General features: G+C 49.7%; 3 protein-coding genes across 9 annotated transcripts in view; 1 reads left to right on the top strand and 2 right to left on the bottom strand.

Annotated features, from left to right (window-relative positions):
* LOC144120441 (neprilysin-2-like) overlaps positions 1–41,159 on the top strand; it is an 85,127-nt gene extending 43,968 nt beyond the window's left edge. Inside the window, exons 1-14 of one of the 7 annotated variants that reach the window (XM_077652829.1) lie at positions 3,359–3,556; positions 8,596–8,729; positions 13,672–13,716; positions 19,492–20,222; positions 20,983–21,069; positions 21,793–22,421; positions 22,972–23,036; positions 26,282–26,333; positions 27,786–27,853; positions 28,677–28,807; positions 30,955–31,020; positions 35,643–35,738; positions 37,304–37,380; positions 40,905–41,159. In XM_077652829.1, the coding sequence (XP_077508955.1) occupies positions 3,375–3,556; positions 8,596–8,729; positions 13,672–13,716; positions 19,492–20,222; positions 20,983–21,069; positions 21,793–22,421; positions 22,972–23,036; positions 26,282–26,333; positions 27,786–27,853; positions 28,677–28,807; positions 30,955–31,020; positions 35,643–35,738; positions 37,304–37,380; positions 40,905–41,004 (2,463 nt within the window). In that variant the 5' untranslated portion in view covers positions 3,359–3,374 and the 3' untranslated portion in view covers positions 41,005–41,159. Of the gene's footprint in view, positions 1–3,358; positions 3,557–7,982; positions 8,120–8,414; positions 8,542–8,595; positions 8,730–13,671; positions 13,717–19,491; positions 20,223–20,982; positions 21,070–21,792; positions 22,422–22,971; positions 23,037–26,281; positions 26,334–27,785; positions 27,854–28,676; positions 28,808–30,954; positions 31,021–35,642; positions 35,739–37,303; positions 37,381–40,904 lie in introns of those variants that run through there. The other 6 variants (XM_077652831.1, XM_077652833.1, XM_077652832.1 and 3 more) reach the window with 6 other exon arrangements.
* A 43,192-nt stretch (positions 41,160–84,351) lies between these two features.
* Positions 84,352–97,182, bottom strand: LOC144120440 (acetylcholine receptor subunit alpha-like). Its single transcript, XM_077652828.1, is given in 7 exon segments — positions 84,352–84,674; positions 86,755–86,835; positions 86,837–87,514; positions 88,875–89,055; positions 90,041–90,150; positions 96,787–96,831; positions 96,892–97,182. Coding segments are annotated over 7 exon segments (1,458 nt in total). The 5' UTR covers positions 97,066–97,182; the 3' UTR covers positions 84,352–84,485.
* An 11,257-nt stretch (positions 97,183–108,439) lies between these two features.
* On the bottom strand, positions 108,440–140,205 carry nAChRbeta1 (nicotinic acetylcholine receptor beta1). Its single transcript, XM_077652826.1, has 6 exons — positions 139,941–140,205; positions 124,698–124,834; positions 121,563–121,607; positions 121,385–121,494; positions 114,449–115,514; positions 108,440–108,890 (listed from the first exon to the last, which is right to left on the bottom strand). Exons 1-6 carry the CDS (start codon positions 140,089–140,091, stop codon positions 108,720–108,722), a joined length of 1,680 nt encoding a protein of 559 aa, XP_077508952.1. The 5' UTR covers positions 140,092–140,205; the 3' UTR covers positions 108,440–108,719.
* Positions 140,206–141,858: the final 1,653 nt, after the last annotated feature.

The following is a 141,858-nucleotide window of genomic DNA, read 5'->3' as shown; positions in this document are numbered from 1 at the left end:
ATGCCTTCGCTCCATTCGCTGACGCGAGAAGGCGCGACACGTTCCTTGGCGTCTGGCTATTGCAGCGGAACGGCAGGTGTGTCGTCATCGGCGCCATGAGCGAAGGTCGGTCTCGTCCGGTTCGTATCTGCACCGACCCACTAGCTTCAGGTTCGCGTAAACTAGGGAGCAGAGCCGCTTCGCAAGGAAGAGAATAACCGGAGTTCGTAGAAAGACCGAGTACATATTGACGGAAAAAGAGGGAGGAAGAGTGAGAGGGAATTTGCACTCTCGTTATGTGTTATATGACACAGGCAGGCTGATATTCAGAAAGTTCCTGAGGCATACGTCATCTTAAATTCGACTGCAACAACCTGTTGTTTGGCAGGTAAATACGAAACTTGAATGGAAAGGTTTGCGCCTAAATGTGAAGGAGCTACGGTGATTCGAGAAATATTCTTCTGTGAAATGCAACTCGTTTTAATACTGCCGCAAAAATCTCGCCCGAACATGGGGGAGACAAAACATTACTCAAACACAGGGGGCAATTAATTTCATTATGCGCTGGCAATGCGGTAGCATTCGAAGTAGTTGATGCCTGTGCCTGAAGTGACTCATGGGGCTTGTGGGACCATCTGCTTCACACAGACGAGCCTAGTATAATGACATCACTTCCGATCAGGTGTCGTCACGTCCGTCCGAAGCCAATCAGGATTATTATGGACGACTTTGGACGGTTGCCGCCGGCTTTTTGATACCGGGAGGCTTCTGTGCAATTGCATAATAAGCGCCCCAGGTTCATGTCGTCAGCTTAAGCGGGTAGGTTAAGCTGGTGCTCGAAGCCGTACGATGGTCACCCATCCTACGTGTGATGTGGCCCACCAGGACGGAGTGCCGCGCAGGTGCCGCTGGCCACCTCGCCCGCCGGCCTGGGGGGGGGGGGGGGGGGGGAGGGGGGGTGACTGTGAGGCTAGGCGCCACGTACCTGACAGCGGGGGGGGGGGGGGGGGTGGCCATCTGAATATGAGGCAGTCGATTCGGTCGACATCCTCGCGTGTTAGTCAAAATTGCAAGCTCCGGCACTTGGGACCGCGTTGCTAATTGCCCTGTGTTCTGCTACCAATTGTGGTACGTTAAGTGGAGGCCAACAATTACGTGCACAGGCAAGAAACACTGTAAGGCCGTGCTCCACGTTGCGCAACAGTGAGGTGAGCAACTGGCCAGAAAGAAAGCACGGCCGTTCATAGCAGATGAGCACTGCTCCATTCGTCCGCAAGAAGCGTCGACAGAAGGCAAGGCGGCCTGTGCCCTCGATCTCACCATGCAAGGTCGTCGAGTGACCTTCAAAATGCGGAGAAAACAAAAGTGAATGTCATATGACCCTGTGCGCGCCGTGCTACGCTCTGGGTGACGAAGATAGTTTCGTCAAGATTGGTGCCACGAAATCTGGCTGCGGAACAGGAGAAACAAAGGTTTGCTTTTTCACGGCTCCTTTGAACCGTATCCACAAAAACCTTCCGGCTTTCTCGGGTTGGTTGGTCACTTCTAATGAAACGTTGGTGCGCCACTTGAAACCAGAAATGAAAAAAAAAAAACGTTTTAAAAACAGCGGTCACATTCCAGCATCCATACTCTGGAAAGATCTGACAGCAGGCATTCACGGGAAAAATCACGGTTTCCCGTATCCTGGCGATGTGAAGAAATTCTGAGGATCGTTACCGTCCAAAAAAATCATATTGTCAGTGACGAGTTTACTCAAAACTTTTTAAAAATTTGGGCCACTTTAGGGGAAACACACTCTGGAAAGCTAAAGCGTGGCGTAATTTTCCCATCGAACAGCACACCCTTCCACAGAGAGTGCCATTCCCTAGAAACAATCAATGCCCGTGGCTTTGACCTCGCACCAAGTAACTTCTTTTTTCCCTTGCCGTCAAGAAAAGATTGAAAGGGGAGCACTTTCTCGCGGATCAGGCAGTCATCGCTGCTGTTTATGAGCGCTTAATTTCACAACAGAGATCCTTTTTTCGAAATTATTTCGCGAACTTCAGGAAAGATATGGAAAGTGCTTGAACTACAAGAGGACACATGCTAATTTTTTTTAAGTTTGTTCGCTTTCGGACGATGGCGTGTCATTTAAGTGCAGAGCCATGCACCCGACCCGGTACGTGCCTTTACGACAGTCGGATATTCCTTGTATTGTAGACAAAGCAACAGTACCAGCGTTCCTTTTGCCTGTTTTTCTTTTGTGACCACCGCGTTGGAGTGTTGCACTGTATACTGTGAGCTAGCTGCCCTTGCATAATACGTCTTCCTAGAACACTAAGTTGGAATAGTTGGGGCGATATGCTATACACAACAAACCAATGCTAAGAGACACTGACATAATGCATATACCAAAGACACACACACAAAAATAGAGCACTTATCCTGCGTTTATGTTCTTCGCACTATAGTGAATATCGAATCATCTCTCGCGCCTCATTCGTGTTGCTTCGACGCACTACGCTCATTTTGGCTCACGGCCGTCACTGAGAACAAGATGCAGATATGTTGAAATAATCTTTAAGAGAGGAATGCTGAGTGTAAGAGAAGTATGGTAAGATAAGGTAAGATAAAGTAAGATAAGGTAAGATAAGGTAAGATAATGCCGACAGGGAATGAATGTGCATTTAGGATTGGCGGGCTCTCTTGTTGTTTTTTTTTTTAAACTGTTGATCACGTCGAAAGGCGTAGTGCGCCCATTTTTAATTTTACTGTCTACAGTGCCGACACTTAGCATACTGCAGGAATACTATACAGCGTATATGTATACCGGACTACCGAGTTCAAGATGCGCGGCCAGGCGGGGCGCGCATCTGCCACAGCGCATGCGCAGCAGACTTCCGATAATCCGGTAGACCCTTGTGTTTAATGCGTGTCCGCTATGATAAAATGCTCAACTAACATGGGATCAGCGAAATTTCGTCTGGTCAGTTACTATGTAACCTAAAACAATGAACTGCAGTCTCTAACCAAGCCAAAGAGTGACGTTTCGCAGCGCGTAGGAACGCGCGTGGTCCCCGAAACGTCAATCTTACCGTTTTTGGCTCGGTCAGAGACAGCAATTCTTGGCTTCCAATAACGGAAGGCAGAAAGTGGTCAGAAAGAGAGAGAAAAGTTTGTTAATTATGCACCTCCTCCAGTTCTGTCTGATGTCTGCGTAAAAAGGAGGAGGAGACGACCAGCGAGAGCTTATCTGGATTTGGATCTTTCGGAATCAGGAAGCGTGCGCTCGGCTTGTGAAACCGGAGTCGGCGGTCAACTCGTCGTCGAAGAGGGGCGCATACACTCTCGCGTGTCGCACCGGCGCAGCCAAACCGATACGGCGCGCTCAGCTGTCCTCCTCCGGCGTGGCAATGACCCCCGGGGGTTCGCGTCAGGTAGGAGCAACGGTCCTTATCGTGGGGCCGGCGGCCACGGGACCCGTCCGACTTGCCCCCGCCAGGGACCCGTCCAACGGGCCGCCACCGCCGGAGCCGCAGCAGTGCGGCGGCAGTCGGGCCTTCCGGATTCCGCGAGACATGAGGCACGCCCAACGGTGAGCTCCTCGGCGTCCAGCCTTGCATGCGCCTCCGAAATCTGTCCATTCTTCCGCGCGTAAGAAGCAGCGTGGCTGTAATCGACTGCCAGTAGGGATAGCGCTGTAGTTCTCACACCAACAGTTGGGCACATAGGCTGTAATGTTACCTTCGATGTTTTCACGACGTGTTGCATGCCTATAGGCTGATGGGCAAGGACTCTGGCTGAGCCCCTGGACTGGAGCGAAAGCCCTCCAACGTCCCTTGTAGGTTGCAGGACGGCCTTGTGAACGGGTGACCTCCCGTGTGCATATCATCACGTCGGGTTGTGAACCGCGTCGATGCGAGTCAGCCATTGTCCCGCGCGACCTCTTCTCGACCCCGTGGAACGGCCATTCAGCGAAGGAGCGAACGTCGCTCATGCGTCATCTTCCGGGGCTTGCCCAGGGGCGCTGCTGCGGAAGGAAGGCAGGCATGAGCAGGCTTTTGGGACCCGGTGTTTGTCCTTGGCGGCCTCCTGGAAAGAAGTTTAGCGCAGGCGCAGAGCTAATGTAGTACTATCTTGACAACAATGGTAGACGTGGTCCTGTCTTTGATACTCTATTAATGTACGAGGTTGCGACGAACCAGACTGCGGATATTCATCGTTGCATTGAGCGCGCTTTCCTCAAAGCTGGGCCAGTCTTGCTTGTATACACTGGGGGGCGCTGCGGTTGTAATCCTATTTTTATATCGCCATTCTTAATGGACCGTCGGCACAGTGCTTTAATCGCAGTCGTACTCTAATGTCCATGAACTGATACCAGTTGTTTTTGCGATGCGAGCATCAGTAATGATTTTATATATCAGTTTTTTTTTTCAGAGCTTGGTTATTGGCTATCAAACAAATGGGACTTCCAGTATACACAGAACAGAGAGAGAGAGAGAGAGAGTTCTGTCTGGCTTACATATGCGGGCTGCGAATCGAAACTCTTTTCTGTTCAGTGGAGTGTCACGAAACGCGCAATCACAAGCATCATATCGGTGCGATAGAAACTGAGATACGCGTCGCCTCCTTCTGCGCGCCGGACTTCCGCTGCACCAGGACGTTTACTGATCTCGCCAGTGTCAAGGCTGGCGCTGCAGCAACGCGGTGCTTGTGAAAGATGTTAAAATTGTTAGCTCTGGTGACCGGCCTTGGTGGCGTTTCATGCTGCGTACGCCATACGCTTGCGAACTCAGAAAGTGCGCTTAGCACGTGGCGATCTCTTTTCGACGCCACAGAGACAAAACGGCCAAGCCTACAGAACAGTGGTGAGGCTAGCAATGATTTATGCAACCAGGTGACACCCCTAAAGAAGGTCAGCGCACAAAATAGGAAAGTTGCAAGAGATGAGGAGGATGCAGAGGTGGGTGTGTGGAGCGACAACACAAGGGCAGATTCCGGAACGAGGGAGCGGTCGAAGCCACTGATGCTGAAAAATTCAAGAAGGAACGGCTCCATGGTTAAAATTGAGAAGAAAGAGAAAAACAACAAGTAAAGCAAGCATTGTGATGAAGACGCTAGGTCTGAAGTCTGTGGCGCAAGTGCCGTGCCTTGACAGTGAGATCCACGTCTTCAATCGCAATCTACACTCCGAGGTAATTCTATATCACGAAGCTCGGCACTGTCGTATGTATCTTGGCGCGATGCTAGTGGGAATGTGTTTTCGACAGACGCTTCAAGGCGGTCTGCTTGAAGGAATTCTGCGTAGGGCTGACTGCAGCAAAGGAATGCTTCTGCGCCACTGCGCATCTAAACTCGTCGTGCTGCTTGGCACAAATGCTACGCTGGACGGCCCCGACTGCTCGTATACCGACACGGTTGCGGCGGCGTCATCGGACCCAGTCCGGCCACCCGCGCCGAGTGGCTGTAAAAAACGCGAGCGCAGGGAGTGTAGCTTGCCTTTAAGAGGTAGTGGGTTCATAGCTTTTACGTCGTCTGGCTTTCGCTCCGCTCCATTTACACTCCTTGCCGGCACCGTTGCGGCCGCGGTGTTTACCTGCCTGGCTGACCGCTTCTACGATCCGCGAAAGGAAGGCTCAAGATAGCGCAGTTTTCTCCTACCTTAGGGACTCGCTCTCACTCATATGCAGCGGTCGCCATCAAAATATTACGGGCCGCGGGTTCTCAGAAAAACACTTACTGCAGCTCGCTAGCCAGTTGAGCGGCAGTGTTACCAGCGGATAGAACATGCTCGTCGATACATTTCAGGCGACTGGATCACGCGACTGCCGAAAAAAAAAAAGATTACAGGTGACCAGCGCGTGGGTTGGACGAGACGCCTCAGCGATTACGATTTATTTTTCCGCACACTTGCGCCCAGAAAACTTTTATTTATCGTGATAGCCTATGTGAGTGACTGCTTTCCTCTCACAAACCCTTGCCCAAAGGTCCAAGTCTGTCTACGCTTTTTTTGCAGCCATTGTTCCCAAGCGCCGCAAAGCGTAGCATGGCGCCGTTACTCCAAGCCAATAATAATAATAATTGGTTTTTTGCGGGGAAAGGAAATGGCGCAGTATCTGTCTCATATATCGTTGGACACCTGAACCGCGCCGTAAGGGAGGGGATAAAGGAGGGAGTGAAAGAAGAAAGGAAGATATAGGTGCCGTAGTGGAGGGCTCCGGAATAATTTCGACCACCTGGGGATCTTTAACGTGCACTGACATCGCACAGCACACGGGCGCCTTAGCGTTTTTCCTCCATAAAAACGCAGCCGCCGCGGTCGGGTTCGAACCCGGGAACTCCGGATCAGTAGTCGAGCGCCCTAAGCCAGAATTGGTTTTTGCAGAAAGAAAATGGCGCAGTCAGTGTCTCACTTTTTGGTGGACACCTCAACTGAGCCGTGAGGAAAGGGAAGAAGGTGGTAGTGAAAGAGAGAAAGAGGTGCCGTAGTGGAGGGCTCCGGAATAATTTCGATCACCTGGGGATCTTTAAAGTGCACTGACATCGCACAGCACGGGCGCTTTTAAGGGCGTTAGCCCTTACTACTAACGTTTGTCAAGGACGCGTCGGTCTGCAGTGAAGGTCAAATTGAAAAAAAAAACTGTGCCCACATGACCACACTATATAACATAGCAACAGTAAGCGCGTAGCGCCTGAATTAATACTTTCGATCGGTTAGAACGGGGAGATTGAAATTGAAAATTGGTTTTTGAGGAAAGGAAATGTCGCAGTATCTGTCTCACATCTCGGCGGACACCTGAACCGCGCCCTAAGGGAAGGGATAAAGGAGGGACTGAAAGGAGAAAGGAAGAAAGAGGTGGCATAGTGGAGGGCTCCGGAATAATTTCGACCACCTGGGAATCTTTAACGTGTACTGACATCGCACAACACACGGGCGCCTTTGCGTTTCGCCTCCATTGAAACGCGGCCGCCGCGGTCGGGTTCGAACCCAGGAACTCCGGATCAGTAGCCCAGCGCCCTAACCACTTAGCGACCGCGGCGAGTGGAGATTCGAACACAGTTTTCGAAATGCACAGGAAGCCCCTGCTCTGTGCGATGTCAGTGGACGTTCAAGAACTACAGGTGGTCGAAATAAAAAAAACGATTTTTGGACACCTGTAACGCGCTGGGAGTGAAGGGATGAAGGAGGGATTGAATGCAGGAATAGAGAAAGAGGTCCTGTTTGGAGGGCTCCGGAAAAATCCCGACCACCGGGTGCCTTAACGTGCACGGATATCTCACAGCATGCACACGGGCGCCTGAAATTAATCCGGGGCGCTCGACTGCGGTTCATATATATAATTGGTTTTTTTGAGGAAAGGAAATGGCGCATTATCTTTCTCATATATCGTTGGACACCTGAACCGCGCCGTAAGGGATGGGATAAAGGAGGGAGTGAAAGAAGAAAGAAAGAGGTGCCGTAGTGGAGGGCTCCGGAATGATTTCGACCACCTGGGGATCTTTAACGTGCACTGACATTGCACAGCACACGGGCGCCTTAGCGTTTTGCCTCCATAAAAACGCAGCCGCAGGTCGGATTCGAACCGCGGTCGGGTTCGACCGCGGTTCCTGTCTCTTTTTCATCGTTTACTCCTTCTCTTCCTTCTTTCACTCTTAACTTTATCCCTTCCCCGCACGACGCGGTCAAGGGGTCGACGGAGAAGTGGATCCTTCATTCTCTCCTAGGTTTCTCTCAAAAACCATTTTTCCGCCAAAGCGATTCAGTTCACTTCCAACATTGCAACTTTTCTTGCGCTTGTATTGGAATATATATATTTTTGGCTTTGCCTACAAATGGTCGCTCTTGCTTTTTTTGTACTATATGAGACTGTTACGTCTTGAACGTCCCCGTGTAAAAATCCCGCACGTAATGGTCAGTATTTGTAAGCCACCGCACACAGCAGGTGAAATAGCTACGAGTGTCCGGCAAAAGGCGATCGCACGCGACCGGCCGAAGTCTCTGTGCGCGGGAAGCGAGGAAGAAGGGGAAGAAGCGCGGCAGGAGCAGCCAGCGGCGAGCCGCCATGGACGCCGGTGCAGCGCCGGAGACCCGCGAGGACGAGTCGCGGCTGCTGGGAGGAGGACGAGCGCCCGACCAGCGGAGCACCGACTCAAGCCCGTGAGGAGCTAGTCGCTTGACACGCACGCGTCGGGGCGCGGCCGCCCTCACTAGGCCCCGGAGCCGATGCGGCTGCACGCCTCGTGGAACTCTGCGCGTCGCAGGCGTTGCTGCGTTCGCGAGCAATGGCCGTTTGCCCTATCGCGCCGCGATTTGTCAAACGCGCGAGCAAGTGCGAGTCGGCCCCCCGCTGTCTGGCGACGCGCTTCAGTCGCGCTAATGCGTTGTCGTGACTCACATTGACAGCAGCCTTGCGAGGGCGCTACTGCATGCACAGCATCCCGGAATGAGAGGAACAGAGAGGGCGTTCCTTACACTGTCGAAGACGCGCTGTTAGCGCGCGTTGAATGATGTGGAGGGAGCGTGGCCGGGGTCCTACCGACCATGGAAGGCAGTCCTTGCCCCGATTCGGACATTGTTGGGTGCGGTGCACATATCGGAGTGGCTGCTGGCTCACGGTGTGCTTTGTCCCGCAGGAACCCGCCATGGTGGCACCGGCGGACGCGGATGGAGCGTGCCCTGTGCGGCGTCGCCTCGACGGCGCTGCTCATGTTCTTCGCCATGGCGGCCGCACTCGCCGTGCTCGGATACCACTACCAGCGGGGGCTCGGTGAGGCTGCGTCTTGGGAGGGACGGGCAAAGCTGTGCTCGTTGATGCATCGTGCGGTAGATGTTGTGAGTGCGTCACCTGGGTTGTCTGGTAGCCGGTGTTTCTCCCGACCAACACTCAGAGATATAAGGAAATTTGCCATCGCTTCGCTGAAATTAAGAAAGCTTTACGGCGCATGCAGAGACTAAGCCAGGTTTCTGACTCGTATGATTTGGCGCGCTTTATTCCTTTTACGTCAGCGCTACTTGGTAAAAACGTGATCCCACCCTTTTGTGGAAACGCGCACATGCATGCCTGAAGAAAATAGCTATCTGTGCGGTATGAGCAGGCACGTCTGTCCCCCCCGTCCGCAGTCAGCAATAAGCTTTGTGCAGTCTCGAGCGCAGCGCACACCTGTTCCGACAGCAACGAGAAGAATGCATGAATTCCCTACGAGCTCGGCAGTGCAGCGCCCCGCGGTAACTGAGCCGGCACTAGAGCATTCCCCGCCTCATGCGGAAACTGCATCGGCGTCGGCACCCGAGGGGTGCAAAGATGAGCTCTGCTAGGCAAGTGTTAGACGCGTACAGGACCTTGGCTGGTCCTTTGCGGACGCCACTCCCCACGCGACCACTTCGCTGCGAGATCCTTAATCCGAGGTGCCCGCCGAGCGCATGTGACGGGGCCTCTCATAGCCACGGTGCCAGCGCTTTGTGGCGCCCTTCTCTTAGCCCGGTGCATTTTTTGTGCGCTGGGACGACGTGAAGCCCTATGTGCAGCATGCATTCCACGAGTGGTGCCTCCCCCCCCGCCATTGCATCATGTTGCTGCTGTTGCTCGTCGTCTTTGAGCTTCAACCGATGCCTCAAGACATTCTCGTTTTCATGTCTAGCGGTGACCTCTGACGAAAAAAAAACAAGTTTCTTCTGCTGGCTCTTCCTGTGTGCGCGGACAGAAGAGCCTGTTCTAGTCCTGTCCTCGATCTTGCCTACAGTAGCAGAGCAGAGCGCACGGACTTTTGCAGTGTGACGTACTGCAGCTTGTCAAATTATTTCGCCACCTGAAGAAAAAAAAATTCAGTGACACAGGCTATTTCGCGCTCAAACTTCGCACGGAGATCGGATTTTCGGATCCGCTTCGTAATGTAACGCTTCATCCGTACTTGCCAGCTTCGTGCAGAAGAAATGACAAATGGCCATTGGGTACAAAACCGGCCCACCGAAAAAGGGTAGAAGCAACAAATAACCAGTGGTGGGGGCCCTCATTCCGCTCTTTCTTCGGGTGGTTCGCCTCGGCGGGTTGACCTTCTTCCTCCGACAATTGCGGTTTTCCATTCCTAACGCGTGCACGTGCCATACATAGAGCGGTGCTGATGGCAAAACGCGGCTCCTGCTCTAAATTTAAATGGGATCGAACCAGCTGTGCGATAATTTTCCGAATGTCCCGAAATAAGTGCACTCAGGATATTGTATTATGGGAATTCAGTAAGTTCCGTGCCTGGGCATAATGCACCCAAGCGGTATTGGAATGCATACGTACTCGCTTTGTGACGTTAACCCCCCCCCCCCCCCCCCCCCCGCACACAAAAAAAAAGGAGTACGTACGTACTGTGTGCGTACTGTATCAACCAACTGTGTAATGGCTACGTGTCACGTAATTTTCTGTTCTTATTTCAGACCAAATTTCTTGGCTCTGAAGGTCGACTGGTGGGTGGCAGGTTGAAGTGAAAGCATCGCGCCGGAGCCGAAATTTTACCGAGTAGGGGTCAGCTGTAGCGACGGAACAACAACTTACGGAAAATTCGTTCAGGCGCTGTGCTCCATAAGATGTGACCGTCAATTCATGGGCACTTTTGTTTAGTTAAGTCAGGCAAGGCTTGAACACGACCCACTTGGCCAGTTTTAGTCACCACAGCGGAAACGCGACGCAAAGTGGCGCGATGGTCCCTATGGCTCCTGTGGAGCTGGCATGGCAGTTATGAGTCGGCTGCCAAAAATATTAATATCTGAAATGGCAAAAATTGAGTTTAACATTATGAAACCTTAGTCATGATTAACGCTGATGAGAGGTGCTATCATGGGTAATTAATTGGTCACGAAGCTTGAATCTGTAAACTGGAGCTCTCAAGTAAGGAAGAGAGCATGGCCTGCAAGCACAAGAGTTCTCAGCCTGTTGAATTGAAGAAAGGCTCTGAGTCAAATATCACTGCGGCGATTTTTCCGGTTGACGGTGGCGTTCTGCTGATTGGTTATCTACCAGCAAAAGCAGCGATGACAGGGCTCTATTATCTGCAAGTGCTGCTTCTTTTGGGCGAAGCCAACAACGAAAAGTGACGATAAAAACCCAGAAAAATAACCTTGCGGCGTCACGTTCATAACCTTGCCGATATGCCTACTTTACATAAAAAATTGTGTACAGGACTGCGGCTTCGATGTCGCGAACTATTAGCCTGCATCCGGAACTTTCGTTCTGTGACTGTTGCACTTCGACATTTAAACGAGCGGCTTTGGGGGCATCGCTTTCTTGATGAGATCAAAAGCTCCGTTGAGCACTAATTCTTCGCACAAATTCCTCTCCTGCGAGGATCAAAAAACGGGGCAAGCGATGCCCGAAGTGGGCGTCGGAGGAGCGGAAAGCAAGGGTAAACAATAGAAGTTCCTTCTTAGCCTCAGAGCTCTCGCTCTTATGTCAAGTGATTGAAGTTTTCTCAACGCCTTTCATACTGAACGGCGAAGGCTGTCGATATGAATCGGCCTGCAAGCGCAGTGCACCCTCCTGAACATCCGTCTCAACTGTCATGAAGCGCCGCCACGGTGGCTCAGTGATTATGGTGCTCGGCTGCTGACCCGAATGACACTGGCTCGATCCAGGCCGCGGCGGTCAAATTTCGATGGAGGTGAAATTATAGAGCCCCGTGAGCTGTGCGATGTCAGTGCAGGTTAAAGAACCCCAGGTGGTCGAAATTTCCGGAGCCCTTCACTACGGCGTCCCTCATAGCCTGCGTCTCTTTTGGATCTTAAGTTCCCATAAACCATAAGCCAATCAACTGCCATGATGTTAGGTGGATTTATTGCCTAATTCTCGCTCAGAAGTGTGGAGGCTACTGCACAGATCAGCAGACCCGCTCATTTACGCACAAGGTTTGGCGTTACGATGCTCCGGATATCGGGTGGCAGTACCGACCAACTTTATTTCCTAGGCTTTGAAACTCCGAGAGAGCTGCGCAGACAACAGAGGCGCCCCATCGCAGTGGCCGATGCTAGACCGGACGCTGACGGTTGAGAGGACGCACTCCACGAATGCCGCTCGCGGGCGGGCAGCGCACTCTGCTGCACGACGGAGTCGTAGCGAGCACGTACCCGCAAACAGGCGGCGTAGGTTGTTTTCGCCCATGATGAAATGGACATGCGTAGTCGAGGACCGTTGTGGCGCTGATATGCATTAGAATCAGCCGGATATGCCTGCTGGCGTCGAATCGTTAGGAAAGGAACCGCGCTTCGACTCTGGTGCAACAGACCGCAAACAAACAAGCCCTTTAATGAGGAAATTTTGTGCCAGCTTGTTGACGCTCTAGGCGCCGTGTCGTTCACGTGAACGCGATGTACAGTCTTTGCCAAAGTAAACGGGAACACGTGGTTCGCTGCTTAGACGCTTAGCGAAATGCTTCTTATGGCAGCCCTTAAGCTCTTAATCTGTGTAAAGATGTGCCTTCGTCCTCGCGTCTTGACACCTTTCGATCTTTAGGAGTGCCGTAATGGCTCCGTTAAACGGTTGAGAAGCGAAAACCTGTTGCTTTGTTATTTTTGGCAAAGGGAGTACATGGATCAAATTCGCTGGAGGCAACCTCAGTTTTACTGCCCACTGAGGAGGCTACCTAAGCGTTAATAAGGTGGATTGGTGAGATGGTTGGTACATTGTTAATAAACTGCAGTGGAGAAGGAACAACGACAGCGAAGGAACACGCAGACAAGGACGATGCTGCACTGACAACGAAATTTTATTTGAAACGCCCGCATACAAGCTTTTATACCTTAGATTCTCACACTATCTTCAGTTGAGTTCCTTATCTTTATCTGCCTGCATCGTGGCACAGGAAATTCACTTCCTCCTTCGGCAGGGTGACCCAGGCTTCCAAGTTCTCTGTACTGAGCTTGTCTGTGTTCTTTTCCCCGACGCACGCAGAAGATACAGTGACGTTGCCCCCGAATGGTGCAGAAATGTGTTCTGCTAGGCGATATGTATGCCCCAGCAATTTGTCGCACTTCTCCGGAGCAGCGCATGCGAAGCGCTTTCCGGGCTTCAATGCGACCCTCGTGGAGAGGTCCATTCTTGAGCCCCTCACAGAAACCTTCATGCAGTAACCCAGAGGGAAAGTGTGGTGCTGCGATCGTACATCCGAGGCCGAAATGCCGGGAAGTGCCAACTTTGGTACTCGACTACGCGAGTCGGGAAACATAGATCCGGCCGCAGAAATTTTTTCTGAAGCGAAATTTTAAGCTCCCTTCAGAAACTCACTAGCGCTTTACAGACATCGTGATTGTGCAAATGCTATTTTTCCTTTTTGATTACTATTGCTTTGAATGTATATAACGGCGGCGCGCCTATGACGTCACAGCTGAATCTACGTTTCCGACCACATGCTAGCCAAGCCAAATACAAAGTTCGCACTTCTGGGTATTCCTGCAGAGTTCTAACGCTCGCTTAGACGGTGGCTCTTTTTTTCCCTCTCTGGAATTTCGAGAAAATTTATGCTGCAGGAATGATCACTCGCGAAAATTATCGGCGAACAGATTTGTCAACAATATCTTGGCGTTCGCCGAGAACAGATGCGCAGCGCGGAAATTGTGGTGTAACGACATACGCGCATCGTTCGCTTGCATCGCGCGGACCGTTTCTTGTAACGCTGCGAAGTTGTGCGCTTGGAGAGTGATGTGACCGTCGTCGCGCGACCTTTCTGCCGCAGATGACGGCAGCGGACTGCGTCTGGGCTTGCGGCCCGGCCTACCAGGTAACGCGCCTCGGACTCGACGGATGGTGAAGGCTCGTCGCGGCGCTCGCTGTCAGAACTGGAACCTCTCGAGTTCACTCGGACGCCTGGCATAGATGTGTATGCGCAGTCGATTTGTGCGACTCGCTAAGATGAATCAGGCGTCATCGTTGTTGGAGTGCCAGTCTTCCGGAGCGTGCTACAAGGCGTAACCGTTGCTAGCACCGTCTCATGCGTGGTGTCGTTTTCATGAGAGACGAGGAAGCTGAGCTGAGTGCATGAAATACAAGAACGGTGGCTGTCAAGATTGGCTGTCAGGATTGTGGGCCGGCGTGAAAGCTGCGCAGGTACTTAACGGGCTCTCAGAGTGCCTGCAGTTATAAACCGACAGAGCGTGTTCTTTCGGCTGTTTCTAATGTTTCTTATTTGAGTGCTGCGGCTCTCTGCTTATTTTCGCGGTAGGTACTCTGACGGTGCATGCACGAGTAACGTATTTCTAAAACTCGCCAAGAAAGTGCGAATAGCGAAAGCTGAAAGCACAGGACAGGTCGGTGGAATTGCGATGTGTTTATATCCAGCAGCAGCGAACAGTTCTGTCACCTTTTATTTTCGCGCAAACCTAGTTTCTCGCGTTAAGTAGACTGTACTCATTTGGCTCCAGTGACTCATGGCGTTCAAAGTTAATTAAGCACATCAGCGAGGGGCACTGTGTCTCACCTCTTAGCTGGTGTTCAGCACATGGGCTGATGACACAAACGCGTCGAAAGCACAACCGCTGTCGCCGCACCTGTGTTTTCGCCGCGCGCTGTCGACGATGGGAAGCTACACCGACGCGAAGTTCGCTTCATTTTAGAGTAATTAACGTCAGCATCCGCCCAAGATTATCCCTACGGCTATGTATAGTAAACATACGCAACTGTCTCACAACCTTCGCAGTTTGTTTTACCCTTGGGAGGGGCAGGTGGGCACATTGAAGAGGGGAGGGCCTAATAATACAAAAACAAAGCTTATAAGAACATTCTGCTTGTCATGCGTAATAAGGTGTAGAAAACTGTCCTTTCGTTGGACCAAGACCATTTTTTTCTAGACTGCGCGCACACACCGAGAAGGCTTTGAGGATTTCTAATGTAGCCGTCCGGTTGTACGCAGCTGGATGCTAACGAGCATATTACTCACTTGACTGAAATCTGCTCCAGCTTGCTGAATTCCCGTAAGCGCTTTGGCCTAAAATGCAGCCCTCTTCCGCGACGGCCGTGTCGCGTTGATTGGAGGCGCAGAGCGCGCTGAGCTCGGCCGGAGACGTGCCGTATCCGCCGCCGCTCGAGCATTCAGAGCGCGGCGCCCTCGTCTGCGCGGCACCGACGCGCGAAGGCCGCCCACTCCGCCTTCTGGCTGGAAGGGAGCAGTGCTTATCCGGCCACATCTGAGCCGCCGTTGAGCCGAGTACTGCGTTTCCGCTCGCCACGCTGCCCAATTTGAATGAAATGTCACTGCCGCCACCTGATGCTCAAAGCACAGGCACCTCCGCGGTATCCTGCGTTCACGAAGCAGTTATTGCATGTAGTGGCTTGCACAGTATGAGGTGAACGTCAGAAACAACGCGCTGCAATGCCAGAATAAAATTAAAAAATCAATCTCGCATCTCGTTCGCGCACTAACATCACCAGCAACAACGACGTCCAGTCTATAACCTCCGCAGGGCAACAAAGGCATTCCCCACTGATTTATAATTTGTTCTTTCCTACGGCAGCTACGGCCACCTGATAACCTCAAAATTCCTGATCTCATGCGCACAACCGACCGTCTGCTATCCTCTGCTACAGCTTCATTATCTGGGAATTCAATCGGTTCCCTCAGGGACCATTATTTATCTCTCATCCGCATTACATACCTTCCCAATGATCAACTGCACTTTTTTTTTATTTCGGTGTATATTAACTTGCGTTGGTTCCCTAACCACCTTTGCTCTTTTCATGTCTGTTAACCTGGCCGTGCCATTTTTCTTTTCTTAGCTGTCTCCCTATATTGTCCATAGTTTAATATCAATTTTTTTTACCACTTCTAATACCTTTCTGCATATCGTTAGCTGTAGTTCCTTTGCCAACCTGTTGAACATCGCTGTAGGTTTCTTGATGTTAAATTTCAATTTCATCCTTCGGCTTTGAATGCATAGTTTCTTAGTCATGCGCTGTTATTTCTTCCCCCGAGTTACTTAGCCAGGGCACTGCCACCAGGAAACCGGATGTTATCAAGGTGTTCTCCGTAAACGTTTATCCCCAGCTTACCTCTCTAAGGCCTTCTCTCCAGCTCCTCTGAGCGTTGTACTACAATTATCTCAGTAAGGCATGTTGCCGGGCTAGTTGGTTTAGCATTTTTTTTGAAGCTTGGAAAAAATCCACCTTGGCGCAAATAACTTCACACAGACAAAAGAGACAAGGAGGCGCCTGTCTGTTGCCTCCTTGTCTCTTTTGTATGTGAGAAGTTATTTGCGCCTAGGTTGAATTTTTTCCAAGCTTCAAAAAAATACAATCATCTATTCGGCCTGTGCCTAATCTAACCCACTAACCTCGCTAAGCGCTATGGCATCCCATTTGATGTCCGCTACCTCCTAGAGCAACACAGCTTGGCTTGTCGCATCACTCGATAAGGTTCTTGTATTAAACGTTGCCAAGTTCAGATTTCAATAGTGGCCTGCCCGGATCAACAGATTTTTTTCACCCGCAGGCAACAGGTCTTGGTCAGCCTAACCGCAGCCACTGGTCGTATGACTGGAGGAGAAAGCTGAGAAGGTTTGGAAAGAAGACCCAGAGAAAAGGCTTTCAGAGGATAGCTTGACAACATCCAGTTTGCTGCTGACTGTGCCCTGCTAAGGAACTCAGGGAGGGATGCCAGCGCATTACTGATGGCTTCAAAACCGAACGATGGACTAAAATTTAATATGAAGATATCTGGAGCAATGTCCAGCACATTGGCAGGAGAACTAAAGCTTACGGTAGGCAGCGAGGCATATGCTGGTTTGAATAGCGGGAGCGTAACGACTGAATTAGGGTACAAAAACAAGGCAAGCAAGTAGGCAAGACAAGGCGCAGTCTGTCTCCTTTCTGTTTGTCCTGTGTGCCCTGTTTTTCGCTCTCAAGCAAATATGCACCAACCGAGCACGCACACTGGGCCTCGAATAGATTTGCGCTGCGCAGAAAATAGGCACTGAGAGGATTCCAATACTGCAGAGTTATCTCACAAGCTGATGCGTGTAATGCTGGCAACATTAGGCGATAGAAACCGCCATATTCCTTCTGGCCGGCTGCGCGTGGTAAAAGGAATGCGATACTCAGAACGTTATTTGCAGTGACTCCATCCACAGCACATCGTGACCGCTAAGACTGAAATGAAATTCGGTTCAGAATTCCGGCTATTTTTGCTTGATATTTGGATTTTCATCCTTTAACTGCGGCCCTTCCGGACGAGAAAATTCAGTCATGCTCACAGTTTCTAAAACCTTTCCAGCGGTACTTTGCCTTTCATTTTTTTTCTTGCGCACTAAGTGTTTTTTTTTTTCTAGTTGCCGGCTTGCTTTGTTTCGCACTCTTTGTGGAAATATCTTGGGAAATTCTCGTCTAAACCCATATGTGCGTGACAAGCCGATGCTCAAGGCAATATGGGCTCAGCCCTTGTCATGCACTCAGAACCCCCCCCCCCCCCCCCCCCCCTAAAAAAAAGTAAAGGAATGAATGGAAAGAAAAAAATGTAATTCCCGCCTGTGGCTTATTGCAGTGATGAAAGTTTAAAGAATTTTTTATAGGAATTTGAAGCTTCTGAACTTCTCAAACAACGCGCGGTGCTAAGAAACTCATTGATACAACATCTGCGCAGAGCCGGCTTCGGAGCTGCGCGCATTGCGCGTCATATGCTTCGGCATACTCTCGGCAAGTACGGAAACCGCGAAAGTATTACGTGTGCCACGTGCTTTGTGCGCCGGAAACGCTGCTTTCCCGAAGCGCATTCAACTCTGCCGCTCTTTGCGCGGTTCGGGATTCGGCTGTTAGTACACAACTTCGCGAAGCGGCCCATGCGCCGAGCGACACGCCGCGGGCTCTCCGTCTGAGCGCGTGACGGGGCGCCGTGTGACCGGAAGGGCCGCGAGGGACGCCTCGTTGTTTTCTGGCTCCCCTCGCATCTGCGAAAACAAACGCACGCACGTACAGAAGAAAGAACGAACGGGGAAAGCGTGCCACTACTATCGCGACGTTCCGGAAAGACGCCAGGCCGCCGGCGGTCGATGGCACCGGGTAAGCTGGCAGAGAGTGCGCAGCGTCGGCGCATCAAGGAGACAAAAGCCTCGAGGGTGGCGTGTAGTGTGTGGCCTGAGGATAGGCTCCATCCGGCAGCTAAATGCGCAGATATCCTTCAGCGACACTGGCTCAGCGGTTGGTCCAACAGGCGGCCCCAGACTTGGGTCTCGAGCCTTCGTTTTGACAAATTGCGCTTGAAGATTTTTACTGGAAATTTTATTCTTTCAGCTTACCTGTCGAGGGAGAAGTTCGCATCAGTTTATACTGAAGGTACCGGAAATAGGTCAGATAGCTTTACTTGTAAAGAGCACGTATACGTAAGGGAGTTCTTGGCCCGAGGGGCTCGTGCTGTCTTTGACGTTGCAAGGAGAGCAGTGTAACGTATCGCATTGTAAGATGCATTGAGGGAAGCCACCCAAGTACAGAATCACTGTCTGTGTAAAGAAAACCTAAACCTTTCATGCAAACGCTCTCAGCATAAGTGATCAGCGCATCGATTCCTAATGTATTTGGAACGAAGGCAATGAAGGCAATTATTTCTGAAGTTAGGGATTCGAGAACTGAAAGTAGAATATGAAACAAATTACAATTCATACATTGCGAATTATACCGTGGGTAAATATTTGGGCGGGGGGGGGGGGGGGGGGTGGCGTTGTACGATCGCTCCAAAGATAATCTCTGTGTAGCACATCTTGTACACCCTCCCGAATGAATTCTCCTAGCCTCCAAAAATTAGAAATAAAAGACGTTAGAATGCCTTGCCGGGGTATTTTATGTGCTGTGAGGTGTGGGGAAATCGGCGAAAGTGTATTGAGGGCTAAATCGTTACGTGTGCCCTTCGTGATCATATTTGATGAAAGCTGATAGCTGGCCTCTCGAGAATAGCGTAGCATGTTCTCCCTTGCGACTTGAGAACTCCGTCGTATTGTCCTCCAAACTCTGCTGATTAATTACCGTGATCACCCACCGTAATTCAGGCAGAGGGCACCTCGCTAGCGTGCATGAATTTTGCGAGAATTAATAATAATAATAATTGGTTTTTTGGGGAAAGGAAATGGCGCTGTATCTGTCTCATATATCTTTGGACACCTGAACCGCGCCGTAAGGGAAGGGATAAAGGAGGGAGTGAAAGAAGAAAGGAAGTTCTCAATTTTTCGAGGTTCTCAAGAAACAGCATGGCTCGTGCTTTACGAACAGGTCTGGTTTTCTTTAATTTTAAAGTGTGCTCCGCTTGAAAAGAGGAAAACGTCTGCAAACTCCAATGAAGGAAACTTTCACGGTCTCCCGGTATCTTGTCGGTCGTAGGAGCGAAGGGCAGCACACAGTCGCCGGTACAACCAACCCGCCAGTGAGCATTGGCTGTGTGGAACGGGCACTAGCTTTAAGAAACGAACGTTGACAACTGTGGCATGTACCACAAGACTCAGCCTGCAGGGGGAATTGCGAGAGGTTTCAGCTGGCCGCCGCTTATATCTCGTTTCACGTGTGCGTCCCGTCGTCGTCGCAGGTCGTGCCGGCGTGGCGCTGCCGTCGCAGGCCGACCGGCTGATGGGCGAAGATGCCAAGCTGTGCCTGTCGCCAGGGTGCGTGCAGGCCGCCTCGGCGCTGCTGCAAAACATGAACCAGAGCGTGGACCCGTGCGAGAACTTCTACGAGTTCGCCTGCGGCGGCTGGGTGCAGCGGCACCTGATCCCCGAGGACAAGTCCTCCCTGTCGCAGTTCTCGCTCATCCAGGACCAGCTGGACGCCAAGCTGCGCACGCTGGTCGAGGAGCCCGTGCGGCCGGCTGAGCCGGGCTTCGTGCACAAGATGAAGCACATGTACCAGTCGTGCCTCAACACGACCCTCATCGACGCCACGGCCGAGGCGCCGCTCAAGCGCGTCCTCACGGCGATCGGAGGCTGGCCCGTTGTCGAGGGCGCCTCCTGGAACGCGTCGGGCTTCAACTGGCTGGATGCGCTGGTGCAGTACCGCTCCTTCGGCTACAGCCACGACATCCTGCTCGACCTGTCGGTCATCCCGGACTTCCGCAACAACACGCGCTACATCATCGACCTGGACCAGACGTCGCTGGGGCTGCCCGACCGCACGTACCTGCTGCGCGGCCTCAACGACAGCGCGGTGGCCGCCTACCTGCGGCTCATGGTGGACGCTGCGCAGCTGCTCGGTGCCTCCGACAGGGCGGCCGCAGAGCGAGAGCTCCGCGATGCGCTGCTCTTCGAGATCACGCTCGCCAATGTGAGTGCGGCCGTTCGCAGTTGCAGGCTGCAGCAGCTTTTGTATGCGGCCACCTTCATTTTCGATGCCTGCTCTCTCCGGATCGGACCCGTGCGTTGCGAATGAAGGCGATAGCGTGGAATGCTAAGCTTTGCTTATGTGTCGATACATTAAATCAAATGTCTGAAGGTGCTGGAAGCGGGAAAAAAAAGTTCGATACACATATAAACTGCCTCGTTCACGGCTGCATTTATAGGAGGGCACTGTCCAGACGTCTAGGTACCGCAAAATCAGCAAAATAATATTATTTTAAACGGGTCAACAAGATCATCGAACTCGCATTTTAGCTATCAGTGCTTTAACAAGTTTGTTCATCTGGTCTTACAATAGTATCCCTTGGTGTTCGTTGAGGCTAGGCTCTGAAAAATGAAAGGTTTAATAATAATAACACACTCTCTTTTTTTTTTGTCCGGAGTGAGCTGCACAGCTGTTGCCGATAAGAGTATACAGGGTAGGGAGCATTTGTCAATGTATACAGAGACGAGAGCAATAGGCTCGTCAGCATAGCGAGCTTGCTTCAATGGCTTCAGAGCTAGAAGCCCTTTTTTTTTAGCAGCGTTTTTTCTGCCTCCTTCCCACTGTCGCCACATGTTTAATGCCGTTGGCAACATATGGAGAAACGAAAAGTGCATGTTTGCAGCGCGATAGCTGACGCACGTGTTCAGCGAGCACCGCATGACTGTAGACGATACTGCACTCACGACCGATGCTTTTGTTTCAGTATTCGACGCCGCGTGAGGAGCGGCGCAACATCAGCAAGCTGTACAACAAGATGCCGCTCAGCGACCTCAAGAAGCTGGCACCCAAGGTCAGTCAGGCAGTCTTCCCTATAGAAGGTTAATTGACCGGCACCTTACCGCAGAGCGTTAACTGATATCGCGCTTAGGTGGAGAACTATTGCACCAGAGGGTTCTATTTAAGGTCATATACCAAGAATTTAAGTCAGCATACATATTGCTGAGGTTCTCAACTTTTTGTCAACTTTTTGGATCATGGGAAGTAGCTGGGCCGGCTGGTGCATGATTCTTGGCAAAACAGCGCGCAGGGAACAGGACGCACACAAGCAGACAGACACGTACAGCGCTGTGTCCCTGCGGACTGTTTTGCCAAGAAATTTTATGTAGCGGATCCGCCCACATGGGATGCTTGCGCATTTTTTAAGGCTAATTTGGAGCAATGACGGTAACCCGAGGTGCTGCGAGCTTGTCCACCATAAATTGCAGCGAGGACTTATATTCGAATCGTTCTTCTAACATAATTACGGCATTTTTGTAAACGAGTCGCAGGCACACACAGAAGGTTTAATAATCTATACTCCGCCAAGCTAGGGCTCCTTTTAAGCCGCTAGGTATTTGTTACCGCTGCCACTAAAGACGCTGAAGGACCTTAGAAGGAAGCGCAAGCACGTTGAGATGTTTCGCTTGCTCAGTGACTCCGTTTCATTGTTTTCACGCTATATATACCGGACCCGACGAAACTTGGTCGCAATCTCCTGTCGGGAGGCCGGGAGCCTAACGCTGCGCTGGCGCAGATCGACTGGGACAAGTACTTCAACTCGCTCCTGGTGGACCCGGTGGCGGCCGACGAGCCCATCAACGTGGTGGTGCCCGAGTTCGTGCAGCGCTTCGAGTCGCTCATGGAGACGACGGCGCCGCGCACGCTGGCCAACTACATGGTGTGGCGCGTGGTGCTCCAGTCGTACGCCAGCCTGAGCAAGCCGTGGCGGGAGCGGCTGCAGGAGTTCAACGGCGTGCTCACGGGCAAGACCCGCGAGACGGCGCGCTGGGAGCAGTGCATGGGCTCGCTCACGGGTTCGCTGGGCATCGCGCTGTCGTCGCTGTACGTGCGCCACTTCTTCCAGGAGGACGCCAAGGGCGCCGCTCTGGACATGGTGCAGTTCATCGTGCGCGAGTTCGTCACCATCCTGGACGGCATTGACTGGATGGACGAGCAGACGCGGCAGCGGGCCCGGGCCAAGGCGCAGGCCATCCGGCCCTACATCGGATACCCGGACGAGCTGCTCAACGACGCGCTCGTCGAGGAGCACTACGCCAAGGTGCACCTGAAGCCGGACGACTACTTCGAGAACATCATGCGCCTGCGCAAGTGGTCCACCGACTACGCCTTCGGCCAGCTGCGCAAGCCGCACATCAAGGGAGAGTGAGTGCGCCTTCTCACGCCACGAAAGGCCTAATATCATCGATGCATAAAGTAGCGAAACGGCCGCGTTCATGGCCGAATACTTCGACCTGGAAGCTAAGCCTTGTCGGCAGTGTCATGTTCCTAAAACTGCTGCTGCGATTTGTGCGTAAGTTTCTGGCTAATGATCTAGAGCAGGCTTTTTGTTGTTGTTAAAAAGGATGCAGTCAAGGCTATGAAGTCGTATACATGCAACAGAATCCCGTACATTTGGAATCTGATGCTAGAGCATTTAGCTCTCTGTCGTTTGTTTTTCGCTAAAAAGGTAGTTTTCGACCCGTTAGGTGCCAGCGTAGTAACACCGCAGTCTCGACAGCTGCAGTTGATTATGGTCTGGATACAAGTTTTCGCTTGTTCGTGAGAATTCGGGCGGAACAAATTTAAATGAGATTCGCGAAAACTTAGTTCAAGAAGACGAGCTTGTGCAGATGAGGGTCGGATTTCGCAAAAGTATTGTATAGGAAACCTCGGTTTTGAGCGAACACTGAACACGGATGCGGTCTTTTTGCAGATGGAAAAAGCATGCCCAGGTGGCGGTCGTCAATGCCTACTACAACAGCCTGGAGAACTGCATCGGTGAGCCTCTGCATGCGCCACGGCCGAAGTCCCAGCAACAGAGCAGCTTGCAATCTCCTAAAAGAAGCCGCCACTTCCGCCACTTTGTAGTCACTGCGCAAAAATATGTCCTTATGTAGTTTGCGGTTAGCACTACTGCACAGCACCCTCTGTGCCAACTCAGCGTAAAGATACCGGGGGCAGTGAAGCCATGTTATAATTAAGTAGCCTTAGGCGAGAGCAGTGTTGAGTTCAAATCCAGTGGCAAATCCGTAACGAGCCTCCCGCTCCGCACACAAAGCGCTGGGTCCGGCGGGCAGCACAAGAACCAACGCAAGTGCTGTGCAGTTATCATTCATGCGCAGTGCACATTGCACAGTTACTCAAGAAGCAGCGGCACTGCCCGCGGCGCTTGCCCCGCGTAGGTGTGGAGCTAAGCCTCGTGTTGAGGCCTTAGTTATTGGAATGAACTGTTCACAGCTGAATAGCCATCTGCTTCAGGCCTTGCAAGATAGCTAGTTCGAATAAACGTTTATTATTAGTTCAATCTGAAAGCTGCTCAGGTATCAACAAGCCTAAGTGCAAATTTATCCATATTTAGGAGTTTTGAATATCAAAGTTTCATACCCTGCACTCGATGCAGGTTAGGCCCAGCTAAGCTTAACCGCAAATTTACTCATCCCGTGTGAGCGTTGTCTTTTTGAAGAGGCATGCGATTGGTTTTGACGCTTAGGCAAGCCCTTAGCTAATGTCGCAGCAGAAATACAAGCACGCAGTAGCTGTTGATTCCACGGTATAATTCATTGCGCATTTGATGGCACCCTCATTTCTTGTGCGCTTCTGCATACCGTCTTACATACGCCCTCAGCTTTGGACTTAATTGGCGAACACTGCTGGCCGTCAGTGGCTCTTGCAGTGTTAGCTTGTTTTTTGCCAACAGAGCTCGTTTGGGCTGCGCGCTAGTGGGTTCTACTGCTTGCTGTCTGAGCCGACAGACCTTTCAAACAAAATAAAAAAGCGGTGCAATCGTGGGGCATAGTGCGAACCGACCCGTCTGCTGAGGGCAGGACGGAGGGGTGCCAACGAACGGAATGCACTACGCGGACTCCAGGCCGACTTGGCCGATTTTGACAGAGCACTTGAATTCCTCCACTCAAGCCGCCTATGTAACGATATCGCTTCTGTGGTAAGTTCATCCGAAGTTGTCCAACCCACTGCGTTTGCATGCATCAGGCTGCGATAGCTTCGCCCCTATCATTGCGCACTGTGGTAGGGGGAGGCTCAAGTTGCGAGGATGCAATCTCTTCATTAAAGGCTGTCGCAGAAAAAACCCTTATTTGCTATGCCTAAACGCCGCAGTCATGCAGTCATGTATTGATGTCAATATATCAATTTTTTCGTTATCCGCTGGTGCATTGGATACTTATTGTCCTAATTAATTTGGTTCCACAATTGAGTGCCATTATGGCACTCGGCTGCTGACCCGAAAGACGTCGGTTTCATCCCGGCCCCGGCGGTTGAATTTTGATGGAGGCGAAATTCTAGACGCCCGTGTACTGTGCGATGTCCGAGCACTTTAAAGAACCCCAGGTGGTAGAAATTTCCAGAGCCCTTCACTACGGCGTCCCTCATAGCCTCAGTCTCTTTGGGACGTTAATTTCCCATAAACTAAACTAAACATTCATTACCAGAGCTGCTATTCCTATACATGACTATGTAACGTTGCAACCAAAAAAGCGAACGTGTTTTTTGTCTGCGGAGTCGTTGCCGAATACCTGTTTCAGAGCGTGTGGCGTTCAGTTAGTCGTCAAGGAGAAAATGAAATGCGTTAATTGTTTCCGTCGCAACTAATTTGAACGACAAAGACTATACTACCTCCGAGCTGCCTGTATCATAAGTGAAATTTAATGTCCGCATGTCCGCAGCCTCATCTGATGCTATTGCAAGAGCGGGCGCACATTATCGGAGGATTTGCCCTCTCCTCTTCCCCTTTCCCAGTGCAGAATAGCAGGCCAGATATACATTTTTCTAGCCGACCGCTTTGCCCCTCTTTTCATTAAACTTGTCTCTCTCTTGATGTTATTTAAGAAACATTGGAACAAGACTACAAAAATGCAAAGGTGCAACAAAAAAATGCTGACACTTAATCATCTTTCTTGCCTTTCTGTATATTCTTCCCCACTGTAATGACCGTTGGTACTGTAGGCAATAAATAAATAAACAAAAATATTCATAGAATCAAATGCTTCTACACTTCCAGCAACAGTAATGCACGAATGACACCAGGATCGCAAAAATTATGAGCTCACTGCGGCATCCGCTTTGGAGGAATGCGTAAGCAGGGACGCCTCCTCGTTCCTCTTTGTCCCGATTTGCCTGTTTTAATCAAGTTCCATCATTGCCCATTTTGAGTTTTCAAACTTGGCGCCACGCTTCGTTTTCAAATATGTCGCCACGCTTCGCTCCGTCCACACTTCCGGTTCTTCAAAATTTGGCGCCCCGCTTTAGCTCCTCCGACTTCAGGTGTTTTCAAATTTGGCGCCACTTTTGCTCTGGCTTCGCCCACCTTTTGGACATTTTTGGCTATAATTAATTGTCTAATTAATCCACTTTAGCCATTCGGTTATTTGCACATCCTCTTTCGATGCGCTATCTGACGATACCATTATTTTCCCGACATACCAACTAGTTCCTCCGTTATAGGACCGAGATTATCTAGTCCACGCCGAAACCGCCTGCATAGCCATACAATGCTTGTGCATTAATAATGTGCTTCAGTTTAAAAAGAAATAAGCTACTTTATAAGACGTTAGTACGCGCGAACAATGTATGAAGACATCAGTACGCGCGAAAAATGGTGAACTTCCGTGGTGAATTTCTCATTGAACATGCCTCGGCAAACCTGACGTTGCTATTCACTGAGGCACATTTCCAAGCACTGAATTTTATGAATCTCCGGCATTCAGTCAGTCATATTCAGAAGGTGTCGTTAATCCTGCAACGGGAGATGAAAATGTAAAATAAAACACAGTCGCTCGCTGAATGGCATGGAAGGGATTGACGCTTGCTCCTCCTTGTGCTGTCTATGTACTCGTCTGCAAGCGCTGTGATTCTATGATGTCTCCAGTAGATGTTCAAGTGTGGATGGAGGGGGGCCCTTTCTCAAGCGGCGCTCGTTTTAGTCCAATATGGCCGCTGGCACTCCCTGTTGTCAGACGTCGCTGCTGCCGTTGACGACCTCTGGCGCCCCTTTTGTCGTTGTGCAGAGTTCCCCGCCGGAATCCTGCAGGGCGCCTTCTTCTCCAAGGACCGGCCAAAGTAAGCTGTTGCCCTTTGCATACGCATTTCTGACATGCACTCTACGCGAGGAATTTATTTTTCTTGTGAAAATCTGCACGCCTCGCTGCCGGTCCACTGTCTAAAGTAACAGGGTATCACGTAGAAGCTAGCTCGGCAAGTCTGACATCGTGGTGTCGAATCGAGCAAGACGTGCATCAAATGTCTATTTTGACATTGTTCGTGCTTCTTGCTTTTTTTTTCGTGGTGTGGATAGAGTTAAAAATGATTATAAATCCCATAGAAATCATAAAAATTGAAGAGATTTGACAGTGGCATGAAAACTAGGAGGATAATACACACCCAATACAAACCGTTCTTGTGTCTTTAGGTTAAATTGCTATTAGGCATCTTGTTGGGAACATGATGCAAGAATTGCGGACTCGAGTAAATATTATAGTATATGCAACCGCTTACTAGGTCCTCGAAGAAAAACGAAAAAAAAAAACTATATTTCGCGTCATCTGCGCAGGGATCGCGGCGCATTTCGAGTAGCCTTTGTCTTTTTCTTGACCATACAAAGCGAACTAGACTTACAATAGCCCATTGTTGCGCGCCTTAGCAGTTCCTTTCTTTTTATACCGCAAATTTTAACTCTTTAAGAAGCGCTGTTTTCATGCCTAAATCTCCACTTTGACAAACGGCGAGAAGGCAAAAACGTCCGTGAAAACCAGGATAGAACGAACGCGAGGTCTTTACTGTCATGACAATGTTTCCGACGAGCGGGATTCACGACGAAGGCAGGCCGATTTGCCGTAGTGCCGTGACAGCTGGCTACTCGCCGCCGCCCCGCCTCCAGCGCTGTTCTTGTTCTAGCAGCGCCCGGGATACGTGCGAAAAAAAAAAAAGCTGGACAGCTAATGACGATGTACGGAATGCTGACAGCCCGAGGTTTCAGTCAGCGTAAGAGGCTGACAGAAAAGATGGGAAAGGAACTCATTCGAAAAGTGCTCATTGCGGTAGCGGCACGAACAATCGGCGGACTTGCTAAAAAGAAACAGACGCTTCAACAGAATGGTAAGGAACTGTCTTTGTCGTGCGCATCCATAGCGATTGTTCACGTTCTGATGCGTACGGGCCTGAGGTTATGGTTCTTTGTTGAACACTGGTGCACGTCGTAGACACCTGATACGAAGGCTGCTGCTGCGCCACGTTAATACTTTTATTAGACAACACCTGTGTAAGGTTTCGCTCATCCGACGCGCACAGCTCTACCGAGCGGCCAGCCAAAGCGGAGTTTTGTTTATATTTATGGGTAAGCTATTTTGAGGTGTTTTTCGAACTTTTTCACTTCTAAAAGCGGCAGTGGAGCGCATGACTTCTGTAGATAACATCGTCCTTGACACCTTTCTTTACCCGATCTCAAAAGGCCAGTGATTTTATTGTTGAAAAACACTGTTACATCGTTTCGTTCTCTATTTTTCTTTTTTGCAGCTACATGAACTACGGTGCCATTGGATTCGTCATCGGACACGAAATAACGCATGGCTTCGATGACAGAGGTGAGCCTTGTTTGATGTTCAGATAATTTATACCTCATTTTCTGCCCCCCCCCCCCCGCTTCCCGCCTCCGCCTTTTAATAGGTGGTATGTGGAGTATAGTCCGACGGCGCTTTTCCAGAGCGCTAGAGCAGCGTGCACCGGAAAGCGCGTCACCAGAAAGGCCTTTGTAAGGATGACAGTTGCGAGTCATCGGCCTACCTGGCAGCGGTCGCATCGTGCTACAGCTCAAACAGAAAACGTATCTTCAGCCTTGTATTATTTGGAAGCAGCTGTTTCAGCCTTATGCGTGGTTCCAACGGCTACGCAAGAACAGCAGGTGCGGAGTTTCACGTGTGGACTCCTTTGAAAAGAAAGTTACGAGAGTAGCTATACTGATAATACCACGTGCAAGGCTCGCGGCACTTTGCAAGTGAAGCGTACTCAGATTTAGCTGGAAAATATTGAAATCAGTTGACGGGTTGTGCTGCTCACATGGACAGGAATGTCAAGAACCCGGTCATCGGAAACGACACCCTTGATGGGAGCGCACCTTGATGGGCAGCGACCTGTTTGCGCAATGCAAATGAGACCGGAACCTATTTGGATCTGATACAGAACACGTGACCTGCACTAAGAGAACGTTTTCTGTTCTGACCGTTTTGGTGTAACTTACTTTTCATTAATTTTTTTTATTGTTCAATCGCTCACTCGTTTAAACACTCGTAACTTCACACACACTGTTCAAATAGGACAGAGAATTGACGAGATGGTGCACGGGGCAGAATTGACCAAAACGTTTAGCGGACACCATACTTTGTGACCCCTTCTCGGTGTTTGTCACAGGGCGACAGTTCGACAAAGACGGCAACAACGTGAACTGGTGGGAGCACGAGACGGACCAGCGGTTCCGCGAGAGAGCGCAGTGCATCATCGACCAGTACGGCAACTACACGGTCGCCAAGGGCACCATGAAGGTTCGCGCTTTTCTGCTGCGGCCTTCGACTCCGTTTCGCCGCGTTTTAAAGGTGGTGCCTGTTAGTGCAATGGTCGCGAAATTGAGGAGATTACGTCTGCCTGTAGTCCCCACCTTCTGCTCAAAGTAGGACCCTCTTGATCGTACTAGTTGCAAAACATAACTTAGGACAATGCATTAAAATTTCGTGCTCCGATTGGTCCAGAACACGGCGGGGAGCAGCCTGTTACGCCACCCGCGTTTTCAAAGGAACTGCTCAAGGCTTACAAAGGCACGACTAGACTAGTAGTGGGGGTATATTAAAATAATAATAATAAGAAAGGATAAGATTTTTGCTAACCCCGGCATCTGCCATCGATACTGAATCACCTGAGCTGGGGCAGCGGAAATAAAGGATAGCAGGCAGAATGGAGAAATGAAATGAAAGAGGCGAGGGGACAGGAGAAACGAAAGATATACGCCGCCACCAGTAGATGACTCCTGAGCTCATAGGCTGCGCCACTGTTTGTCGACATCTGGAAACTGGATATTGGCATTGGCCGGATCTTGGTTCGGACTTCAGCAACTTGTAGCTTGAGAGAACTCTGGTTTAAAGTTCAGCGAGCTTAAAGTTCGCAGGATTCGGCCACTGCGTTGGTGGGAGGTAGGCTGCTTGTAGCGTGGGGATCATAGCATTACTTTTGTATGGACTAGCTTGTTGATAATTTTGAGTAAACAAAACTTAGCCGAGCAAAAAATTACGAACAGTTCCAGTGTTATGTTTCTTTGCCCTTCTCGCCAGTTTGTCGCGCTTAACTACGGGGCGTAGCGTCTGTATGCATCTGTCAAGGCATGGTAAGACCGCCTCTGATTGTGATTACGTCACCTATCGGACACCGACGAGGAGCGTTTCACTGCGTGGGGGGAGCTCTACCAATCCGCCTTTTTCACAAGATGTACGTCTTCTGGGGAGTGGAGAAAACTCGTCTGCTACTAGTTGAAAATAATAATAATTGGTTTTTGGTGAAAGGAAATGGCGCAGTATCTGTCTCATATATCGTTAGACACTTGAACCGCGCCGTAAGGGAATGGATAAAGGAGGGAGTGAAAGAAGAAAGGAAGAAAGAGGTGCCGTAGTTGAGAGCTCCGGAATAATTTCGACCACCTGGGGATCTTTAACGTGCACTGTCATCGCACAGCACACGGGCGCCTTAGCATTTTGCCTCCATAAAAACACAGCCGCCGCGGTCGGGTTCGAACCCGGGAACTCCGGATCAGTAGCCGAGCGCCCTAACCACTGAGCCACCGCGGCTACTGGTTGAAAACAAACGCATGTCGGAGACGCAGGCACGATCTGGCTCCACGAGGAGCCAGCTGCGCCTTCGAAGTGGCAAGTTTGAGTGCTTTAGGGTGCCTCGATGCGCGCGGGGGAGCAGGCGCATTGAGGCCCCCTAGTGGGTGGGTGGGTGAGTGGGTGTATGTATGTATGTATGTATGTATGTATGTATGTATGTATGTATGTATGTATGTATGTATGTATGTATGTATGTATGTATGTATGTATGTATGTATGTATGTATGTATGTATGTATGTATGTATGTATGTATGTATGTATGTATGTATGTATGTATGTATGTATGTATGTATGTATGTATGTATGTATGTATGTATGTATGTATGTATGTATGTATGTATGTATGTATGTATGTATGTATGTATGTATGTATGTATGTATGTATGTATGTATGTACGTACGTACGTACGTACGTACGGACGGACGGATACGGCTGAACCCTTTAAATCAGGCGGTGCTATTGATAGCTGCCGCCACCTGTCGCATGCACCTCTCACTAATATGAACTGCGCATGCTCAGTAGGAGCAGGCGTTTTCATTTTCAACCAGTGTAGCTGGGCGAGAAGAGGCTCGCATGCCCAGAGCGGCCTTGTGAAAAAGGCGGGTTACTCCCAACAGTTCTTCCACGAGCAGGCGTCTGAGCATTGTAGAGCTCCTCACGGACCTCATCCTAGCCACTGTACCCAGTGAGGCTTTTCGACGTACGCTGCCCGTGTGAGACCGCAGTTTCGCATCACGAAGCCAAATCGAGCTCGCGTCTGGGGCAACAAAAGACAGGCGGCGTTCTCATGAAGGGCGCTGTGCTGTCTTGCAGGTGAACGGCGTCAACACGCAGGGCGAGAACATTGCGGACAACGGAGGCATCAAGGAGGCCTTCAAGGTGAGGTCTTTTTCACCGCTGCGTCTCATTGTGAGTCGAGCGCAGAGGAGCTGCTTTAAGTATGAATGCATCATTTTCTTCCTTCATAATACCAACGAGGTCATTGAGATATAACGCTTTTTTAACTATACCGCCACTGCGTCATCGATGCTGGTCGTATTCAGCGTGAATGGACTGCTGACTCACTTGTGACATGCGCACGCTCGCTTCGGAATGGTCATTTGGACTTGTCTGCGGGCAGACGGCGATCGCCGGCATACAAGCTTCACTCTGTTTAGCCGCGCGCTGAATGCTCCGAGTCTTCTCATTTCTTTTAATGCCCACAAGCCCCACTGGTGGACAGTATCATTGCAGAATTAAGTTCAGTAGCTCTTTCTGCGATTTCTTTTTATTTGTAGGAGTCGTTTACACAAGCAACAGAGAGAAATTTGGGACAGACTACTTATTCTGCCTCCACAGCGACCCAGACGAGCTCAATTGCCCTCATCGCATTGTAGACACCGAGCATATGCTTTTCACTTACATTGAACTCTGCTGAAACATCACCTTATTTCTCCCTATATCCCGCCCACAACATGGAATGCCTGGCTGAACTTACATAGACCTAAAGACAAGTGCCTGCATTTTACTGACATTTCACTGAAGCTGCGTTTTGCAGTACTTTTGCGAAGAGGGCTGTTTATATGAATCACGACCGCGACTAGTATGTTCTGGCTGGTTTATCGCTTTGGCCTGTGCATTAAAGGCTTCGGTTAGAGAATACTGGCACCAAATAGGGCGTTCTTTTGACTTGGAATGAAATTCACTATGAAGAACAATTTTTCTTTTCCTTCTACGAAATGTTAAAAAAAATCTCAAACTTCTTCCCAGCGAGTAGCTGTTTGTCCACACTTCTCTATCATGTGCCCTCTTCGTCCTAGGGTTAAAAAAAGAAGAAACATTTGTTTCCAGCATTTCAGAGCAAAATGTGGACCATGTTATTATTCTATTAGACGTGACGTTAAAAAGAAGGCGATTATTTTTCCGTTCGACTCTTGAAAGTATCTGAAGGTACACGGAGAGTATTCTATTCAGAATTCTTTTGCAGCTTTAGACGGGCGTGGCCGTTTCTTTTTTTCTACGTAAGGATGCCTGACAGCTCCGATATCTGGACTTCTTATAGCTAAATATTGCATTGTTCGCGCAGATGAATAGGAGGAATAGCTCGCTCACAACATGTCGCTCAGGCCTAACGACGATTTAATCACATTTCGGCGCGTTGAACAATTAATGACACTGGTGTGACGGGCTGACCAGTATATGTTTCGTAACTGCTCGTTATAAATAACCTGCTATCGCTTGTCATTCATCGGCGTTATGAGTGGAAGAGCCTTCCCGGAGGCCTGAAGAACAGACAATGACGCGCGTTTCGCCGTATTTTCGTTTGTAAAGCGACCGCAAGGCCGTCACCGTTGTAAAACAGTAGCTCGGCCCTGATGCAGTCCACTGACTTGTGGAAACAGGCGTAGTTCCCCATCGTGCATTTCTCGTGTTCATCGATTTGATGGAATGGGCCTCGTATCGACGCTGTGAAGACTGCAAGCGAGAAGGAGGAAGGCGTCTGCGTCTTTCTCCCCCAACCTCTCTTCCTGTCCCCTCTCCTCTTTTATTTAATTCCTCCATTCTGCCTGCTATCCTTTTATTTCTGCTGCTCCAGCTCAGGTGCTTCAGTATCGATGGCAGATGCCGGGGCTAGCAAAACTCTTTTCCTTCCTTTTTATTATTACTTTAACATGAACCACTTACCACTACTACTACATCTGCGTCTTGCTCGAAAGGAATCCCCTTGCGCTGATGCGGCACCAGTGCAGTTCCTTCCTTCTTGTTTGAGTCATCTTCAGTTTAGCCTAAGCCGCATCGCTCGACTTTGTCGCGTTCTTCAATCCACGCCAGCGTCTTTTGGGCGGCACACGACCTGTACACTTCTGAGAGAGCTTTGCGAACGTGTCGCTCGCGTGCCTCTCTGCGACGCGGAGAACTGGCTTGGAGCCCCAGTGTGCCGAAGTGCGGCGCGCCTGTTTTAGAGAGTGGCTCGGTTTGTGCGGAAACTGAACTCAAGCATCGATCTATAACGTGGGAGTTATTGCGTTCGACAAATTTCTACGCAAATGTGTCCGTTCACTCAGTCTCTCAAAAAGGAACGCCTCCGGCATATATTAGATGATTCGCATGCCTTAGCAGAATATTTTCACATGCAAGAACCCTGTTACGGCATCCGCTTTACGTTTGTTACTGGCACATTACGGACTCGCTTAACTCTGCGCATTAATTGAAGACAAGTGAAAGGTTCGGAAAGCAAAAGAAAGGAACTCGGTGAGGATGGAAACAGCTCAGCTAAGACGTCGCCTTACAAGCAGGGCGCTGCCCCAGAACGTTCAGCTTGTGCAAATCACCGGAAGCATAAGCCTAATTCTGCGTGTTGATCTGTTCTACCGATTTCCGCACTTTGCTATGGATATGTACTACATTCGTACGACCTTTGAAATTCGAAAGGGGACATGAGTGCTTTGAATGAAGAGGAAAGAATAATATTTTGAAGCTACTAGAAGGCCAAGATATACATAACGGGGCGGTGGAAATTTACTCAAAAAGACAGATTGCCGTACCGGGACGTGAAGCTCTCTTAGCTGAGGAGGCCATGGCAGCCCTACAGTCCTGGGAATTTACACTGGATTAGGTTCTAGCTAACGCAAATTCCAATAATTGCAGTTAATGTGCACATAAAAGCTCGCTGGCACAGGTATTTCCCTCCGCCATATAATTCTACAAAACGCACTAAATGAAGTTGAGGTAAAGTGCGTCTTTTTCTGCAATGATTTTCCCCCCGTTTCTTGACCCGGGTGGTGGAGCGACGAAAGTGCGCGAGCCTTTGAGCGTTTACAGAACTTCACGCTTATTAGTTCAGCTATGTCGTTCTTGTAAAAGGCGTTATACAGGATGACGTCAGTGCGACGATGCTGAACCCAGCACGAAACGAGCAGCTAGTTTTTCCAAGTTCTTTCCGCGAACTCGCTCAGGAGGACACATTTTCTTTTTTTTTTTAAAGAAGAAACGAGGAAGTTTGCGAAAGCTGTAGGATGTAATTCATTTTGTGAAAAGAATCCCCCAGCTGGCGCGCCTGACACAGATGCATAGCGACCGGAGAAGTGCGTCGTTCTGCCCATTTGCTGGTGGCACAGATCGAAAATCGGGAAGAGAATTACCAAGCGGCGGCGTTTTGAAATCACCAAGAAAACAAAAAAAGGCTCGTTTGGTTGGAGCGGTTCTCCCCGAATTCAAAGTGTGACGTTGGCCAAAGAGGAAACAAATTTTCCTCAACACGTCAGTGTGCAAAAAAAAAAAAAAAGTTTCCCTCGCAAGGTAGGTAGGTAGGTAAACTTTAATGATTAAAATCAGAGGAGTGTTTCTTGAGGCTTGTCGGTGGGACCCTCATTCCAGGGCTTCCCTGGCTTGAGCTGTCAGATGCACCTGTTTTAAGAGGGCTCCTTGGTCCTCGATACGGTCGCTGGTCACCATCGTCTCCCAGCGCTCAAATGACGTGTACTGCGTCTGTAAGTGGTTCGGTTTCACCCGCATCCCCAAGAAATGTGAGAGTGTTGGACGGGTCTGGCACCATGGGGATGTATCAGGGTATAGTGTTGGGTGAATGAGGTGAAGTTCGTGGAGATGAGGGAAAGTGTTCGTTTGGATCTGACGAGGAAACGCTGAGATGCGCGTGACGCATTTGTTGTGTAACGAAAAAAAAGGGGGGAGAGCTATTTTTTATATGACCTTTCTTTTTCTTCGCCTTTGTTCCTCTGTTTCGTAAACACGCGGCGCGTAGCTTTTTGCTCGCGTCCGTCACGAAGGTTTGCAGCGCGCCGCGTATTGTTGGCCGCTGTTTTCTTGGCATGCGAGCGCACGCACCGGCCGGTATTGCGACCGTTGCCATATGAGAGCGGCTCGCGAATCGAATTCGTGAAATTGGTTTCCTGCCTTGTGCTTTGATAGCTTGTTTCTGTAAGTTCGGGTGGAAACGTAGCACGGTGGCGATAACTCTGGTGCGCATTTGCGTACAGTTAAATGTGGTGCTCCTGTCTTGATTCCGTCAGTTACAACTGCATTGAGCTCTGACATGTCAACGTAATCTCTTGTCGCCAAGCAAGATTAGAAAGAGGTCCAAAAGAAGAGAGGGGGAAACAAGGAAAGATTATAGCTACGTCTTTATACACCTCTCCCAACAAGCGGGGCTGTATTAGAAGCGGCAGTGAAATTTGTCGAAGTTCGTTTCGTTGGTGGTGCGAGCCAGCTGTCTCCAGAGGTAGGGTGCAGTAGCGGAGTATTTATTTTTGCACTCCTTTATTACAAATATCCCTCACCTTGGATTATATTTTCCTTAACACATTAAGCTAGGTATGTGTGCAGGTTTTAAGGAAGGTGGTGCAAGAGGCTTTTCGCTGGCAGCCTGCACGAAGAAATGGCGGTTATTTTTGTCGCAGTTTTCGGCTCTCTTAGGGCTGAATGTTTAGCCAGTCTGCTTGGCTCGGTGGACGACTCATTGCAACTTCTCAGTGGTAACGAAGCGATCCTGTCTGGCCACGCAGGCCTACCAGCGCTGGGTGAAAGAGAACGGTCCGGAGGCGGGTCTTCCGGGCCTGCGCTACACGCCGCATCAGCTCTTCTGGATCAGCGCTGCCAACGTGAGTGTGGATAAAGCTGGCGCATTCTTGCTGCCTGCTGCGACGTCATAGCGCATGGAAGTGCTGCGAGAATAGTCTTGACAGACATCGCATGACAAACACGCTGCGCGCGTATCTTCCCCTTCATGATCATCTGGTCCGCGCAGAGACATGCCAGAAATGTCTGCGAAAAAAATTTTGAAATCGTATGCATACGGACGTGCAGCATCCACAAAGTTGCAACGTCAAACGTAACTTAGCCGTGCTGCGCGTGTCAGTTCTCATTGGTGCAACGCTCCTGCGCAACCGTCAACCAGACAAAGCGGGTCTATACCCGGTACACTGCGTGACATCCGCGAACTTGTCCCACGTCTTGCGATGAGCGTAACTGCCTGGTACGTAAATGATTTGTGACTGCACGCGATTGCCACCTGTGTGTGGCCTTTCGCTCGGTATTTCGCGCCGTCCTTCGCGCAGCAGATGAAGGGGACAGTGCAGTGGCTTGAGACGAGTACTGAGAGAAAATTAGCTGAACATATTTCAAACGGCAGCGTGAAAAGACTAAATACAGTACTTTTTTGTTTTGTCTCCTCTTCTGTCTTTAACCTTTTCGCACTCCTTCTAAGAATGGGGCCAGCCTTTGCCGACGATCCCATGTTTCCATGTTACTGAGCTTATCAGAACGTTTTTTTTTCTTTTTCCTCTTGTGTAGGTCTTTTCAAGTTTTCCGTGAATAAAGTTGGCTTGTGTGGGGCAGGCCCCAGTGCAACGCATGTTTATTCCATTTATTCCAAGCGGTGACGTTCAATTCGGGGCCGCAACGTGCTTGGAAAACTCACCCCTGTCTCGAACACTCCTAGACTTTAACCGGATGTCGGAGACCTGCAAAGGAGTCCATAAAAAAGAGCGAGCAAAAGCGTCGACGGCACAATTAAACGCTTCTAATTAGCTACCGAAAATGGAAGGCTGCCGCGAAGCGTATGTGTTGTGAGATGTTGCGTCACATCAGACGGTGAAATGTTGCGTCAGAGTAGTCGCAGTAACACACGTCCTTTAATCACGCCCACTTTTTTTGCAGGAAAGGAATCAGACGGCTACTCTTTTCCTTACAAAAACAGCGCCGCGTAGGTGGTCGCTATCGTCACGAAAGCTGGGATGGTTAATAAAGGAATCCCCCTCGTTGCAGTAATCAGCGTTTACCGACAGGTCAAGGTCATGCAGAGCAAAGGTGGCCTGCGATGGTTCTTGTCTCTCGGAAAGCTAGTATTGAGCTCTGCACTTTCAGCGCCGCAATTAGAAAGTTCTCTTCTCACAAACATTAACGTTGAAGACGACCGCCTTCCGTTGTGCTCTCAATTGTATTACATGTAAGCACCACAGAAAACTCAAACGCTTTTGGCGTGCTGAAGAGCTGACGACACTGCCCTGTTTTTTTTTTACCTTTTTATTCATTTTTTAGTTAGCGGGTTGCGTAGCGAAAATCTGCTGGTGAGGCCGATTGATATTTTCTGGTGTGAACTCATTTCACAACGGTCACTTAAGTTGCAACATTGAGTGGAGTGTGTTATTCGGGATCTCTGTTTCAGGTATGGTGTGGCAAGTACAGACCGGAGGCCATGAAGCTGCGCATTATGTCCGGGTCGCACAGCCCGCCGTCATACAGGTGAGCCCTGTTCATTACTGGCGGACGTTGAACAACGCGCCGAGAGTTTGAGAGAGAAGTGCACACGCCGGGCAAAGCTTAGCACAGAGACTAAACCCTTTTCCTGTCCTTCGCTGACTTGTGAACTGAACACGTATGGAGCATGCAGCGCCCAGACGTCAGCGCCTTGATTTTTTCCGCTCATAGCCGCCGCTTGAGTCTCAAGAAAAACAACACAGTATAGTCTACACGACGCTCGTTCGACGTGATTGTGCACCAAGCCTGTCGCAGCAACGCTGCTTGTGACTTCGGCAAAGCTCGGACAATTGGCGATGGTTGGCGAGTTGTGCCCACAGCCTTTCCCCCAGGCTGCGGATTACGACACTGCTGTCAGCTTGGAACACTTCACTGCAGGTTCCCTGTAGCATGCGGACCTGGCAAATGGTCCAGTGAATCGTAATGACGAGTAACACCCCACACATAATTAATCGCCGTAGAGCAACATATATACGCACGGCTGCCAGCAGCGCTGCCGAAACGCGAAGCAAGTGTCGGGCTTGTCGGTACTGCATGCCCAGGGACAAGACGAAAAGAAAGGTGAGAGACAGGCGCTGACTAACAACTGGCTTCAATTCCGACTTCAATCGCTGCATCATAACAGGTAGACGGTGAGATTGGTTGTCCAGGGAAATTACTGAAGCGCTTGAGATACACTACGCAAATGAACAGTATATTGTCGAAAAGGAGCTGCAATTTCTGAGGGTCAGCGAAAAGTATTTTGTTTTTTCCACGCGCCTTTTCTGCCACCGCTTTTGATAGCTTTCAACCACTTAGTTAGCCTTAATTTTTTTCCACCCTCGTTTTTTTCCCTTTACCGTTTTTGTTTTGCCCGCCTTTTGGCTACGGCTCTACCTTTTTTTACTAGTTTTCTTTTGTCCCGGCCCTTTATACACCATCCGATCTTATCGCTTTTAGTTTTTTCTAGCCCCCTTTTTATCCTTTTGACGAGACTGCACTGTTTCACAGCGATAACTGTTAGGCGCCCGTCCCTGGCGTGCGTTCCGTAGTCGTCCGGAGCCGCTGGGTGCGTTAATAGCATCCCCCAGTGGGTGGATGTCATCAACGCACCCGGCCGTCCCTAACGCAGTCACCTTATATCGCGGGCAACCTGGGTCGCGTAGCCTACGGATGGCTCTGTTTGGAACAGACGCCTGCCAGTGCAGGGGTGCATCACTTAATTGACCGCTACACCAGTGCGATATGAGGTCACTATCTTTTCTACCTCAAAATATCACTAAAACTAAATACCTACACACATGTCGCTGAATTTCGCGTTACATAGTCGTAACCGTCCTCTGAATTTTTTTCGCTGATCGCGCCCACAGTGATCACGCGGACTCCACCCATTTGTGCTAACCGTACACGTGTCTTGCTCCGAAATCAAATTTCAGTTGGTCTGTAGTCAGTCAGTGCCTGCGTCTGTCCATCCCTTCGTCCTTCGTTTTGTTCCTAGCGCTGTTCTTTTAGGCATGAAGAAAGCAAGCTTCTTGCCTTAGAACCAAAGACCAGCAACAGGGGATAAAAAATTTGGCCCCCGATTTGCCTGGTTAAACTAAATGCCATACCGCTGAGCAAGGCTCCACTTTCTTCGCCGCTCTTCTTCGGCTTACCGCTTCGCTGTATCTGTTCACTCACTTCAGCGATCTCTTCTTTTGAGTTGCTCCTCAGTTCACCGTGCACGTCGTTCGGCTCCAAAATCTGTCGAACGACTGGCTTCATCCATGATCTGCCGTTTGCTGCACTGCACGTTCCTCTGGCGACTTCAGCCTTCGCCTGGCAACTGCATGTGCACAAAACGGTGTTTGTTGCTCTTCATCGTCACAGCCTCTCTCCACTCGGCTGCAGCTGATGCAACAACACCCTCCTCCGAGCTTCCCAGAGTAACTCCGAGGCTTCAGGATCGCGCATCACGGCCTTTTCGCTGGCGACCCATCCAATGCTAGCGCGCTAAAAAGGGCTCTGGGGTTCTGCTTGCTGTTCACTGACGGATTAGATCACGGGCCTCCATAGTTTCGCTTGAGCTGAGGCGATTACAAAGCCGCCTGTGTCCAGTGAACTGACGCATACTGAACAACCTCTGTGGGAGGGGGTGGTTGTGGCAGGCCACTGCGGCGTACCTCAGACACGAGGCGTATCTGCAGCACATGAAGATTCAACGATTTGCGCTGCATGTGCACTTCGGGTTCCTTAATCTATACCTCCCTGAGACCTGTCCATGGGAAATTTACCCTATATTTTACACAGCAAAATCGCAGGCATGGCAGCCATGGAGGAAGGTGCCGTAAAAAGCTATTTTTCAGCTACTTTCAGAGCCTTCCATATTGTATAGTAACTAGTAAGTGCCGTCCAAGTCATGTTTTGAGTTATCCTCTTCAGGAGAACTCAAAGGACGGAAGTCTCGCCGAAGTCGTTTTACAGTTTTAAAAGCTCTTAGTCGGAGTGCCCGGGTTCGAACACGACCGTGGCGGCAGCGTTTCGATCGAAACACGCAAAGGCACCCCCTTGTGCTGTGCGATGTCAGTGCACGTTAAAGATGCACAGGTGGTCGAAATTATTCCGAGCCCTCCACAACCGCACCTCTTTCTTCCTTTCTTTTTCCAGTCCCTCCTTTATCCCTTCCCTTACGGAGCTATTAGGATGCCAGCCGACATGTGAGAGATACTGCGCCATTTTCTTTCTCCAAAAACTAATTTTCAATTTCATTTTTCCCAATTTTTAAAGCACGCATATTCACTTGCATTCCATCACGCGTCGAAGGACTTTGAATAATTTATAACAGCACTCGTAAAAGTGCTCCCGACACACACACACATTAGTGCGAAAAGGTCGTTCTAATTTTCCTGTGTGCTTCAAAAACATCATGATTTTCTCCAAATAGGACATTTCTGAGCTCGCAGCCACAAGTTCGGAACGGCGCAAATAGGAGCGTGCGAACAGTAGTTTTTCAAAAACGAATCGAATAGAATCCAGTATTTTCACGCATATTCGCTACCTGGGTGAATATTCGTGCAGCCTGCCTCAAGTCTTCCGCGTTGCTCAATTTTCGAAGCCATGTGTGGGCATTATGAACGACGCCGCATTAATGGACCGCGTCGCGGCGCAGAACCTTTCATTCCGCGCACTGAGCGGCGTCGGTGCGGGCCCTGTTTTTGAAACAATCGTCGATGGAAACTACGGCGGGCCTTATTCGAACTTCGTGCCAACTATTCGAAAACTTGGCAGCGTATTCCATTGAATTCGAATAGTTTTGCATCTGCACTATTTCATTCGGTTTACAAAACGAGTAGAAGGTTATTCGATTTGCTATTCAAAAATTCCTAATACTCGCACATCCCTAGTTTCGGAACTTAAACTAGCATGTACAATGCGTTATAACCAATGCGGAGATAGAATTTACACTTTGGGTCTAGGGGCATGGGAACGTCCCGTGGTTCCATCGTGAGGCGTGGCTGTGGACGAGCCTGATGTGGCACCTTTTTGCGCAGGGTCATCGGTCCAATGTCCAACACGCCCGAGTTCGCCCAGGAGTTCAACTGCCCGCCAGGATCTCCCATGAACCCCGCCAAAAAGTGCGCCGTGTGGTGATGGCCAGGCACCGCTCACCTGCCGGGAACATTGCTGTGCGAGATGGACACTCCGGGGGGTGACGCCACGGTGCTGGGCTCAAAATTGGCCCGCAAAACTGTGCGCGCGTGCATGTAGCACCCACAGGCCGTGAAAACAAGCAGTGCGCACAACAATGTCTCCTGTGTGTTTGACGGCGCTGTCGCTAGCTGCCATGCGAGCGCTGTGGTTGGTCTGCGGCGGTAAGTGATGTCTGGGGGCGGCCGTTTGCAAACCACACCCAGTAAAACGTTTTACTCCATTTTGGGCCCTGATATGGCACTCCCATGATTTGGACCTACTTCTGTATCCTCTCTACAGCCAAGTTTTCTTCATTACAGTTCTCCTCCTTGCCCGAAGGGGTTTTCACGTTTCGCCATTTATCATGTGTGTGGTGAACAGAAATGGAGGATGCTTCTCACGTATGGACAATAGCGCCACGCCCAGAACATCTCATGCATTTTGTCTCTCTTACGCCGCTTTGTTAACAACCAAGCACTTATTCTATTTTTTTTTCCTTTTCACAAGCGTTCACTGCATTATACTCGCGCGATTCTGAAACCAGCGAGATACCTTTAGGTCAGCTTGTGAGCTATATTAGGAAGCTGAAACGTGCTGAATCTGTGAGCTGTAACTGTTTGCTGAACGTGCTGTTCTGTAACTCAGCTCCGGGTCGCTGCCAGGCGACCGACGCGTCCAGGTGGTGTTGGTTGCCAGCGGAGAATCGCTGGGAAATCGGCGCTGGTGGACTGCGATGGCTGAAGGACACATTACAAGGTTTCCTGCGGCGATTTCATTTGTATGGGCTTTTTGCTCGAGCTGTGCAACCCTTCTGTGAATGCGGCTTGGAAAGTTCAAAAAATGTTCCAAGTTTTTATTTGCCAATTAGAACGTTAAAAGCACTCACTCGCTTTTCTTGAGCACCAAGAAATTTCAAGCGTGTTCTTGCCATTCAGAACAGTGATGAATGTTAACTACAGGTGGGCGTATTTTCTATTCTTACGCAGGTACACAGTTTTACAGTTACTGTCACAGAGCAGCTCTAGATGAGCGCAGTGGCTTCTTTAAATTCGACATTAGCTTGCTGGTGTTTTAAGATATGTAAGCGCTAGTTCTCTAAAGTTGACTGCATCATACTTAATCGCATTTCAAATCAGCAAGGAAATCCTTAAACGCACTCATTGCGCGAGCTGTATGTGCTGTGTGAGTCGCCTTCATAAAGACAAGAATAACAAAGCTTGATCCCTAAGTCTGCGGTTGCATTTACCGACACTGGCCAAGCAGTCGTCATATATTCGAACCTGCTCTCGTTGAGGCGGCCCCCTTTGATGTCTCCCTGGGAAGCCCGGGAGAACCTCGTCACCTCTCTTGTGCAACAGCTAATTGAAGCACCGGGACTGCAACCGGGGCGTTGCATGACATACTCGCTACATCCTTGTCGGTCGGCCTGCGCCGCCTCTGCAGAACGGCAAGACTGAGGCTGCCGGTTCCCAAAGTTTCTCAGGTTATGCAACGTTTCTCGCAGGGGAAGCTCTAAGCGTCGTAACACGACGGAACGGACGGATTCGGTAAACTGAGCGGTAGCTCCTCGCCTGTTCCACCTTTGTATGCGCAGAACATGCATGCGGGAGAACAACATTGGACAGACGATTGCTGGGAACGCCTGACGATGGAGTAGGCCTATACGCTTGTCCCATATTCAACTTTTTTTTCCAGAGTCGCCGCACTCCGTCGAAGAGTAGCCCTCGGCGGGAATAGATATACTCATGTATTACGATACTACCGGGAAAAAAATAAAGTGCGCCGGATTGAGGAACCGAACCGTGGAACTTTGCGTTGAAATCTAAGGTTCGACGAAACCTCGTCTGGTCGGGTGAATACATTGGCGAAAATAACGAAGCGCCGACCAAAAGGTGTCAAGATGGAAGGACGTTTCGACTTCCACACGGAAGTCTTGTTCACTGAAGGAAAAATTTCGCACACAAAGCTTAAGTACGTTGTGCTAATCGTCGCAGGCATCTAGCGTACGAGGGCGGTAGATTGCCGATGTTACGGTTGAGCGTCTGATCTGTTGTCTGGATAAACAAAAGACTCCAGATATTGGCGTGACATCCAGTTTTTCTCACGGCCGATAATTGCCGCTTCTTCCCAAGCGATATCATGCTTCGTGTTTTCAACGTGTTCAGCCAGTGCGTTGGAACAAGCCTTCTTTTTCTTGACATCATTGTTGTGCTCATTCAGCCGTATTTCAAAGTTTCCGCTTTCACCTATGTAGGAGTGATCGCAGTCTGAGCAGGGGATTTTATAAATTACTCCGGGAAACTTTTCCTTTTTTAGCTTGTCCTTTACGGACACCAACTCGTGACGAAGCTTGCACGCAGGCACGTGAGCTATATGCACATCGTAGGTGCGAAAAACGCGGGCCAATGACTCGCTCACGCCTGGCACATAGGGTATTGCAGCTCGGGCACGGCAAGGTAGGCGAACGGGCTGAGCTGGTCTCGTTGTCTGCTGTATTGCAGAGTTCACGAAGTGCTGTGGGTAGCCACAATAGTTGAGCTCGCGTCGCACTTGGCATATGTCAGAGGCTTTTTTTTTTCGGGTTTCGAGCATATTCTTTCCGCACGAGGGACGAGGGTAGAAACGACGGAGCGCTTATGGCACGTAGGATGGACTGAATTAAAGTGAAGGTATTGGCCTGTGTGCGTGTCCTTTCTGTACACCTTGAATGATAGGCGGTCATCACGTCGCTCCACCATGACGTCCAGAAAAGGAAGACGGCCAGAAATCTCCTCCTCGACGGTAAACTGGATGTAATCTTCCATGCTGTTCAAATGGTTCGTGAAAGCAGCCAAGGCATTCTTTTTGATTATGCAAAAGCAGTCATCAATGTACCGCAGGAAGACCTTCGGGCGCGGCTCGAACGAAGCCAAAGCGCGGCTTTCCAGTGCTTCCATTGTGAGATTTGCGGTTGTGACCGAGATAGATGCTCCCATGGCAGTGCCATGAACATGCTTGTAGACAGTGCCCCGAAAGATGAAGTACGTGTTCTTCAAGCAAAAAATGCAGAAGCTTCAACAGGTCCGATGGATCGATGGGTGTCCTAGCACTCAGTCCGTCGTCGTCCCGAAGCGCTGAACGGCATACCTCCACCGCCAGATCCACGGGGACGCTGGTAAACAGTGATCTGACGTCAAATGACACCATTATCTCGTCGCTGTCAATCGTGATTTCGCGTATTTTTTCAGTAAAATCAAAGGAGTTGCGTACGAAAGTCGGTCTCTTGCCAACGAGTGGCGAAAAAACTTTGTGCAAGTAGCCTGAAAGCCGGTACAAGGGAGAGCGGGTAAAATCCACTATTGGTCGCATTGGAACGCCTGGCTTGTGGATCTTCGGGAGGCCATATAAAGCAGGGGCAGATCCATTGTGGCAGAGGAGCGTGAAGTATAACGACCTGTGCTGTGGTGGAACAAACTGGAAGACGTCTGTCAAAAGCCTTTGTAACTCTCGCTCTACCTTGAGTGTAGGGTCCCGCTTGAGTCGCATGTACGTGCCATCATCCTCCAGAAGCTTCGTCATCTTCTCAACGTAGTCACTGTGGTTTAGGATGACGGTGGCGTTGCCCTTGTCAGCAGGTAGGATTACGATATCCGTATTGCTCCGCAGGCTCCTGCCTGCATCACGCTCCTGAGCAAGGAGTGGGGTGGGGTGCCGATGTGGCAGCTTGGCGAGTATGCTTATCGCACGGGTACGAGCTTCTTCTCGGCGATTGTTTTCCACACGTCCCACAGCCTGTTCCACGGCACAGATGATTTTTCTTGCGTCCGGAGCCGCTCTCGTATTGAAGTTCAAACCAAGCTCCAGAACGGCGAGCTCTGTTCGAGTAGGCCTATACGAAGACAGATTGTGGACGGTGGGCGTAGGTCTGTTGGCCGGACTCCCTTTACGGCCAGGTAGCAGTCTGATTAGCTTCTCTTTGTGTGTGCGCCCACGCTGACCAGACTGTAGACTAGCTACGAAGTTCGCGTGCAACTGGATGCTGACGAACTCGTTCGGACACTGGTGTTCAAGGCGGCGACGGCAAAAAAGGCTTGGTTCTGAAGGTGCCTTATTGAGTCCTTGCACTCCAGGATTCTGGCTTGAAGCAACTGTCGTTCTGCTCTTGACACCACTTTGCGTTGCGGGCCGGGTGCACTACCTCTTTACTATCGCTGGGACGAGTGTCAGTGGTTTTCAACACCTATAAATGCTTTCATTATGAGTTCCGCGGCGCTTCCTGCGTACGTTTCGCGAACTTCTGTCCTTTAACTTCACAGATCTCTGCCACGTTAGTTGGCGCAGCTCGGTAAACGATAAAACAGTCCACACAGCAGCTGTGCGCCACGGATTATCTTCGCTCGGAAGCAATACCATGGTGCACTGACTGACTGACTGATGCTGAGAGGAAGAAGGAAAAGGGAAAACCACGGGCCTGCCTACTGGCTCAAGCCGAGCCACGCTCGCTGCCGCGTGCTGAAAGTAGGAGGGGTAAAGGATAAGAGAGCAAAAAGTGAAAGAAAAGACTCGCCGCGCTAATATGCCCAGCGCCGATTCCGGAGGCAGTGCAATAGCGGGCCTACCTGTGCCAGAATGCTTCAAGCGAAGCACTCCGCCATATTCCAAAAATAAGTTTAATATCTTCGGTCCAAGGACCCGCTGCAGATATTAAATCAGGTACCAGGTATGGGTTGCACGGTATGTTGAAGAAGCATCACTTGACTGCTCGTCGAGCATTCGCACCGTATCAGCACTGCAATAGGAAGCATTTAGAGAGATGTTTCGCGGCGAATCTAGAAGGTTTACGGTATCTGACAGAACTGTTTTTCCTGAACTGAAGCATCACTCGTTTCTGCGAAGCGTTTTTCCTCAGAAGGTCGCTATTTTGAAAGAGATGCACCAAAATGAGAATGGCAGCTCCGAATGATAGTGTATATTACCCCCTCCCCTATCCTTTCTTACTATCGCTCCCCCCTTTATTTCCTTCTCCCTGTCCTCTCCGTGTCCTTTTATTCCCGCTAGTCGCAGCTCAGGTGCTTCAGGTTTCGATGACAGATGCCGCGGCTAGCAACATCTTTTCCTTCCATTGCTACTTTATTAATAAATGGCCACTAACAACAACAATATCAACAACAGCAGCAGCAACAACAACAACAACAACAACTCTAGATGGCATAAAATACTGAGCGATAGCGCTATATTTCGGATAAATTGTAACAGTTACTTGACAGTCACTTTTCATACGCATGTACGTAAAAGCATGCTTTCGCTGAATGGCACTTATTCAAAACCTTTGCTCAGGCTTATCTCTTCTTTTCTGCAGCTCAAAAGGAGAGCTCTTTATTTACGTTAAGCGGAATCAAGAGCGGACCTAGTTTGCGTGAGATACGGGTCGTAGGTGACTATATAGCTCCGCTGCATTACAAAAGCGAGAAGAAAAAAAAACATCGCTCAACTCTTCCTGGCCGTAGAGAGAGTGCAGTGACAGTTGTACTTGTCGCCCAAGGAGGCGTTTCACTCTTCAGGCAATTTGGAGGAGTAGAATGCTGCTATAGAGAGTACAGTAGCCGGTATACTCCATCATAGAGAGTACCTGTTCTTAGAGTGTTGTTGCTGCTGTGTTCACCAGAAATATTTGATGTAGAGCGAACCATCAAGCCGCAGGCAATTGTTACGGGAACAACTGACAAGCAACCAAAACGTATCGTGAAACTGCGCTTAAAATTTTTTGCATCATGTTAGGATTTGGCACGATTGAGCTGGTCCTGCGAGAAATCCATTTGAAATTTGCGCAGAAAACCGCACGGCTACAGGAAGTAAGTCGTGCGGTGAAACTTGCATAATAGGAGTTAGACTTCATCAGGTGGCCAAAAATCCATGTACATCACCTAGCCTTCGTAAAATGTGCCGCGTCCCTAATTTAAATAGTCGCTATATCTTACAAACGCTATCGCTCTTTTCACTGAACATGTCAATGTGAAGACGGCCTATACAGAAAAGCGGCGTCACTTTCTCGGCGACGATTGACGCAACGAAAATGTATTGACGCTGTATCCTCGACACGCGCTGCAGAAGCTCGGGTACTCAACGTAAATCCAAATGCATTCCTCAAGTTTTGGTGGTCACATGAATTTACAAAAAAATAAGCTAAGGTTTAACACGGCTAAATTTAAGTAGACAGAGTGAAAGCTGAAGGTTACGCGTAGTTAGTTATACTTGGCTAAGCTCGGTGGTGTAATCATTGTGTGGAAAAACTGACAGGCCGTCTGCTGTGCAAACGTATCCTCATCCACATGGGGCGCGAGGCGAATGGTTGTAATCTGCAACCTGAGAAGGGCGTAGAGGATAGGCGGGCACACCGTGCTGCCCAGCGCTGCCTGCCTGGTCGCTTTGCGTTGCGCCGCGCATGTGCGGTAGCCCGGTGAAGACCGGGAAGAGCCAAGGGGTCATCGGGCTGGCGAGAAGCATAATGATCCGCCTGGCGACGAAGAGCCCAGAGACTCGGGAGGTGTATGTCCGGGTTTGGCTCGTATGCATTTAGAGTAGTGGTAGTAGCGCGAGTCGCGCGAACAGCAGAGAGAGTAGACAGTGCTGAAGATTGGTTGAACGTATTGTTTCATTTCATTGATTGATACCGTCAGGGCCATTTGGCATTGCAGAGAGGAGTTATTAAATGGATAGCACATTAAAGAAAAGCAAGACACGCAGCAAAAAATAAAACATACAAGTTGTTAGGCTCCTGGTTATTCACTGTCAGCTAGTGCATTTTTAAAACATTGATGGTCTTCAGTGGCGGCGACAAGTCCAGGAAAGCGGTTCCAATCCTGTGGTGCGCGTGGAATAAAACTAAGAACAGGAATCATAACGACAAGAAATAATTCCAACTCTGTGAGAATGGTCAGCGCGGGCTGAACGATAGGACGGATTAGAGGGTTTGGGTTTATAGGGGTTTAACGTCCCAAAGCAACTCAGGCTATGAGGGACGCCGTAGTGAAGGTCTCCGGAAATTTCGACCACCTGGTATTCTTTAACGTGCACTGACATCGCGCAGTACACGGGCCTCTAGAATTTCGCCTCCATCGAGACTCGACCGCCGCGGCCGGGATCGAACCCGCGTCTTTCGGGCCAGCAGCCGAGCGCCATAACCACTAAGCCACCACGGCGGTGATAGGACGGATTTGAGATTAGCACATTGCGCAGGTGGGTGTTATGGCAGTCTATTTTATGAAAAAGGCAGAGGCAAGAACTATAGCGGGGTGAGGTTAGTGATGGTAGGCTTAAGGTTTGTTTCATATGGTAGAGATACTGGCAGTCCGATTGTAGTTATAAAGAATCAGCCGAGTAGATTAAGTTCGAGCGAATTAGCTTAGCAGAGCTCGGCTCCCATACAAAGAAGGCGCACTCAAGTTTTGTGCGGACTAATGTTTTGATACGGCCCGGTATGTTTTGATTGATGTTTTGAGTTTTAGTGATACGGGGGTAGAAGAAAAATTACGTCGCAGATATCCGAGCATTCGGTTAGCTTTAGATACTATATGGTTAATATGAAGGGACCATGTTAGGTCTGACGTAATTTGTACGCCAAGGTAGCGGTGAGACGTTACTCACTCAAAGATAGTGTTACTAAGATGGTAAGCAGCTGGACGTGACTCGCCATGAGATACGCGCAAGACTTTACATTCATTGTTATTACGTGACATGAGCCAGTGACTGCACCAATCCAAAATAGCATTAAGATCAGTTTGTAACGTGTTAACATCCTGGTCACTAGTAATCTCTCAGAGCACAACACAGTCATCGGAGTGGATTCCAGGAGAAGGCAAGCCTAGCAGGGGGCGGCAGAAAGTTAGGTGGGCTGATGAGATTGAGAAGTTTGCGGGGGAACAGTGGTCGCCGGTGACAAAAGACAGGTTAATGGAGAGACATGGGAGGGGCATTTGTCCTGCAGTGGGCGTAGTCAGGCTGCTGCTGCTGATGATGATGATGATGTAGATTAAGAAAAGAAGGGGACCCAAAACCGAGCCTTGAGGCACTCCAGAGTTGACCGCGCTACAAGATGAAGTATGATCGTTACAAGATACAAATTGAGATCGGTGACAAACTAAGTGTTCTAGCCACGTCGTAATTTTCGGGTCAAGGTTAAGTTGCGCAAACGTTAAGAGTAGCAGTCTGTGGCAAAGTTTTTTGGATGCCTTGACAAAATCTTAGAAAATGCAATCGGCAAGAGAGCGGCGGTCAAGAATTTTTTTATTTTATTCACACATACCCTAAATGCCCTTTATGGGCATTACATAGGGGGTTGAAAAAAAAACCAATAAAGTGATCATATTACATATAAACACAGTGAAATATAAAATCAGAAAAAAACATACATGCGCTCAGATAAACAGGGAACATAACTGGATAAAAGAAGTGTTTGAGAACACGCACACACGTTGACCACAATTCTCAAGACAACGTATAAAAGAATACAGTTATGATAACAATCTATTAAGAACCAGCATGATTAAGCACTTTAATTTGTTAAAAAATTCGTCGTAATTATTTTCGGAAACGATTTCTGCAGGTAGTTTATTACAATGATAAATGGCAAGGAGAAATGGCGAATGACGCATAAGTTTGGTGTGAGCGATCTTGGGTTGCACTTTAAAGCAGTGGTCTAATCAAGGGAAAATGCGATGTACTGGTTTGATATGAGATTCTGTCAACGGCGAAGGAATGTGGTAAAGCTTGTGAAAGTGACATAGCAGGGTGACAAGTCTTCGCTTTTCAAGTGAGCTTAAATTTAGAGATTATTTAATATCTGTGATGTTGGAGTAGCGAGCGTATTTCTTTGTGATAAACCTAGCTGTCTCATTTTGAAGTGACTCCAGTTTCTCGGCAAGATAAGCTTCATGCGGGTTCCAGATGAAACAGGCGTATCCTAGTTGTTATCTGGCTAAAATTGTGTATGCTAAGAGTTTGGTCGCCTGATTTGCAAAGAACTATTTACCCCTAATGAAACCTGGGGTTTTGGATGCTTTAGTGGTTATATAATCAATGTGTTCGTGCCATGTCAAATCAGAAGAAATGTAGACACCTACGTATTTGATTGCAGGAACTTTTTCAATGGCCACGTTACCGATAGAATAAAATATGGGCTCAGTCACTCAAGCCGTCGGAAATATTAGAAGTTTCGTTTTCGAAACGTTTATTTCCATATGACATTGCTCGCACCACTTAGCGATTTCGTCAAGGCCCGATTGCAAAACATTAGTGTCAAGAGGGTCAGTAATCTTTCTATGAATAGCACAGTTGTCCGCAAATAGCCTAATTTTAGAAGTGAGGTTGCTGCTTATGTCATTAATGCAAATAAGGAAGAGGATCGGCCCGAGCACCGAACCTTGAGGCACGCCAGACTTTACATGGGTTAGTGCGGAGCGAAATTCATTGGCAGACACGAACTGCTGTCTGTTAGTTAAAAAGTTAACAATCCAGTTCAAGACAGTGCTGTTTATGTCGAGATTTCGGAGTTTAAATATAAGATGATTGTGAGCAACTTGGTCGAAAGCTTTTGCAAAGTCGATGAATGTGGCATCAATTCTCATTAAATGGTGTATAGTGTCGTGCAGGTAGGCCACAAGTTCAAATAGCTGTGATTTGCAGGAACGGCCACGCAAGAATCCGTGTTGGTTTCCAAAGAAAAAGTGCTGTCTGAGGTACTTCATTATTGCTGATGATACGATGTGTTCCAAAATTTTGCAAGATATACTCGTTAATGAGATGGGCCTGCAATTTGAAACGACAGAAGAATCTCCAGATTTAAATGTAGGTATAATGCGTGCGATTTTGCAAGTCAGGCACCAGTGGCGTAGCCAGAAATTTTGTTCAAAGGGGGGGGGGGGGGGGGGTCTCATGTTGCAGCGCTGTTTCCTCATAGAATTTGTGGAAGGATCATACGCAACAATAATAACTGCATTGCCATTGCCATTGACAATGTCATTGTGTATTAGATAACGCTACGCACTGTCTAGACAAGTGGAATATGTATTTTTAAATAAAAGAATGTATTCGTATGTCTTAAAAATCCTGGCAGACATGATTACAAAACATAAAACTGAGCAGGGGACAAGACACAGGAGAGAAGCAAACAGGACGAGCTTTTCCTGTTTGTTTCTCATCTGTGTCTTGTCCCATGCTCAGTTTTATGTTTTGTAATCATGTCATAACAACTATCCCCTTATCGTTCACTCGTGGCAGACATAACTGATACTAATGCTTCCATGTTTTTGCGTTTTTAATAAGTAAACAAAATATCACACAAAGTCTAGAACTATTTCGGTCCGGAACCATTAACGGAGTGCATGCCGCTGATATGAAAAACGTAAAGGCCACGAAATTATCAAGTAGAGGACAAATATTTCAATGAATGTTTGTCGTTCAAGAACCATTACATTTTTGTACATATGCAACGGCCAGAGAAAAATCTCAATGACGCTGTCCTTCATTCCAGTGTACTGCGCAGCAGCAGCTGTCAATGGTCATGTATTGCGAGTAATTGCACCGAAATTTTAGTCGCAACAGCGAGCCATCGGTAGCCCTTGAAAGTTTGTGCTAGGATGGGGCCCCTTTTTGCGTTACATGACTTCAGGTGCATGGGCGTTGCCACGAAATCCAACCCGAGTTAGCAATGCTCGCGCCAAAATGTGTTTTCTAGTCTGAAAAAGACAAATGTAGGTGACAAAATCCAGAATGATTTCCGGCGCCGTGGTTGTTTTGGCCAGCGGTGCGTGACAGTTCGAAAAATTTGGGGGGAGGGGGTGAAGTCCCATAAGTCCCCCTCCCTGGCTACGCCCCTGTCAGGCACAATTCCTGTATCAATGGGCTGCTGAAAACTTGGAGCGAGTATGCAAGCTATCAGTGGTTTCGTTAACTTGAGCAGTTTTGGACTAAATTACTCGGCAAACGATCAATAGCTTGCTCGATGCCTTCCTGCGTAATCAGGATGCCATTCATGTCCGCGTTTATACTAGCAGTATTAAAACCTGTGGGAAGTGGTGTTTAGTTAGTAAACACGGACCTAAAAAATAGGTTCTATTCCCTGGCATCCAGCAACTCAAAAAAAATATTTGTGCACGCTGGAATTCGAACCACCATCCTTTCGTTCCGCAGCCGAGTGTGCTAACGACTACGCTACTTCATTCTTTTTTTTTTGTCTCAACGCATATGTAGTTCTCCTTGTCTAGGACTCTGGAGAGAGAGTGCGGAAAGGCGTCGGATCAGACGGATGCCTCCCAAACTCCCTCCAGTGTCTCCAGCATCTTTGTGCACGGTGGGATTCGAACCACCACGCTTCCGTTCCGCAGCCGAGCGTGCTATCGACTACGCTACTTCCTGCCAACGTATGCGTAGTTCTCCTTGTCCAGGATGCTGGAGAGTGTTTGTAGAAAGGCGTCGAATCAGACGGATGCCTCCCAAACGCCCTCCAGTGCCTCAGACGGATGCCTCCCAAACGCCCTCCAGTGCCTCCAGCATTTAAGATTCGCAAACAACTGTATACTTACTCAACATTTTAACCACACATCAGTGACTCGAGCAGCAACACCGCGCTAATTAAATGCTTTCGCCTCACCGCACTTTAGGTCAACAAAGTGCCCCTTGAATTTTTTCCACGAACTCTCTCCGCAGTCCCCACGTCGCCACAAAGTTGCCGAGGTGGCGAGCTGCGCGTGACTTCCGCGGGCTCCAAGAATTCGGGGTCGTCGCCCCAATACCCTGTTGGATGTGGGGATCGGAGTCGCTCTCGACGGAACCACGGGTCAGGAACGACGCTTGCTCCGACCACCGCCACCACCAGGACAGGACTGCCAACAAGTGAACGAGTTCGTTAGTCGAGAAAGAAGACTTGGTTTTAATTACATATTTACAAGCATGTGAGTTTAGAAGTGAGCTTCTCTCCGAAGAGAGGATCTTTAAGGTAGGATCATAATGGAGGGTGTAAATGGAGGATCCAAAATGGAGCGTGATCATCACTGCACTCGCTGACGAGTTTTATACAGTTCTTCGTCCCTAGATTCCCCAGGTGGAGGACGCCCTCGCCAAGGGTGGGAGTGGCCTCAAACTTGTACTCTCTCGCACAAACACGCACCCCCGCACATAGGGACACGGCCCCGTCACATGCCGAGCCAGGGAGAGAGGAGGATGCCGTCGGGTCCATGGCGGCTGCGGAGGGGGATGTTTTGTGGCCAGCCGAAAGTTTTCACGAGGTGTTGACACCTGTTTCTTCATTCGAAGAATCCGACGTGCAAGACCGGAGCTCCAGGTCGGCCTACTTGACGCCAAAGTGGTTGCGTCATTAGCCGGGCCGGCGAAGGTATCGGGCGACGACCGCCAGCCCGCCGCTGTATTCCCACGCTGATCGTCCTCCCGGGCCCAAGGCCGCATTAGTTCCCCCAACTTAGTCACTCGACCATTTTGGGATTAGCTGCCGCTCGATCACTGCGGCGGTCTCTCCGCTCCGCCCGGACTCGGTACTCTCGTCGGGAACGTGGGAGCGATCTTTTTCGTGGGAGCAATCCGTTTCGTTTTGCAAGTGCAGTTGTACTTCAAGAAAGGGCTGTGAAAAAACAATGGTGTTTCAGATATGCACTGTATGCCTCGCCATTAATGATGCAACGGTGGCTGGAGCGCCGTCAAGCTGCTGATAGAGCAGCTTTTTCTCCAGCCACCTATTTTCGCTCCTCTGTACACAGTGGCGAAAATAAACATGACTATTATTATTATTATTATTATTATTATTATTATTATTATTATTATTATTATTATTATTATTATTATTATTATCGCGTGGCTCGGGACCATCCCGAAGAAGCTTAGCGTTGGCTTCCAGCAGATGAGAGTTGCTGTCTCCGCTGCTAATGATGAGACTCGCTGGCGCCGATATAAACCACCCTTCACCGCTGCCGCCGCTGGTCCGAAGTGTTGCCGTCAGCGTTCGGCGCGTCCCAGTGGCGCCTCTTACCGCCGAGTCGCGAGTTGTTCCGTCCGCAGAAAACCTTTGTGGAATGTCTCTCCCGACTAATCCCATAATAGACGGGGGGAAGCCCAGCTTCTCGTTTCCACGGGGTCAACGGGGTCGCTCAAGGCCGTGAGTTCGGCGACGGGAGACGCTGCGTTGAGGAGCGCGACTCTCGCAGACGGCATCAGGGCGCCGCCTGCTAGACCGCCTGCACATTCAACACGAGTGCACTCTGGAGGAAAAATTGGAAATTGGTTTTTGGGGAAAGGAAATGGCACAGTATCAGCCTCACATATCGGCGGATACCTGAACCGCGCCGTAAGGGAAGGATTAAAGGAGGGAGCGAAAAAAGAAAGCAAGAGGTGCCGTAGTGGAGTGCTCCGGAATAATTTCGACCACCTGGGGATCTTTAACGTGCACTGACATCGCACAGCACACAGGCGCCTTTTCGTTTCGATGGAGGCTACTTGTCGGATTCCGGAGCTATGGCGCCACAAGCTCTGGGTCCTTCCACTCCCGAGCAACATGGACACGCAGACGCAAGAAGGCAGACGAGAGACGCGCGCTGGGGCCCTCGAACACCAACACGAATCCAGACAGGATATATACTACGTTAAAGTGGCAGGGCTGTCGCCCATTGTAGTTCACCAGGACCAACACGTTAACGGCAAGCACAGGCAGAGGAGATAGCAATTGCGCTTGCCGCCTTGGACCTGAATTCGAAGGTAATCATCACAGATTCGCGTCGACCTTGTGAACACTACCTGCCTGGCGAGGTTTCACCTTTAGCCTACCATGTTCTGAAGCTGACAGTAAGGAAACTGTACCTTACGTGCAAAAGCATAGTTTGGACTCCGGGCCATCAGGGCCTTAGAGGCAACGAGGCTGCGGACGCGGCCGTCTGAGCGCAAACCCAACGAGCATCTCATCCATGCTCCTCCGACTGAGAGATTAGTCAAGGCTCTTCTCCGGTTCAGGGAAACTCTGGAATTCTATTGCGAACGGCATCGGCTTTTCCTGGTTCCTGCTAAGGGCCTGAGTAAAGTCGATGAGCGAAGTCTCAGGCGCCTGCAGACCAACACTGTTGTGTCCTGCAATAGCAAAACATTTTGACCCCGAAATTGATGGGCGCCGCCCTAACTGTGGGGAAGTGTCCAATAACTTCCACATGGTTTGGGTTTGTCAGAAGAATCCTTCCTTTCCCCCAAACCCTTCTCGAGAGGCATGGGAGGAAGCCCTGCTCAAGTAGCGAGTAGCGGCCTCGTCCAACGGTGTTCCGGATTAAGGACTCCACCTATATAGAGGGCCATTTTCGGCCTGTAAACTCTCTTCACTTGTGGGGGTTCTTACTAGGCCGTTGACCCTCCTTTGAGGTCTAGGCCGTGAACTCCAAGATCCCGGTATCGCACACCACGCGCGGCCGTTCTCACGGCGGCGCAGCGGAAATGCGAAATAAGAACACAACACGGAATAGGACGCTTTGCCCGGGGCCAAACGTTTATTGGGCTCTCCCAAAATCTTGACTGCTGGATACTTGATCTGCGACCCTTGCCGTCTGGTTTGGTCGTGCGGCTGACGGGGCAAGATGGCGACAACAAAGAGGGAAGAAGGGAGGTAATTACCTGATGTCTTCTCGCTGTCACGGCTCGCTGTCCTCTCTCCCGTCCACGACCGGTTACCGCCGATCTCGCGCACTTGCCCGTTGTCACTTTCGGCCAATCAGCGGCCGCTCCGGCGGCGCCTGGCGGTGCGCGCTTGCGACCGATTTTGAGGAAGGAGGCGGCGCAGCGCTCTCGAGCAGACCTTCTGGCTACTCGCCCGTGGGGAAGGATACGGCACTCCGAAACTCCCACACACTGAATGAAAAGTTTTCACCACCACCACCACAAATAATGGGGCGCTTGGTAACGCCTAGGTGCTTGATAACGCCAGGGGCTAAAATCAGTCCTGAGAACATGGTGGAGCCCGGGTTGTAAAGAGGCTGTTTATAGGAGCAGACAGACGCCGGGTGCCAAGGCTCTAAATACAGGAACCTTATCGGGTACGCTATGCGAATCAATGGAAAGCAGTGCAAAGATGACGTTGTGGGGACATCACGACATGGAAGTTAAATTGGTTTCTGAGGAAAGCAAATGACGCAGTAACTGTCTCACATATCTCGGTGGACACCCGAACCGCGCCGTAAGGGAAGGGAGAAAGATGGGAGGGAAAGAAGTGCCGTATAGTGAAGGGCTCCGGAATAATTTCGACTACCTTGAGATCCTTAACGTGCGCTGACATCGCATAGCACACGGGCGCCTTAGCGTTTCGCCTCCATCGAAACGCGGCCGTCGCGGTCGGGTTTGAACCTAGGTACTCCGGATCACCATCGGCCATACCATGCTGAATACGCCGGTTCTCGTCTGATATCAGGGCGTGCCGTGCGTTAGTGCCGGTTAGGGTGCTTCGATGCACGTGCCTTGCACTGCGGCGTGGGGGAGCGCGCGCATCGAGGCACCCTATAGCGCCGGTTAGCGTTTTGGCCTTGATGTAGTTTCTTTCCAGGAGGTGACATCATCATTTTGGGGCACGGGCTCATTTAGCCGCATCGAAACGCTAAAATATTTTGCTGCAATCAGCTTTTTACCCGCTGCGGTGGCTCAGCAGTAAGGGCAATCGGCTACTGAGCCGTAGAACCCAAGTGCGATCCCGACCGCGGCGGCCGCGTTTCGATGAAGGCGAAACGCAAAAGGCGCTCATTCGCCAGGCGTATAAGTCGGCCCTATTCCTTCCCACATTTATCTAAACGGCTCGGCTACTGTCCATGGGCGTCCGCAACTCCCTTACGGAGCTGACGGCGGCCCATCGCACGGCCCAGCTCCTCCGTCTCTCCTGCACCCGCCCGGGTCGCGCACTTCTCTCCCCTCCTATCCCCCTTCCCACCTCACTGGCCATCCCTTCCCACGTCTCTTCCCTCCTAATCGTTCATCCCCTCCGTAACACCACCTCTCCCGCAGAGCAGCGCGAGCCTCCGCGCTCTGCAGGCGCGAGTACGGACGGAAACCTGCCGTTGCCTACGTGGATGCCGCCCCGTACCGCCGCTACCCAGCCCACACCCTTGCAGTCACTGACAACTCTCTCCGACCCACTCTTACTTCCTCAGTCTACACTTCGACCTCTGTAGATGCCGAGGAGGCAGCTACTGAACTTGCCGCGATGGCTCAGTGGTTAGGAAGCTCGGCCACTGATCCGGAGTTCCCGGGTTCGAACCCGACCGCGGCGGTTGCGTTTTTATGGAGGCAAAACGCTAAGGCGCCCGTGTTCTGTGCGATGTCAGTGCACGTTAAAGATCCCCAGGTGGTCGAAATCATCCCGGATCCCTCCACTACGGCACCTCTTTCTTCCTTTCTTCTTTCACTCCCTCCTTTATCCCTTCCGTTACGGCGCGGTTCAGGTAACCAACGATATATGAGACAGGTAGTGCGCCATTTCTTTCCCAAAAACCAATTATTATTATTATTATATCACGCAGACCTCCGCGGAATATATTTTCAGTGACTCCAAGCCTGCGGTCTACAACTACGCGGTAGAACGGGTGGCACCCCCGGCTATCGGAATCTCGTTCTGGCACCGTACCCTCTCGCCCCATCGAAATCATCTGGGTGCCTGCTCAAGCGGCCCATCCTGGCAACGAGGCGGCTAATTCCATCGCTCGCGAATCGGCTGACCGAACAAGCCCGCCCCCGCCGGCAATGGATACACGCGACGCGCTTCTCACGTACCATGATATTACCTTGCACTACCGCCTCTCTCGGCTCACTTTCCCCCTCCGCACAAATCCCTTTCCCAATACCACCAACGCTTGTGGCGCCACCTTCAGGCCCACACCTTTCTTACTCCCGCACGTTTTGCCCTCCTCCAGCACGAAACGTACTCGCCGGCCTGCCGCTTAGCCCAGGAGCCGACTACGCTCGTATCCTCTTCTCCTGGCCAGCACACTTGCCCCCTGCCTCTTGGCACCTAACCAGTCCGCAACAGTGGGAGGCTGCTTTGTCCAGCACCGAGCCGGATCTCCAACTTCGGCTGGTGACCTGGGCAGAGGACGTCGCGACAAGGCACCGCCTGGACGCCACAACCGGCAGCCTGAAGACCGCCCGCAATGCTGCTGCGTAATTTTCTTTATTTTCGGCCTACACTTCAATAAAAGGTTTTCACCACCACCACCCGTGTACTGTGTGATGTCAGGGCACGTTGAAGATCCCCCAACAGCCGCCGCGGTGGCTGAGTGGTTATGGCGCTCGGCTGCTGGCCCGAAAGACGGGGTTCGATCCCGGCCGCGGCGGTCGAATTTCGATGGAGGCGAAATTCTAGAGGCCCGTGTGCTGTGCGATGTCAGTGCACGTTTAAGAACCCCAGGTGGTCGAAATTTCCGGAGCCCTCCACTACGGCACCTCTTTCTTGCTTTCTTCTTTCACTACCAACTTTATCCTTTCCATTACAGCGTGCTTCGGGTGTCCACCGAGATATGTGAGACAATTACTGCTCTATTTCCTTTCCTCAAAAACCAATCTTCATTTTTCAACCACCGTTTTCGCGTGCCCCGCCGCGGTGGCTCAGTGGTTAGGGCGCTCGACTACTGATCCGGAGTTCCCGGGTTCGAACCCGACCGCGGCGGCTGCGTTTTTATGGAGGAAAAACGCTAAGGCGCCCGTGTGCTGTGCGATGTCAGTGCACGTTAAATATCCCCAGGTGGTCGAAATTATTCCGGAGCCCTCCACTACGGCACCTCTTCTTCCTTTCTTCTTTCACTCCCTCCTTTATATCTTCCCTTACGGCGCGGTTCAGGTGTCCAACGATATATGAGACAGATACTGCGCCATTTCCTTTCCCCCAAAACCAATTATTATTATTATTATTTCGCGTCTTTCACATATGAAAGCGCCCATTACTGTTTCCAGACCCTGAAGTCTTATTACAGATTAAATTTCTGGAGCTTTCTCGTGACTGTAGGCGTCCTCGCAATCCTTGTTCCCCAATATGATCGAACAGTTGGGGTCACCACTGTGTAAACGAACGCGGCATCGAGACAGCGCAATGTAGCGCATCCTAACGATATAGCCGCTGTGTTTGATCAGTGCGTCTTCAACGCGAAGCTCCGCAAGTATATCTCGTAGCGGATTGGGGCAGTATCTATACAATGTCGACGCAGGCACCATTAGTAAGGGTTTTTTTTTTACCTACACTAGGCACACCGGGTACAAAAGCGTAGCCAGTGGTCCTATAGGGTACAGAGAACGCAGGCAAGGCGGATGCATCTGAGGCAGGCTTTAGTAATAAAATGTTGGAGGATTGTTGACTTAAAGGGACACTGAGGAGAACCCGATCAAATTTTTTTTTGTTAGCAAAATCTAAGAGTTCAGCATTTCATGGCTTTGTTGCCGCTTGTCCGGGAGCGAAAGATGCATTTATTTCAAAGAAATTTGGATTCTAAGTTGAAAAAGTTTTTCCCCTCCGCTCCGATTCAAACTCGAGAACTCTTATGACGACACGGAGAACTCTTATGACGCCACAGGACGGAGTGACGTGAAACGTGACGTAAACGGAGACTCCGTGAATTCTGGCGGCTAGCGGTGCGGTCTAGGAGCTGCCGAAATGAAAGCTACCGCCGCCGCACGTTGAATGCATCTATCGGAAGTCGCTACCGTCGCTTCGTTTACGTTTGCACCGACGTCTTGCCAGCGTTACGATGGATCCCGTTCCCGAACCCGACGACGTAGTTTCGCAAAGACTACTGCCTGCATTTCAGCGACCTCCGCCCCACAGAGCGTGCGATGCTTTTGAGGGAGCACGGTTAGGTTAGGCGCCGGCGGGTCGTTTCCCCCTTCCTCAGTGAGCAGCCGTTGCAAACTAAATGTCATAACCCCAGTGCGGGGAGTCGCGTGGGGCCAGGACAAGGTTGGCGCCTTGCGCCCATCGGAGGCTGGCCGGGGCTTTGGGGCCAACGGATTGTGATTCCTTGAACGGTGCGGTTGCACGGCGCAGCAGGCGGCGTCGAGGTCTCCCACGGTTGCAAGGGCCAAGTTATTTATTTATTTTTTTGCCACAAAAAACGGATGGGTGCTCAAGGGAAGTCGAGGTTTAAAGTTGGCGGCTTGAAACTAAAGCCGGCGCACGACGCTTCAACGGCTTCCGCTGGATCCAACGGGTCCACTGGATCGGGCTCTCTCGCTCACTTGCATGTACCTTCAGATGTTTACTGTGAATTGATTAAATTAGACGAGCTCGAAAAGAACAGCTCCGCCCAACTGCCGAAGCTATTGAATTATGTCACAACGCGCACCTCGCCGCAGAGCCGAATCAGTCTGGCAGGGCCGGCTGCGGCTGGCGCACTTGGTGCGAAATAGACATGTTCCAAGTGCGGTCAGAGTGCGCCGAAGCCGCCGAACGCGTCGGCGGTCAAGCGCAGTTGGAGTATAGAGGGTCTCGCTTTAACCGACGTGACTTCGTCGTGCAGCGCGCGCGCGCGCATTACGACGGAGCATAAACTATCCTTAACAGAGACTGCTCTTAACCGCTAACCAACGTATTCGGTGGCGGCATCTATGGGTGCCACTGAAACCCCCCGCCCACTCACTGAATAAAAAAAAAGAACTCCTGTACTGAGGTTCGGAATCGAACCAGGGCCTTCGGCGTTCGAGGCGGAGACACTACCACTCCGTCACGACGCCTGAAGTTGCAGCGATCAATAAAGGCGCATCTAGTGAATGCACTCTTCTGATGCAGAAATCTCCGCGCTTTCGCTAGGTATATCCTGGCCTAACAGAGCTAGGCCATCAGCAATTTTTATGAACAGCCTGGTATACCATGTCTCCCGTCCCTAATAAACGATTTCCGGTAAGTAGTTTGAATTTGACTGGCACAGCCGGGAATGTTTCGCCGGGCGAGCGTGCGAATACACAAGTGCTGCCTTGTACGATCACCGACCATCGTGCCATCATAGCTTTTCATCGAGCCTTAACAGGCTCCTTCAAAGGTTAACTAGCACTTGAAGCGGCACTTGGAGTTCCTCTGCTGTTCGGCGCTTGTAAATAGAGGCGCGTCAAAAACAAAACCACGGGGCACGCAAAGCTCATAGACGCCAAGTGGCCAAGCGCCAGAAAAAAAATCGACTCTCTCCTGGCCGCCTGTGGCGCCACCAAGCATCGGTTTCTTTGCTTCCAACATTCAGGTTGTCTTTTGCCTACCTTCCTTGTGTGATAAAAGTGCACTTTTGGTTTTAAAGCAAAACTTACTTTAATATTGAACCGCGCAACCTACCTTTGTCAGCCTCAGAGATTCGCGCTGCATGTAGGAAGGAAAATTCCTCCAAGGTAGCGTCTCTTGTCCTATGGCGTCACCACGCTTGTACTTGCGAGATTGGACAGTGGCGGCGATACCTGTATTTTGGTTCTTGCTATTTTCTACCTTACAAGAGCTTTGTTTTCAGTAAGAGCGGCGTTTTTGTGATTAGGAGCTGGTATTCTAACGATACAAGCCAACTTCAATTTCTCCTCAGTGTCTCTTTAAAAACAGGGCAGTAACCTAAAATAAAAGTGCAGGTATCAACATCGGTAGAGAGCTAGTAACAGTAAAATTTATGTCCAAATAAATGGGAGGCTTTGTGGATAGTAATTTAGCATTGGTCAGCGAAATATAAAAAATTATAAGGACGATTACACCACTCCCTAATCTGAAATTTGAGCGCAGCTCTAGCTGCTTCGGCGGCGCGAACGACAGGATCCTTGAGAAGGCGCCGCTTGGCCTCTACTTCGGCATGATCTTGTGCTTAGGCGGCGCGAACGGCAGGTTCCCCTCGGCGAAGGCGCTGAGCCTCTGCTCGGGCAGCTCGTTTAGCAGCAGCGGCAGACGAAGAATTAAGCCAGTTGCGTCGCTCATTCTTCAGAAAGAAATGGCTGAGACGTGCGATGTAGGTGCACGTTGAAGAACCCTAGGTGGTTGAAATTTCCGGAGCCCTTCACTACGCCATCCCTCATAGCCTGAGCCGCTTTGGGACTCTAAACCCCCATAAACCAAAACCATACCTCTCTAACTAACCCTGTTCTGTGCCAGCTAGATGCGGCCACCTTATCCCCGCAAAATTCATTTCATTCGCCCACCGAATTCTACGGCGCCCCCTACTACGCTTGCCTTCTCTTGGTATCCAGTCCGTTACCCTTAACGACCATCGGTTGTCTTGGCTTCGCATTACGTGCCCTGTCCAAGACCATTTCTTCCTCTCGATTTCGACTTGGGTGTCACTGACCGGTGTTTGATCACTGACCCACTCTGCTCTCTTCATGTCCCTTAACGTTACACCGATCATTTTCCTTTCCGTAGCCCGCTGATTTGTCCTCAATTTAAGGCGAGCACTTCAATAATAATTACGAAGCTAATTCATTAATTTATTCAAGTTGAACTCTATACTACCTTATGCCGGCTACCTTGCGCTTATTAACTTTCATAGCTCTGCCAGTTCTATTCTGTCCGTAGGGTTAGACGCTTTTATGCTTTGGCGCTTCTCAAACACATTTTTCGCGTCTTTTCTGTGTATCCTGTCGAACCATCCTACCGCTTACTTATACTGCGCACTCCGTAATGATTGCTGCGAGATTATCGTTCATTGAATATTAAGATCGCTTAGCATAGAGCCGAATATCTGTTCTGCCCCTGAATTCGTCTACTTTCCCACTTACCGATAACTCGTTAATGGGCTTCCTCTTCACCGATTTCTTTCGTTCCCTCCTCAAGTCTAAGCTAATTCGAGACCTTACCATTCTGTGGTCGCTACAACGCACCTTTCCGAGGACCTCCACATCCTGCACGATACCAGGGTGAGCGCATAGTATGAAGTCTATTTAATTTGTACTCTCACCATTAGGGCTCTTCCACGTCCACTTCCAGTTCTTTCGTTTCCGGAGAAGGTATTCATGATCCGTAAATTATTTCTCTCTTCAGGGCAAAACACTACGAATCGAAGGTTGGTGAATGCACTGACCTTTTGAAAGACGTTCTTCATGGATGCATATCTTTTGGATGTCAGACTTGTGGAATTAATTTGATATGAAGATGAGAGAGCACCTTGCTGGCTCTGTATCCACAATAGTAACAATTGATAAGCGAGGCAGTCGCGTCAACCACAATGTGCTCAAGCCGGCTGGCGCCGGCGAGCACAAAATGGTGACAAGAAGCTCATACAAGGCTGCGGTACAAATGGTTTATTGGGAGTTACTGGGAGAGAGAGACCACGCTGGAAGGCACATGACATCTTTTTTAGTTTGTTCAGAAATCAGGCATTGTGAGGAGACAGAGACGGTGGAACTCATTTTTCGATTAACATGCTGAACGCCGTAGCGAAGGGGATGTAGTAGTGGTGGTAGTAAAAACATTTCAGCAAATTAAGGGCACAGAGCTTGGGGGAGAGATGTGGGGGGGGGGGGGAGGTTTTACTTAGTCCAGGATCCCGCTGGCCTCCGTTTTGGCTCTCGTCACCAGCATCAGCTGTCTGCCCGGGTCGGAGTCGGTCAGGAGGGCCTCCCACTGCTCTAGACTAGGGCTATTAATATTGGGTGATAAAGGGCTCTTTTCGCAGCCCTTGGTAACGCGGTCATCGCGCCCACTCTTCCATGTATCTAGTCGGCCACATTTTGTGGCACATGACTGCTTGCATATGTGTATTTGCAATTGTGTGAGTGAAGTGGCCGGCTCTATATTGAGGTTCTCCGCCATAGGCGCGTTCTTTTTACGCGCTCTCAACGTCTTCCCTGCCTCCTCGCAAGGTTTCGGCGTGCTGAATGGCTCGAACGGCAATCGCCCTCCGGTTCGTAAACCCTCGAACGTATATCGTCACATTTTCCTCAACACCACAGTGTTGAGGACCTAAATGGTGTGTTGAATGTTTGTGTCAGTTCTGTGCGTGTCTTTGTTCGGAGATAATCCTCGCGGCTTTGCGGCCGATCCTTCTGTCTCTGTAGGCCATCGTCGCAGCCTGAGAATCCGTCGATATCCAGTAGCTCAGACCCCGACGGTTGGCCTCCTTCAGAGTCAGGGCTGCGGCGACTTCTGCTGCCTGTATGATCTCTATCTGACGCACGGGTGATTGTATTTCTTGAGACGTCCTACCACTCTCACGTCTTCCTCCATTCTGTACATGGGCACGTCGACATACAAAACCAGCTGTTTCTTCTTGAGGAACCTAACTCCGACAGCCTTGCCACACTCCTTCTCTCGATCGTGGTTCTTCAGGTCTATGCTCCTGTGCACCGGTTTTACCACGCAAGTGCTCCTCGTTTTGCTGCCAATGTCTATTTTCTCTTCGCCCCCGTCTTCCGCCGGGTGCCACAGTTTTACCTGTGGCGCTCTATCAGCGCCGGGGCGTTCTCTTCAGTCTTTCCAACTGAAATCTCAGCCTGCATGGTCTCGCTGCGGTCCTCATGGGTGCCGTACGCCTCCATGTGCATCAGCTTCTCGGTCGAGGCCCAGTTAATCACGCCAAAGGCTTGCTTATGCGCCTCTCTGTCACATGTTTCCATATTCGTTTCCCCTTTGTTGGGTGTTATGTAGTAGTAAGGAAGCGCGTACGCCATCCTCGGTATGATCAGAGCCGAAGCAGTGATCCGCAGCGATTTCCGCTTCTTCACCCCTTTTCTCTTTTTCTTAACCCTGCTGTGCATCCTGCACATCTAACGTGGCAGGATTGAACAGCGCACACAGGACGAGGCCACAAGGAGAGAAACAACCCTGCCCCCGCGGTTCGTTGCCGAGAATAGCGTTGTGGCCGATTTTGTTAAAGGTCCCTTTGAGTTCTGCGGCCGAGATTATGCCTTTTCGAGTTCCTGATATTTTCCTTAGTACAGTGTCTCTAAATTGGAGCATCACGTCTTGCATGGAGAGCATCGTTCTGAACCAGAAAGTAGTGTCCGCAAGCAGACCGTTGTACTCCGCGTAGTTGTTCAGTCGAGTCTTGACCACTTTCTCGTAGCTTTTTCCCAGACATGAGGTTATCGAGATGGGCCTGAGGTTTTCTAAGCTCGGCTTCTGCCCGGGTTCTGGTATCACGGTAATCTCGGCGTATCTGCGCCGGTGGAAACTTGTAGCTAACCTCTAGTTCCTTTGTGTTGTCCCTGTAGTTTTAGGCGTGTGGCCCACTTTTTGAGGTCCGCTATTACGGTTCCTCCGCTTTTTCGCGTAATTTTTCTCAATCTGTGATTGTCGCCTTTCTCTCGATTCTGTTAACCCTTGTGAGTTATTTGCGTTTAAATCACACAGCGGTCGCTTCCGAAGTTTTCTCCGCTGTTGGACCATTCGTAATCTGCGATATTTCCTATGAAGATCACATCAGGGCTAGTGTCTCTTGACACGCTGTTTCCCCCTTTAATGGGGTATCTGATGTCAGCGATGATTTCCAGCCTATGCATGTCTGTTCAGTCTGAGATTGTTTTTCCTTTCTTCGTACCGAGCTTGTTACCTCACTCCTTGTGCGGAGAATTGAAATCTCGTACAGTCACCAGGCGGTTATCTTTTGCCAAGCCGACAACCGCTTTAACGATGTCGCTGAAATGTCTTCTTCCGCTGTAGTGAATATACGGTAAACACGAATATGCTCTTCTACCCACGTTTCTTGGGTGTGAACTCCACTATATCGCGTTGTGTGTCCTCTTCCGGCCTGTAGGCTTGTGCCTAGTCACCGCCTTCTGACATAGAATGACCACTTTTTAAAACATCTCCCCTGCTACATGCAGTGTCGTCTTCGGCGGAGTGTTAGTTTCTTGCAGCGCTATTATCGTGTATGGGTCTTTATGCTGCATTACGTGTATATTCAAATCGGTCTTTATCCTAAATGCCCTGTAATTAAATTGCCATATTGTAAGTTTTTCTTGTTTCATCCATGTTGAGATTGTATTATTCTCCTGTGCCTAGTTCTGTGCCGTGAAGATCTTCGCACTTTCATTTAGCGTGGCCTCTTCCGGTCTTGTTTTCGCTTCTTAACAGTTCACTTGATCTCAGATATGTCGCGTTCACCCTGTTCATGAGCCGCCGTCACCATGTTCTGCTGCTCCTGTGTTCGTTTTACCGGTTGCTGCGTACCTCTAGCTTCCCTAACCTGTGGTTGTACGGCTACTTTCAACTCTGTGTTTGGCCTCCACGTGGGCCATTCTACCCCGTGTGATTCTCCTGTGCTTGTATCGAAGCTATTGTTCGCTTCTCCTTGTTGTTTCGTTTCTGTAAACTAGAGCCTCCTTTTGAGTCGTTCCTTCTCCTCGCTGAGCTCCCCGTTCGTCTTTTCCAGGGCTTCAAATTTAGCCTGCATCTAATAGCCTATAGAGCAGTGTGATAGATGGGAGACTCACTCCTAGACCAACTCACCTTCTTGGACTTCTTTTCCTTCTGTTTGGTCGCGGAAAAGTCGGGAGCGTTCCCCCGGTTCCAGGCGTTGCCCCCACCGCGGTCGGTGTAGCTCGCACCCGGTAGACCCGGAAAGTCCGCTTCCTTGCAGGGTGGCGGTCCCGGAAATCCGTTCCTTTATCTTGTTTAAGTTTCCTCGCTGTTGAACCAGCGCGGATTCCCATGGTAATAACTGTCTTGTCTGTTATTGTTGCTTCGGTGTCTTCTTTTCTTGCCTTGTTGATCTTGCTGACCCGTCCTCTTGAGGTGTCTGTTGCATCCTCTTTCACCCGTGGAGTGAGCTTCAGCGCGCCATTCACATCTCGAATCGCCGTCGTCGTGACCCCGGACGTTTTCACGTTTGTTCACCGGTACTGCGGAATGGGTTGTAGCTCCAGGCAGTCGTCTGACCGGTGTCCCTGAAGAGGAACCTGAAGCACACCTGCTTTGTTGGCTGGTAAAGGTAGACTGTGCATAGCCCTCCCATCACTGCCTCGAGCTGTCCGTCGAAAGCGATGAGCACTGACTCCGACTTGCCGAGCGTTCTTGCGTAGACCGCACGAATTCCCGGCGTTGCTGCTTGGATGCGGTTCATTAGGATGTCTTGCAGGGTGCCGGCCATGACTCCGTGCACCACTCCCCTGAAAGTTCCTAGGACCGTCGAAGTAGGCGCTGGAATCGAATTGTCTGTCTCCGGAGCACAGCTCCCTCTCCTTTTGTAGTGCTTCCGCCCACGCTCCACCTGATGTACGGACTATTATTGTGTTACAGATAGCTTTTACCGTGACGAGCATGTCGCCGATCCACGCCGTTGCATTCGTTCACCAGGGATGTATATGCAGTCGTTGGGCTTGAAATATCCCACTTTGAAGCCGTGGCTCGCCGGCCGGAATATGACTTTTGTATCCTCCCTTCGATAGCTGCACAAAATGTAGCGTCGTACTAGCGAGGCTATTTTATTATTATTTGTATGGAGTGGAAGCCGGCGTCGTCGACAGGAGCGTGGCAGTCGGTCTCGGCGTCGCAGTTCTTTGCCGCTGCTGTTCGCTCGTTCTGGCTGGAGTTTTGCTTGCCTGGCAAGGCGTGTTCGCCTGACCGGTGGCTTTCCTGTCCTACTGGAAATTCTTTCAGCACTTGTCACGGAGTCTCAATCATCGGGTATACTATTCCCCTCGTAGCTCAAGCATTGTTGGTGTTTGCAAGCTCCGTGACTTGGGGCTGCTCCGTATCCAGGGTCGTGACGTGTGCTGCCGATGGTGCTGCTGCCATGCCGCCGTGCACGAAATAACACGTCCAAATGGTTTATGGTGGTTTAACGTCCCAAAGCGACGCAGGCTATGAGAGACGCCGCAGTGAAGGGCTCCGGAAATTTCGACCACCTGGGGTTCTTTAACGTGCACTGACATCGCACAGCACACGGGCCTCTAGAATTTCGCCTCCATCGAAATTCGACCGCCGCGGCCGGGATCGAACCCGCATGTTTCGGGCCAGCAGCCGAGCGCCATAACCACTCAGCCACCGCGGCGGCTACACGTCCAAATGGGTGGAATGCGGTAAAGCCAGCGCACCTGCAGACACAAATGGCGATGTAAACAAAATGACACAAACATGAAATTCGCGCGCCCACTCTGACAGCATCCAATCAACTTTGCTAGGCCCAGAAAATTTATTCGGCCGCAAAACATTGAAAAGAGTCACCGCACGTTTACCTTTGTGCCAGAACGAATTTCATCTATAGCTGGCGTGCGCGGTCAAGTGACTGGACGTTTACTGTGATGCTAAGGGTAGGGGTACGACGGAATGTTATGCGTTTGTGACGAAATGTGTTTGCGCGTGCGTGCGCGCATCTGTGAGTGTTCGTGCGCGCATCTTTGAGTGTTCGTGCGCGCATCTTTGAGTGTTCGTGCGCGCATCTTTGAGTGTTCTTGCGCGCATCTGCGTGTGCGTGCGCGTCTGTATGTGTGCGCGTCGGTGTGGTGGGGGTGATAGGCGTCTAGCTATAGGGTGGGTGTATTATGGTACGTAAGTGCATTTTGCACCTCAGCTTGACATTTCGGTTCAGTGTGGCGGCGGTGAAGGACCATATATTACAGAGATGTAGGGGCGTGCGCGGATGACGATGAGAACGACACCTACACCTTGTCGCTGTAAAATAAATTGTAAATTAAATTATAAAATAAATTATAGTGGGCTTGCTCCGCAATAAAATAAATATCAGATAATGAAATGGAGCAATAGGTCAAAGGTAATTTTTAGGAGAGCGAAACAAAAGGAAGAGTAAGTGTGAAACAAACGCACTCAAGAACGGAAAAGTTGAGATCTCGATCGTGACGAACCAGCTTCAAGGGGAGACAGCCTCGAGGAGACGAAGGCGCGGCAGCTGTCTGCAAAAAATAAAATATGAGCAGAAACAATAAAACCAACAAGGTTAACAAAATTGAACAGCAGGGTGAAAACTACAGAAGGTATTAAAGGCGCAAAAGCGTCACAAAGGCGGTTGCATACATTTTATACAACGCAGAATTCAGGAAACATTCATGGCAAACAGAAGAGAGGATGATTCCTATCAATGGCTAATCAGTTTAGCCTGACACAGAAAACCAAAGCTCACTTGAGGCAGACGCTCAAGTCCTCGACGCACAGCCTGGGGTTGGCCGAGAACAGTTCATGGCGGCAGCTCCATACGCCCCGTCGGCAGAAGCTCAGAGGTGGCACACCGGAGCCCTCGCAGCGGCGACGACAGTCCGGGAGCAGCAGGCCACCGGGTGGACGCAACAGACTGGGGGCCCTCGTGTCGACGGGAAGGAGCAGCGTGGAAGCCGTCGGTGGGTCTCGGGGAGCAGACGACAAAGCTCGTTTGCCGCGTTGCACTGGCGACGATTAATTAGATCGCTGTGCCACGACGGGTTGGTTGGCCTCAAATAAAGATGGCACATATACCCGCTACGGTGGACTGGCCAAGACGCAGGTGGTGAACCCCACGAAACAGGAGCGCTTAGAGGCAGAAAGAGAGCAGTAATTGGGTAGCGGATGACAGAGTTGGCGACACAACGACAGGTGTCCTGTTAACTGGCATATCGACGATTGAACAATTATTCATAAACAACGCATGTAATGTTTCAATGTCGAACTGACTAATAGCTGGAAGGGAAAAATGCAGAATGGGAGTCGCTGCGCTTCAAGAAGAAAATTTGCACAGCAGAGCGCGCACTCCTGTTGTTTCGTCCAAGAAAAGAAGTTCCAATGGAAAGGACAGCGGCAGAGTATACAGGCAGACCCAACTGGTGAAACGAAATTTGTAATAGGCGCCTCCTCAAAAAAGATGAGTCGCGGCAGAACAGCAGGAGGTGATCTATTGTCTCAGGTTCGGCACAAAAAGGGCACAGTGAGTAAACCGCCGTACCAGATCTGTGGACCAGATGGAGCGGGATCAGGAACTTAAAAAGGCGTAATGCCCGAGACTCAGTGGTTGAGGATAATGAAGATCAAATGAACAGAGTTCGCCATTGTCATGACTTCGAAAACAGTTTCTAATTTACGCAAGGCTAAAATTGCTGCCAATAATTCTGCCAGATAAATTGGAGTGAAGTCAGGAAGACAGAGAAAATGACCAACCCAATGAAGGTGAAGAAATGCCCCCACCTGCCTTTCGCGGTCCTGTGAGGCACCGGTAGCAATAAGAACATGAGAGGGAAAGGACCTTAGGTGGTCCGGCAACAAACCATGAAGGAAAGGAAGGGGCTGCAGCTTTGCATTCGATGGGAAAATGTCACCAAATGCAATCTGGATAGAAGGAGAGATGTTATACATTATACAGACACTAAGCAAGAAACAGAGACCAGCGCGAAACAACTAACTTATATGTGAATGAAGCGAGAACAGTATAAGCGTTATGTGGGCTCTCAATTGTTGTAGAATCGTAACGCAGACTTGTACTGTTAGATAAAGCTCTCATGGAGCGAGGCGGCATCATACGCGAGGCAAGTAGGGAATACCTGACATGGTGCACTGATGTCGGACAGGGCCGGAGATCCGAGCTCGTACTTAATGAGCGAGCTCTGATAACCCAGGCAGACATATCTGAAAAGACAAGTGGAAAGAATGGATGTCGTGCGAATGCTTTAGAGGCGTCTGACGTACACGCTGTACACTTCCTGTACTGTCGGGACTGAAAGTCACGCAGGCCACGCGGGTTTAGACTCAGCACCACATTGCTGGTGTCAAGACAGCTCAGGGGGAAAACTATGAAGGCGGCGTTTTCGTCTGGAGCCATGTCACTTTGGACGCCGCAGTGGAGGGCTGGGGTTGTGATGACACTGCACAGAATATGGGCGTTTTTGTATTTCGCCTCCATCTAAAAACGGGCGCCGCGGTCGGGAGAGAACCCACGACCTTGGGTCGAGCAGCTGAACGCCGAAATCACAAGTCACCCCGGCAGATTTTTCTCGTTTCTGTAAGCCACAGTTCTCTTTATAGAAAACACAGAAAACTTGCAGTTGAAGTTCCAGGAAGTACAGAGCATTTTTGGCAGCAGGCCGCAGCATACGCGAGGCAAGAAGGGAACATCTTGCGCGGTGCATGGATGCCGAGCCAAGACCAGAGATCCGAGCTTGCACTAGCTGAGTCGGCTCAGTGCTGTCGGTGCGCTTATCTGCGAAGATAAAATGGAGAGTTCACCAAAGGCAATCGTGGATGTGGAGAACATTCGGAGGCGCCCGAGGGTCCCGCTGCACACTGGCTGTACTGTCGAGAGCAAATGTGGCGTATGCCACGTTAACTTTGAACATGCTGCATCCTTCGGTCCCTTACATCGAAACATGGTGTCGATACAGCCTTACGGGGTACCGCTCTCATCTTCAGCCACGTTAGTTTTCTCGCTTCAATAATTCGTGGTCCTGCTTATCGAAAATGCAGAAAACCTCACGATGCGATGCAGTGTAGTGCACTGCAGTCGAAGCTTTCGACAGTACAACGTTTCCGGCAGAAGGCAGCAGCATGAGCAAGGCAAGAAGAGAATATCTTCCTCGGTGCATGGATGCCGAACCAAGAACAGGGATCCGAGCTTGCACTTGCTGTGTCGGCTCCGTGCTTTCCGTGCGTAAAGACTACCCTAAGTTGGCACATCTGCAAAGAAAAAAAAAAGGTGACAGACACACAAGCATAGCGCATATCAAGTATACACACCATGGCAGCAAAGTGAGCGCGACTGATGTCCATATATGGATATGGAAAGCGAAATCCTGCCTTGGCTGCAGCGGAAACACGATGTGCCGCAGAACGCAGGCAGCGCCCGTTCTTCGGAGTTGCTGGACGAGGCTGGCGAGAATTTCCGAGCGCCGCGTACGGCCACAAACCACATGCCGCTCAAGGGCGCATAGTGGCTGGGTCGCAACGCCGTTCGGAACGAGTTTTTGTTCAGTGACGCAAACGGCAGTGGGCTCGCATATCTAAATCCTCTACAGCTGACCTGTATGACGTGAGCTAAGCCTAACGCTATGCGCACCCCGAGTCCTAGCTCACCACGCTTCCGTCACAGAAAAAAAAACCCGATGTCGACGGAACATGAAACCTCTCAAATGCTGCGTGTTGCTTGTCATTAGCCAATGCTTGCGGGAACGGCGCAAGTGAACCGTAAGTTCTCTCTAACAGCACAGAGAAGGTTTCACGGACACATGTCGCCCTCGCCGTGAGGCTTTGCCTCGCACTCACCTTCGATGCCGGCGGCCTGGCTCGGAGGTCGTCTGTCAGTCGTGAGTGTAGGCATCTCCGTGGGAAGGTGAAGACGACGGCAACCCACTGGCAACGGGCACTAAGTCACGACCAGAAGCACTGCCGCTAGTACGGCGAAAGGAAGTTCTCGTGGCTTGTCGCGCAACTCGACCAACCAAGTGCATCGGGGTCTGGCTGGACTTGCGACTTGGCTGTTGGGGAGGAGTACTGTGTGGAGAGGGCTGAGCCGAGCAAAGCCGCGTGCAGAGGGGCGACAAAGCTTGGTTAGGTAGTCCAACGGTAAGCCAACGTGACGGATGCAGCAAACGGCACGAATACCACGGCCAGCCGTATGCGGTGGTGACCACGGAGCACAAGCACAAGGAAGGGAGTTGGTCGGTCCCCGCAGTCACGAAGCTCCGTTGTTTAAGGGAACGCAGCTGGCCGCCCTCCAACAGCCCGCCACGACAGAATAGCCCGAGGAGACAAGCGCAGTCGCAGGAGCAGCTGGAACCACGCAAACTTGCTTTTTGACTCTCCGCAGTCAGAGCAGTCCAGGGCGGCCGTATAGAGTCCCGCTGCTGCTCTTGGTGGGGGCACGACGTCCGCGGCTGCAGAGGCGAAAATTTGCAAGGACGTGGTAGGAACAAATCCGAGTGGCAGGAAAGTCCATGGGAAGGCGGGCAATGTTCCAGGCAGGCGGTCAGTGAGGTTAAGCCCTGGCAGGCGAAAAATTGCGAGCCGCCGGCGGCCCTGTAGCGGCGGCTAGCAGCGGACAGCAGGCGCACGCACGAGCACACTTCTCGGAGGCTCGGATGAGAATGGCCGTCTTGCGAGGCGTGCGGAGCGCACGAATAGCGCGGCCACTCGCTCTGAAGGCTGACTGGGGTCTGACCGGAATCGTCACTTATGATGGCCACTTCCTTCCACTTGCGCAGGCGCGTTATTGTCGCCAAGAGGGCTTTTTTTAATGGGTTCTGCGATGTCGGACTTATCAGCGATAGAAAATTTCCTGTGGCTGCTGACGCTGGGTGACAGAGCACTTCACCGCCGCTTCACTGCTTCTATGGGCAGACGGCCGTAGTGGCGTTTCCTGCGGCCAGACTTTTTTGTTATGTTTTCACTGTTTGCCTCTCGCCCGTTTAGAAAATAGTATCAAGATCTTGATCTAGAAGCGCAGGTTTCGCGACGCATGCGTGTGGTAGAGTTTGGGCGACGTTTTTAGTTTCCCTTATTTCCTGCATGTGAAGGGATCGAATGGGCAGCTGCGTTGAATCACTGTGAGGTCGATCACGCGCCCAGTCCGTGGGCTGCCAGGACGCGTCCCCAACACACTCTCGCCACTTCCGGCACATTATGGTTCCTGCTGTCTCTGCGGCAGTGATGAACAGCCCTAATGGGGGCCCACTCGGCTTCGAAGGTCAGGCACCTGCGCTGCACAACGCTGCGCGGGGACCGAAAGGCCGACGCTGCCCTCGCGCAGAAGGTTTTCATTACGGGAAAACGGGGTCTCTTTCCGAGGCGGGAGCATTTAGCTGCTCGCCTTAAACAAACACAGCCGCGTCCACCGCCGATGGCTCGCGGCGCCGCGGCCCGCCGCCTTTGCCGACACCCGACACACTGTCGTTGCGTCTCGCGGGGGGGTCCCGTGCCGTGAGCTAATGGGGACGTCGGTTTCGGGGAATTGTCCCGGGCGGCGGACGTCCATTTTAACCCCCGTAAACAACAGATGTGGATCCCTCGTTGACGCCGCCGCGTGCATTAGTGACACCGCGGACACGCCGGCGCCTCCTTGAAGCATCTGTCGAGAGACGACTCCCAGTTGTTTGGACCCTCCCGGAATGTTGTCGCGCCTCGTCCGTAACAGCGGCAAGCTAAGCCGCGTATGCGCACGAGAGGCGCCCCGCTGTGGTCCGATGACAGGACTAATTGCGGAACAGCTGCGGGCCGGACGAGAGTCAAAGGAAAACGATTGCGCCTGCGGGCACAATGGGAGGTTGTTTTTGCTTTTTCTTCTGGGGGTGAGAGTGTGAGCAATACTGTGAAGGCATGGGGCGTGCCACCTAAACCTGGTGGGCCAATCATTTCGAGTGTCTATTCCCGGAATGCCATGTTCGTATAGCTATTTTGATGTTCTTTTCGTGTTGGGCATTTTAGGGAAAGGGTTTTGAACCTTGCCGAAGCGGGAAGGCGTGCCATACAGTTTTTGAACCAATCAGGTGTTAGTTGTTTGTGATTGGGTGATGCAAGGGGTGGGCCAGTCTCCTAGGTCTTTAAAACCAGGTCCGGAGCCGGGAAAAGGCGTTCTGAGCTAGATTTAGATCCCTTGCATCTTTGGCGATGCCAAGGAGGGAAGATTTTCCCTTGGCCAGTTCCATGTAATCATGCTTGCCGTTTATTCTGTTGTAAATATGTGAATTCCTGTATAAAGTTTCAGTTTTCCTTCCTTCAGTCAAGTTTTGCCGGATCTCGTCTGTTATACCGTCTCGTCTCGGACGGTGGGGCACCCGGTGGTGGAGCCCGGTATACGAGTTATACGAAATCTCACCACGACCAAGAAGAACGAACCTATCTTTACTGGCGCAGTCGAGCAGGATCCTTTCGTTATCAGGAGATAGCAAAGGAGGAAGAGACGACGTTCCGGCAACGGGCCAAGCATCGGCGGCTGAGGAGGAGCAAGAGCTGAAGGCAGGAATCGGCAGCTTCCAAGGGAACCAGCAGCGGAGACTCCAAGGGTGGACCAGCAGCGCAAGGCGGTAGCCGGTCGGGAGAAGCTGCGTGGGGAAGCGGGCGGCGACAGAGAGACAGCGACAGCGACGAAAGTCGGACGCCAGCGAGGTGCATCTCATCAGTGGGTGAGTCCTCTTTGCCTTTCACCTTGGCGGGGGCATTGCTGTCTGGATAGGCGGTCTGGGAGTGCATGAACACCCGGTTCGCACACTTAAACCCGGACAGGCGGAAAGCGAGCACGATGAGTGAGGGAGAGGAAACGGTTGTTTCGGAGGACAGTTCGTCTGTGTCTGACGCTCAGATTAGCAAGATGGCTCTGGAAATTAAAAAAGAAGAGGCCAGAGCTGCTGAGGAGCACCGTCGAGCTCTCGAGGTCCAGCTTGAACTTGCAAAATTCCAAGCGAGCAACAAAGGAGTAAGCCTGGAGCAGAACGCCACGGCGTTGGAGAGAAGCGACTCGCGAGCGGAGTTCTGTCGGTACTCGAAATGGTTGTCGGGAGTGCTCCCGAAGTTCCCGGCAGAGGCAGAAGTGCCTGTCTGGTTCGAGTCGATTGAACACACCCTGGAGGCCTACGCGGTCCCGAAGGAACAGTGGGGCCAAATTGTATTTCCGCTAATAGTGGATAAGGTGCGGTTCTTGTCGACGCGCTTGACACCTTCGCAGCATAAGGAGTACGAAGTCCTGAAGAAAGTGGTGCTAGAAGAGCTTAAGCTCTCAGCGGGAGAATATCGCAGAAGGTTCATAACATCGAAAAAACTGCCTAATGAGAGCTGGAGGGCGTTTGCGACTCGCCTGCAGAGTTATCTCAATTTCTATGTGGAGGAAAGGGGGGTGAAAACGTTGGAGGGAATTGTTGAGTTGCTAGTGGCGGACCAACTAAAGAACACCCTGTCTGAGGACGCCCTTCGATACGTAACTTTGCAGGAGGGTGAGGGATGGAAGAAAGCGCCAACGTTGGCGGCATTACTGCAGACGTTCGAGGAAGCGCAGGGAAAGAACAGCGCAGTGAAAAAGCACGAACAGAGATATAATGTGTCAATAAAACACAGGAAAGGGAGCGCTCACGGTAACGCTGACGCGCTGTCTAGGTTGCCGAACGACAGCTGGGAGGCAGACAGCAATGATCACGCCGGGGGGCAAGGAAGAGAGGACATGTGTACCAAAGAGCAAACCCAGTGACGTGTGCTGTGGCAGTAACTGGAACTGCGGTGTAATCCGCTCGTTTGGGTGTTTGCAGTGTCGCAATGTGTTTGCAGTGTCACAATGTGTTTGCAGTGTCACAATGTGTTTGCAGTGTCGCAATTTGTTTGCAGTGTCGCAATGTGTTTACAGTGTCACAGTGTGTTTGCAGTGTCACAATGTGTTTGCAGTGTCGCAATTTGTTTGCAGTGTCGCAATTTGTTTGCCGCGTTGCGATGTGTTTGCAGTAGTATCCCCACTACTTAGGTCGCCCTCAGAGCGATTTTATAGGCGAAAAAGGATCCCTCGTTGTGTTATAATTCTACAAGGTGCCATTTGGGCCCCTGGTAGAATCTTAGGGGGGGCGTGTGAAGGGATCGAATGGGCAGCTGCGTTGAATCACTGTGAGGTCGATCACGCGCCCAGTCCGTGGGCTGCCAGGACGCGTCCCCAACACACTCTCGCCACTTCCGGCACATTATGGTTCCTGCTGTCTCTGCGGCAGTGATGAACAGCCCTAATGGGGGCCCACTCGGCTTCGAAGGTCAGGCACCTGCGCTGCACAACGCTGCGCGGGGACCGAAAGGCCGACGCTGCCCTCGCGCAGAAGGTTTTCATTACGGGAAAACGGGGTCTCTTTCCGAGGCGGGAGCATTTAGCTGCTCGCCTTAAACAAACACAGCCGCGTCCACCGCCGATGGCTCGCGGCGCCGCGGCCCGCCGCCTTTGCCGACACCCGACACACTGTCGTTGCGTCTCGCGGGGGGGTCCCGTGCCGTGAGCTAATGGGGACGTCGGTTTCGGGGAATTGTCCCGGGCGGCGGACGTCCATTTTAACCCCCGTAAACAACAGATGTGGATCCCTCGTTGACGCCGCCGCGTGCATTAGTGACACCGCGGACACGCCGGCGCCTCCTTGAAGCATCTGTCGAGAGACGACTCCCAGTTGTTTGGACCCTCCCGGAATGTTGTCGCGCCTCGTCCGTAACAGCGGCAAGCTAAGCCGCGTATGCGCACGAGAGGCGCCCCGCTGTGGTCCGATGACAGGACTAATTGCGGAACAGCTGCGGGCCGGACGAGAGTCAAAGGAAAACGATTGCGCCTGCGGGCACAATGGGAGGTTGTTTTTGCTTTTTCTTCTGGGGGTGAGAGTGTGAGCAATACTGTGAAGGCATGGGGCGTGCCACCTAAACCTGGTGGGCCAATCATTTCGAGTGTCTATTCCCGGAATGCCATGTTCGTATAGCTATTTTGATGTTCTTTTCGTGTTGGGCATTTTAGGGAAAGGGTTTTGAACCTTGCCGAAGCGGGAAGGCGTGCCATACAGTTTTTGAACCAATCAGGTGTTAGTTGTTTGTGATTGGGTGATGCAAGGGGTGGGCCAGTCTCCTAGGTCTTTAAAACCAGGTCCGGAGCCGGGAAAAGGCGTTCTGAGCTAGATTTAGATCCCTTGCATCTTTGGCGATGCCAAGGAGGGAAGATTTTCCCTTGGCCAGTTCCATGTAATCATGCTTGCCGTTTATTCTGTTGTAAATATGTGAATTCCTGTATAAAGTTTCAGTTTTCCTTCCTTCAGTCAAGTTTTGCCGGATCTCGTCTGTTATACCGTCTCGTCTCGGACGGTGGGGCACCCGGTGGTGGAGCCCGGTATACGAGTTATACGAAATCTCACCACGACCAAGAAGAACGAACCTATCTTTACTCTGCACTTCTAACAAGCGGATCATTTTCGCGTCCCTGCGTGTTATTTCAAAAACTTAATGGGTTCTAACTTCCGCAGCGGGAATGAAACGTCTTTGACGACAAAAGGAGAGAGTTGTGCATCATGCATCCAAACGGCAAGGCACTATACGTCTCTACGTTCGCTTTTTTTCCGATTTCCCCTTCAGCGGCCGTAGACTGGGCGTGCGGGAAGACTTTCACGCGTTCCTTTTATTTGCTTGCCTGATTGCTTCTGACAACGTATATGCGGCGGATTCACCGTCATGAACAATGGCGGATGACTCTTGGTCTCGGCTGTCTGCATTGAGTCCGAGCTTCAGACCGGCGAGCAAAAAACGAACGTCTCACCTCAGAGCTCCCGGGGATTTTTATACTTCATCCGGCACAGAAGACGTGTGGTACGCTGGTGAATACACCGAGGTCGTGAACCGACGTCCCAGAAACGAGATTTAGAGGGCGTGTGGTCCTGAAGTCACCAAGCGTCCCAGGAATATGCGAGTTGCTGTGGGCAACCATATTTATACACGATAACCGATGGGTTTGTCGCCGCCGCAGAAGACGAATTCATTTAACCGGCGAACTCTTACAGCCTCTCCTGCCGCCGCGGTGGCTCAGTGGTTATGGCGCTCGGCTGCTGACCCGAAAGACGTGGATTCGATCTCGCCCGCGGCGGTCGAATTTCAATGGAGGTGAAATTCGAGAGGCCCGTGTACTGTGCGATGTCAGTGCACATTAAAGAACACCAGGTGGTCGAAATTTCCGGAGCCCTTCACTACGGCATCCCTCATTGTCTGAGTTGCTTTGGGAAGTTAAACCCCCATAAACCATTAACCAATCTTACATCCTCTCCATTTTTCTCCTAAACAGTTTCTCTGTGGATGTGTCGATAGGGCAACCTTGGGCAATCTGGAGGCTGTATCGAGCTTCGGCAGTTTGGGGGGCCCAGGTTTCGATGACGTAAGTACGGCAGCTCTGGTTTCCGAATTCGACCTGGACATCATTGACGGTGATTTATCGAATTTGCTGTAATTTATTGTGCATAACCAACATTCACCGCTTTGGACTATCGCTGCGTTAGGGTCGTGTTTGAAGAGAAGAGATTGCCGCCGCATGTCAAGGTAGAACTTGTGAGGCACCTAGTCTTCCATATGTGTCTTCGGCTTTTTCAATGTCGCAAGTGTCGGTTAATTGGGCGTCAGCAGGACATGTCTCCGTTACGCAGGCACCCACGCTGGACCTACGTGTACAGTGGATGCGCAGAACTGCGCGAATTGCGATGGAACACATGAGGCAACTTTGAAGGACCGTCCAAACATTAAAACTTGAATGAAAATGCAAACGTAAACAGTTTGGGATCGCTGCACGCAGAAGGTGGCGGCAAATTCGGCCGTCGCCGCAGAACACGCTCACGCAAGCTGCGCAGGTTGGCGACTGCAGAATTGCTAGCTACACGTAGGTGCAGAGGGTAAGGCTCAATGCTCTGCTGTGCGGAAGCCACCGCCTGGACCTCCACCAAGGCCATATTTGGAGAGCACTCAGGTGGCCTCTGCGGGGTGGTGGCATAATGATTCGACTTCCGCTGAGGTGCAGTCGTGAGAAATCTGAGAGGGAAGTTAGTTAGAGCATTCATTTCTTGATTACCCCGGGATTATGCGAGACAAGCACAGCTTGTTGTGATTTCTAAGTAGTCTTCCTTTTCGCGTATGATATCCAAAAGTCATTCCCAAATTTTTAGTGGAGAACTAACAAGAAAATCTGCAGTTTTGTGATAAGTTTGTTCCCTCTCATTTTTCTCACGACTGTACACAAGCTACACAGGATGTATAACTGGCAGGTACAAACCTGGGGGTCGCGTTCGCGCCTGATCGCACCCCGCACAGCGCGCATACGCAGAGCGACGACCACCACGTGCCATGACTCGGGCCTCGGCAGACCCTCACTGCAATCAGACGGGACAACCTGTTGCGAGACGCCGTCAAGCACATCGAAACGCCCTTCGGATGCTCTGTGCGGGTCGGTGGATGGGTAATCTATATAGTTGAAAAGAAAAAAGAAGGTTGAACTCTTCTAAACCTAGTTATACAAAGCGAAAGCGGGCAATATCCGTGGGGTGGTGAGATGCAGTGTTGTCGCATTGGCCAGTTGGTGTTCCCCAGCTGTCGGCTAAAAATTTCCCATTTCTTTCCCGCAAATATATATTTTTTTTCAAAATATAGTAATTTTAGAGTGAATACAGCCAAGGTAATAAATATAAGAATGAATGAAATAAAACAAATACAAAGCCCATTAATAATGAACATCAACGCTGAATTGTTCTTGATTACATCACCGTCAATCACCGCTTCGTTTTTATTAGTTTTCGCGTTGGGGCGGGGACTAGTTAGGCTACTTCCATTTCCTTTCTAGCCTCTCCTGTATAGACCGTAGAAATTTTCATGAATTCCTTTACAACAACATGCGTACATAGGGGATCGTGTGACTAAAGAGCTGGGAGTGGTTGGAAGCAATTAATGGAAGGGTCACTGCCTCTATAGCTGGAAGAAATCCAAGGACGCAGCACTCGAAGCCTGAATGAACCTGAATGGGCCAGGGCACTCTATCAAAGGCTAAGCAGCAGATTAAACGGAAACATCAAGCCAAATTTCTTCTCGCGACACTAGTCAGGCCGCCATGATAATAGCATTTTCCCTTCATCTCTGCACATTTAGACCACCGGTCCTTAGCGAAACCAAAATTTACCACGTTTTCAATGGGTTATTAAACAAAATTCTCTTTTTCCCTCATTGGCTTGATTTTCCCACGATATGGAAAATGTCCCACTATTCGACAACACCGGTCAGATGTCGATTGCTGACGACGTTTCAAGGTCCCCTGCGTAACAGTCACTTCGCGGGGCGTCCTTACAGGCTCAGCCCTACCGACTGGTGCCGTTTTCACGGCAGCAACGTTTCTTTTTATACTAACCGAAGAGTCTGTAGCGATTGCAAGGCTATGACTCAAGCACTGCAACACGAGCGCGGAGACGACGGCAGCACGGCGCAACAGGAGCGTAGTGGCGTCATGGCGGTCACGTGATGCGGCTCGGCGACGTCACGTGGTTCTTCTCGGTTCAAGGCCATATGAAAAACACGCCGAACAAGCTACAGAAGGGAGTAGTAAAGCTTTCGCTTGAAAAGGTAATGCGCAGTAGCAGTCTTACACTGCATGGGTGGGCTTTTCGACCATACCAAGGAGGAAGAGATTAAGGAAAGGGAGGAAATAAAGGAGCAGATAATAAAAAAATGAATGGCGATTACACAACTTATAATGCACAAAACCAGCACCAGCTGGCATGCGCTGATGGTTACGTAGAGAAAGACGCAGCCCGTGCGGTATGCTGCCCGTGCAAGGTCCCTTCCCACTGGTGATGCTCGGCTGCACGGACACGGAATGGCTGCGAACCCAAACATGTCTTACCCGCAAACCTTCGCTTTGCTTTTTTCTTTTCATTTTTGACTAATTATAGAGTGATGCGCAAGGCATAAGCTACATGCACAAGGTGTGGTGGCGCTGGTAAGCTTTATTCAGTAAAAAGCTTTGCGTCCCCCCGAACTGGCAGAGGCCATTACTTCGGGGCTCCTACGGCCTTGGCTCTTTGCTGCGCCCACTGAACCAGCTGCCTAGCCTTTTAGGCATCAGCTGGGCAGCACGACCTCGTACTGCTCGGGTTGTGGGTTTGGAATTTTCGGCGCGGCCTGCGTGCTTTGGCAAGTCCCTACTGTGTACCACGCACGGTATCGCACTGTATGCACAGGGTTGTCACATGATCTCGCCCCCGTGGGATGTCACCCCGTGCGGGGCTCTGCCCAGTCCTCCGCCTGACCCCGTCCTGTCCACGGGCAGGGCTGTCGCCAGGTCATTGAGGGATGAGTACCGGTTTGTGAACGCAGCACTGATCGAGCCAAAGGCAAACAAGTTTTCTCGCGTCGCAGTAAACGGGGCGGAAGATGGAGCTTCAGTCACGGGTCTAGAGAATTGATACGGTGGTCGCAGTGCATGTCGCAGTGTGAGCTCCTGCGCAAGCATGCGAAGCCTATTCTCTGTGTCAACTCTGGAGGTTAGGAGAAGACGAGCTGCTTCGTCCATGCGGTTGTTGCCGGCGACGCCGCAGAGTTCCGACAGCCATTGAAACAGTGCGTCGTGTCGTGTCCTTTGGTGATGGCGTTGTGGTAAAGTTTTCGGATTTCTGTGACGGCGGTAATGAAGCCTGGAGGCCTTAGAGGGCTGCAAGACGTTAAGTTCCCTTCTGCAATTGTCTCGGCTTTAGCAGGTGTTCAACTTTAACCGAACGGAACTGATGTGCTCCTATTTATATCTCTGAACTCTTACGATACGACGTATACACCCTTTGGCGGAAGTTTAAGAGCCAGATATGCTTCTGAACCATGGCTCGTTACGCATTCCGAGAGTGGCCTCTTGAAGATGGAGCTCTGGACCTTCTCCCTCCGAGGGTTAGGACTTCCACGGGGGCTGCAAGAGCCCCACTGCACGCCTTAGAAGCAAATTACCCTGGGCTATATAAACTTTTGACAAAGGCTGTACGTACACGATTGGCATGAAATCGACTTTACACGCGTTCGTGTTTTAGTTAAGCTACTCTCATCCTCACCCTTGTCTGTGCGCGCACTAGAGGTTTACAAAAGAAGTATAGAAGTGTGGTATAGCTTATGATGCTGATGATGGTGGTGATGTCATACGATGCTTCTCAAGATGAGAATAATAATAATAATAATAATAATAATAATAATAATAATAATAATAATAATAATAATAATAATAATAATAATTGTTTTTTTTGGGGAGGGAAAGGGAATGACGCAGTATCTGTCTCATATATCGTTGGACACCTGAACCGCGCCGTAAGGGAAGGGATAAAGGAGGGAGTGAAAGAGGAAAGGAAGAGAGAGGTGCCGTAGTGGAGGGCTCCGGAATAATTTCGACCACCTGGGGACCTTTAACGTGCACTGACATCGCACAGCACACGGGCGAACGCATAACCAATACGACGTATTTCTGCAGCCTGCTAAATATGCCGTCTTGAGAAAGTAACTTGCGTGATTAATTTACGGCTAATCAAACTTTCCGGTGGAAGCTCATGCATTCTCTGATTTAATTATAACTTTGCGCAGCCTGCGCGATACCATTCTACGCATGCGCACTGTGGACCTACTCTTGCGCCAACTACGCAGTCTCGCAAAGCCCTCTATAACGAAATTAGCTATATTTGTACAGTACACTGTCAAGTGAGGCAGCCGAGTAGCGCTTCTCCCTTTCACGATGTGACGATTACACACATGTTCGCGTTCGGTCGCGAACATTTATATATTTGCTGCCGGAAAAAGGCTAACTCATGCAGAAATAGCCAGATAATCAATTTTTACCGAGAACAATTACTTGGCACAGTTGTCCTCAGTGCCCCTTTAGTAAAATTTTCATCTTTATTGATCGCACAGTCACTATGCATAGATTTGACAGCGCACGAAAGGCGCGTAGTAGTGGTTGTTGCCCTCGATACATAACAACGCATACCGAATACGGGTACTGGCCATGACACAGGCAGTGACATACAGTTTTGTTATGAACTTGGATTGCGCAGTAGCTACTCCTCCGCTTTTTTTCACCGCCTAAAGACCCGGTCTTTATTTTTCTCCTTGTAGATCTGTATTAGTTCTTACAGTAACAACGCACCACACGAAATAAGTGTAAACAATTGTCGCGCTCGTGAATCTCCCGTTCCAGCAGGAAAAGCTACTTATGCAGTCAAGCATTTTGGCGACCGAATTCGTCTCTTGGAACGGAAAAGGAGGTGATCGTGGTATTCGGTCATAGTTTCATTTGCGTCAGCAGATGCTATTTGAAACGGTTGATGACAAATGAGAGGCTATACGCGTCCTTGAACAAAGAGAAAAACTTCTCTGGCCCATGGTGGGATTAAAGGAGAATCGGTTCAGGCAAAGCCCTGGCATGCCACTCAGCAACGTGGCACCAGCTCATTACGCCGGCGATCCTCATACTGCGGACTTCATATAAGTATCTTCCCTGTTCCACAGAAATTCGATCGGCTCTGTGTCCTTTGCCATTGGTTTGACGTTGTTCAGTTTGAACCACTCCGTCGCTTTCTCTCTCTCAGACATACACGCGCACACACAAGCCCTCGAAATAGTGATCAAAACAGAAGTAAAACGAAGCGGTCAGTAGTGGTCCTAAACGAAGAATTTTTTCTTTATTTTCACAACACTTGCCGAACACCGTGTACAATCGCAAAGCAACACTACGCAAAGAGCGTGGTAGTGGTCACTGACGTTTCTCTTCACGGCCTGGGGAGTGCCTGCAGCGTCGCCTGTGCGATGTGGATAACCACCACATACGCTCCGAGCAGAGTGGTCAGTGCGATGATGAAGAATGCTTAAGTGTTAAACATGCGCCCGGCTTGCAGCTCCGGGAGGAAATTCTTCTGACACACACACACACAGAACGCTCCTGGTGTGACGAACGTGCCTGTGTGTATCGCCACAGCGCCTGCGAAAATATCCCTCATTGTACCTTGTGAAGAAAACATCATGCCTAGGAAACGATGATTAATGCGCTGATTCGTGTAACACCCGTATGTACATCGGCCAAGCAAGAGAAAGACGGGAGCTCCGAGGTGACTCATGGCGAGTGCATTGTGGCGGGCTCCCGGCCGATGTGCGACATCTGCACGTCGATGGGCAGCCGGGTGTCGTAGAGGGAAGGCGCCTGAAGAATGATGCCGCACGTGCCAACCAGGCTGGCCAGAGTGAAGATCCACAGGAACAGCCGGTCCAGCACCATGGCCACGTACTTCCAGTCCTCGCAGTCCTGCACGTCCATTAGTGGGCGGGTCATCTTGCACAGCGCGTGTTGCACTGCACGCGTCTCCATGTACGCTGTGTGAAGCGTGAATATCGTACAGAAAATATGGCCGCTGCTATTCGCGCACGTGTTTCGCGATGCCTCCCTTTATTCTCTTCTGTAACGCTGGCATGGAGTACTTCGAAAGAAGGTTCCTCCATGGGACGGCATTGCGAGCATTAGGGAAAGTCCACGGGTGCCGATGTGGTCCCAACTTCTGAATAAACCATTGAAGGTATTGGTGAGCGCTATCAAAATACGAAAAGAGACGAACACACAGGACAAAGCACTTTCTAACAATTGTTTATTCTCTGAAGAAACATGAATATATTTCCGTATTTTGATAGCGCTTACCAATACCTTCAAGGATGCATTTCCAATTAGCCCCAGCTCTCCTGATTATAACGGCGATTATAGGTATCGTTTCAAAACTCTGACTTCGAGGATTAAACAGAAATTAACATCACGCACCAAGGCTCGTTTTGTGCTCCTGGAAAGTCAACGCGCCACGGCGCAAGAATAGCACCGAATGAAAACAGTGAAGCATTGTAATACGAAAAATAATTCTACCATTCACTGCAGACGCACGGGGGCCTCGTGCGTGAGTCAAATGTTTCGCTTAAAATGAAAGTGCACTGTCTGGCGCGACAAACCCGAAGTTGACATCTTGCCTTTTCTGTTGGAAGCACGCAGAAATTAGAGGACTCAAAACCTCTACGGTCAGCCGTTACGCGTTTCTTTGAATTATCTGCTATGCGGCTTTCCACTTTACAGGCTGTTTCACCTAAAGCTTTACACAGTTTTTAAAAATTGGCTTTTTGAGTTAGAAGACCGGCATAGCATTCACAGCGGTGTAGTACATCAGAATACAGCTAAGACGCGCTAACTAGCGGGCTGGGTAAGTAATATCTAATAGTTAATTGTTCAATTGTTACTATTAGGTTCCTTAATTATTGAGAGGCGTGTAGTCTACCCTAAATAATATCCATATCAGTTTTCACAATTTCGAAATTGTGGTTACCCTCAGTGCTGCGGCCCAACAAATTTTGGCTATTTCGGCGAGTTGCGTGCTTTGCCTGCAAACTTCTCGAAAGCGTATGTATTATGTCTCGATGCAGCCAAAATTTTTTGGCCACAGCACCGAGGGTAACCGTGTCTTCGAAATTCTAAAAGGTGATATGGATATCACTTACGGTAAGATACGCGCCTCTCAATAATTAAGGAGCCTAGCGGTAATAGTTGAATAAATAGTTAACTATTCAATATTAGTTAGCCAGCCTAGTAGTTAGCACGTCTTGCTGTGTTCTGATGTACTACACCACTGACAATGCTATGCCGAAAAGAGTGGTTCTCTAACTCAAAAAGGCTATCCTTAAAAATGTGTAAAGTCTTAGGTGCGACACCCTGTATTTTGATACTACGATGGATTGTGTTCCGTCAAGGGACACGTCATAGAAAAGCCGACAATCCATTTTAGAGTAGCCGTAGCCACCGCTGCACCACTCCAGGATGACCAACACTGAAATGGGGAGACGCCGCATAACTGCATCGCTTCCGTGCTCGCTCGGTGCAGCATACAAGTTTAGGACCGGGCCGGCATCGTGTTCCGTCAGGCTCTTCGTTGTCGTCACACAACACGTCATGTTGCGACCCCATACAGGCGCATCCTGCTGAACAAGGGAGAACAAGGGAGCCACATGGCTCAATAGACACATTTAAACGCTGGGAAATCGCATATCCCGCAAGGGAGACTCTCTGACTTCTGAGATATTTCCACAGTATGAGAAGTGACGAAGGCGGCAGCCAGAAACGTTTCTATTTCTAGTCGCCTATATTCAGCATGAACACAGAACTGTGCCGCAAACGATTAAGCCCATTTATATATGTATATTTTCTCAAGTGTCGCTACGGCGGAAGAGTTGCCGGCAGTAACCGCGAGGCTAATCGCGCTTACAGTGAGCCCCATGAAAAGGCGCGGCCCAGGGGACAGCCAGCTAGGCCTAACAGCGGGGCCAGCAGCCGAGGCGAGTGCAAAAGCGGGACGCACGCTCTCGTCGTCGTCCTCCTTGCGAATGTGGTCGGCGATGAACAGCACGCTGTCTATGGCTCGGCGCACCTCGGGCGCGCACGCGCCGCCACTCTCGGGCGACTCGGACTGGGGGGGGCGGCTGGCGCTCGGGGGGCGCCGCCGCCTCGGGGGGCCTGCGCAGCAGCAGCAGCTGCAGCGGGTCCACGGGCGGCTGCTGGCGGTCGGCCGCGTCAGGGCGCCGCAGCAGCAGCAGCCGCGGCATCAGGTGCACGAACACGCGGCGCACCCAGGGCGCCATGCGGTGCGTCGACGGCGAGCGGAAGTGCACGTTGAGCACGCCCACGGTCACCGAGATGGACAGCGTCACCAGGATCATGGTGAAGAGCAGGTACTTGCCCAGCAGCGGCACGGCGAGCGACGTGGGCGGGATGATCTCGGCCAGCAGCAAGAAGAACACGGTGAGCGACACCAGGATGGAGATGCAGAGCGTCACCTTCTCGCCAGAGTCCGAAGGCAGGTAGAAGACCAGCACCGTGAGGAACGAGATGCCCACGCACGGGATGATCAGGTTGACGGTGTAGAAGAGCGTCTTCCGGCGCATGGTGATGTTGAAGGTGATGTCCGGGAAGGGCTCCTCGCAGCAGTCGTAGAACTCGTTGTTGTACTTGGCAGGCACGCGCAGGATGTCCCACTCGACGGACTTGTAGAACTCGCTCATGTCGATGCCGGTCTCCACCACCGCCACTCCGGGCTGCTGCTTGACGTGCTGGAGGTCAACCTGGGCGATAGCGGATGGAACCTCACCTTGCGCACCGCGTGAACTAGCACGAAAGAAGCCAGTTAAACCGAGGAGTTCTAGAATGAGGAAACATTTATGGCGGCGTTGATTAGAGTCAAAAATGAGTTGCGTAATTATTTTAGACCTAGAATAATTTCAGGGGACACAGAAGAGAGGAGAACTATACGTCGCCCACAGGCTCCGCTGCTCAAGTGCCGCGATAATCATACCATGGTTCACGCGAGAGCCGCAAGTTGGCCTAGTTGGTACTAGCTCATGACTGAACAGACCGCTAATGCAATGCGCACAGCTGCGCAGTGTCTCATACATTAATAAAATCTGCAAAATCTGACTTTAAGGCTGTTCAGCGTCTCGATTCCTGTGATGGCAAGAAAGTTGCGGTCATCCCATATCAGCACCAACTGCCTCATAATCGTAAAAACGCGGCCCATCGCTATGGGATAAGCGTTGTTTCTTCTGCGCCTTTGAAGCTGGCTAAATTGCGTCCCCGCGTTCAACAAAAAAATTGATATGTCACCCAGCAATAGCGCTTTCAAGTGTAACATTAATCACAAATCACGGTATGTACCCTGCGCGTGTGCGGTTGTATACAAAGTTGCCTTTATTCTGTACGAAGGTGCATGCTGGCCTGGTGGGCCGGCGTATCAATGTCCGTCTGAAGGAACATTTGGGGGCCTTGTCACCCGACCAGCACTCGCGCGTTGCAGGGATTGCGAAGAGGGTAAAAAGAAAGATGAAAGCCACCAGCTATTTTCGCGTACTAACATACTTTATCGTCATCAGGTTCGCTCAACACGGGAAATTAAGGAGGCTTATTTTACCAAAACAAGAAGTGATAAGTGCATCAGCCAGACTTCTGTTTCACTTACAGAATCTAAAGTGGGATATCTGGACTACCTATGAAATTAATAATGTCATTTGACTTACTTGCTGTTCGCGCAGGTCCCTTTGTTTTTGCGGTTCTTTTGTTCTTTGTCTATGTATTCCTTCTGTTTTTTGCAATAAAAGTAGTTGTCCTGTTCCTTACGTGTTTAGTCCTGTTGTGCGCAGTACAGTCACACGAAAAGTGCCGCACGAGCGCGGAACTTGCTCTTTGCAGATGCATTTTTCTTTTACTTGCGCCATATAATAGATTGTTCCTATCACCACTTGGAATAAGTGGTTTAAAAGCTGCCGCGCTGAACACTTGCAGTCAATGCTAAGATTGAAGCTATTGGGTTAGTGACCTCCTGCATATCATCAAGTATTAGACCGTGTGAGGCTCCCAACTGCCGACAACTACGAGTTTCGTCATTCGTGGCCACATTGAAAGACATGCGAGTGAGCACGCCGCGCGCACCTCGAGGCCGTCGTAGGTCCACGAGCCGAATTTCATGAGGCAGTTCTGCTCGTCGAAGGGAAAGTACTCCACGTCGATCTCGCAGGTGCTCTTGTAGAGAGCAGGCGGCTTCCAGACCACCTTGCCAGTCGAGTAGACGGTCGCCTTGTTCATGAGGATAACCTCGTAGTTGCCGTCCGCGCTGCCGTCCAGATAGCGAGGAGGAAGGAAAGAAAAGAGGTCAGAATTCCGTCGCTAGAGGCTCCCATTCGGGAATGCGCCAACCGCGGATTTGCGGCGTGAAAGCAGAGAACAATGTGGTGCCATTCGTGGCCACAGACTTTCGTGTACGGCCTTGCCCAGCACTGCCGGGACAAAGGAACAGGCAGCATCGCTTTGTGGGAGCACGAAAACAGTAAAATGAGTGAAGCGAAGAAAGAAAGAGAATGAAGACTGTGCAGTGAATGCAGTCCCTGATTTGCAGCGGAATAGCCAGATATCATTTTATAAATTCTCGAATCCACACCAGCGCCCTTGTGGTTATCAGGCGCGGAACAGATGCAGAAACGATTAATAACAAATACCGCAGGATTTGTTCACGTATAAGAGAGGGTTCACGGCAACGCCCTGGGCATCGAGTTGAAAACTGGCGCTACACCATATTAGTAGCACGTGTATTCCAGGATTGTAAGCTGCGCCCGTGATGTGGTTAGCTGAAATCTTGCACCGTGCAAAAATGGCCTCAGGAAGTCTCTTCATTTATAATGCAACATGTGCATCGTTTTTTTTTTAAATAGCCGGAAGTGTTCAGGAAATTGACCAGCCGTATGGAATCAAAGTTTGTGTCAACGAACCGTACGGCGTTTTCCTTTGCTTCCAGCTATTTGTCCTAAATTCTTATTGTTTAGTAATGTTTGCAAAAAGAGCGCTCATTAGTGTTTCTGTGCCGCCATATGATGCCACTGCAGCTAGACTGTTGAACCAGCGCCCGGCACACTACGGTAAACAACCGGTCCTAAGCGTGACGAACAGCTATGGCACTGTATGACTATAAGACGTTGTGATAACACATGTGGTGCGGGCAGAGCGCACGCCGAGTACAGGTAACAGAGCGTGAACTTTTGTTGGTCATAATAAGGCAAAGCTGTCCCTTCCAGATTTGTTAAAGTAGACTACGTGTGGCTCACTTGTTGAACAGCACGATGTCTGGCAACCACAGGCTCTCTGCAGGCACGTGGATCATGTCCACGCCGCCGTAGTCCTCCGGGTTCCAACGAAGCTTGTCGTCTTCCCACTCCTGTGAACCAAGAAATGTTACTCGCATTTTCCTTTTATCTTCAGCCATCGACTGACAGACATCAATGACCGTCAGCAAGGAAAATTTAAGCACAAATGTCGATCGAACAACCTCACACATTAGGAATTTCCTCTAAAGCTCATGCGTGTGCCGTCTTTCCGAGCGGAGGGAGCCTTTGTTCATGCCAAGGGCATTTTGGTTCGCAGAGGCTGACCGCATGGATCTGTGGTGTGAGCAAGAAAGATAAACCTCTAGCTTCCGCCTGACAGCAGTTTCGAGCATCGTTCTTCACAAGGGTGGAAACTTGGGCGAGTCGGTAACGATGATCCATGGTATATGGGGAGCGCAAAAACGGCACAAGGGACAAAGAAAGACGGACAACACAGGCGCTAACTTCCGACTGAAAGAAACCTAGGCGACCAAGACGAACGTGGACCGTGAGGGGAACCAGGCGCATGCACTCGGAAAGATAAAGAAAACCAGGTGAACGAGGAACAACGGACATGCACGACTCAGTTAATCTTTAAGGCCAGATCTCTTTTCGACACGGAGATAGACGGCTTGCTGACACATTTGTCTTGCAAGGCAGCGATGCGAGCTGCTTCTATAATCTCGCGAGTTAACTGATCCCGGTGTCTGGCGACGATCGAGCACTTGTCCAGATATGGCACACAACCACATTCCTTACAGTGTAAAGCCAGATTGCTGCCAGTAAATGTTCTCAAATTATTATTGTGTTCGCGATGTCTGTCATTTAAGCACCGACCAGACTGGCCAACAAGAGAGAGGGATGTCGTAAACAATGCCTTCAGTGCATTTCACGAATTTCTGTCTGTGCTTAATGGTGCACTGCATCTTTTGGGGACGTTTATCGGCGGGCAAAGTTTTTTTTTGGATAGCGCTCTTAGTTTGTCAGGGGCAGAAAAAGCGACACGAACATTAGCTCGACCGACACGAACAAGAGCCTCCTTGGTTTCTCAATTGACGTGAAAGATCTGTATTACTCATTGCCCCATCACAACCTGCTTACAATAGTTGAGGATTCCATCCATCATTTTGGCGCGTTGTCATTTCAGAATGAATCCGGTCTGTCCGTCAGCGGTTTTTTAGAATTGCTAAACTTTTATCTCCGCTCCACTTTCATTAACTGGCAACGCGATGCTCACATTCAGAAACAGGGAATATGCATTGGGTCTTGTCTGGCCCCTGTACTTAGTGACGTGTATTTGGCTCATCTTGACAGGAGTCTCCAAGAGAGGCTTGCCAGCCCTCATGTAGTCAGGATTTTCCGTTTTGTTGACGATTTCCTTTTTGCTGGTTGAGTGTACGCCATCGCGCTTAGAGCAGGTTGCATCCAGTATTTCAGCTAATGTACAAGAGTGTTTTTCACCGCTGCTATTGACTAACGAAATGCCTAGCAACAACGAAATTCGCTTCCTTGATATCCGGTTTAAATTCCTAGAAAACCACGTGTGTTGGAGCTATTCACCTCGAGCCAACAAACCTTTACTTCCCTACACATCTGCCCATTTAAAACTCGTTAAAAGAGGCATTATTAATTTATGCTTGAACAACGCTCTAGAAAAGTCATGCCCCCATCTCATAATCGAGAGCTTTCACGAACAAATCGCAAGGTTCCATGAAGCAGGCTACCCAGCTGATATTTGTGTTTCTGTCGCCGAACGAATACTGAAGAAGAAGCGCCAGGAAAGTTTACTACCGTCCGGGCCCTCAGAAAGAAAGAAGGAGAAAATTGCTGCTCTTCCTTAAATCCATTGCCTGTCCCATAACCTCAAGAAAACTGGAACAAAGCTAATGTTCGTGTCGTTTTTTCTGCCCCTGACAAACTAAGAGCGCTATCCAAAAAAAAAAAACTTTGCCCGCCGATAAACGTCCCCAAAAGATGCAGTGCACCATTAAGCACAGACAGAAATTCGTGAAATGCACTGAAGGCATTGTTTACGACATCCCTCTCTCTTGTGGCAAGCGGTGTGTTGGCCAGTCTGGTCGGTGCTTAAATGACAGACATCGCGAACACAATAATAATTTAAGAACACTTACTGGCAGCAATCTGGCTTTACACTGTAAGGAATGTGGTTGTGTGCCATATCTGGACAAGTGCTCGATCGTCGCCAGACACCGGGATCAGTTAACTCGCGAGATTATAGAAGCAGCTCGCATCGCTGCCTTGCAAGACAAATGTGTCAGCAAGCCGTCTATCTCCCTGTCGAAAAGAGAGCTGGCCTTCTTAAAGATTAACCGAGTCGTGCATGTCCGTTGTTCCTCGTTCACCTGGTTTTCTTTATCTCTCCGAGCGCATGCGCCTGGTTCCCCTCACGGTCCACGTTCGTCTTGGTCGCCTTGGTTTCTTTCAGTCGGAAGTTAGCGCCTGTGTTGTTCGTCTTTCTTTGTCCCTTGTGCCGTTTTTGCGCTCCCCATATACCATGGATCGAGCATCGTTCTTCGCAGTGCCAGAAATGATTTCTGTGCGACAGCGCAGCGGCGGGATGTCACGTCTCTGAACCAAAATGGCGGAATAGTCAGCTTCACGACCGGCGGCACTGGGTATCGAAGCACCCCCTCCTTGTTCACGCATTGGACCGTCCCCAAACTATGAGCAGTGCATGTCGACTATCAAGGAATGTAAAGTGAACAGCCCAGCAAGGATGCGGCAGTGGCCTCTGAGTCGTCTTTAACGAACAGCCGTGGTAATTTCGGTAACAGATACAAAGAGCTCAAATCTCTCCGCTTTTACCCGTCGCAGTTATGTTTTCATGCCTTAGCTTTATTGCGTTCCTACACGCACCCAACAATGCTGCATTCTACCTGCCGCCACCCCTTGGTGCCTCTTGGTCGTCCTGGCCTGCGTAACTCTGTGATCGCACAAGAATCCTTGAATTCAGTTTCTTGCAAACTCATGGTTCAACACAGAGGACCACTTGGCTACCTGCAAGGAAATTGTGTGTGTTTATTTCTGCGCTTTTATCAAAATTTCCACGAGTGTTTTTGTACTCCTGGATAGCGGTAAAAATTTACTCCCATGTTGTTACTGGGCCGCACTATTATAGCTTAGGGTGAACGGATATGAAAGTTTTTATAGCTGGATTTCTGCAGCGTTGAACATTTAACCTGCTGAATCGATTACAGTGCTTATGCTTCCCAAAATATATTGTAGCGTGGATGTCCGCATTCCTACAAAATAGGGAATTTTTTGAGCTCTTCATGGTACACACTCAGGGAAGTATAGGCAAACGAGAGGGGTACATCAAGGGGCTGTCCCCCTCCTTTATTATTTGACATTCTCCTCAGCATCACTCCCACTCAAAGCAAAGTTAGCGCTTATATTTACGCGAACGGCATCGCGCTTTTTGCTGCTGCGACTAATATCTATTCTCTTCATGTTTGCGCGAAATCATAGTATTTGATCATCTTGGAGTCGTTTGGCGCCACATTGCTTGGGTACAACCACAGGAATATTCCGTCGTTCAAAATTTGCTATTCGAATCACACCAACAACCATGCGATTTCTTTCAATATCTCATTTCTGTCTCTGTTGAATTAGGGCCGGCCCCTATATTCAATGAGGCCACCCACTTGGCCCAAGCAAACACATTCTGCCAGCATAGTTCGTCACGGCGCGCGATGCTCTACTGCGTGTGTGTTATCGTCCCACGTTTTTGTTTCTATCCCTTTCTTTCCTTGCATTTTTTTTCTTCCAAAGCTCTCTGGCTCATTCGCCTCTCTATATTTTCCTATTCGTGGCCGATCCCTCATCATGGGTATGCACCATGGAGGAAGGAAAGCTCAGAGAGGCCCTTGCTATCCGGGCTGCACGCCAAAGAGTGTACCGGACGTCACGCGCTTTCGCAAGGAATACTGGGAGTCTTTGGCCGACGGCGCAGCCAATGGTAATGCTGGGCGCAGCGGCGTCGTCTGCTACATTGTCTGCTGCGCATGCGCAAGCGCGTCGAGACGGAAGCCAAGTAGGGGGAGGGGGAGTAGGTGGAGTAGGGGGAGCGCCTTCAAAAATTGTGACGTAACCGCCTTTCCTGAGTTATGTATTAAGAAAGGAGCGCCGACCAAAGGTTGTCGTTAATACGAAGACGTTTCGGCTTCCATACGGAAGCCTTGATCACTGGGCGGAAAGCACAAAGCCTAAGTACGTCGCAGTAATCACCCCAAGCATCTTGCGTACGTAGGCGGGAGATTGCCTGCGTTGTGGTTAAGGGTTCTTTCTGTTGTTTGGATTATCAGGGATTCCAGATATCGACGTGACAGCCAATTCTTTTCTCTTGCGATGACTGATGCTTTTTCCCAGGCTATATTGTGCGTCGCGGCTTCCACGTGTTCCGCAAGTGCATTAGATGCAATCTTCTTGTTCCTGACGTCGTTCTTGTGGTCCTTCAATCGCCTTTCGAAATTCCCGCTCTCGCCGATATAGCAGTAGTCGCAGTTTGCGCGGGAATCTTACAAATGATGCCAGGAAACTTCTCTTTGACGGCCACTAGTTCGTGCCTCAGCTTGCACGCACGAACGTGAGCGACGTGCACACCGTAAGTGCGCCGAACGCGAGCCAAAGACTCGCTCACGCCCGGCACATATGGGATAGAGGCTCGGGCTCGGCAAGGAGGACCAACTGGTTCTGATGGGCGTGATGACCGTTGAAGAACGGAATCAACGAAGTGCTTGAGGTAGCCGCATTCACTCAGTTCCCGGCGCACATGGCGTAGGTCAGCAGCCCGATCTTCTGGCCTTGAGCACATGTTTTTGGCACGTCAGACGAGGGAAGCCATGACGGAGCGTTTGTGGCAAACCGAGTGAACAGAATTAAAATGAAGATACCGGCCTGTGTGGGTCTTTGAAAGAAAGGCGGTTGCCACGGCGTTCAACCAAGACGTCCAGAAAAGGAAATGGAATCTTCCATGCTATTGACGTGATCTGTGAAAGCACCTAACGCATCTTTTTTGGCAATGCAGAAGCAGTCATCGATGTAACGTACAAAAACCTTTCGGTGCGGTTCGAAGGTAGCCAGTGCGCGAGCTTCTATTGCTTCCATGGTAAGGTTTGCGGAATTGTCACCGACCTAGATGCGCCCATAGCGGTGCAATGAACTTGTATATAGTACCCCGGAAAACAAAGCAAGTGTTCTCAAGGCAGAACTGCAGCAGCTTCAGAAGATCCGATGCTTCGAATCGGGTTCTTTCATACAATCCGTCGTCATTCTGCAGCGCTGAACGGCACACCTCCACAGCCAGATCCACGGGTACGCTGGTGAACAGCGACTTCACATCAAAGGACACCATGATCTCGTCGTCTTCTACCGTGACGTCACGTACTTTTTCAATAAACTCGAGAGAATCACGTATGAAAGTCGAGCCCTTTCCAACGAGTGGCGCAAAAACGTTGTGCAAGTAAGCCGACAAGCGGTACAAGGGCGACCGTGTAAAGTCAACGATTGGTCGCATCGGGACGTTTGGCTTATGAATCTTAGAAAAAAAATGGATCATAGAAAAAAGATCCATAAGCCATAAGTTTTCCTTCCTGCATGTTTGCCGGTGTCCGGCGCCTCTTTCGATTAGAACACCGCGCCGCTCCGTTGCTGCCGCGGTTTTCGCCTCCGTCGCCGCCGCGCTGTAGAGGAGGCCGGCTGTGAGAATGTGGCAGCAGCCCAGTAAGACGCCCAGCGCGTGCTCTGATCATGAAACCAGCTGTACGGCTCCATCGGAAATAAACGGCTGCCTATTATACTGACCTGATGTTGAAGCTGCCAGGGAACATTGTGCTCCGATTGCACCCAATAGAGTCAGTACTGCGCTAATACCAGAGACGTCGAAGCACCAAGGACGTTGCCATTATACTGACAATATCGTCACAGAAGTATCACCAGCCCAGCTACCACCACAGATATTACTAGACTCGCTCGAAATTCGTGATTCAACCGCGCAGAACGACGGGACAGGACACGAGGCAGGCAGTGACATACGACTCAGCTTATTTCGAATAAAAATGGCTTCTTATACCATCGGTACAACCACATGCGCCACACCCATATCGAGTGACAAAATAAGTTTTGTAACGACGGAGGCGAATAAATGCTTAACATATGAAGTTCCTTCTTTGCTAATGCGATAGCGAGGCGCTATCGCTGCCTCTATGACCTCCCGTACCAGCTGCTCTTTGTATTTCGCAAGCACTTTGCATCTGCTGAGTTCGGGCGCACGGGTTTTTGAGGGGCAATCTCTGCAATGAATCCCTAAATTCAGAAGGAATCCCTGGTCAAGGCTCGACTCGCAACGTAACACCATGTGAGCAACATTTGAGAACAAAACAGTTATCCCGGTGCGGCCCCCTTGTGGAGGTTTGCGAAAACTTGCAGCAGCGACGGCAAGCTAAACTTATTTCAGACCTTCCGACTACACCCTCAGCGAATTTAAAGACTGCGAAATTGCAGTAAGGATGAGATGCAGCTTCTCTGGGCTGACTCCGCGCTTGTCAACCTGGCATCTGCGTGCGCTCTGCAGTCACGTACCAGCGTTTTCTCGGGGGCAGTGTGCGTCACCTGTACTTCACGAAAATACCCAAGCGCTGACGGATACATCCGGAAATTAGACTCGGGGCTGAAGCCGACTTTCTCACCTGTTCCAGCCAAATGTTGGTGGTCATGACCTGGTGCTTGAGGTTCTGCGGAGAAGAGGAGGGGGCATGAGAACGCGTCCGCCGCGGAGAGCGGGCGGCACTTACGATGTCGATGAGCTGCGACAGCCTGAGACCCACTACGATGGTCACCTTGTGCGAGTGGTTACCCACGGGTCGGATGAGCCGGTTGTAGTCGGACAGCAGATCGTCATGGAGCCGCTTGGCGTCGCGCGACGCGCACGCAGCCACCGCCAGAAACACCAGCCGCAGCAGCACCATCCCGGAACGAGTTCACAACGGCTCTCTCCACTGCGTCAACGCCTGGCCTCGAGAGCAGCGCCGCATCGATCGGCGCCGCGGATGTTGGGTCGGCCGGCGTGCCCGTTGTAGCGCCACGAATAGACCAATAAGCAGCGCTGTGGCCAGCATCGCGGCGTTCCTTTAGCAACCAAGCGACACGGGCGACATCTGCGAACTCATTCCGCACCTTTGCCGCTCCTTCGCTTCCCCGACTTTGTCGCACATAAGTACGTTTCGTTAATAGCCAGCTGGTATCGCGTTGGCCATCACGGCTGGAATATCATCGGGTTAACGATTATGGTTTGCCAGTGTCCTTGCGTCATGCAAAACTTTCGATAACCAAGGACCAACTGCCTTGAACTTGAAACTCATGAGAGTCATCCCAGGCCGTAGGGGGGCGCCTTAGACACTGACTTCCAGCCTCAGTCGCCGACCATGGGCGCCAGCTTTTGTGAGGCCGAGGGGCGTGGCCCGCTCTGCTACTGGTGCTCATCGCGCAGCCATGGCCGACAGGGCATCGATCCTGCACCCGGCGGAGATAGCGTCTCGGATGCGAGAGCCGATCGCAGGAAACGCTCTCGGTGTTCCCCGACACCTCTCAGCGCCTTCGATGGCCCGCCGCCTGCATTTCGGAGGAGCAGGAATGCGGAAACGCCCGCCCGCGTACTCCATGTGAAGATGCCTCGGGCAAATTAATCAGGCGCCCTTCGAGGACTGCACGGGGCTCTGCGTACTTCCTTTTCTCTTACTGAAGAAGCAAGCGCGCTGCAGTATGAGACGCAGAGCGATGCTTTGCACTGAGTATAGATTGTCTGACATGCAAACTGTGTGAAAGTGCCGCCTAGTGGACGGTGTCGGATAAGAAGACAGAACTAGCGCTTCTCATTTACGAGAGGTGCGAACAGTTTTCAAGAAAACTGCCAGGGGCGGCCTTGGTAGCCTCATGCTACCTCATATTGACTCGTTTTAGCTACTTTTCAGACTCGGCCGATGATATTCAGCGCGTAGCTTTCTTGAAAACAGCATGTAGTTTACGCCGCCGTAGTAAGTGCCCGGGCGTCGCAACGAGAAAAAGTTCGACAAGTTCCTACCGTGCAGTCGGTATGTAACGCCGGGTCAACTGTTCAGTAGGGAATGTTGTTTTAGTGTGCACTAAGCAAAGCGAACGCTAAACACTCGACAAGCTCCAAGAGCATTTAATCTTTAATATTTAAGCATAGCTCAGGAGCGTTTGCTGTAACATAAATCTAATAACGAGACATGGATCATCGGAATTTGGCAAAGCTATCTACGTAAGGAAAGGCAGTAGGGAAAGAAGTTTATAACGTTCACAGCAATGATATGAGCTAACATTTTGTGCTCCCAGGCACAAAAAAATACTAAACCTACCTATATCTGTGACCAATAATGCTGGCGAATGCCTCCTGCTGAACGCTCACATTAACCGTTTATCGGTAATCTTTCAAAGGTAAAAATACAAGCGGTTGGCTGCATCACCGATCGTGCTTTCACCGGCAGCTTATGAAGAGACAGGTTTGTGAACTGCCGAAACCTTAGACGCGGGTGCGCAATACATTGTCAGACGCTAAAGCCATATTCATGGCGCGCCTCCGCAGAAAGGAGGGGACCGTAATTGGCCAGTTTAGTCAGATATCGTGACTGCCGACCTTATAAGTAAGGAAGCCCGAGAAGGAATCCATACTCTATCTCACCATGATGCGGCAGCGTTTATGAAGCTTTGCAGCTGGCGCCAGAAAGTCAGCGCCCGAATTCCATACACTGTTCGCCCGTGGGACGACTACAGAACGACCGTCGCCCTCGATATATCGCACGACGGGCCGGGAGGAGAGATGTCATGCATCGAGGGGACAGCTTCGAGGATTCCGCCTTTGATTTGCTGAAGCCACGATGCTGGCAGATCTCACTAATGATGGGTCCATGGTCCCCTAGCAAATCATGCTTCCATTCAGAATGCGAGAATTGAGAAAGAAAGCGGAAACGAGTGTACAAGTTGGTCAGAAAAATCATAAACGCGATTGCTGCAAACTGCTGAGGGCACGCCGCAATAGTTTACCGTCTTGAAACCTTGCAATGACAAAAGCACTGTTGAATGCAGGATCATCTTGCACGACTCTGAGTTGCGGCAATGTGAGGCTCGCAAAACTTGCCCCACGTTTCTCTGCACGGAGTAACAGTCCAAGCTCCAGTCCGTGTACAAGACTAAAGTGTATACATGAGCTAGCTGGTGATCCGAGAACACGATGAGAGAACAGCGCATAGACACAGGACGCAAAAAAGAAAAAAAAAAGGGGGCGACATAACACGGGGCACCCCTTCTGGTGTTGAAAAACTTGGGTATAGATGCAGTGCTTTGAAGTCAAGGGTTCCTGACGTCACCAGCTTCAATTACTACTTGTCTGAGTAACACGGCTATAGCCTGCATCCTATTTGCATCCTAGTTTGTATTGTTTTTTGGCATTGTCATGCCTTGTACTGCACTGCCTCTCCTGCTTGTGCCAGTTTTAACGCGATAGTGTTAAAGGCCCCGTTCACTAGAAAATCCGGTGTCGGCGTTGTCTACGTCAGCGTTGTGAGCGAATAATGACGGGAATGGCTCTGGCAGGTGGTCCCGAGAGAGTAACCCAGGAGGCAGGTGGGCCACTCAAGTCACGTGACTTTGCGGCGTCATCACAACCTGCCCACCTGATAGTGAGCGAACTGCCCACCGGGGCAAGTGGCAGTTAAATTAACGGTTGGTCGCTCGGGAAGAGCAACCTGGGTCGCACAAGGTTCACCGCTGGGAGCACCTGCCATCGCAGGGCAGTGGCGCATCGCTCAACCGCTGCACCACTGCGCTAGGAGTGGTATGAGGGCTCCCAGGGATCTATGAACGTAATGCAGAGAATGACCTACTGCACATGTGGGAATTAACCCCTTACGCTATCGCGTCAAAGCCTTAAGGCGGAGCTTAAGTGTCCCCTCCAACTTTTTTGGGGCCTGCAGTATAAATAAATAAATTTCGTTTTTGAACCGTTCAAAGTTGGGCCCAGTTAGCAGGCGCGAAGATGACGACTCTCCTTTGCACGCCTCCTTTCGGCCACTCGGCCACCGATGTACGTGCCGCTGCGCCGTCGTTGAGGCAGCCTATAGAGAAGTGAGACCGCTTAGAGGGGTGGCCGAAGGAAGTATTCAACAACACGCTGGCGCGGTTTCTCCCTTTCTGCTTTTGTCAAGGGTAACCCATGCCTTTCGACTTTTCGACATGAAGAGATTCGTGCATTCTTGTGCCATGCTCATCGGCAGGTTACACTGTTCCTGATGAGTGGCCACTGGAAAGACAAACCGCCGCGCAGAGCCGACAGGTCATATATGTCAATCACTGCGCTCGAGTGAACTGTAGCGGACAGTTCTTTGCTGGCCGTGGGAGCAGCAACCATCCCGTGTGCAGCTGGAAGACGCTGCTCTCGTATGCAGCCGTGGCAGATGTCGCGGGACTTCGCCGCCACTTGCGTGTACTCCGCGGCAGTCAATCTCTATAGGCAGTTATCAAAAGACTTGACTGCTTCACACAGTGCGCTCCCAGCCGAAGACTTTATCGCCCGCATGCAAGATTAAATGCGGTTGCATGTGTGCTGCCAAGGCGCCCTTGCAGTTCGTTGATCAATCCGTCGCATCCGGGGGTGAGGAAGTTACATAAACTCACGCGCTCCACTGCCTCGTTTATTTTGCTTCAGATTCGCAGTTTAGGGGCGGCGAAGAATGGGCATCCTGTCGGCGCCTGTACAGGTGGGCTAATTACCACCGACTTTGAGGAGTCGTACCATGATGCCCACTTCACTTCGACTCGCTTAACTAGCCTTTCACGTTCCCGTATCTTTTAGATTCATTCCATAGCTTTGGCCTCCATTTAAGTCTGTGTGCCACGTGCAGGACACGATGGCTGTTCAGTGCGACTGTGCTGTATGTTGCCATGCGGTTCGATGGGAAGTGGCTTGTCTGCCGCCATATTTGCTGGTAATTATAGTTAGCCCTCTCGTGGTCATGATGCATACAAAAACTAATCACGACAAAAGTCGAAGGGAAGCAAGAAACCTCGTCACCTTCCCGAGTAAGGCATCACGATAAATTGTGAAGATCTGGTCTACAACTATTGAAGCTTACACTTATTTTTGCTGAGTATTTCTTCATTCATTTCCAATAAAAAAAGGAAAGAAAAATTTGAAGAATTAAGAAAACTGTGTGTTTTCAATACACTTTTTAACTGCGTTGACTGCTGGTTATTTTTCTGCTTAATACTGATTTAACGAGCCTTTTACCCCTAGACATTTTTTTTTCGGCTGAAAACAAGGAGGCAGCCATTCGTAGGCTCCTGTGCGAGTTGCATTGTAGGCCTGGCTGCGGGGCAAGCGGGTACACTAGACAATATATTAGCGGATAGCACTAGTGCCAATTTGCCGCATATTCTGAAGACAAGCCTGCATGCTGACTGCGTTGCAGCTATGATCTGAAGTTGCAGTTATAAGTTGCTTACTTTTTCTGTATCCAACACAGTGACCACAGTGCAACTGTGGAGATGAGCAAGAGCATAACGCTAGATCCACATCACCAGACCCAACAGGCTTCAGTGGCCCTCATTATAGGTGATGTTGGTTTGGTACTCGCCTCGAACCCATTGCTTCCTGATCACAATCGCAGAGGCAACGCTATTGCTGTTCAGGGCCATCTTCCCCTCTAGGCACAATGCCGAAGACAAGTTTGTTGCGCACAGCTGCGCACAGGGGTACTCCCACGGTCCTCGCCAATGGCGGCCTACAGTAAGCAGAACACGCGTGTCCGTTTCATCTATGCGGAATCACTGCAATCCATTTAGAACAAGGCCAATGTCGTGCTCGCGCTGTGTCTTTGCTCCCAGACACGCAAGCTGTAGCCTCCAAAAAGTAGACTCTAGCTTGAATACAACTGCGATTTTACCAATAAGATATTTTCACGTTTGTCAGAACGTAGGAATATTGTTACCAGGACTCCGCTACGCTAGTTTGGATTAAATTTGCTGCATTTAAAAGAGAAAGTTATGGCCTGGTCAGTCTTGTCAGTACACTGTTGACGAAGGCCCTTCCTATTTTGACGTGTACCGGGTTTATCGGCGAACACTTTTACTAAGTTTAAAAATAGAGCTTCCGATGTAAAAATATCGTGAATCTGTTTCTCTAATTGTGGGCTCCGGGAAACAGATTAAGCGGCCAACACAAGTTGGCTCGCTAAATGAACATCAATAATTTGCTTTTCAAGTGTTTTAACTGCACGTTAATTGCGGCTATATTGTTTTGTAAAATTTTGAAGACCAAGAAGGTCACGTGACACGTACTTTGCCCAGTACTTTGCGCGCGCTCTTCGGCAAAGTGTTTTCGCGCCTCGTTCGCGCCTCAAAGCGGAGCCGAACCCCGTATTCCAAATTATAAAAAATAACATGAATATTACTAATGGCCAACTAAAACACTAATCATAATCAGGAGCCTAACTGTAGTAGTTATTACATATCAGTTCACTAGCTTACTGGTTAACAAGATTCACCTGTTTTTTGACAAAGAAAAGCCGTATTTCTGCTTCGGAATCTGCATTTCTAAATATTAGTGAAAGCTTTCACTTCATCACCCAAGATTTTCGCTGAAATGTAAATTCAGGCGTTCTAATTGGTGGATTCTAAATATTTTTTTTAAATATTTGTTAAGTAGCTGAAGGTTTGTATTTCAATTTTTTCTTTCTTTCATCGAACAGTGAAAATCATCAACATTTTTATTTCACGATCACTAGATCTGAACTTCTTCCCTTATGCACAATGATTACATTCAAGTGTTTTAGTGCTTGCTAATTAAATCGTTCCTCCGTTTGCACAATGTATTTAGAAGAACGGATAGGATGTAGCAGCGCTTAAGACGGGACAAAGCGAACAAGGCGCAATGTGTGTCTTAAGCACTGTTACATCCTATCCGTCAGTATATGTGCCTAGCAGCCCGCATCAGCCCTTCTTAGGCATATAGAGAAACCCCAGTGTGGAGTAGATTTATATTATGGAATAATCACTCATTAGCGTTCCCGTGATCGAGCATTCGTTCTGGTCCGAAGATCAGGACAAATTTGTAATCAAATGCAAAGCTTCTGGGAAACCTACATAGTCTAAACTTGAATCCTTATGGCTATGCTCATGTGGGGGCTAATGAGCACCTAATTACTCCCTAACTTACATCTACGCCACCGTTCGCGCTTCGAGTTGTCGATCAATTTGGCTTCGCCCCAACATCGTCATGCCCTGGTTGGCTCAGCTAGCAGAGCGACTGCACCAGCTAGGCGGTGGTCCCGGATTCGTTCCTTGAACAAAGACGAAATTTTCAACCACTAAACTTCGGAGAAAGCGGTATAGCTTTCCTTTCTAGCCTTATCGATGTGCTGAAATGGAGAGAGTGATTGCTCCCTAATTAATTCCTCCGTTTCCAAGTATTGAGATATAGCCTGCTTGCTTGATAAGCACTAGCTGAATATCTGGAACGGGGCAAGCTCAGTTTAAAAACACAGAGCATATGAGATGCATATGCCAGAAGCCGTGCACTTCACGCCGTGCCTCATGATATGCCTCAGTCATGCTAAGCCTATTCCTGGACAAAGGCTGACTGACGCAACCACCCCGCTTCAGCAAACTCAACGCCAACATACCGCCTGAGCCTCTAGCGCAGCCTTCTGGTATCCTTGGCACCTACTCTGCCGCCGAACAAACCATCGCGTTATACGTAGTATACTTCACCTCAATTTTACATAGGATGACACACATTTGCTTTTGTTTGTCAAGCGCTGCAAAACTTGGTAGAGCAGCTGCCTGTGGAGGTCCTGAATCAAAGTTTAGGTCCCAGGCTGGTTAGAGCTCTTCGTGAGAACAGAAGCCTTGAGAAAGCGGGTCGTAACACTCGATCGTGACCGCTGTGGTTACAAGTTGGCGTCAGTGGTAATCGCTTCCCAGTTTAATAGAAGCACAACGAAGCTTCATTACCGCTCCGTTGTCAGGCAGATTGAAGCGAGAGTGCAATAACAACGATATGGTAAAAGCTTAGCGCGGTACCATAAACTAAGCGAGGTTCTTCATCATGGTATACCAGGTTACGGTCATTTGAGAGCATTTCACTGTCTTCTTACGCAGTTTGCGTCATGCACCGTTTTAGTTGGCAGATTTTTTTTTATGTGCTAGAGCAACAGGCACGCGGTAAAAGCAAGCTCTTGGTTAATGCCAAACACATGGAGTTCCTTAACACTCATCAAAAACCCCGGGTGTTTTTGGATTTCGTCTCCATCGAAACCCGACCGCAGCTCAACTGCGCCTGATCAGCTGTACGCCATCGCCGTCTGGACGGTTTTTATTTTTTTTGCCTTTCAGGTGCAATATTAAGGGCGACGTTTGGCTTCACGGGTTCTGCGTCTATGTCTCCGACGGCACTTTTGTCTTTTGGTAGCACAGCCTTTTGATTTGTGTGCGCGTAAAACAGTTTATTTTATGTATTTCTACGGACCGACATGGGGACATTTCCCCCCGGAGGTGCTCGTGTAGTTTCTTTTTAGGAATTTTCAGAGGAAGATATTTTAGGTTTTCTTTCCATTTTTGTGATTGCGATACGAAAATACCTTTTTCTTGGTAAGTTTCGTGTCTTTATAGCACTCATTCAGCGCAACATCTAAATGTCGCGATTTCTAGCGCATCTTGTGCATCAGAATTGCGCGTCTTATATCAGATTGTACAAAACGAAATTTATTTCAGCCGTCTGGAGTGTCAATCGCCCCGAAATAAATTTCTTCCGAATAATTTTGAGACTAAGTGTGTCCTAAACAAATAAATAAATAAGACGCCCTGAACCACTTTCGCCGCTCGGCAAGGAAGAAATAAAAGCCTCTCCCAAGTCAGGCTTTCTTGGACAAAAAATTGAATATTGAAATATTCTAAGGTACTCTTATGCAAATATTTAAGGTAATGGTCCTTTCTTTTGATGCGTAGCAAAACATTTCTTTTAAAGCTTTTCCATCGCTCGCATCGAGATTTTTTTTTAAAGCGATGTTTATTGCCTCAGGGCATAAAAGGGTATGTAATGGTGGATGACGAGGATGCCTAAATAAATGAAAAAAGATTCGCTGATCTGATGAAGTCAAGGAGTAAACGGTGGTGTGGTGCCTGCGTCCAATCCGGATTGTTCGGCGAGTAGTTAAGACTGGCATAGAAAATGAACGGGGAACATTTTTGACAATAGCAAGAACGTGAAAAGCAAGAAAATGCAAGCGAAGGGAGATCTGCGGATATATTGATTATTGTGGCGAAATCTTGCAGTATATCTAAAAATTACGTTCGTGAGCTCTTTCCCGTTTAAAAATGCTTTTCTTCAGAATTGCGAGGCGTGGAGTAGCTAACGTTTTTGTGACTGAAAAATACCCAGAAGAGGCCTTTTGATACCGCTCCGAACAATTGTTTTTTTCTCTAAATCTGCTTTTCTCAGAAGAATGCTCTTTTTTTATACCTTAAAACCATTCCTGACACAATCCCGGGAGGTTTGGATTGATGCAGAGCTCCCCAGCTTCCGAGCTGGGTCATCGCCTTCGTCGCATGCGCTTAGCAGGTGCATTTTGTTGTCTCTCCGCTTCTTCCTCCCTATACCACGCTATTATCGAGAAAAGCCACTGGCCTCCCAGACAGCGTTTTTCTTGTTGCTTCAGCTCTTCAGAGGATTTTATGGAGCATAAATTTTCTTCTTTTGTAGCATCAAGGTGGGCGCATTAAATTTATAGAAACCAGACTTTGTTGCAACACTGTTCGGCAGCACGCTGCCAATTTGCTGACGCTGAAGTGAAATGTGTAGCTTGCGTTTACGTAATCAAGAGTCGAAGCTGCTCGTGAGTTAAACTTGTTGGCACCTTCAAAGCACTGTCACGAGCGGTTCTATATATATATATATATATATATATATATATATATATATATATATATATATATATATATATATATATATATATATATATATATATATATGCACAGTGAAAAGGTCACAGCTATTACGATTATCTTGGTTTATTTACCGACGGTTTCAGACGGTGGACCGTCTGAAACCGTTGGTAAATAAACCAAGATAATCGTGCCAGTTGTGACCTTTCACTGGCCCGTTGAGCAACCCCGACTGCTTACATAACAGGATTTAATTCACGACGTTTCGGCTGAAGGACCAGCCTTTTTCGAAAAAGGCTGGTCCTTCAGCCGAAACGTCGTGAATTAAATCCTGTTATGTTTCTTCAATTTTTGGTGATTTTATATTATATTGACCAAATCAGCTGCCAGAAATCACTTTTGGTATATATATGCGCAGTTTGATCCGGAAGCGGTCCTGCTGAGTCTAATAGTAAACAGGTAAGGGAAGTGCGTGAGGTCCACTGCATGGTTTCCGACGAAGAAGGGCCAAAGGCCATACCGGCCAAGGGAAAACACTGCAGAACAACAACACAGCGTGGTGACATCTCGCTTAATCTACACATCTCTTTTTCATTTTTCTGTTCTACTCAGGCATGCACGTAGCCAGAACTTTTTTTTCCGGGGGGGGGGGGGGGGGGGGGGGCGGGGCTCCCCTTGGATATGACCCTGTACCCAGGATAGGATGTGTAAGAGGGTACCCTGAAATGAAATTTCCATAGTAGGCACATCATCGCCCTATGTCGACATTTTCATTTATGTCCTTTTTTGCGTTCCTTCAATACCGCAACCATGCGAGAATTCGATGTACTTGTGATGCTTTGTTGGCGTTATAGCCGCACTCATTTAGGGGGTTTACAAAGGAAATGCTTGCCATTGTTGAGAGACCTGCACAGCAGCCAAGCCGTAATTTCTCAGCGTTTCATAAAGCACAGAACGATGTTGGATCTCAGCATAACTTCGTCTTGTGAACCGCCCTCTGAGCGTGTCAGCGGCCCCCTGGCCAGTCGGAGGGCATGAGCCTGTTTGATGGGCTCAAAGAAGCGTGTCCGGTGAGGTCAGAGGCCTGGTTTTGGCTTGCTTGAAACCACCAGTAAAGCCAGCAGTATACAAAAAAAATCATTACAAAATACATACCAAATTCACACTACCAATGTGGAAATGACTGACGAACATGTTCGTCAGGAAATAAGCAGACAAGTACTGTCCATCACCTTTTCTTTTCGTTCCTTATATTATCATTTTCAAGGCCAGCCACATTCAAGGCAAACAATTCCAGCAGAAAACACAGAACGGTTTGCAGGGTCTCGGTAAAAAGTGTTAGTATTCGCGATACCGCCAACAATTCATTTGCGCCAGCGCCCACGTGTAAGTTGTGATAAGTCAAATTAGGTGACTGATAGAACTTCTGTACGGTCCGGCCCTACACTTGTTCTACAGAACAATGAACTCTCTCTCTCTCTCTCTTGAGCTAAGTTTTCTTCCCCAAAATAAGCTTCCGAAGTTCAGCCAGGAGAAGTACTTGAGCCACAATCTAAAGAGTGAGACCATTTTCAGTTTCGTGCCGGTGGTCGGTCCTGAGAACCGCTGAATTCACTTCCAGCAAAGTTCGCATTTCTGATCGTCACAATAGACAGTTCGACTACGGCGATTGTAATATAAAACAGAGCTGGAATTTGCATGAGCACGCGATAGAAGAACAAATTCACAGTCGTACACACGAGCACCAACTACACACAGTCGTCCACACACTGAACCCACACGCCGCTTTAAGAGCCTTCCAGTGCAGATGGACCCGTAGTCAGTGAGGGCAGGTCAGTGCATGTGCCTGTTAGCTGTGGCTTTTTAGAAAACCGGTAATTCCTGGAATACGAGTCTTGACTTCGTTGCACATAGACGTTCTGTCTAAGCCCGTGCGACAGCACAGCTTTTATGTATATTGCACTGCTTCGCCCACTCGTTTTCAGCCAAACGTGAAGGTTTACTTTCCACTTTCGTCAGCTATTCGCACAGGCCGAAGCGTCGTTTGTCAACTTACCGGTCGTGCAGGCCGAGTTCACCCAACGAAGGGCCACCAAGTCGCAGAAAGGCGCCCTTGTGTTTGGGAGTGTCGTTCTTGGCACTTGAGAACGTCTTCGGCCAAACCAGAACTAACCTAACCACTCTGGACCGAGGCCGCGATTTAGCTCGTCTATTTCTGCCCGCGAAGACCCTGCAATACGAACCGGGCAGTGGCGAAGCTGAGACAGTCTCATCCGATCTTCCGCAGACACTCCGGAGGCGCCGCCCCGAAGGCACGGGAAACCAGCGGCGCTTACCTGGACATGCTCGAGTCGGGCCGTCGGCGGCCAGAGAGAAGGCGCGTGAGAGAACAAACATTTTTACTCGTCGAATGCAAACATAGTCGTGTCGCGTTGAGCGCGCGGCCGCCGGCTGCATCGGCGCACAGCAGCAGCGGTCTCTCCTCGTCGCCCCGGGGCGCAGCACACAGTCTTGAGCAATCAGTGGCAACTTCCAGATAGTACTTTGAGGTGTGGCCCGAAAGTCGCGCAGCAGCATGGCGCCACGTGTGTTGTTCTTTTGTCCGCCTAGACCTATGGTCCGAGTATATAGAAGAGACTGTACGTATAGATGCTTGGGGGCCCGCTCACGTGGGCTTGCCGCGGTGGATCTCGATGACCTTGTCCTGGTCCACGTACTGGAAGATGTGCGGCGCGTCCAGTAGGATGCCCACGGTGCCCGCCGTGGTGACCGCGAAGAAGATGTACAGCTGCAGCCGGTCGATCACCATGGCCACGTACTTCCAGTCCTCGCGGATCTGCAACGGAATGCGCCACCTTTGCTTCACTGTAAGGGGGGAGGATAGCCTCAGCACGCCAACCAATGTCTCGACAATGGAAGCCGCGTTCAACTTCGTGCCGTTCTCGGTCTCCCCGTCATCAATATCAGTTCTAGCTGCTCTTGCACAAGCGCCGGGATGCACTAGCGATTCAAAAGTTAGCACCTTGCTATATGAACTAAATGTGCCGACTCGCGCCGCAATGCAAATAAGCTGGTGTAGCGAGCCACCGGCCGAACCGAAAATCTCGAACATGAGCAGGACATGAACTGCTTTGAGTTTAGCTTTGACGCCACGTGCGTATGCACGACTAACATTGAGTACTGCTGCTCGGTTTATTGCACCGACAAGCTAGCCTTCTGAACAGCGTAATAAGTCAACACGGTTCCGCGAGGAAAAAAAAATTGGCGGTGGTTTAGCTCCGGTTAAACCTGGAGTGACGCGATAGCTACAGCTGGCCGAGTGGAACTTCGTCACGTGACGAACCACGTGACGAACCACGCGGTCAGCCACGGCGCCGTGCCGCCGGCAGCTGCGCCGCACCACGTGACCAACCACGCTGAAGGCTCGAAATGCTACCGTAATGTAGCTATCGCTACAAAAGCATTGCAAAACCATGAAGTCTCATAGAAGTGACGAGCCCTACTTTTACCGCCCCTGGAAAGAACAAGCAAGCTCGATGACAGAGGCGCTATGGGCAGAAATGCTTAGGCAACACCCGGGCTCTTGTTCTACCACTGTCTAACGAAGCTCCGAGCACGAACCACGCCGCGCGTAATGCACATCTCCTGCGGCACAACATCGATTCCTAAAGCGCCTGGTTTCCATTTATTTTTCACTCTAATTACTTATTCACTGTTAACAGGCCATTGAACAACAAAGTGGCCGTGGTTGCCGGAAAACATGAGTAACTTGAAGTCATTGAGAGAAGCAGCCTCCGATAAACTCAGCGAGGATGACAGTGATTAGAATTGTAGCGACGATGATAATGAAGCTCTCTGCCTTTCCTCCTCCTCCCACAATAATGAAGCCCTCGCAGCATGTATGAAATGTCAGGTATGCGACCAAGATGCGCAGACAAATGTCTAACACATGAGTGAAGAGTAATATAATGAGCCACACGATCGAGACAGCGCCAAGTGCAACAAGGACATGAAAAATACGGAACAAGCGAGCAGCGTTTCTCAACTATAATCACTCGCTCCGTCATTGTAAACTTGTCTTCTCTTCATTTTTTTTGCGGTGGAACAACAAGAATGCATCATACATGCGAATACTAATGGGTTTTCAAAATGGTCGGTGTCCGAAATCAATGCGCAGAACCTGTTCGTTAATGTAATAAGGCTTGGTCTCGCTGGCTGCTCTGATTGGCCCCAATAGAGGCGGCAAGCACCCATGCATTTCACTAACGTCCAAGTAGTTTTGCTAATCAACGTTCCGAAAAGAACAGTTACAAGAGAGCGTACAACTTATCAGAAGCCACTCTATCGCCATGGCAAAGTCAGCGCGCATTTGACGCGCTCCACATATAAGTAGTTAAATGGAGCACAGCCGAGACAAGCATGGCGACGGAAGCACGGCGGCGGCTTATAAAGGCACTTTTAGCAGAGCTTCCTGCCAGGGCGCAACGTGACCAGCCGCGGCTGTTTCCGAGTTGGATTAATGCGGCCGTGTGTGGTGCGACATCAGGACTCGTCGAAAGTAAGCGCGCGCACTGAGTCCCGTTCGTGGGACTCTAATGGACACCTTGCAATGCGCTCATTTGTAAATAACCTATTTGCAAGCTTTATCTCTTTACCAAATGTTTGTTTTTGTTGGCTTGTTTAAAAACGTTAATGCTTCTTACGCCACCACCATTCTTACGCAGTTTTGTCAAAACTCTTTCTGTCAGGAAGTGTCGTGCGAAGACTTCATTGAAGCTTTCAGTGTAAATGAGTTAAGTTTATTGAGATGGTAGCTTGACAGAACGTCGATATCTTGACTTACCAAAGCTACTTTGTCGTCCCGTTCAGGTGAAGACTCCTGGGCGCTTAATATGAGGATGAATAAAGTGATTCCTGGATCCACTACAAATATGACAGTTTTTCACGTGCTACCTACTCCTGCATATCTTGTATCTATTCAGTGTGTGCTCAAATAAAGAGTGCAACTTCTACAGTTAGAAGCCTGTGGCTGTCGGGCCTCTGCCAAAGCCATTTCCGTCTCGTCTTCAGCTATTAAACTGCCACAGCGCCAACAAGGGCACCGACAGGGATGTAGCTCGCTCTTGGCTGCGAGCACTGGTCACGAGCCAAGTATGCGCGACTTCTTTGGCACAAGAAGAGCTTTAGGCACGCCTGTCACAGAACGTAACACTTGACATAGTTGCCGCAATCGCTTCAAATACGACAGGTGCTATGCAACGCAGTGCGTCGTTACCACTGACTGCCGCACTAGCTACAGGCTTCTTCGGCTCTCTCGCGTTTCCTTGGATGAGATCAAAGAAAAAAAAAGAGATGCGGCCTTCTCTCACTGTGTCACTGAGCGCAACTGCTGCTCTGACAGAAACCTACTTGCATAATTGACAGTGGCGAGGCTGAAGCGTCAGCATCCGTACCTATGCTGTCGGCTTATGTGCTGCGTGCTGTCAAGCGAGCTCGCTTAGTTACAGTCGTTGAAGGTGGTTTGGGCATCCAACCACAGTTATTACTACTGCAAATAAACTCCCAAAAATGTTTTGCACTCATTCTGCTTCGGCTGTTTTCGCTTCCTTACGTACGAATCAGCTCAGAAACACGTGGCGCTTCATTTATTTCTGTCTTTTGTGAGTTCTGTGGTGATAGCGCAGAACGTCGAAACGGTGTAAAACGAAGTCAGAGAAGACCCATGCAGAAACAGACTAGGGTGGCCGAGAATCTCCTTTTGCGCTCTTGGCCATGTTCTTAAGTAACCTCTAAAGGCCTAACAGTTTTTCATGCAATTCTTCGCTTATGATCATGTAGCATGGTGACGTTCTGATTGGGAAGCATTTCCCTTGCCACATGTCACATCTCAGCATTGAGGCGGTTTCCCGTCTTCTTTTTGCCAAATGTGCGATAGAACACCCTCCTAAGCTCAATAACAGAACTGAGACGGATGCCGCCGCCATTTCTATGCGCTCCATGCTTTGTGTCTTAGATCTCCACCGGACAACTGCCACGCCATTCGGTTTCATTAAAATCATACGCACTTCTGCTGTGCGCATTCTTGCATGCGATTTCGAAAGGAGCCTGCCGCCTTGGTCAAAAGGTGTAAGAATCAGCCGTTATTTTCTCCTGTAAATTAGCTTCCCTATACAATATTTTAGAATTTCAAGTTGAAACGCGGTTAACGAGGCTACCACTCAAGAGTACACGGTGCAATATACGTCCACCAGCGATGCATGCGCGGTGTCTCACGGCGCATCACGGTACGCACAACACCGCGTGCGGCGTGAAAGTGAGTGTGGTCGAGCGGCTGTTAGCAAGAGCGATTGATATATCGAGGTCTTGCAGTGAGGCGCGTCCCGAGGGTCGTTCAAATACAAATTGCCTCGTGTCACGTTGCATGAAACACTAAACGACTTTTAGCTGCTTTTGACGCGCAAAGTGTTTTTCCCAGCGAAAGGTGGCCCTTGATCAACGCAAAGGACGCACGTATGCACTCGAACGCGCAACTCTGGCGTACGGGTGACGCACAACCTGGTGATCGGCTCCAGTATATAAAAATTTGTAATGAGAAGGAAAGATAGCTAATTACGAATCGCGTATTGCAATTTTTTTTCCCAGAGTCATTATTATGCCTCTTTGCTGTTGGCTGGCCTTGCCTTTGATACTGAAACCAGCGAATGACATTGGTGAACAGTTCGCAGCCCTGACGTCGCATATGGCCAATGCCATTGGTATCCGGCAAAAAAGAAATGGTTGATCAAGAAGCTAGTCACGACAAAAAAGTGCCCTATGTCGGCGCTCCTAGGTATTTTGCCAGTGCGACGAAATGTAACGCGGAATGCGCATTCATGGCTTTGGGTGCCTTTTTAGCGCTCAAACGTGTAAATGCATGCAGTAAAGGAACAGCGCAACAGGTACAATAGTCGATAAAAGCTCGAACTGGCAACAAGCTGGAGGCAAGCTGGACTCATATTAAGCGCCCCGAGTGCACAACAATGAATGAACGAAACAAGTGCAGCGACTCAGTATGTGTGTCTACCGTCTTCAGTCCACATTAGCCGCCTTTCGCATTGTCTCACAGCTACGCGCTGAGCCCTCACGAAAACTGTGTCTGCAGTGGAACGAAGACATAACAGTAGGAATACGTAGCGCAAACGGCCTGATTATCATCGCGTTGAGCGTCAACAACTCGGACATTTGTATCGATGTCCACTATTTGTTTCTTTACAGTTTTACACCTTGCTGCTGTTTCATGTTTCTCAGTGCTCACGGCAGCGAGAGCCTACTCGTTTGAGCATCCGATGTGGGAGGCGCGGGGTTCGATCCCCAGTGCCGCCAGATACCCACCGGTGATACAATGGGTACAAGCTTTCCCGTGGCATCGTGCTCGGCTTCTGTAGGGTGAAATACTTGGAAAACCGGTCTATGACCCCACCTTGTGCAGCCGAAAAAATACTTTCTGTCATTACACTCTTTGGCCAGAATCTGCCCTTGCGCCAAAAAAAACTCATCACCATCATTACTATCACATTTTCAGGGCTACGCGTCAAGAAAGCTCTTAGAAAGGCTATTTGGCTTCGCGCAAGTGAAGGAGCGCCAGTTCCAGCATTTGCGACTGCGGAGGTTTTAAGAAGCAAATACAGAGTGGTATCCGTGGCAATATTCAGAGCGCAGAAAAGTAGGGCCTTCAGAACTTGCCTCTTTTTAAGGAGGCGGATGACTTTTTTTATTTACCTGTGCCACATGGCAGAAGCAATCTTTCTTTCTCGCCAGACAGAGCAGACATTTATTTCATGTCGCCTTTCTTCACGATTTATGTCAACTTTCCGCTAATTATACGACTGCGTTATATGCATCGGAAAGCAACTCAGCCCTCCGGAAGGGCAGGGCCTGAAGTTCTTAAAACAAGCTGGTAGCATTGAGAACTACGTCCTGTAATGCCCCATTACGAAGGGTACAGTCGTCATCGACGCAAACTTCACAGTTCTCTGCTGTTTTCTTCGCTTGGATAGCTTACGGCCTTGTACTGTGATCGATGTCCGTCAAAGTATGCATCATCTGCGATCGGTATGTATCACATAAGTTAACTAATCCGAACCAGAATAAAAAAAGGGATTTTAGCGTTCTCTACATTCAAAACGCACGACAAATGCATGCTTCTTTTTTTTTTTTCAGATCCTTGTGACTGGAGTACCCCGTCATTACTCTTCGCAGCCAACGTAATACTATGGCCCCAATGCTTATGCAGTGAGCACTACGCAACCAACGTTCATCCACAGAGAGTCTGCACAGAGCAACGAAAAAATGTACCTGTCACAAAAGTAAATTTTCCCACACAGGACTAACTAATGTATACTACTGGCCACGCACCTGAATGTACTCGTCCTCGCAGCGTAGATGCTCGGCGATGAACTCGATAGCCTCGGTGGCGCGGTACGCCTCGGGGCTGAGGTAGAGCACGTCGCCCGCGGCGGAGTCGCGGCCGTCGGCCGAGTCCCGTCGGCCGCCGGGGGGCGCCAGCGCCGTGGCCGCCGGGGGCGCCGCCTTGCGCGTGCAGTTGGGGTGGTGCACGTCTGCCAGCTCGAGGCACTCGGTGCCGTGCTTGGGGTGGGGCGGCGGCGGCGGCGGGGGCACCGCGGCCGCGGGTGGCTGCGGGGGCGGCCGCGGGTGGTAGTGGTGCATTCCGACGCCCGGCATCTCCATCATCCAGCGCAGGCGCGTCTTGTGCGGCCGCTTCATGAGCAGCATGGCCGGCAGGTACTTGAGGAAGAGGACGCGGATCCAGTTGGGCATGCGGTGCGTGCGCGGGCCGCGGAAGTTCCAGTTGATGATGATCACGGTCACCAGGATCGACATGGTGTTCATGAGGAAGGTGAAGAGCAGGTACTTGGCGATCAGCGGCAGCACCAGTGACGTGGGCGGCAGGATCTTGGAGACGAGCAGCAGGAAGACGACCAGCGAGAGCAAGATGGAGATGCCCAGCGTCACCTTCTCGCCGGCTTCGGCCGGCAGGTAGAAGACCAGGATGCAGAGGAACGAGATGAGCACCGTGGGCAGGATCAGGTTGACCGTGTAGAAGAGCGTCTTGCGGCGGATGGTGATGTAGAAGGAGATGTCCGTCTCCGTGGGCCGCTGCTGCTTGCTGTTGTTGTGCCGGTTGAGGAACGCCGGAACCTCCACGATGTCCCAGGTACCGCTCTTCCAGTAGTCGGACAGGTCCACCCAGTAGTTGTCGTTATACAGCTTTAAGGACACTTGGTCGCCGTTGAACGTCCACGAGCCGAACTTCATCACGCACTTCTGCTGGTCGAACGGGAAGTACGTCACGTCGATGGTGCACGAGCTCTGGTAGATGGCCGGAGGCACCCACATCACCTGGCCGCTCGGGTAGATGAGCACGTTCGACTTGTAGCGCACCTCGTAGTTGCCGTCCGCGCTGCGCACACCAACAAGCACTTGCAGGGCTCGGCCCGTGCAGTCTACGGAGCGCGTTGCAATCACACAAGAGACCGCTCTCGCCCAACTAGGATACAGGTGCCGCTTTTCGGCGCTGGTCCAGACGATGAGCTACTACGCTTTCATGCACTTCTGAACGGTGTCAGCCGGTCCTTTTTCGTGTAGACGCCGCCAATTTGAATCGATTGGCGGGAAATGTTTAACTTCAATTTTGTTGGCAGTTATTGCGTCTTTTGCTACGGGACAAACGTCAACCCACCCAGAAAGAGCCAGAGAACCAGTTTTCTTTTTTACTGTGAGCATTAATTAGCGTTTTTGGTGCCATTTTAAAGGTCCAGCTCCATTTGCGCAGCAATTCTCGACAAACCACAGGATTAGAGGCGCCGCAAGTAACATCCTGTATTGCGATTTCCGGCTAAAATTCAACTAATTTAAATACCTTACACAAATGGACGGAACAAGTGAGCAATAAATTGAGGCTTGAATGGAAACGAATTATTGTGCAGTTGTACAGAAATGCTTTTGTAAGCTATAAAAAACACTAAATGTTTGCACACCTTGCACAGCGGAAACTCGGACCATCGCGATCAACCGTCTTCAAGACTGGTGTAAATCTAATTGTCTTTTTGTAACACACCATCCACATGACCATGCTGGGCGTCTGTCCAGAATTGCTGGGTGCACTAATTTCACTGGACTCGCCCGGCCGGCTCATTCTCATTTATATGCGCTCGCTCGCTCGTTTCATTTGCTTCAGAAATGTGGATGTTGTGCCTGCACCGCCTGCTCGAACACAGCAGGGGTACCATGGTTCGTACTTTATACTGCGTCAATACTGGCCGAACATCGGTAGTCGCACTGGCCAAAGAATACGAAATTAACCATTAGGGCTAAGAATAGAAGAAGTAGCGCTTCGGACAACTGCCAGTATAAAGCCAATATTGGTGCCAATTGTTGCCAGTGTCGCTGCGCTGCTGATGTGTTGCTCGAGGTAGTTCCCGCCAGAACCAAGCGAAATGAAGACGGCGGCCTCTTCAGGAAAATAAATAAGAGCATAAGTAGTGCTGACAATGTGGTACTCATTTTGCGTGTAGCTCTTTTTGTTTATTTGTTTCAGGCACAATGAGAATGCGAGCACTGAAAAATGACCACTATAGGGCCGAGCAAAAGGCAGCTGCAGAACGCTTGGCGTTAATCCAGTAAAACATTAATATGTGGGCTCTTGAATGCCTGCTGCGCTTCACATTTGCCGACTGAAACAATGGTCCACTGTTCCGCAGGACAACCGCCGTTGTGCTCGATCTGCATTCCTAAAGTTAAGAAATAAAACTTGGATGATAGTATTGCCCCAGGAGTGTCACGAGCGATCAGGGTTCGGTAATCGCACTTCACGTTCGAAATAATATTCGGAAAACCTTTTGCCGGCGCATGAAACAGCATGCCTTGCGTTAATGAGCCAGTAGGCCACTATTGCTTGCCGTGTTTCTTGCAAGATATTCGAGTGAGAGAGAGCACTATCCGGATTCGTACAAGGACCTTGAAGCCAAACCAAGACGATTCGTTGTGAGAGAATAACACTGAATGGTAGAAGAGATATTCGTTAGTCATAACACGGTATGAAAGGGGCCCACTAACTCCTGCGTTCCGACGAGAGAGTTTTATGGTGTCTTCGACTGGTCGCTCCCGCGATCCGGTTAGGATCTGGCAGAGTGGGAGTCGCTCTTGCTCTGAGCGCATAGCGAGACTAGTCAAGCCGAATGGCCAGCGAGTTTTTAGAGCGGAAGCGCAGGACGCAGAAGGGGGCCGTAACTTCCGGAAGCACTACGCGGCACCGCTGCTGATGTCAACAGTAGCTGCACGTAAGGTCCCTTGATTACCTTTAGCCGCACGTGGTCGCACACAGTTTGCATCGCGGTCGCCGCTTAGCCTGTATCGATCGCTACCCCGGCTTTCCGTCCCACGGGACGCTCATTTTTCGAACATCGCCTTGTGGATAGCACTGTCGTCCTCGTCTGAGCTGCTGCTGGAATCGCTGTTGTCATGCGACGGCAACACAGACCGCGTTCCTAGCGTAATTATCCGGCGTCTCTTGGACATTTTTCCTCACACATCGCGGCACCCGAAAAACATAACACAGCAAGGACGCTACTACTGCGTCAAAAGCCTCCACTTGCTTCTGCCTACGCGCAAGGGACGCCGAGGCCTCGCACCGCTTTCGCGAAATGGCGGAAGTGGCTCTGTCACGTGGACTCATCTTGGAGCCGCTCCGACTTTTTTCTCGGGGCGCGTCAGAGAGCTTTGAGCTGGAGGCGAGCGCTCAGAGAGAACCAGCCGAATGTAGTCAGAGCGGCTGGATTCGACCAGCCGAATGTGCGATCGCCTCTCAGAGCGCTCTAGAGTGATCTAAACCGACCAGTCGAAGACACCATTAGAATAGGGTCGGGGCGAATAGGGTGACACTATCCGCATGCGCTTAGCGTTTGGGGAACGGGTTCACGTCTTCTGTCTATAGAAAAGGGTCGCGGAGGGTCGCTTTGAGTTGCTTGAAGGCAGCGCCATGACGGCGGGAAAGAGAAGCTTTCAGAACAAATAAGTTAATATATATGCTGTTTTTTTTTCATTGTGTGAATAAAACGATACGTAAACTGTTGTAGTTACCAATTACTACTTAGGAAATGTGAAAAATGATGCAAATATATTTTTATAATGCGGACATGTTCAATCCGAGCCAAGACTATCCACTTAGGAAGTTGCCGCCACTAACAGCTATTTCCGATTCCGGAAGTGCTGTCGCCATGGCGATCAAGCAACGCTTACTCCCTAAGCCTAGCAGCAATCAAATCTGGTAGAAATTTCACGATTCGAGCCGTTTTGTCGCTCGAATTTGGTGGTGTGGGCACCTTCAGACAAATAAAAAGCTTCGTTCACCATTCGTTTGCCGTGAACGCGAGCCACAGCGTAGCGACAACGACGAATAGGTGGTGAGGCGAGCGGCCCCCGCTTCGCCGGACGCCGCCATCATGCCCGACCCTATCGAAGTTTGGGTGCGTTACGGTCACCTGCTTACCCAAAAATCGAACTTGGGGCGTTAGCGTTCTGCGCATGCGCACTTGGGTCCCGCTATTCCCCAAACCGATTGGGTGACCCTATTCTAAAACTCCCCATAAACAATGTCGGCATCACTTCGGGACACAAGGATGCACGTCTGTGCCATCGCTTTGCATATCGTCACAGTCCTGCACGCACGCACGCACGCACGCACGCACGCACGCACACACACACACACACACACACACACACACACACACACACACACACACACACACACACACACACACACACACACACACACACACACACACACACACACACACACACACACACACACACACACACACACACACACACACACAGCCCTCGCGTCTACGGTGACGCTACTCTTCCCCTGTGTCATGTTGCTTCTTCAATCCTTAATTACTACTCAGAAGGAGGAAAATTTTCAAATTGCGGGATTTTGCAAGGAGCCTGCAGATTTTGCAAAGGAAAAATTCCCACCTTACCCGACTATTAATTATGCCACTTTTGTCCGGATCTCATATTTGCACACCGTGACTCAACGCCCCCTTCAAGGTCTCAGTTATACTTCTTTTTACTCATTCCAGTCATTAGAAGTCGTCGTGTAAACAAATAATCACATTTTAGGCAAGTTAAAGTGCTCATGTTTACAAGATAAGCAAGAAAACACAAGCTCACCGGAGCCGCACCGGAGCTACCGTACACATCGGCGGCATCTATTTCAACACAAATTTATCCATTCCTTTCGCACGTCTAACTTGATATGTTTCTACACAAATGTTTTCCGATTTCAGCACATGGGTTAATACTGTTACGTAAAGCGGCTACGCAGAAGGCCCTCTGTTGTTTCCTAACAGTCCTCGTCCAAACTTCATCAAACATGAACCGAGTAGGAGCACCGACTTCCACTACATTTTGCTGGCGGCATATCACAAGCGAGGGTCAATAAAAGTGGTCAGCAGGAGGGGTGCAAGTGCGTGTGCCTGTGTCAACAAACTTTCTAAGCGAGGAAGTGTCGAATAGGCTGGATATCGCACGAAAAGGCTGCAAGTTAACTCGCCCTCAGCCATAATAAAACTGCAAAACTGCCTGGCGTTTTAAAAAGTTTGCCGTTTGGGTGTGCGTTTCTTCATCGTGCCGCATACCAAAACGTAGTTACACGTCACAAACTTACAGAAAAAAGGACGCAGGTTTCCATGTACGTGGTTATCAGAGCGATTCTTTAAATACAAAGAAGCACCATTTGTTCGAAATTTTTTCGGAGTGAAGAAGGAGATATGAGCTGGGAAAAGTTCGAAATGGCGAAAAATACAAAATTTCCGAAGAACAGAAAAAAAATTAGTTTTTTTTTCACTCAAACATACGTTTATGCATGATGATTGTACTGTTACAAGTGCTAAACATTCTTCTACGACTGCCGCATCTGCTGTTATTTTATGCAATATATTGCAAAAAAATTCTATACCAAGGCCTCTGGACGATATTATTATATATGTAGTTATTATTTCAGTGCTGATAAACCCTTATTTTATTTTATTTGGTACTATTGAGCCTAACGCACCAAAGAAGGGCCATAAAGCGGTCAATAAAACAATTTATGTTCCAGCAGTTATTTCCAGGCACTGCGCTGGAGATACATCCACCTCCATACTACAACCTTGCCGGACCGGCCGTGGAACGGCCCTGGAGGATCGGCCCCGTATTTGGCGGACATACTGCGCTCTTTGTGAAAAGAAAGTTTCGGCAAAAGTGACCACATGGATCCAGAGCAGGCACTAGAAAAGCGTTGGAATAAGTGTAACAGCAAGGGAGGATTACATCCCGATATAACTGTAGTTCTCACTTGCGAAAACGATCTGTACTGCAAAAAGGTCTTCCGTATGGCTTGAATGTCGCTGGCAGTACGGCAGCAAAGGCGAATTGTGTGGCGATAGCCATAGGTGCGTCAAGCTCGTACTGAGCAAGGCGACTGCACTGCGCGGGCCACATTTCTGCACGCCGGAGGAGCTATCCTGCTGCGCCGAAATGACGTGAGAGGCTACCACCAGGGGGAAGCAGTGCATTTCGAAGCGGCCCGTGTAAGGAACAAAGAGCAGCAACTTCGCCTGCACGCCAGAGGGACGCCTCGCGCGTCTATTTCGCGTTCATTTATATATGACACAAGATGAGGGCTGCGGAACGTTTTGCCCTGTATCGGAGAGGACTTTCGCCGTCCGGTAAGTCGTCTGATGAGAATAATTGGTGCAACAATTAAGCTTGAATACAGCCGTTTGTTTTATGGGTCCCTGGATACGCCCCCCTTGCTTCTATACGGATAGCGTGAAAACGGCCTTGAGTGGATGCTAAATGCATCGACTGCCTCGCGTAGCATGTGCCAAGGTGCATACGATGATATCTGGCACACCGAATTTCCTCAAACACTGACGCAGATGGGATATTTTCTCCTACCGAGCTGACATCGTGAAATGGCCTCAAGTCAAGGTAAACCAGCGTTACTTTTAAGCCACACTTGAAGTGCTGAAGGTAGGTGGAGAGCACAAACTTGAAGAAGGGTGAAAAACCTTTCGATAAGCGGGCTCATCTGGGCCCAAAGGTGCCTTGCTCCCAACTTTTGCACTGACTGGACGCATTTAGCCACACTTTATCTCTATAGCTACTTTTTCTTTCCATTTCGGTGTTTTATTGCAGTGCAGACCGGTATTGTTCTTTGAAGAGGATGCGGACTTATCTCGGCGTTACACTCGGACAGGCTGTAAGGGGAAACAGTCCGCTCACTTGTTGAAGAGCACGATGTCCGGCTTCCAGACCTTGTCCGGAGGCAGCCGCAGCACCGAAATGCCGCCGTAGTCCGCCTCGTCCCACTTGAGCTGGTAGTCGGTCCAGACCTGCGGCCGGGGGGTGGTTGAACACGCACGCCCTCCGAGTGGCACTAAAGAAAGTCCCGCGCACTTACCAGCTGCAGCCACACGTTGGACGTCATTATTTGATTCTTCTCGTTCTGCGAAGAAAGGGGTAGACGAGACGCCACGGTGAGGACACGTGTACAGCAGTCACAGACTAGTCGTTTCTTCCTCGTTAAGTGCGGAGATTATCTTCGTGAAAGCGCCCCGTTCGCATGGCCTCACTTTCTCTTTCAGGCTCGAATCGCCTCAAGTTAGGTTTATGGCGGCCACGCAAGAACCTTGTGCATCACTGAGCTTTGTGGCCGGCATTCTTACTGGCCTGCGCAGAGTCATGCGCTTTAGGCGATCACTCCTCCATTTCCGTAGGCGCGGTTTAAAAAACAAACGAATAAATAGAACGCAAATCAGACAGGACTAAAATGACACTGGTGTTTAACATAATTTCTTTGGCCGGTATTTCTAATTTCAGTAAGAATTCATCCAAAATGCGAATAAACAAACGGCGGCAGTAAACGCGATTGCAGTCTTCTCCTACGAGGAAGCGCCATCATCGCATAGGCGACCTGAATACGGCAGGTGGCGTGTTTCAAGCGCAGGGGAAACGTCCTCGTTGTGGCTACAACTTAAGTGCTGGCTTCCTCGATGAATTCCCATGACAATATCGGTAACGTTGCTGTGGCGTGGGTGCCCCCGCTTTCTCGTATAGGCGTCAGATGGTGGACGCCACAGGCGGGACGTCCTTGGTACTGACAAAAGTATCTCCGGGCTAAGCGTAGGACGTGCAAGCAGTTTAAAGTGGTCCCTACGACATGGATGTCAAGTTCTAGGGAGACCCGGGCTAGATACCATGGGTGTCATTTCCTGAATTCGCCCTCGAGATGTACCGTGCACTAACCCTTTTGCCCCAACCCATTCCCGTATGTAGGCCAAAGCGCCATCCTACTCACTATTTCCTCCTCTCCTGAAACGCATGCGGCTATGCGGCCATGAGCAGATTTTGGCCCGAGACTTTCACGTTAAGTGCCGTCGAGAAGACCGCAGCGGCTCGCTCTCAGGACGGCAATGTTTTACAGCCCGCAAATTTTGGTACTGCGCCGCTAGGGAACGCTGAAATCGTTTGCTGCCCACTGCAGCTATTCTGCTTTCGCAACACAAACCCTGTGTGCTGTGATACAGAACTCCCCTCCCTTTATGCAGCGTCTGGCGCCGTCTGTTGTGTTCTTGCAGTTTCATTATACAGACTACCGCACGGAGGCATTGAACCACTAGAGAGAGAAAAAAAAGCCTCTCCCCACTTTTCCACGTAAGTATACTCCTGGGGGCTGTTCTGAATTTCCGTCCTTAACAAGGCGCTCAAGGATACGCCTCGCTTTGCTTTTCCTCTACGCTTGAATAGCTATGATGACGATGCTTCTTGAGGTCTTTTTTAAATTCCGACTCTATAGTACGCACACCGCGAAACATAGACGAGAGTTTGTCTTATGCTATAGACCATTTATTACAGTGAACAAATATTTAAACGAAAACATTCTCTAGCTATGCCATATCATGAAGGAATAACACGAGAGAGTCGCGAACAGCATGCGTTACTTAGCAATTCAGTAGCGCAGCACCTACATACCCCTTTCGCATGATTAAGACAGTCTTTATACAAGGATTTAATCGTATATGGTGAAATAATTTATTCGCATTGTTGAGTGTTTCTCACAGCACAAATTCGTTGCAGTAAACAACTTCCTGCCTCTCAGATGAAATTAGAATGCCAGGAACATGATACGCCGTCCTGAGGTTCGGAGCCGTTTTTCCTCCTCATTCAATGTGGACAGAACAAGAAGCAAGGAAGGAATTCGCTCACACGTATCTCATCTGCGCGGCACTTTACGTTACACAACGAAGACTTGAATTGAAGGAGTGTACGATGGGGGGCTAGTTGGTAATCCATGAACTAAGAACGAAAACCACGCAAAGGACGATACACAGGGAAGAAGTAGACAGGACGAGCGCGGACTTGCAACTGTTTATTGAAACACATCTTCCTTCCATCACCAACCCTACGCATGCGCAACAAGCAAACTCTATCTTATCGAGTTCAAGAACTTCAGCTCCTTCTTGTACAGATAGACCGAAGCCTCGCTTACACACTTCTCGGGCCCATATCTATCAATCTGCCAGGCTTCGATGACCTCACGCGTTTTCTGGTCTTTGGCCCTTCCGATTATCTTTGTACGCTCAAAGAGTGGCGTGCATTTATTGTCACAAGAAAGACAGTGTTTCGGCAAATGCATGCCGCTGTTAGAGCCCAACGAATTTTTGTGTTCTTGTAGGCGCTTATTAATGCAGCGTCCCGTTTGTCCCACGTAAACTGAGCCGCAACTAAGCGGGATTTCATACACTACTCCCATTCGACAGGACACAAACTTGATTTTGTGGTTTACACCACAGCCTGCTTTTCTTCTCGTTTCATTGTTAGTTAGCGCGCACAAACGGGACAGCTTACAAGGCGCCGAAAAGAAGATTTCCACACCGAATTTTCCTGCCACCCTCTTCAGGCCATGCGAGGTCTTATGTATATAGGGCAGTACTTCAAATTTTCGCCTCTCACGAATGCCAGATTCTCGAGCACTAGAAGATGGGATGACGGTTCTCAACAGAGACCCGGCAGCGGCCTGCAGAAGCGACGAGGGAAACCCAGCACAACTTAGGCGTGCGACTTGAGCGGAAAAGCTGAGTGAAACCTTGTGAAAACAGGACTTCAGTAATGATGACCTCAAGCAGGATGAAGCAATTCCTCTCTTAATAAGCTTAGAGTGACAGGAGTCACTTGAAGGCAACGCCCAATGGTGCCGAAGCTCCTGGGAACTGCGAACGCTCCGCATAGTGTAGCATGAAAAGGGGCGAAAGAACCTCTCGAACAGGCTGCCTTGCGGCACAGAACTCAAGCCTGGTGCACTACGCCGTGGAATGGGCTGATATGATAGCTCGCACCCGGCGTTCATAAAATGCCAGCCCCTCACAAGACGGGGCAAGTGTGTGAAGGCGCTTGTCTATTCGGCCACTAGATGTCGCCAGCTACCCAAATACTCCGACTCGTATGTGACAATACCACGCCGTGCCTCCTCTCCTCTTGTTTTCCGTTCCACATCCGAACGAGCAAATAAATGGGTTCTGGTGAAGGGCGTACGTACCACGTTGATGAGCTGGATGAAGGACAAGCCAAACTGCACTTCCACCGTCATGTTCATTATTTCCACGGGCCGGATCAGCTTGTTGTAGTCCCGAAAAAGATCTCGCACCAGCCGCTCCTCGTCTTCAGATGCCAAAACTGAAAGGGAACCGTAAATTTACTTAAACAAAGCCCACACGGCCTGCCTTCTTTTCTGCACACACTGACGCAAACCGGTCCTAGCTGCCACGCCGTCCAAGCAAGCACGCCAATGCTCTTCGCTTTCATTCAGCCTCGCAACAGAACGCTAAAACCAGCTTCCACAATCACCGTTCGCCTGAGGTGAAAGTTATGGGGGAAAGGAAAGAAGCGCTGACTGTCTCCCACAAGGTGGACACCTGAACCACTCCTTGAGGGAAAGGTTGAAGAAGAGTAGAAGAATTGCATTATTTCAATTCACTTGCCCTTCATTCTCTCCTGCATCCCCTCTTCCAGAGCGCTCTCCTAGGTCAATCAAAAAAGGAACCAGTGTGCTGGGCGACGTCAGTGCATATCCCCGGATAGCCTAAATTATTCGAGGGCAGTCCATTTCTTTCTCTTTAACTCACTCCTTCCTCCCCTTCCTCCCGGCGCGGTTGACGTGTCCACGGAGAAGTGGGACAGTTAAAAACCTGGAAATCCAATTCAGCGATATCCTTATGTCCGCGTAGGTCCGACGCACGTGCGCTCGAATTCGTGCTGTCATAAAGCACCATGTGCCAAGTTAAAAATGCGAACCGGCGCAAAAGCCACACCGCCGCTTGTGCTGGCTGTCCGAGGCGTCTTTACCCTGGTACCGCAGCCTGCGGTGTGGCAAAGACGTGCACACAATCCGCCATTGTTTACTCGCCAGCCGGTCTTACACGGTGTGGCAGCGTGTACACAGCCAAGGCTGAGAGGATTAGCGTGTGGAATGAAATTATTTTCTAATGAAATGCAGACTTGAGTCAATCTTTCTTGCGAGTATTGATTGCAACCCTTGCCTCCGCACTGTTCATCACTGCAGAGAATTTGCGCGATCAAAGCTACTGGGCGGCGTTTATGTGAAAGCTTACTTGCGAGCTGTCGCGAACGGCCTGACAGCCGCTGTCCCACTTCGTCGAGGACGACCGATGGCAGTGCTTGCAGTCATTTTACCGATATGCTGGCCATTTTACCGTTCTCACGTTCCAGCAGGGCGTTTCTCGTGTTGTTTTCTGGCTTTTTTGGCACAACGGTGAGTAAACATGCGAAAAAACGGGTTCATACGTCGTAAGCGATAACTCCCACATTCAAGGTCTCCCTAAAACACCGTCTTTGAGTGTCCCCACTTGGAGCCTTCATAATAGGTATAAACGTTAACTCGTCTATAGATTCGGAATTAATATATCCGGAATCTTGTGTGCGCATATTGGGCCTATACGTACAGCAAGGCATAAGGGCGACACATATCATAAGCATTTTAACACAAGTCACAGGCCAAGTACTGATGATGATCAGTCGTGTAACCAAATGACACTAAGAGCTCAAGGAAGGAGACGTTCTACGGCTCATCCGAGCCCTATAAATCAGCTGGATCATGTGTATGGCTTCATACCAGCTACTGAATCCATCAGAAATTGAAATGTCGATGTTCTGCTAAGAAGAGCCTACAAAGTAGCCCTAGGACTACCACCCACGACCTCAACAGAGAAACTACACGTCACCAGTATCCCAACGACCACCCGGGAATTCATGGAATCTTATTTAACAAGCCAGCAGCAGATTCTCCTGCTGCCTCCCACTGACCGGCACGTGCTCTATGCTCTCAGCTACCAATGCCGTGTGAACTGTCACAGCTGCACATTAAGCCCGCACACTACCGGAGGTTAGCGACCGGACTGAAGTCGATTAAACAGCATGCACCCGGAATACCATAAACGCCACAGCGCAGGCGCGATTATGTGAGAAAGCACAACCAGTCCGCTACACTGACGCGACTGGCTACCCGAACTACCCAGCCTCAGCCGCTAGTGTGATTGACCCCCACCCGAAACGTTCGTCACGGCGCCCATTAGAACCACCAAAACACTGGGAGCTGAAGAGACGGTCATCGCTCTCGCCATCACCTACAGAGAATCACACACCGCAATGGTTATCGACTCTGAAGCTGCCTGCCGCTCTTACCGAACAGACTACCTCTCCCCAACAGCCCACTGACTGCTAACCATCTATCAAGATCAGATTCCAGATGTACAACAGGTTTGGACCTCTGGCCACTAATCCCTAGACGGAAACCAGCGCGCCCAAGCTGTAGCTCAATTGAGCAGGCTCACTCAGAACACCAGGAACAGCGGGGAGACTGCAAGAATGTGAAGAGGAGTGCGGACCGCCGTCATCCCCATACCCTGACCAAGCCTTCGACCAGTATACGGACATAGTTCAACATTGTCGCCTCAGCAGACAGACTACCACCACCGCACAAGCGCCTCTAGCGAAAGGAGGCCGCAGTATGGCAGTAGCTTCAAATGAACACCTTCAGACAAGCTTACTACACAAGTGACCGCTCTACATCCGTGTATGCATGTCCCTTTTGCGGCACCTTATAAACACTATATCATGTCAGGATAATTAGACAGTCCCAGCAATTCCCAACCTAACCCCTCTAATGGGAGGCCGTGCTGCTCAGCTCAAGCTCGAACGACCAGCTACAGCTGGTGAGTCGAGCCCGCTTAGCAGCTAAAGCCGCAGGAGCCCTGGGCTAAAGGCCACTCTTGGGGGGGTAACGGAGACTTGAACCTCTGAGAACAAATAAAGTTTACTACAACTACTAATACTGAATGCGAAATCGTAGTATTCTTCCAACGAAGGGAACACTTATTGTAGTCCCGCATTTTAATGCGATAGCGTTAAGGGGCTCGTGTCGCAGAAATTCTGGCGTCGTCGTAGGCGTCGTTGACCGTGAGCGAAAGACCCCCGAAAAATCTCCAGAGAAGCAACCTAGGAGGCATGTGGGTCACCTATGTCACGTAACCTTGTGGCGTCATCACAACCTGACCACCGAATTCTGAGCAAATTGCGCGCCGTGGCAGGTGGCAGTTTAATTATTGATTGGTTGCGAGAGTTTGCTCGGGAAGAGCAAACTGAGTCGCACAAACCCCATCCGCGGCAGCACCTGCTATCGCAGGGCGCATCGCTTAAACGCTGCATCACCACGACAAGAGTGGAATGAGGACTCCCAATTCTGCATATATGGGCATCAACCCACCAAAGCTATCGCGTCATACCTTTAATGCGGAACTCAAGTGTCCCCTCCAATTTTCTTCTCGTAAATTATTTGTAATCTATAGCCACTTGTGGAAAAACGTTTTTCGTTTTACTTACATGAAATTTTAAATGCATTCCTCTTGAACCTTTGTGAAGATCGAAGTACGGGTGGTATCGACAAGGAATCTTAAAATTCTGTTTCTCTCTTCACATTGATATGCGAGCTGTTTCAGAAATCAGCTTACAACAACTGCTCTATTAGCCCATATAAGCCACTTAAATAACTGAACTGTGGAGTACACAGTACGTATCAAGTCACCCGATAAATTGTCATGCTAGCCACAGGGTAGTTCTTGAAAAGAGTTGCTGAAAAATGCTCGAGAGAAGAAATATGCTATCCCATGAAAGCACAAAAATATTTGAGTGGCCTTATGAAAAGCCCAAAAGGCGGCTGTTGAATGGTGCATCAATCCTTCAAAGCCTCGATTCATGATCTTTCTCAGTGAACACTGCTCATTATACTTGAAATAACTCTGGATAGGGTAAAAAGGGGATTCCAGAGGAAGCCAGGCGCAGCAGGAGACGATGATATTGTCACGTGCCTAACGCGCCTCGAGAGCCAACCACCACTTCGTCGTCGTTTTGGCTAAGCGTGGAGGCCGCCACGTTTGCGGGGATAAGGCGGCCGTGGCTGGCACAGAACAAAATTAGAATGATACCCAAGAGGCATTTGTCCAGCAGTAGGCGTAGTGAGTCTGATGGAGACAACGACGACGATTATTAACTCTAGATGGTTATCAGACTTGTGTATCGGATAGTGTGCCGTTGCTCGGTACAAATATATATCCTTAGTTTTTTAAACTTTCTACCAAATTGCATTTATAAAATAGGAAACAAGTTTAGGCACACGAGCACCCATCAAAGCGCAGATAACTTTTTTTTTCTAGAAATGCATTATTATCATTACAGTTTCTTTTTCATTCAAATTCATATCGCTTATGGCATTGTTGCATGGTGGTAGTGCATACTTGTCACCTTTCATCTCTCAACACGAATATGCACACATGTTTTAACGCAAGAAAAGCCAGGAGTTTCTAAATATCACTAACTGTTGCTTTGCTTTTAGTGTCAGACCTAATTCGCAACCGTTGCATTCTGCCAATCGCCAACTTTTTCGAGTACAGACTGTCTATTACTTTTAATGGACTACTTACTAAACTTCCTCCAGAATTCATAACTATGAATTCACTCCGAAATTTCTACTGCACTAGATTTTGCTGCTGATATGAATTTTCTACTTCCTGAATGCCAAACTACGAAATTATGATGTCCTCATTTGTTTCTATAAAATTACGGAATAAATTACATAGCACCGTAAACATCACCACACACATTCATAAATGACGTTTAACGACTACTTTGTTAATCGAATAAAATATTTACTGCTAATGTCCCTTTTTCGAAGTTATTTTAGTTATTGGTATGCACTGTGTGCGCTTTAACTTCAGTTTTGTTTTTCTGTAATTAGCATTGTTGTTATCATATTTTATTTTTGGCTTTAATGCGAGAAGTCATGTCAGTTTAATGTCAAATAAAATTTTTATTTACATATTCGAAATGTTATGAGCGCTGACAAAGAGCTCGCAATGCAGCATTATTGCGCGTCTGTGCCCCCGTAAAATATTTCAGAAATTGCTATCTGACCAAATCATTGGCAGCAAACATAAAAACATAACTGAAGTGAGACAAAGCAAGCACACATACACATAATATTAATAATAAAAACATCAAATACTAAAATGCAAAACAAAAGGCATTAAAAAGACCAGCGCAAGCAATTTATTAATGATGTAAGGTAAGGACAGAGCATTTGGCACCCTTAATTAGCACGTCTGTGGGATGACGCATCCTTCATGAATTCTATGCTATGCTGTTTCCTCATATTTAGCGAGCCATATTTTCCGGGAAATTGTGATGAGTACTAATTCATTTGAACCGTTTTACCTTTTAGTATTACAGAACTAAAAGATTGTGGTAATACAGAGTGGATTAAAAAAAATATTTTGGTCGTGATGCCACGCGGAATGTTAGCAGTGCTTCTTATTGGTTTTTCATTTATATGTAGTCTCTTTAGGTTAGATGTAGACGCAGTTCCCCAGACAGCGAAAGAACAGTTTACAACAGAGGCGAACATTTAATTATAAATTATTACTTTTATATTCTGTGGCAGGAAGTGGCATAGTTCGCTTAAAATGCCAACAATTTTTAAAAATTTGTCGACAGTCACATCAGCATGTGTTGCCCCTGACAAGTTCCCGACAAAATATACTTCCCGACTCTTCATGACAAAACCAACATCGCAGACTAGCTTATTTTGTGGTCTAAAGACCACGCCTTATGTTCTATTTTGATTGCCAATGAGTTAAAGATGGATAAGTTATTTAAAAGGCATATGCACCTGTTTGCTTGCTCTGTAATATTTTTCGGGCTACTCGAAGTGGAAAATAGGCTAGTATGGAAGACAGATAGAAACGATGTAATTTATATAAATAATAAAACGTAACAGCATCAATATGCCTCCCTGCGGAATTTCCGCTTACAATGGTTGCAAATCGGAAAACTCGTTATTTCAATTACTGCTGCTTGCGAGATTACGAAGGGACTTGTAACCATGAAAGAAACGACACGCAAGCGATAGAAGTCAAACTTAGCAAGCATTGTGTCCTGATTTATTTAATCGAAAGCCTTTGAACAAACTATGAAAATACTAGGGGTTAACTGCTGCTGTTCAAGGAACCTTGAAATTAGTTATTGTTTAGATAAAAGTGCACTTTCCGTCAAGAGGCCTGTTCTAAAGCTATGCTAGTGCAGGGTAAATAAGCTTCGCTTGTTGCAAAAACTTATAGTTCGTTTCTTCAAGGATTTCGCAGGTTATTTAAAAAAATAGAATGGATTGATAAGGGGCGATAGTTTTATTCTGACAATTTATTTCTCTCATATTCTTTGAAGATAACTGCAATCTTAGCAAGTTTCATGGCTTGTGGAAATACTCCCAGCAGATAGCAGCGGTTAAAGACATTCTAAAACCGGGCAAATGGGGCCAATAACATATCTTAGTGGCTGAATTATAACATCAGTTACGTCCCGTGTATTGCTTGTTTGAAGAACCAGAAAACAGCTTTCAATTTTTCTTGCTGTCCATTGGAAACAAAAAATGCACTTGAAGGATTCCCCGGTATAAGACAGTGCAACCAAATGGGATTACGGGAACTCTTGACTAAGGCCATGAAATGATTGTTGCACGCGTCTGCTAGGTTTTTTTTACCAGGAGTTTCTGATCGTGGTCGAAAATGTACGGTTAAAATTCGATTTATTTGTTTGCACATGAGGCCAGGCGAGTTATGTTTAAAGTGTTGCTATTGAACAGTTTATCTATGTATTCGTTTTTTTTTTTGCTTTTTGAAGAAAATAAGTAATTCCATTTTGATAAGATTCGAACTTGCCTAAATCGTCGAAGTACCTAGTACGAAGGAACCGTTGTGGTAGAGGTTTTTTACTAAAATAATAGTAAAAAGGAAGTAAAATATTTTTGCTAGCCATCGATACTGAAGCACCTGAGCTGGGGCAGCGGAAATAAAGGATAGCAGGCAGAATAGAGAAATGAAATGAAAGAGGTGAGGGGACAGAAAGAGAGGATAGGGGGAGACGAAGGAACCGTTTAGAAAGTTTCTCTTTTGTATCATATTTAAATATGATGTATATAAAGATTGTGTGCTTACTAGCCTGCTTACGGCTTTGTAAAATAAGCATTTAGAATCTAAAATATTATTGCGCTAATGATTGCATTATACGCTGTGTTAGGGTCACTAACTTCACAAACCTGATTCTAGCCTCGATTTCTTATTTTATTTCGAAAATTTAGTGAGCAGTGATTTGTTATGCGCTGGTATGTCTCGTAACGGGGCTTGCAACGCCGAGAAACCATTGGCCACTCCACAAAAGAAAATCTGGGAAGTTATTGTACTTCCGCCAACACCACTCCGGCCTTGGTAAGTTCTGCTGGGGCAGTTGTAAGCAATATGAAAGGGAGCAAGGTATGAGCTTTCAGTTATTGGTTACGCCATAATTGTGCGTGACAAGCACAGTTTTTTTTCTGTTTTCTAAAAGTTTTCCACTTGGTGTAAGCATTCAAAAGTCATTCTCAACTTTAGTCAAGAAATAGCCAGAAAATTCGCACTTTTGTGCAAAATGTTCGTTCCCTTTCATATTGCCTACCGCTGTACACTAGTAAAGGAAAGGTCAACTGATGTTTGTGATTGCGGTCGCGTTGGTTCTTTCATGTGTGTTTTATGTGTATTCATTCTTTCGTTTCTTATATTTAAGTTTGTTCGCTCTTTTCTTTATATACTATTTTCTCTTTGTAACAATTAATCGATGATCCCATTCCAGTCTACGAGTCTGGGATCCTACTCTGGATTTTTATGTACGTGTGTATTGCTCTGTGCTATACTGTATTGTACTGTATTAGTTCCAGTTGAGTTTATTTAGCTAGCATGTATATGTCCAACGCACTGCTTGCGATTGAGAATAGTAGGCTGGTTGTGAATTTCTTGGCAGGAGGTCACGGCAAGCGTCGGAGGAGAAGTTCAGAAGCGATTTTAGCTTACACATGGCCCTTTGTTCACCTTTACATTGTGTTAATATTCGGCCAACGTGCTTCACGTGTTTCAGCCAACTCCTTCCGCCGCCGCTAATTCTCTTCCGTAGCCGCCGCGGTGGCTGAGTGGTCATGGCGCTCGGCTGCTGGCCCGAAAGACGCCGGTTCGATCCTGGCCGCGGCGGTCGAATTTCGATGGAGGCGAAATTCGAGAGGCCCGTGTGCTGTGCGATGTCAGTGCACGTTAAATAACCCCAGGTGGTCGAAATTTCCGGAGCCCTTAACTATACGGCGTCCCTCATAGCCCGGGTCGCTTTGGGACGTTAGACCCCCATAAACCAAACCAAACCAATTCTCTTCCCTCGGAAGGTTATGATCCTCTCCAAGAGAACTTTCTTTTCATCCCTTGCGCATGAACGTTTCCAGTCCGAAAGCTTAGACCGGACACATTTAGCTTCTCTGTTAACAGAGTATCGCTGATGGTAAAATTTCATTAATTGGAGTAATTTAAAAAAACGCCAGTCAAAGTAATGCAGTGAAACCAGAACCCAGACCGTGTCAGTATCTGCCGCATATGCTGCTAGCAAAGTTAACGAAAACATTGCACAAAACTCATCAATGAAAACGTGCTTTCGTCGCCAGTTGGAAGGTGAATCGGAGCGAGATCGTTCAGAAGGAGGCCGAGGGCTTCGATAAAAGCGCTCAAAACAGAAGAAGTGGGGAGGCCGCGCTGATGTGTCCCAACCTGCACTGTTCTCTACTTTCGCCCAAGCCACTCCACTTCTTCCGGCTGATGATTCACAAATGGCGAGAGAGAAGGAATGAGGAAGAGGGAGGATGGAGTTCACAGTGCGAAAGTTTCAGGACTGACCCGAATTAAAAATGGGGCCGCATCTGTGAAGTTGCTACGTAAAATCTGGGAAACCTTTCCGATTGCGTGTTTGAAAGCAGTTTAAAACTGCGAATGCCGCAACGAACAGGCTGACATCTGACCGCGACCAGCGGGAATGACCTCAGTGGACCACTAAAGAAATCAATATTCTCGAGCCAGCGCAGCTCTGAAATGAACTTCTTTCTCGGCTAATCAAAGATGCAACGTGAGCGATTCACGATGTGCGCTGCGTCAACGAGACACTTGTAGTTTATGTCTGAATAGTCTCTGAAAGCAAGAACATGGCAAAAAATAAACTACACGGCCCGTACCATTGGCGAAACTCATGAGTTGCCACCAAGCACAAGTTTGCGTCAAGATCCGTCGCCGCATCTATTATGGCTCGACGATCGGTCTCCAGCCCGTGCGCCTAAAAGAAGGCCCATGGCCGTCCATCTGTCCTGTTCTATAGCGTGTCGTCCTCATACGCTAAGCTCAGACATTACGAAAGCGTTAGAGTCATAGCCTGACTGCGACTTCAAGGGCATTGAGCAACTAAGTCCGCAGACAAAATATAGCGGCGCCTTCAGCGTCATGACCCTCGCGTCTCCGTCTCTGCAAACCACAAAGAAAGACACTCCATTTCTTGATTAAGTTTAGACACTGCACGCGAGTAAGGCTGCCGACGCTTGATACACTGCCTCATTTTGGTACTCCTCTTTACGCCCTGCGCATGAAGCACTTCTCAGTGACTGATTTCACTGGCGGATGCACTGCGGTAGGATACTAGGCGTGCTAGTGGCCGAGGTAAAGAAAGCATGTGATGGCATTAGGTTATGTGGAGTACAGATGGTGTAGAGCCCGCTCATGAACTTCTCAGCGTCTTGCCTAGCTCAGCAACTTTGTCGGGGAGCAAATATTCCCATGTCGCTGAACTTCATATTTGTGGGCAGAGCGTAATTGGCTTTTGGGCCAAGTACCTGGGCCACGTGCAATGGGCCTATGCCTCCGCGGCCGATGAAGGCGACCACCACTGTTTTAGACCAAACAAACGGTTTTTGAAAGCACGTGCAGCATAGCTGAGTTGCAGCGCTTTTAAATGCGGTGCGGAAGTTATTTACGTAGTTTACTTCCATAGTTCCGAAGTAAAACAAAGTAGGAGATCGAGATCACGCTCAATTTTTTTTTACATTGCATACGGAAGGTCTGCAATCTGCTCTTATACCGGCGGGACATACACCGGTAATGGAAAGCGCCTATTTCGTTCTACTTTGGCATCTGCGGTCTCATAGCGTGTTCTACTTCCGCAGCCATGGCTGGAAGCAGCGCTAGTTACACACTCAGTACCAAGTAATACTAGTCGCGTCAGATATAGTGAAACACACGATTCAATAAGGCATGTCACGGAGCTAGTTCTCTTAGCAAACCGTTTTGCCCGGGCGCGCAGCCGGGGCTGCCGGGATACCACCTGGCGGAAATGACAGCGTCCTTTCTGATCAACGAATATGCTCATCCTGCACATCATCCTCTGCGCTCATAGTGATGAAAAGTAAAAGCATTTCACGATGGGCTAGTCGGTTTCTTGCATAGCCTTGAGCTATTCAAGAAACACGGACAGAACTTAGGTGTAAGTGACCTGTGTTGTTTTATACTTAACTCATTTCCATATTCCTTGAATAGCGCAGAGACCGTAAATGTAGGCAGCACGTGCATGCTTGCGATTTCTTTTTCAATGCACACAGAGGTGCATGTACAGCTCGAGAGAGATCGTTCCTTCTCTGTGTGTCTGCTCAATGCGGCAGTTTGACGATGTTGCTCACATGAGGTTTAGCCAACTGGACGCCTGCTTCCGGTGAACCTCCCTACGTTCCTCCGTGACATTACTTCCTGTCAATAGAAGTTCGCTCCCGCACAAAAGAGACAAAAGCGTTTACAAACTGGGTTCTTTGGCATTTGTTGCTAACGTGGGCACTGTAAGCAGGGCCCAACTCCAAGCTGCACATGGTCCTCAATTTCACCACACGAGCCGACTACGCTGCATGAAGGTCGTCCCAAGATCATCCAGCAAGACCACTTGATACCCAGAAAAATATATTACGCGGAGTATGTGCAACCCAGCAGTTAGACGTTGAACTGTACATTTCAGAGGCTTTGCACTTGTAGCGAGATGACCAGTGATAAAATTGGGCCTACTGTGCCAACGCATTAATGTCATTGTGGACCACCCCATACCATTCATCGTCAACGCACGTTTTTCTTTCTTTGCATAAAACAGGGAACTAGCCTTTCAAAACTGTGCAATTCAGATGTTCTCAACAAAGCATTAATAGGTTATCCTGTGGCCAACGTCATGCAACATCGAGCTCGTCATCAGCCCAACTGCGCCCACTCCAAGACAAAGGCCTTCCCCAATGGTTTACAATCTGCTTCCCAGCTGTCAGTAACGATTTTTACAATCGGCTCGACCAGCTAGTCCGCAAAAATGTTCTTGCAATTTACAGACAGCCCCGTCTTGAGGCAGCCGCGGCCGCTGTATCCCAGCAGACCTCCGAATCTCATATTCCCACCAGAATATCTGCCATCCGTTTTCACGTTGTTGTTTTTTTCTCTCTTGAAGTCCGCTCCACCGCACTAACAAATTCAGGTGGTGTTCTCCTCCCCTTGGAATACATTGTGTTAGCTTAACAGAACATCGGTGTTCGCTTCTCCGCTTTTACAAGCGCCGCCCAAGTTCATTTCTTGCGCTTGTTTTCGCCAATTTATCATTACTCCAGTTTGCTTCCTAACGCCTCCTTCTCTCTTCGGCTCTTAGTGCTACCCCGATTATTTATCTTTCCATGGCTCTCTCTGCTCAGTCTTCGACTCAGTTTCAAGCCTTTTCGTTAGCCTCCGAGTTCCGGCCTTACAAGTGAGGAGGGGCAGGCCGCAACAATTGCATACTTTTTTCTCGGGCGATTTCGGTAAGTTGCTGTTAATACCTTAGAGAGCCTGCAAAATGTAGTGCAACCGATTCTTATCTCCTCGTTCCAACTTTCTCGCGGTCTGAATCTACCATCATCACTTGACCTGAATAGATGCACTCCCTTTCAATTCCCAAAATTCCAATACATCTCATAAAGTGACAAACTATTTCTTTTTTTTCCTACTCAAGATTATTTGTGAGCCTACTGTAGTGTTTTGCATGTCTTGGTCCTTGGCCATACTCTGCGAACTTATCCCGCGGGTTACTCAGCAGGGAAATGTCACCAATAAGTGTGGAGCTACTCAGCTGTGCTCTATTAGCATTGAAACCCAGCTTTCGAAATTCAGCGTTCTGAATACCCCTCGAAAGAGCGCAGTGAATAAGAGCGGAAAGATTGCGTCATAACTTGCCTGAAACTCGACAAACAGTCCTATTGTATCCATACTAAAATCATTTTTAACCTGAACAATAGCAACGTGAATGGTTAACATAACCTAATTTCGAAGAGTAAAACAGTTACATATGGTTAAATACAGCGTCCGAACATTGCTAATGATTTAAGCTCGTTTAATGCCTTTCTGAAGAAAAATCTAAACCCTGACTGTCCTAGCCAGGTCTTTTCTTTCTCTTTCCTTCTCTCGTTTTCGGAAAAAGCGCGCTAGTCGATTCGTGCCTATGCTCTCCCTACTTGTCAAGGCATTATTTTCCGTTTGACCTTCGTACACAATCACCACAGCAGGGAACACAGAACAGGGATCACGTACGAAACTTTAGCACCTTGTGATACAGCTCTGACGCACAGAAGGAGCTGTAGTGCACGACTATATTCGCCACAGCAATGTTTTCGCCCTTTTTAAGAGAATGCTCGAAGCTCATCAGTGAAAGATGCTCCGCAGACCTCGTAGCACACCGGCATCCAGGCTTGGTGCTGCGAGCTCGGAATAAGTCTGTTCGTATTTCCTTCGTCCACAGCGATCACATCAGTCATCGCCCCTTAGTAAATTATGTCGAAAACTGCAAAGGCCGTTTGCAATATTCGCCATAGTTTTGGACTGCTAGCCTTTGTGATAGGCCGATTTCACGTTCGTAGATGTTAGAACGGCTTTGTGCGTTTTCTTGCGAGCGGGAAGTATGTGCTGTTCGTACAAAGTTGCTCTTACTTAAGCTCAGCATATAATTTAAAACTAGTCTGTACTGAGCTGGCTGGTTCATAAATGTTTGAGCGTGAACAGGGCTTACTCGTGGTTTCTGCTTTATGTGTTACTGGTGTGTTTCGCTATTAGGTTGACGCTGCTCTATTCAAACAGCTTGTCTGGCGCCTTGGTTATCTTTGTGTGCGCTATAGTGACTGCACAGAATGCGTGATCCGGTCTAACACGAGCTGAAATTATGTGTGGAAGGTTTTACTCGTCCAACACTAGCCTAAATCTACACACCACGCCCTTAACATGTTGCTGTTTATTTCCCCGGTGCTGCTGATATTACACAATCTTTTCTTTCACCCCGCTCCCTAAACCTCTTCAGCTCTTGCCCCTAGACAGCCCTTTTTTATTAACAATTAAGATAGCTTTCTGCTGTTTCTCCCCCGCCATCTTTTCTCATGCTATCAGATTGTGTTATCTGTGCAATGTTTTGCACACGCCCACGTTTCTCTGAGATTAGATCAATGTGTGGTTTTACGCACAAAGGAAATAGTAAATACCACTTGGAATTCCCACCTCATGGTGCAACAAAGCACGACTTGAATTATGAGGTTTCCTCATAATTCTAATTAAACACGCCCAGTGCAAGTTGCTTTGTACAGCTGCAGCAGCACACACGCAGTTCCAGCAGATCAAACCTTCCCAGATATGTTTGCTTATTGCCATGAGACGTAAGGATTCATGAACGGGATGAACGCTGCAAGCACCTTTTGCAGCGGCAGTTTTAACCTTCAGCGCAGCAATTATACCCTATCTATCGTCACATTTTGACTGCAATTTTCTCTCCTGTGTGTAACCTCACAAAGCTTCTCTCATCTCTTGGAGACATTCAACTTCTTTACGCTCTCCCCAGTCCATCCCAGATGCCAGTAAATGGGGATCGGGAGAGGAAGTTACTGAGAGCTCGTCGGCGACATCGACCGCTGCAGAGGCGAAAACGCGGGCTCCGTTCGTGAGCCGAAACTCGCAGACGTGTTTCGGGTGCCCGCTTTCGAACGTGAAAGGCGCGCATCGATCAGACACACGCGGGTCTGCGGGCGCTGAGGGAGAGTGCGCGGGAAAGACGGCCGCGCCCGGCTCGCCTCGCGAAAAGCTCGCTCATTGACTCGATGATTTTGAGGCAGCGATTCTTCCACTAGGAGGCCATTATACTCCGTCATTCAATTCGTGCCAGTTTTCTGCCCCGGTACTGATGCTCTTTAGATTCCTTTTCGGTCTGCTGCGGTGGAATAGCGATCGCGTTCGTACTAAGAAGCGAAATCTTTAGTAATAGCCGAACCTAATGCCAGTTGCATGCAAGGCAAACGCTAGAACTTATCGAAAAGACTCAATTTCATGCGATACGGGTACAATTCTAAATCCGTACCCTCTCAATTCGGTGCTTGCACACCATTCATTGTAGAGCGAGTGAACTGCAACCAGCATCTACTTCTGGGAAAACAAAAATATCTGAATTGTGAGTTCACTGCAAGTGTTCCCATAATCCTTCAGACTCCGAGATCAGAAAGTCCGGAGCTTTAGCTCAGTGGGCAATACAAGTGGTGTCGTCCTTACGGGCAGCGAAGCCGCCGCTTGGAACGTGCCTTTCTTAAGTCACTCTCACGTGGCCGCGGATGATTCGGCGGGCACGTGGGCGTCGAAGGGTTGGCTCGCATGGGAATGAGCACGTGGCGGTCCATGCAGTACTTCGTGTGCAAGTCAACGCAAGAATGCGCGACGGTGTAAAACGCGTTTGAGGACGGTAACTCGGCGCAAGCACATGAAGCATGTGGGGTTTCGCGCTGCTCGTGGTATCCGAATGTGGCCGCTTTTCCCGCCTCCGTGATCGGCTGGTGCACCACAACGGCCGCGTACTACTTGCGCCCGTATCAGTGGCGGTGGCCATGGTGGGGGCACCCCCTCTGCCGGGCACTAGGACTCGGCGGGCGCCCTCTTCGTGCGGCCCGCGGGTCTTGCGAGGCGTGTGAGCCTCTTTCTCCGGTCCTTGGTCGCGCCGGTCGCGCAACCGCCTCCTTCTACTGATAAAGCTCGTTGCTCGGGGACTGCTCCGGTAGCCCCGTGTGAAAGGGGGCCCGGCTCCCGCCGACCCTGTGTCGGCGGCAGGGGCGCTCGCGCGCACCTCCCCCCTCTGGCTGTGCGGCGGCGGGGTGCCGGCGGCGGCCACCCGGGTGTCCCCCCGGCAGCCCCCGAGCCCCCCGCGGGGCCCGCGGCCGGGGCCCACGTGGGCGGTCCGCTGCGGCAGCGGGTCGTCGGCCCCGCGGCGCGCCAATGGCGCGGTCCTTAGGCCTAGCGGCTAAGCCTGGCCTCACCTGGCGCAAGCCGCAGGGCCAAGAGCAGGATGGTGCAGGCGGCCGTCATGGCTGGCCGGGGAAGGCGGCGGACGGCCCGGTCGACATGGCGGCGGTTAGCAGGCGGCGGCGCGCGGCGCGGTGCCGCCGCCCAGCGCCCGGCTGCGCCCATCGCGGGGCCCCATGGCGGCCCTCACCGGCATCGGCCGAGCTCGCTTCTCCCTGCTCTTCCGCTGGCGCCGCCTTGCACCCGGTCTGCGCCGCCGCCGGGGAGCACGCTGCGCGCGCGCAGCCACCGCCATCGACCCGCGGGCTTTCGCCCGCAGCGCCGCTCATTGTTACCGCCGTCTGCGGACGGGGGCGCTTCCGCCGTACCCGGGAGGAGCGCGGGTCGCGCGACCCTCACGTGCCAGAGAGCCTTCCTCCCTCGGCGGCGTGGCAGCTCCGACCCGGTGCCCGACGGGCAGCGACGCCAGCAAGCGCAGCATAGCATAGTGCAGCCAGACTCGCATTTGGTTTTTAATTACATGTGCCCTCCAGTTTCTGCTCCAAGAGCCCTTGACCTATTATCATCACGGGTCACCCCATGACGCATACTAGCACACACACCTCCAGTTAACGTGCGTTTGCGACGAGAGCGGGTGCAACAGAATTAGTTGCAGCTTTGGAGTATCCCTAGTGAAAGTTGGGGGAGGTGTATCGGTGGCAAATAAGACAAGGTGAAGCGTTTTTTTAAGGAAATCGCGCTGTGAGCGTTTTGCAGTACTTAAGCTGGGTGGTACTGTTCGGCCTTTTTTATGTCTACAAATTAATTCCTTCGACGAAACTGCCCTCCTGCCGGCGCGTTCCTTCTTTGCTTGCAGCTTGGACATGGCCAGCCATACACTGGTGGGAAATTTTGTACAGGTAATCCGCACCTCGGCATCACGAAAGCATTGCTACGGAATGCAAGATGAAATAAAACGAAAATGGCACCTCTGTTTTACCGTGCCACGTTCGGTGAAGCTGGCTTTACCGCAATAAGAGTCATGAAACGGAGAAGCCAGCCGTCACTCCTGGATTGTCGGGTTAAATAAATTGGTATCTAAAAATTGCTTTCTGGGGTAAGGAAACGGCGCAGTAATTGTCTCACATCTCGGTGGACACCCGAACCGCGTCGTAAGAGAATGCAGGAATGTGCGAGTGAAATAAGAGAGAGAGAAATAGGTGCCGTAGTGGAGGGCTCCGGAATAATTTGACCCCGTAGGGATATAGCAATGGCGCTAATGTCATCTTTGGGATAAAAAACGGGTAGTCATTACGATAGACTTAACACTGTTGAGTTGAGCCATGGGACTTTGGAGAGTAGCACAAACAAAGAAAGTGCGATTCGTGCGGTATGTTTCTGTTTCCCTCCTGTCGAAGTGCTCAGGCTCAACGCAAAACCGCATGTCTATCGTAATTGAAAAAGACAGAAGTCACAAAACTCAGCACAACAGTCAGTTTGTGCTTAAGAAGGCTGTCGTCTGTTATATGCGCCGGTAGGTTGTCGTCGCTTGGGTACACCTCGAGTGGACCACGGGCGACGACAGGCGTTTGGAATGTAAGCGATGCTCACGACTCTATGCGCCGAGGCATATGCAAGAAATAGCAGAGGAGGGAAAACTATCGCGCTGCACTTAAGCGATCGATCATCTCAAGTGTGTAAAATGGCTGAATAGACTAAATGAATGAACAGCACATCACTCATTCGCGGCCCTTTAATACCAGAATCTAAAGAAAGCATACGGAATCAAGAAATGACCTCCTGTTCCCGTTAAAACTTCGCTACAGGTCATCATCCCAGCCTTGATTACCGTAGCACGTCGGTTATGCATTTTACTTGTATTTTCTTAAAGGCCGCTTTTCAAGCGTTGTTGCAAATAATAAGTAAACTTGGTGAAGTGTTTAGGAAAATCCC

The sequence above is a fragment of the Amblyomma americanum genome, chromosome 2 (genome assembly GCF_052857255.1).
Source record: "Amblyomma americanum isolate KBUSLIRL-KWMA chromosome 2, ASM5285725v1, whole genome shotgun sequence".
In the NCBI taxonomy this organism is placed as follows: Eukaryota; Metazoa; Arthropoda; class Arachnida; order Ixodida; family Ixodidae; genus Amblyomma; species Amblyomma americanum.
The sequence above is the reverse complement of the archived record's forward strand: the minus strand, read 5'-3'. Positions and strand labels throughout refer to the sequence as shown.

Excerpts from the sequence above, each read along its gene's own strand:
- nAChRbeta1 (XM_077652826.1), bottom strand. The coding sequence starts at position 140,091 with ATGGGCGCAGCCGGGCGCTGGGCGGCGGCACCGCGCCGCGCGCCGCCG. Across the intron at positions 115,515-121,384 it reads GACATCGTGCTCTTCAACAA|CGCGGACGGCAACTACGAGG; the intron begins GTGAGCGGACTG and ends TGGTGTGCGCAG. Across the intron at positions 108,891-114,448 it reads GCGAGGACGAGTACATTCAG|ATCCGCGAGGACTGGAAGTA; the intron begins GTGCGTGGCCAG and ends ATTCCGTTGCAG.